At 46.8% G+C, this 128,796-nt stretch overlaps 1 protein-coding gene and 1 pseudogene across 7 annotated transcripts; both read left to right on the plus strand.

Annotated features, from left to right (window-relative positions):
- Positions 1–36,792: 36,792 nt before the first annotated feature.
- On the plus strand, positions 36,793–110,828 carry LOC128930748 (uncharacterized). Of its 7 annotated transcripts, none has more exons than XM_078364439.1 (10): positions 36,793–37,179; positions 87,456–87,495; positions 88,115–88,170; positions 88,913–88,936; positions 94,412–94,474; positions 97,123–97,170; positions 100,053–100,150; positions 102,379–102,414; positions 105,459–105,575; positions 109,280–110,828. In XM_078364439.1, the coding sequence occupies exons 1-9, from the start codon at positions 36,808–36,810 to the stop codon at positions 105,550–105,552; spliced, it is 831 nt and encodes a 276-aa protein (XP_078220565.1). In that variant the 5' UTR covers positions 36,793–36,807; the 3' UTR covers positions 105,553–105,575; positions 109,280–110,828. The 7 variants fall into 7 exon arrangements, 6 of the variants coding, with proteins under 6 accessions (XP_078220565.1, XP_078220566.1, XP_078220568.1 ...); XM_078364440.1 differs by lacking the exon at positions 100,053–100,150 and adding an exon at positions 101,700–101,751; XM_078364442.1 differs by lacking the exon at positions 109,280–110,828 and adding an exon at positions 101,700–101,751 and having other exon boundaries at positions 105,459–105,559.
- LOC128930760 (small nucleolar RNA U13) lies at positions 105,991–106,104 on the plus strand (annotated as a pseudogene).
- Positions 110,829–128,796: the final 17,968 nt, after the last annotated feature.

Raw genomic sequence — 128,796 nt, forward strand, 5'->3', positions numbered from 1 at the left:
TACCAAAATATGCCAGGCGTGGTGGCACATACCTGTAATCCCAGCTACTGAGGAAGCTGAGGCAGGAGAAACGCTTGAACCTAGGAGGCAGAGGTTGGGGTGAACCAGATCACGCCACTGCACTCCAGCCTGGGTGACAGAGTGAGACTCGGTCTCAAAACAAATGAACAAACAAAAAACCATGAGTATGTAGCTAATATGTTACTTGTAGTTAGCCATCCCACAATGGCTACATATTTCAAACGTGATGTTGTATTGACGAAAAGAAAAGCTTCGTCAACACTGACTGGCTTAGGCTACAACAGATACACTAAACACACACACAGCCTACTTTTATTTCTGCAGTTACTCTTTTGTGCTATGTCTTAAAATGATCCATTGCAATGGCATGTAGCTTTGAAGATACAAACTCACCAGCTGATCTAAGACTTTCCAGCTCTGGAAGAATTGCAAATGTAAAGAGAGAGAGAGAGAGAGAGAGAGAGTTGATCATGTTTGCTTGCTTTTGCATATTATGTCTGGTCATCACAATAAGCGAATATAGTCTGAAATGTCCCCCCAACTTTGCAAGTGTTTTCATCCAAGCATAGTTTTTAAAACAGCCACAAGACAACAGCCTCAACTTCACTGCCTCATCCTTGGTCTAAGGCAAATTTAGAGAACAGCAGAAGGAAACATCAGCCAAGAAGCCGAAAACAAAAGCAACTGGCAAATGCAAAAACCCACTGGAAAATGCCTGAGCCCAGTGATCTGCAGAGTCAGCTCTGCTCCCAAAGCAGTCAGCTGGAAGGGGACAGGGCTGGGAGACAGCGTGGGTGTGTTTTATCTGCTTCTTTTGTAAATTCACTGCAGGATGTGTTTGCTTCTTAGAGGTCCCAAAGCAAAGAAACAAAGTCCCACAGAGTTCACCCAGGAGGAGAGCCTTCGCTGGGCCAGGCTGTAAGACAAGGATTCTCCCCTGAGAAAGATAAATACATATTTCAGCTCCCATGTTTACAGAAGAAGGAAGAACTAAGCCTTTCCTGTAGAAACACTTACTTATTTCATGATTTGAAAATGGACTTTTATGTCTTAGGAATTATGTGGATGGGATGTTTTCTTGGGTGATAGGATTTGAAAAAACAGAAAGGACCAGGTGCCCTGTGCTAGTAATTGTTTTCTTTTTTTCTTCCTTCCTCTCTGCCTTCTCTCTCTCTCTCTTTCTCTCTTTCTTTCTTTCTTTCTTTCGTTCTTTCTTTCTTCTTTCCTTCCTTCTTTCTCATTCTTTCATTTCCTTCCTTCTTTTTTTCTTCCTTATTTTTCCTTCCTTCGTTTCTTTTTTCTTTCTTTCTCTCTTTTTTCTCTCTCTCTCTTTCTACTTTGCTAACTTGTGTGTATTTTGTTTGCTTTCTTGTGTGAGAGGAAAGAGGAGGAGAAACACAGTTTTAGGGTTTTTTTTTTTGTGCCTTTATTATAAGGAGAGAGTGAGAATATCGTGATAGGCAGATGCAGGGTTCTGAGAAGACAGCCCCACCCTGCTTAGTTCTAAAGGCATCTAGACTTTATCCTGAGCACCTAGATTTTATCCTGAAAGCCACAGAGATGCCCACATCTTGAAATAGCCTCTCAGAAGAGGATAGAATGGGTTGCCACTGTAGGAGGGAGAGACATCTAACTTAGCTGACTCCATCTTGCTTCTGACTCCTCAAGCTAACTGCCCTCAGGCACTTCTGTACAGCCTCCACGTTAGTCATAGAAAGAACTTAGATTTCAGTTTAACTCAAAAGCAAGGATGATAGTTCCTTTCCTAAACTAACCCCCGAGGCGATAAGAAGGGTCCGCACACAACCAACAGTGTTATGTTGAAGATTTGTAGAGCACTGTGACCTGACCAAGGACCGAGAAGTTTTGCAATCTCCTTGGGCCCCTGCTGATACCCGAGTGTCTGCGATCACCAGTCATCCCTCCCCTCATTCTCCTCCCTCTTCCCCCTTCTCAATGTCAAAAACAAACACTTGAGATTCGTTACTTTAAAGATGGTTCCTTAGCACATGGGCCTGCTATCTTCTTGGCTTGCTGGCTCTCCAAGTAAACATGTTTTCCTTTTCTTTTCTTTTTTTCTTTTTGACACAGCCTCTCACTCTGTCATCTCAGGCTGGAGTGCAGTGGCACGATCTGTGCTCATTGCAACCTCTGTCCCCTGGGTTCAAGCGATTCTCCTGCCTCAGTCTCCCGAGTAGCTGGGATTACAGGCACCTGCCACTATGCCCAGCTAATTTTGTATTTTTAGTAGAGATGAGGTTTCTCCATGTTAGCCAGGCTGGTCTCAAACTCCTGACCTCAGGTGATCCACCTGCCTCGGCCTCCCAGAGTGCTGGAATTACAGGTGTGAGCCACTGCGCCCGGCCATAAAGATGCTTTTCTTGGTCCAACTTCTTGTCTCTCGAGTGATTGGCTGTTACTCAGTGAGCGTCAGCAACTTTGGACTCCACAGCAGCAGGATGACTCTCAGGATTCCTAGTCTATTCTGGGTGCAGGAATCACTGGGGAATCTGGCTGAAATGCAGACTCTGATGGAATAGGCCTGGGGCACACAGCCTGAGATTCTGCGTCTCCAGTCAGCACCCAGGGGTGCTGATGCTGCTGATCCAGAATGCATACCTTGGAGAGCAGTGCTGAGAAGATGGTGGAAGAGCCCAAGCTGATGAGGATCTGAATAGGGTCCATAGCAGGGAGGTTAGGAAAATGAGATAAAGTGTTAAAAATGGCAGAACTGGCCGGGCACGGTGGATCAGGCCTGTGATCCCATCACTTTGGGAGGCCAAGGAGGGAGGATCACCTGAGTTCAGGAGTTCGAGACCAGCCTGGCCAATGTGGAGAAACCCTGTCTCTACTAAAAATACAAAAAAATTAGCCATGCATGCTGGCAGGCATCGGCAATCCCAGCTGCTTGGGAGGCTGAGGCAGGAGAATCGCTTGAACCTGGGAGGTGGAGTTTGCGGTGAGCTGAGATTGCGCCATTTCACTGCAGCCTGGGCAACAAGAGTGGAACTCTGTCTCAAAAAAAAAAAAATACATAAATAAAATAAAATGGCAGAGTTACCTTCCTTGGGGAGAAACAAATGGCTTTTCCATTCCTTGTTACTCTCATTTCCTTGGGCGCTACCCCCGGTGTTCTCCTTTCTGTTATATGTTCTCTACCTGCGGTTTCCATGTTCTCATGAAGGAAGAATTTCAAATATCAAAAAACAGAGAGAGAGGAAGAGAAAGTTGAGCATGTTTCATTGCTTTTGGTCATGTTCATTCATCACAAGAAGTAAATAAAATCTGAAATTTCCCCCGACTTTGCAAGTGTTTTCTTCCAAGGAGAGCAATAGGAAGACATGTGCCCACCTTGTGGGATTTCTTTGGTTCCCAAATTGCCTCCCATGAGGTATGAAGAACACATGATGTATTATGTAATGGATGAGAACCAATGTCTTCCAGATGTTGGGTGTCTCATCCCAGTGTGAGCAGTGTGAGGATATGCTTTTAAAACTTAATGTCCCTTTAGAAAAGAGAAGTTAACATACATGTTAGATATTTTAATTCACCTTGAGTAAAAGTTATCTTTTCTAATATGAATTTATAAAGTTATTAATTGGTTCAAACATTTTTGTGTGATACACCTCTAAATGTTTTCAGCAGAGGGAGCAGCAAGGAAAAAAGGCCATTTTAAAGGCAAATGAGAGAGATGACTTGAGTCACGGTATTTATTCTCCATGCATGGTTGTTAACCAATGTTTCCTGACTTCTTACCTGTCAAAACACTGGAAAGGAAGAATGTGTGGTCCCAGGATGTGACAAAATTCCATTTTACTTTTTTCCCCTTTCTAATCATACTTTAAGTTCTGGGGTATGTGTGCAGGATGTGCAGGTGTGTTACATAGGTATACACATGCCATGGTGGTTGCTGCACCCATCAACCCATCAGCCACATTAGGTATTTCTCCTAATGCTATTGGTGGGGGATTCCTCCCCTATCCCGCCACCAAAACCCCTGACAGGCCCCAGTGTGATGTTCCCTCCCTGTGTCCATGTGTTTTCATTGTTCAACACCCACTTATGACTGAAAGCATGCAAATCTCTTTCTTATTTTAAAGGAAATATTAGAAAACAGATTACATGCCCAGGTCAAAGGGCTGACAGACAAAGAATTTCATGGGAGTTCAGCGATCTTTTTCTTCCCTCAAATATAGTGATTGTAAGGCTTTTACGAAATAGCATGTAAAGTCCACTGTGCTCTCAATGTTTGTATCTCCCCAAAATTTCTGTTTTGATGTCCTCACCTCCCAGGTGATGGTGTTCAGAGGTGGGAGCTTTGGGAGGTGATGAGGTCACGAGGGTGGGGCCTCATGAATGGGATGAGTGCCCTTATAAAAGGGGCCCCAGAGAGCTCCCGCACCCCTTCCACCATTTGAAGTCACAGCCAGAAGGCATCGTGTATGAACCAGGAGGTGGGTCTCCACCAGACACTGTCTTGAGCTTCCAGCCTCCAGGACCATGAGCAGTAAATCCCCAATGTTGTTAAAGGGCTTTCTCCTTGATCACAATAAGCCAAGTGTTTGTTTCCCCTAAATTTCTGTTTCTGTGTGGAAACCCTAACCCGCAAAGTGAGGGCGCTAGGAGGTGGAGCCTTTGGAAGGTGCGTGATCATGAGGGTGGAGCCTCATGAATGGGATCAGTGCTCTTCTCAAAGGGGCCCCAGCAAGCTGGTCCCTCACCCCTTCCTCCTCATAAGGACTCAGCCAGAAGGCACCATTTAAGCAGCAGGAAATCCTCAGCAGACACTGAATCCACCACACCTTGACCTTGAACGTGAGAAACACATTTCTGCTGTACGCAGGGTGCACTTTTCATGGTGTTTTGCTACGGCAGTTTGAATGGACTTACAAAGCCACCCTCTCAGGTTGAGTTGCAGAGGATCTGAACAATCTTTCCCTGTAGGGGCATCCTATGCTCTAGGGACCCGGGTGCAGAAACAACATCGTATATTTGAGAGTCAGATTCCCTAGTAGCCAGGGGGAAGCCCATCAGACATCGGTACCCAGATGTTCTTCCCCCAGGCTTTCCATGGGGAGGTAAGGCCATAGTTGAGTAGTGACTGGGAGAAGTCTGTCTGGAGGTGCAGACGGCACAGCAGGACTGAGTTCCTGGGGTACTGAGTAGTGATGACTGGGACAAATCTCTCTGGAGGTGGAGACAGCACAGCAGCACTGAGTTCCTGGGGTACTGAGTAGTGACTGGGAGAAGTCTCTCTGGAGGTGGAGACGGCACAGCAGCACTGAGTTCCCAGGGTACTGAGTGGAGCTGGTGTGTGAGGAACACATGATCATGCTTAGCAGTCACCAGACAGGTGTCCTTGCAGATGATTCTTATTATTCTCTAAAATCAGGTTTGATTTTAGAGCTTGGCCGCAAAATCCCAAGCCTGGTCCTTCAGCTGTGTTATTTTTCTGTTGATGCGTAGTGCGTTGCAACAAACATAGCATCTTGAAAATGTTGTGCATTGACTGACTGATGGATTGACTGATGGATTGCTGTCTCTGTGGGCCAACAGCCCAAGCATGGCTTATCTGGGTGCTCTGTGTCAGGGTCTCAGTTGCAATCTCATCGGAGGCTCAACTCGGGTGAGACCCATTTCCAAACTTCTTGAGGTTGTTGAAGGAAATTTTGTATTTTTAGTTGTGTGTGTGTGTGTTTTGTTTTGTTTGTTTGTTTTTTGCAACTTCAGGAGTGAGGCTTTAGGGTTTTTTTCCAGATGAGGTGTGAGGCTTTAGGGTTTTTTTTGCAGATACAGGAGTGAGGCTTTAGGGTTTTTCCAGAGGAGGAGTAAGGCTTTAGGGTTTTTTTTGCAGATGCAGGAGTGAGGCTTTAGGGGTTTTTTGCAGATGCAGGAGTGAGCCTTTAGGGTTTTTTTGCAAATGAGGAGTGAGGCTTTAGGGTTTTTTGCAGATGCAGGAGTGAGGCTTTAGGGTTTTTTTGCAAATGCAGGAGTGAGCCTTTAGGGTTTTTTTTGCAGATGCAGGAGTGAGGCTTTAGGGTTTTTTTGCAGATGCAGGAGTGAGCCTTTAGGGTTTTTTTGCAAATGAGGAGTGAGGCTTTAGGGTTTTTTGCAGATGCAGGAGTGAGGCTTTGGGGTTTTTTTGCAGATGCAGGAGTGAGGCTTTAGGGTTTTTTCCAGATGCAGGAGTGAGGCTTCAGGGTTTTTAGCAGATGCAGGAGTGAGGCTTTAGGGTTTTTTGCAGATGCAGGAGTGAGCCTTTACTGTTTTTTGCAGATGCAGGAGTGAGCCTTTAGGGTTTTTTTGCAAATGAGGAGTGAGGCTTTAGGGTTTTTTGCAGATGCAGGAGTGAGGCTTTAGGGTTTTTTTGCAAATGCAGGAGTGAGCCTTTAGGGTTTTTTTTGCAGATGCAGGAGTGAGGCTTTAGGGTTTTTTTGCAGATGCAGGAGTGAGCCTTTAGGGTTTTTTTGCAAATGAGGAGTGAGGCTTTAGGGTTTTTTGCAGATGCAGGAGTGAGGCTTTGGGGTTTTTTTGCAGATGCAGGAGTGAGGCTTTAGGGTTTTTTCCAGATGCAGGAGTGAGGCTTCAGGGTTTTTAGCAGATGCAGGAGTGAGGCTTTAGGGTTTTTTGCAGATGCAGGAGTGAGCCTTTACTGTTTTTTGCAGATGCAGGAGTGAGGCTTCAGGGTTTTTAGCAGATGCAGGAGTGAGGCTTTAGTTTCTTGCTGGAGACAGTCCTCAGCTTCAGAGTTTTTGTGTAAACTTCTACAAGCTGATCACTTATTCATGGAAGGTTGTTTCTCCAGTGCTAGCAAGAGAGAGGGGAGCAGGGTGGAAGAGAAAGAGACTAGGGTGTTTTTGCTAACAAAACTATGTTTTCTCAAATCAGTTCAGGCTGCTATAGCAGAATGCCATAGTCTTGGATGCTTATAAACAGCAGACACTTACTCCTCACAGTGCAAGAGGCTGGAAGTTCAAGGTCAAGGTGGGGCAGATTTGGTGTCTGGTGAGGGCTTCCTGGTTTGTAGTCAGTGCCTTCTGCCTGTGTCCTCACTTGGTTGAAGGGGAGAGGGAGCTCTCTGGGGTCCCTATTATGAAGGTATTGATCCCATTCATAAGGCTTCACCTCATGACCTCATCTCTTCCCAAAAACTCCACCTCCTGACACCATCACTTTGGGAGTGATAGATAATTCCTCTCTCTCTGTCAGATAAATCATTCCTATCTATGCACATAGCAATTTTGAGGGTACACATTCATTGATGGTGCATCATATTACATCATGTTCTGTAATCACAGGCGTGATAGCCATTCTCCTTTTCTGTAGCCTCAGGGCTAGAAACAAGTCACTCCGAAGAGAGGGTATAAATGATTCAGGGTCTGTGCTCCAGACCAGCAGTCCTAGAAATCCTGCCTGTGCCCAAATGTTCTTTCAATAAATTCTCCTTCTTTTTTTCATTTAAAATTATTTAGAACCGTATTGTGCTGCTTACACTTAGGAAATGTGATTAAGAAAGAGGGCAGTTCCAAACCGAGCTGGAAACCATCATTTTCAGCAAACTAACACAAGAACAGAAAACTGAACACCGCATGTTCTCACTTGCAAGTGTGAGTTGAACAATGAGAACACATGGACACAGGAAGGGGAACATCACACACTGCAGCCTGTTGTGGAGTGGGGGATTGGGGAGGGAGAGAAGGGGTTGGGGGATTGGGGAGGGAGAGCAGAGGGTGGGGGATTTGTAGGGAGAGCGGGGTGGTGGGGGATTGGGATGGAGAGCAGGGGTGGGGGATTGGGATGGAGAGCAGGGGATGGGGGATTGGGATGGAGAGAAGGGTGTGGGGGATTGGGAGGGAAAGCAGGGGGTGAGGGATTGGGGAGGGAGAGCAGGGGGTGGGGGATTGGGGAGAGAGAGTTAGGGGTTGGGGATTAGAGAGGGAGGGCATGGGGTGGGGCATTGGGGAGGGAGAGAAGAGGGTGGGGGATTGGGGATAGAGAGCAGGGGGTGGGGATTGGGGAGGGATAGCAGGGGGTGGATAATTGGGGAGGGATAGCAGGGGGTAGGGGATTGAGAAGTGAGAACAGGGGATGTGGGATTGGAGAGAGATAGCAGGAGGTAGGAGATTGGGAAGGGAGAGCAGGGGGTGGGGGATTGGGGAGGGATAATAGGGCATTGGGGGATTGTGGAGGGAGAGCATGGGGAGAAATACCTTACATAAATGATGGGGGATGTGTGCAGCAAACCACCACCCTGGTGCATGTATACCTATGTAACACACCTGCACAAGCCGCACATGTACCCTAGAACTTAAAAGTATAATAATAATAATAATAAGAAGAAGAAGAAGAAGAAGAAGAAGAAGGTGGGTGCAGGCAACACGTCATCAAGAACAGCACTCAGACTGGCTTTTCTGGAAAGCACATTCGAATGTGTTGCACCCGCCTGTCTCTGTGTCCCGGGGATGCCGTAGGTGGCTTAAAAGTGGGATTCCTGCTGTGGCAGTTTTGGAAGCAGAAGTCCGAGATCAAGGTGTGGGCAGGGTGGGCTCCTCCTAGAGGCTCTAGTGGGAAATCTGTTACTGACTGCAGCCCTGAGCATAGTCCCATGGCCTCAAAGGCCTCCCAGGCAGTGCCCAGGATGGCCTCACCTCAGAGAATGATTCAGACTCAAATGTCCACAAGACTGAGGCCAAGAAATCCTGTCTTAGCTTCAAACACGCACACCCTCTCTCTGTCTCTGTCTCTGTCTCTGTCTCTGTGTCGCCCCCGCCCCCCCCACTGGCTTTCTGTCCCATCTTTTTTTTTTTTCTTTTTTTTAGACAGACTCTCTCTCTGTTGCCAGGCACCAGGCTGGAGTCTCTCACTGCAGCCTCCACCTCCCGGGTTCAAGCGATTCTCCTGCCTCAACCTCCCAAATAGCAGTGACCATAGGTGTACACCACCATGTCCTGCTGGTTTTTAAATTTTTTGTAGAGATAGGATCTTGCTATATTGCCCAGGCTAGTTTCAAATTCCTGGGCTCAAGCAATTCATTTGCCTTGGCCTCCCAATATGCTGGGATTACAGGACTGAGCCATAGCACTTGTATTGCCATGTATTTGTGTCTCTGTCTGATCTCTGTATCTATCTGCTCACCCATCTATTTTATTTATCTATATCTATCATCAATCTATCTGTCCATATCTGTAATCCAACCACCTACCTATCCATTTGTCTACTCTCTCTCTCTCTCAATCTATGTACCTGTCTGTGTATCTGTCGGTCTATCTCCATCCATCCATCTACCGACCTACCTATCTGTCTGCCTATTCATCCATGTATCTACCTCTATCCATGATTTATTTAGCCATGAATCCACTTCTATCTATGTATCTATATTTCTATCTATATATTGATACATGTATCTATATCTATTTATGTATCAATCATATACCCATGTATCTACTTGGATCTCTTTATCACTCCATTTATCTATATTATGTGTCTATGCATTCATGTACCTATGTCTATATCCACTTATTCGTGTATCTAGCTCTATGTGTCTCTGCATTTAACATGAATGTGCACTTCTTATATATGCTATGTCTCAAACATGTGCACACTCACACATGCAGTCTGGATGTATACACATACACACATATATATAGTCATGGTATATACACATATATATTTAGCGATGCAATATACTGCACACACATGCAATCTGGATTCATATATACACACTTGTATATATAGTGATGGCATACGCACACATATATTTAGTAATGTATATACACAGACACACACATATGTAATCTAGATGTATACACACGTGTATATATAGTGATGGTATACACACATATATTTAGTGATGTATATACACTGCACACACATGCAATCTGGATGCATACATACACACTTATATATATAGTGATGGCATACACACATATATTTAGTGATGTATATACACTGCGCACACATGCAATCTGGATGCATACATACACACTTGTATATATAGTGATGGCATACACACATATTTAGTGATGTATATACACTGCGCACACATGCAATCTGGATGCATACATACACACTTGTATATATAGTGATGGTATACACACATATATTTAGTGGTGTATATACACAGACACACACATATGTAACCTGGATGTGTACACATCTGTATATATATAGCAATGGTATACACACATATATTTAGTGATGTATATACACTGTGCACACATGTAATCTGGATGTATACACACACAGGTATATATAGTGATGGTATACACACATATGTTTAGTGATGTATATACACTGCACACACATGTAATCTGGATGTATACACACAGGTATATATAGTGATGGTATACACACATATATTTAGTGGTGTATATACACTGCACACACATGTAATCTGGGTGTATACACACAGGTATATATAGTGATGGTATACACACATATATTTAGTGGTGTATATACACTGTGCACACATGTAATCTGGGTGTATACACACAGGTATATATAGTGATGGTATACACACATATATTTAGTGATGTATATACACTGCACACACATGTAATCTGGATGTATACACACAGGTATATATAGTGATGGTATACACACATATATTTAGTGATGTATATACACAGATACACACATGCAGTCTGGATGTACACACACACAGGTATATATAGTGATGGTATACACACATATATTTAGTGATGTGTATACACTGTGCACACATGTAATCTGGATGTATACACACACAGGTATATATAGTGATGGTACACACATATATTTAGTGATGTATATACACAGATACACACATGCAGTCTGGATGTACACACACACAGGTATATATAGTGATGGTAAACACACACACATATATTTAGTGATGTACACACACACACACGCACACACTTCGTGAAGGGGCATCCTGACTTGATTCGTACATATCTCAGCGCTGACACTCATCAGCAAGAAGCGTCCCCGAACCCAGGCTGACCGCGTGCTTCCCAGGCCCCAGCCCGAGTCCCAGCCATTGCTGCGGAGGCTCACAGAGGAGTCGGCCCAGCCAAGGCCGCCCCCGAGACTCTCCTCACTGAAGGCGCCTCCTTCCTTTGGCTTCCGTTTCTGTCCAAACGTCACAGTAAACAACCACACTCCTGACGTGGCCTCCGAACATAAAATCAACCACGGCGGCTGGCCCTGTGGGTACCACGAGAAATGAGGCAGTTTCTACTTCCCGTCATTTCCACGCAGTGGCATCTGAAACGGAAATGGTTTCCATCGCTAAACATTTTCTGTGACTTTTGGCTGCAATATCTTGCTTCTTACGCTCCTTTTTCCCCTCATATTTCTCCTCCCTGCTTACATTTCTTTACACTAAAATTTTTCTGTACATTAAAAGTGTCCTTTATATGCCAAGTATAAAGAATATTTCAAACACCCTTCTATAAATTAAACAAAAAATAAGCTGAATTTTCCAATAGAAACCTGCACTACAACAGCATCACCGCAGACAGACGAGAAAAAAGTTATTTCTCCCGACAGAAAATGCCGACGGTAAGAAAGTACGCCCGTGTTTTTATGTGAAAACTCCCAGTTCAAAACCGCACACATGAAACCTCATGTGAGGAGAACTGTCCACCAAGTTCATCTCTCTATTGTATTTGCCCTTCTGGAGGATAATGTGGAATACAATCTGCCCTCTGCCAGGATAATTTTTATTTATTTCTGTATTTATCTATTCTCACTCTATTTATTCCAAAGCATGTGAGAAGCCTTCAGATGAGACGGCTTTAATTTGACCTTTAAAGCAGAAGAGCAACATTCTAGGATTCAGGGCCAGAAATCAGTGCCTTTTATAGCTATCTGTTTTCAAGGGTTGAATTTTCCCAGCCCAACACGTCTGGAGGATAGAACCCCCAATGAAGGGGCTTTTCATTCTTAGTCCCGTGACCTTCAAGCAGGGACAGCCCTTGCCATGTGGCCTGGCATATTTAATTTTTGTGCTGAATCTGCATCCCTGGATGGTGGTTCTGCTTTCACCCTTCCACGTCCTCTTTCCACCCTGGGAGTTGATTTTTTGAGACTGTTTTCGAGGGGCTCATGCCTGCGAGTTTCTAAGCAATGTTGGCCAATCTGGGGGACTGTAGTTTGACAGTAAAACCTGAGATGGAGCGAGACTCCATCTCAAAACAACAACAACAACAACAACAACAAGAATGGTGCATAGGGTGAAACCTACATTCAGTGAAAGGTGCCTTCTTAGGAGACAGAAGAAGACACACAGGTGCAGAGAAGAAAGCCACATGGAGTTGGTGGCAGAGGCAGGAGTGATGCAGCCGCAAGCCATGGGATGCTGGAGCCCCCAGCAGCTGGGAGAGGCAAAAAGAAACCAGCCTGGCCAACATGGTGAAACCCAGTCTCTGCTAAAAATACAAAAATGAGTCAGGTGTGGTGGTAGTCACCTGTAGTCCCAGCTACTTGGGAGGCTAAAGTAGGAGAATTGCTTGAACCCAGGAGGTGGAGGTTGCTTTGAGGTGAGATCATGTCACTGAACTTCAGCCTGGGCAACAGAGCAAGACTCCATCTTAATGCAGGTGAAGAGGGGATGGATGTGGCAAACTACCGTGGCATGTGTATATCCATGTAAAAGTCCTGCATGATCTGCACATGTGCCCCAGAACTTACAGCATAAAAAAAAAATCAAGATGGAATCATAATGCCATAACCCAAACTCTACATTCAATGACAGGTATCTTTCTAAGAGACACAGATGCAGAGGAGAAGCCCATGTGCAGACAGAGGCAGAGACTGCAGGGATGCAGCCACAAGCCCAGGGATGCCGGAGCCCCCAGGAGCTGGGAAGGGCAGAGGGAGTTTCCCCGGAGGGAGCTCCAGTCTGCGTCTCAATGTCTTCTTCTGAAAAGGACAGTAATCATATCAGATTAGGGTGCACCGTAATGACCTCATTTTACATGAATCACCTCTTCAAAGATCTTATCTCCAATGGCACATATACACCATGGAATACTATGCAGCCATGAAAAACGATGAGTTCATGTCCTTTGTAGGGATATGGATGAACCTGGAAACCATCATTCTCAGCAAGTGACTCTAGAACAGAAAATCAAACACCACATGTTCTCACTCATTGGCGGGTGTTGAAAAATGAGAACACATGGATACAGGGAGGGGAGCATCACACGCCGAGGTCCGAGAGTGGGAACTAGGGGAGGGACAGTGGGGGGTGGGGAGAGAGAACATGGGGAGAAATGCCAGATATAGGTGATTGGGAGGAAGGCAGCAAACCACATTGCCATGTAGGTACCTATGCAGCAATACTGCATGTTCTTCACATGTACCCCAAAACCTAAAATGCAATTATATATATATATATTTGTAAAATATATATATAAAATAAAAAAGATTTTATCTCCAAACACATTCATACCCTGAAGTCCTGGGAGTTAGGGCTTCAACTGATAAGAGTTGGATAGAATTCGGCTCACAGGTCTTTTCAGTTGAGGTCACTAAGGTGGGTCCTGATTTAGTGACTCCTGTATTTATAACAAGAGGAGATGAAGACACAGACACAGAAGAGAAGGTCAGGTGGAGATGGAGGCAGACACTGGAGTAATGGGGCCACAAGCCCAGGGATACTGGAGCCCCCAAGAGCTGGGAGGAGCAGGAAGGGTCCTCCTCTAGACCCTCCTGAGGGAGCACAGCCCTGCTCACATCTTGATCTCAGCCTGCTGCTCTCCAGAAGTGGGACAGAATAAATTTCTGGTTTTGTTTTGTTGAGACAGAATCTTGCTCTGTCACTCAGGCTGGCATACAGTGGCACAGTATCAGCTCACAGCAACCTCTGCCTCCTGGATTCAAGTGATTCTGCTGCCTCAGTCTCCCAAGTAGCTGGGATTACAAAAGTGCGCCACACCAGGTTAATTTTTGTATTTTTAGTAGAGACGGGTTTCATCATGTTGGCCAGGGTGGTCTCGAACTCCTGACCTCGTGATCTACCCACCTCAGCCTCCCAAAGTACTGGGATTACTAGAGTGAGACACTGTGCCCAGCCCCCAAATTCCATAATATTATCCTTATGCCTTTGCATTCTCATAGCACAGGTTCCTACTTAGAGATGAGAAAATACTGTATTTGGCTCTCCATCCCCCGAGTTACTTCACTTTGAATAATGGCCTCCAGCACCATCCAACTAGCCGCAAAAGACACTGCTTCATTTCTCTCTATGGCTGAACAGTAGTATTCCATGGTGTATATGCCGCATTTGTTTATACACTTATTGGTTGCTGGTCACTTAGACTGGTTTCTTATCATTGCAGTTGTGAATTGTGCTGCTATAAATGTGTGCACAAAAAGTGTCTTCTTCCTAAAGTGACTTTTTTTGTTTTATTTTGAGGTGGAGTTTTGCTCTTGTCGCCCAGGCTGGAGTGCAGTGGTGTGATCTCAGCTCACTGCAACCTCCGCCTCCTGGGTTCAAGTGATTGTCCTGCCTCAGCCTCCTGAGTAGGTGGGATTACAGGCATGTGCCACCACACCCGGCTAATTTTGAATTTTTTAGTAGAGACTAGATTTTATCATGTTGGCTAGGCTGGTCTCAAACTCTTGACCTCAGGTGATCCACCGCCTCAGCCTTCCAAAGTGCTGGGATTACAGGTGTGAGCTGCTGTGCCCAGCCCCAGCACAGCTTTTTAATATTACTCATGCATGGAGCAACAAGACTCTTCAGCATTGGCCTACAAAAACTCCTTCGGCCCTCAAGATGGAAGACGTTGCAACACGACCCTATAAAACAATTTCTGGGTATGTCAGAACCCAATAGAGCACTGGCCGGTCCATAAATAGTTCTGGATTGGTTGATAAATAATCCTCTGTAATGCTTTGTGTATACTGGAGTTGATGAAGATGTGTTGATTTAAAGCAGATTACACTTGTGACAACTGATGGATGTCCATAGCCTTGTTATCAGAAATGCACCTGTGCTTTTTTCTTGTAAATCTGCTTTAGTTCTTTGTAGATTCTGGATAGTAACCCTTTGTCAGATGGGTGAAGGATATGAACAGACACTTTTCAAAAGAAGACATTTATGTGGCCAAAAAACATATGAAAAAATACTCATCGTCACTGGTCATTAGAGAAATGCAAATCAAGTCCACATTGAGATACCATCTCATGGCAGTAAGAATGGTGAGCATTAAAAAATCTGGAGACAACAGATGCTGGAGAGGATGTGGAGACATAGGAACAGTTTTACGCTGCTGGTGGGAGTGTAAATTAGTTCAACCATTGTGGAAGACAGTGTGGCCATTCCTCAAGGACCTAGAAATAGAAATTCCATTTGACCCAGCAATCCCATTACTGGGTATATATCCAAAGGACTATAAATCGTTCTACTATAAGGACACATGCACACGAATGCTCATTGCAGCACTGTTTACAATAGCAAAGACCTGGAACCAACCCAAATGCCCATCCATGATAGACTGGACAAGGAAAATGTGGCACATACACTATGAAATACTATACAGTCATAAAAACAAGAAGTTTGTTTCCTTTGTAGGGACATGGATGCATCTGGAAACCATCATTCTCAGCAAACTGACACAAGAGCATAAAACCAAACACCGCATGTTCTGACGCATAGGTGGGTATTGAACAATGAGAACACATGGACACAGGGAGGGGAGCATCACATACTGGGGTAGGTTGAGGGTTGTGGGGGCTAGGGGAGGGACATTGCAGGGGCAGGGAGGCTGGGAAGGGAAAATGCTGGGAGCAATGCCTGATGTAGGCAACAGCGGGACGTAGACTACAAACCACCATGGCATGTGTGTACCCGTGTAACAACCCTGTGGGATGTGCACGTGTACCCCAGGGCTTAAAGTACGGTAAAAATGAAATAAGCACGTGCACCTGCGTTGGTGATCTGGCTTGGATATTGCACTCCAGGCATGATAGAACATGAAGTTGGGTTAAGGGCAAATGAAACTCTGCGTGTGGGTTTTATGTCCTTAGACTCTTAGCATCTTCCTTAGACTCTTTAATCATTTCAAAAGGAAATTTAAAAAAATATATATATAATTATAATTTATAGTAATTATACAGAAAACTAATTTGGAAAAGTGGTACATTTGACCATTTCTTGTTATATTTCAAAATCTAAATTTCCTTGGGTGTCATGAAATTATCCTGTCTGGAACCAAAAGCTTTCCCACCTTTATTATTTATTTATTTATTTATTTTTGCGATGTAGTCCCATTCTGTCGGCTGAGATGGAGTGCAGTGGTGCTATCTCTGCTCACTGCAACCTCTGCCTCCCGGGGTAAAGCGATTCTCCTGCCTCAACCTCCCAAATAACTGGTATGACAGGCACCTGCCACCACGTCCATCTAATTTTTGTGTTTTTAGTACAGATGGGGGTTTTACCATGTTGACCAAGCTGGTCTTGAACTCGTGACCTCAAATGATCCACCTGTCTGTTTCTGCCTCCCAAAGTCCTGGGATTATAGGCGTGAGCCACCACGCCCAGCCCCATTTTTACCTTTGAAGTTGACTTAACATTTCCTGTAGAGAAGAGGTAGTTTTTTTTTTTTTTTAAATTTTTTATTGGATTATAGGTTTTGGGGTACATGAGCAGAGCATGCAAGACAGTTGCGTAGGTACACACATGGCAGTGTGCTTTGCTTTTCTTCTCCCCTTCACCCACATTTGGCATTTCTCCCCAGGCTATCCCTCCCCACCTCCCCCTCCCACTGGCCCTCCCCTTTTCCTCCCAATAGACCCCAGTGTTTAGTACTCCCCTTTCTGTGTCCATGTGTTCTCATTTTTCATCACCCACCTATGAGTGAGAATATGCGGTGTTTCATTTTCTGTTCTTGTGTCAGTTTGCTGAGGATGATGTTTTCCAGATTCATCCATGTCCCTACAAACGACACGAACTCATCATTTCTGATTGCTGCATAATATTCCATGGTGTATATGTGCCACATTTTTCCAATCCAGTCTATTATCAATGGGCATTTGGGTTGATTCCAGGTCTTTGCTATTGTAAACAGTGCTGCAATGAACATTCGTGTACATGTGTCCTTATAGTAGAACGATTTATAGTCTTTTGGATATATACCCAGTAATGGGATTGCTGGGTCAAATGGAATTTCTATTTCTAAGGCCTTGAGGAATTGCCACACTGTCTTCCACAATGGTTGAACTAATTTACACTCCCACCAACAGTGTAAAAGTGTTCCTTTTTCTCCACATCCTCTCCAGCATCTGTTGTCTCCAGATTTTTTAATGATCGCCATTCTAACTGGCGTGAGATGGTATCTCAATGTGGTTTTGATTTGCATCTCTCTGATGACCAGTGACGATGAGCATTTTTTCATATGATTGTTGGCCTCATATATGTCTTCTTTCGTAAAGTATCTGTTCATATCCTTTGCCCACTTTTGAATGGGCTTGTTTGTTTTTTTCCTGTAAATCTGCTTGAGTTCTTTGTAAATTCTGGATATCAGCCCTTTGTCAGATGGGTAGACTGCGAAAATTTTTTCCCATTCTGTTGGTTGCCGATCCACTCTAGTGACTGTGTCTTTTGCCGTGCAGAAGCTGTGGAGTTTCATTAGGTCCCATTTGTCTATTTTGGCTTTTGTTGCCAAGGCTCTTTGTGTTTTGTTCATGAAGTCCTTGCCTACTCCTATGTCCTGGATAGTTTTGCCTAGATTTTCTTCTAGGGTTTTTATCGTGCCAGGTCTTATGTTTAAGTCTTTAATCCATCTGGAGTTAATTTTAGTGTAAGGTGTCAGGAAGGGGTCCAGTTTCTGCTTTCTGCACATGGCTAGCCAGTTTTCCCAACACCATTTGTTAAACATGGAATCCTTGCCCCATTGCTTGTTTTTGTCAGGTTTATCAAAGATTGTATAGTTGTATGTATGTTGTGTTGCCTCCGGTGCCTCTGTTCTGTTCCATTGGTCTATATCTCTGTTTTGGTACCAGTACCATGCTGTTTTGATTACTGTAGCCTTGTAGTATAGTTTGAAATCCGGTAGTGTGATGCCCCCCACTGTGTTCTTTTTGCTTAGAATTGACTTGGCTATGTGGGCTCTCTTTTGGTTCCATATGAAGTTCATGGTGGTTTTTTCCAGTTCTGTGAAGAAAGTCAGTGGTAGCTTGATGGGGATAGCGTTGATTCTGTAAATTACTTTGGGCAGTATAGCCATTTTCACGATATTAATTCTTCCTAACCATGAACATGGAATGTTTCTCCATCTGTTTGTGACCTCTCTGATTTCGTTGAACAGTGGTTTGTAGTTCTCCTTGAAGAGGTCCCTTACGTTCCTTGTGAGTTGTATTCCAAGGTATTTTATTCTTTTTGTAGCAATTGCGAATGGCAGTTCGCTCTTGATTTGGCTTTCTTTAAGTCTGTTATTGGTGTAGACGAATGCTTGTGATTTTTGCACATTGATTTTATATCCTGAGACTTTGCTGAAGTTGTTTATCAGTCAGGAGTTTTTGAGCTGAGGCGATGGGGTCTTCTAGGTATACTATCATGTCGTCTGCAAATAGAGACAATTTGGCTTCCACCTTTCCTATTTGAATACCCTTTATTTCCTTTTCTTGCCTGATTGCTCTGGCTAGAACTTCCAGTACTATATTGAATAGGAGTGGTGAGAGAGGGCATCCTTGTCTAGTACCAGATTTCAAAGGGAATGCTTCCAGTTTTTGCCCATTCAGTATGATATTGGCTGTTGGTTTGTCATAAATAGCTTTTATTACTTTGAGATACGTTCCATCGATACCGAGTTTATTGAGGGTTTTTAGCATAAAGGGCTGTTGAATTTTGTCAAATGCCTTCTCTGCGTCAATTGAGATAATCATGTGGTTTTTGTTTTTGGTTCTGTTTATGTGGTGAATTACGTTGATAGACTTGCGTATGTTGAACCAGCCTTGCATCCCCGGGATGAATCCTACTTGATCATGATGAATAAGTTTTTTGATTTGCTGTTGCAATCGGCTTGCCAATATTTTATTGAAGATTTTTGCATCTATGTTCATCATGGATATTGGCCTGAAGTTTTCCTTTCTCGATAGTTTTTTTTTTTACATTGAGTAACAAATCCGTTAACTTTTTTGAAATCAGGGTTCAGTATTTCCTAGAACCCATGACCGAGTTAAAGTGCTGGATGCATAAACACACACACACATACAGACATGCGTGTACACCTGCAGCCACACACGTCAACTGAAACTCCATTTATTTATTTGCTGATGAAGAGAACCTGCAAATAGAATGTGCAGGTGTCCTTATCTGACCCTGGAAGGGAGAAAAACGTTCAAAGATGAGCTCTTTTAATTTCAAATTATGTGTCAACTGCCTTGGATTCACTTTCTTGCTTTTTCTTTCTTTTTTTTTTTTTTAAGTATTAAGGCTGTCAGTGACTTCCTCGTAAGTTGGTGAGCAGAGGTAGATGGTTTGAAATGTATTGTCAGTGTGGTATTAAAATGTGTATTATACATTTGAACTACTGGGCTCAAACGATCATCCCGCCTCATTCTCCCAGGCAGCTGAGACTACAGGCGTGCACCCCTACGTCCTGCTATTTTTTAAAATAGAAATACAGTGTATTTCTTACTGCTCATTTAAGGTTCTAGGGAAACAGAAATAAACAATACATGGCTTATAATTCAAGCAGCTGTACGTGTGATCCTGTTGGGTGTCTGTCTGCACATACATGGCCAACCAGGACTGAATAAGATGTTCCTATAATGTTGGGAGAATCTGCGGACCACAGCCAGTTTGGCCTTAGGCTCCAGAAGATGATTAAACATGGAAATGAAAGCCAGATAAACAGTTGATGATAATGAAGTGAACATGTGTGTGTGTACCTCCTTTTCTCCAACCCCCCAAAAGACTGTAAAGCCCTTGAGGATGCTTTATTTTGTGTCCCCCAAGGTGCCTTGAAGAGTGTTGAAAATTTGGCAAATTCTCAATAACGTCTGGAATGGGGAAGCAGGGGCCTTGGGAAAGTCATTAGATACACAGCGATTAGCTTTTGCAGCTAATCCACCCCAAAACGTGGTGGTTTAAAACAAAACACAGAGCTGGGCATGGTGCCTCATGCCTATTATCCCAGCGCTTTGGGAGGCCGAGGTGTGTGGATCACCTGAGGTCGGGACTTCGAGACCAACCTCACCAACATGGAGAAACCCAGTCTCTACTAAAAATACAAAATTAGCCAGGCATGGTGGCCCATGCCTGTAGTCCCAGCTACTCGGGATGCTGAGGCAGGGGCATTGCTTGAACCCACTAGGAGGAGGTTGCATTGAGCAGAGACCACTCCATTGCACTCCAGTCTGGACAACAAGAGCGAAACTCTGTCTAAAAAAAAAATACCCATTTCATTAATCACGAGTCTGTGCCTCAGCTACTTGGGTTTGGCTCAGTGAGGCAGCTCTGGTGTCAGCTGGATTTACTTGTGAGTCCGTGCTCAGCTTCCAGGAGGCCAGGAGTGGACTGCTTTGGATGACTCAGCTGGGGTGGCTCGGTATAGCTCCAAATGGTCTCTCAGCCTTTATGGAGGCAGCTCAGGCTTATGCATATGCAGCCAGGAAGGTTTCCAAGCCACAGAGCTAAGGGGTGAACAGCCTCTAAAAGCTCCAGTGCAGAATTAAAAAAATATATATGTGGGCTAGGCCCAATGGCTCCTGCCTGTAATATCAGCACTTTGGGAGACCAAGGTGGGAGAATCATGAGGTCTGAAGTTCAAGATCCATCCTGGACAACATGGTGAAACCCTGTCTCTACTAAAAATACCAAAAATTAGCCAGCCGTGCTGGCAGGTTTCTGTAATCCAGGCTTTTTGAGCAGCTGAGGCAAGGAATTGCTTGAACCCGGGAGGCGAAGGTTGCAGTTAGCCGAGATTGCGCCACTGCACTTCAGCCTGGGTGACTGAGAGGGACTCTGTCTCAAAAAAAAAAAAAACTCATTTGTTTTTAGCAACAAGATCTCACTCTGTCACCCAGGCTGGAGTGCAGTGACACAATCACAGCTCACTGGAACTTTGAACTCCTGGACTGAAGTGATCTTTTCACGTCAGCCTCCCAAGTAGCAGAGACTACAGTGTGCACCACTATGTCCTGCTAATTTTTTTTTTTTTTGAAACGGAGTCTTGCTCTGTTGCCCAGGCTGGAGTGCAATGGTGTGATCTGAGATCACCACATCCTCTACCTCCCCGGTTTTAAGCAATTCTCTGCCTCAGCCTCCCGAGTAGCTCAGATTACAGGTGCCCGCCACCACGCCTCCCTGATTTTTGTATTATTACTAATGACGGGGTTTCACCAACTTGGCCAGGCTGGTCTTGAACTCCTGACCTCATGATCCACCCACCTCGGCCTCCCAAAGTGTTGGGATGACAGGCGTGAGCCACTGCACCCAGCCTGTCCAGCTAATTTTTAAAAAATAGACATAGGGTGTCATGTTGCCCAGGGTGGTCTCAAACTTCTGGCCACAAGAGATCCTCCCCCTTAGACTTCACAAGTGCTGGATTTATAGGAGTGAACCACGGAAAGCACAATCATGTTGACCTATTTTCACTGCATTCCTCTGGCCAGAGCAAGAGGTGACATCAGTGCAGATACAAGGGTCCCACATATGGCTGAACCTCTTCAGCAGAGCTGATTCACAGAAAGAACTAACAGTCTTCATAACACCCAAGAGAGCTTCAGAGCACCCTGTGCTTCTGAAGGGCAGACCTGGTTGATGGCATTCAACCTCGGTTAGAGCTCAAGTTTCTGCGATGACATTAGCCTTATCTAGGGCAAACTTTACCTTTATGAGTGTAGGAGTTTGGGAGAATGAGGCAGGTGGATCACCTGAGGTTGGGAGTTCAAGATCAGCCTGACCAACATGGAGAAACCCTGTCTCTGCTAAAATACAAAATCAGCAGGGCGTGGTGGCGCATGCCTGTATTCCCATCTTCTCAGGAGGCTGGGGCAGGAGAATCGCTTGAACCTGGGATGCAGAGGTTGTGGTGAGCTGAGCTCATGCCACTGCACTCCAGCCTGGGCAACAAGAGTGAAACTCCATCTCAAAAGGAAAAGAAAAGAGTATCGGAGTGGGATGGAGTGTGACAGTTTAATCAACAAATCCTCCTGAGTTGACTCTCCACTATAATGAATTTGGTCTTGCTTCAAGCTCCTCTGGTGAGGTCTGGCAGACGTGAATGAGAAGGGGCTGCAAAGGTATCCAGGGTCCTTGGTTCTGGTCATGCGGCTGCAAGCACAGATGCTGCAGAGAGGGGCTGTCAAAACCCTGAACTAGGAAGCTATCTGAAGGGGGCCGTTACAGGGGTGGGAGCTGTCTTTCCTGAGGACTCCTGCAAAAATCTTTCAGGTCACAAGGCACATCCCATGGAACCACCCACCTTTGAAAATGGCTTATGGCCACCGTCTTGGGTAGAGCTATTCTCCCTGCAGCACCATTCTCCAAGCTCTCACCAGCCGGTATTCCAAGTGGGGCATAGTCAGGAATAGGCTCACTACTCTGGCAAGTTCCGGAAAACCCAGAAGAACTGGCAGGACCAAGTGGGAATTTCACTTTCTGCAGAAAGAAGAAAAAGTTCTACAAAGTCAAAGAGACAGAGAAAAGACCTCCTGGCTTGTTAGGGTGTCTGCTTTGTCCATAAACAACTAGGATTCGAATAATCGTGATAATAATAATAGTACATCGTCTTCTTCCAGAAGTCCCTGGCATTGGTCTTCTCCTGCTCCTGACCCCTACACCTTTGCCTAACACTCAGAGAATCTCTCTCCGGATAGAAACAGGGACAGACACTTCCTAGATTTTCCCCTTTCCTCTTTCCCTCCATAAAGCCACGGATATTACTTAGGACTTTCTGGAGAAAGAGAACCAGTAAACTTTGGGACAGCTAGTTATACAGAATAACTCAAACAATCGGGCATTTTAGAACACATATGTAAAAGCTAACTTTTGCTGTGTAGCATTTTCACTCATATCCCTATAAAATGTGTGTGTTTGTGGTGTGTGTGTGTATTTGTCTTTGTGTGTTTGTGTCTGTGTGTTTGTGTGTGTGTGTTTGTGGTGTGTGTGTATTTGTATTTCTGTGTTTGTGTGTGTGTATTTGTGTTTCTGTTTGTGTGTGTTTGTGTGTATTTGTTTCTTTGTGTGTGTTTGTGTTTGTGTGTGTGTATTTGTGTTTCTGTGTTTGTGTTTGTGGTGTGTGTATTTATGTTTCTGTGTTTGTGTCTGTGTGTGTGTGTGTTTGTGTGTGTGTGTGTGTGTGCGCACACACATGCAAAAGAAAAGAGAGAAGGAGCTTCCTTACTGCATAGTCTTTTGTGGTCAGCTCACTTTTGCGTTGCCGGCACTCGGCAGAGGAATTAAGCACTTAAAGTTCCCAGTCTGTACATGGGGCTGTCTGCCAGGTACCACGTTAAAACACAGAGATGAGCCTACTCCCAGCTTGTTGCAAAGCTCAGATAAACACAAATAAACAGCCGCAAATTCGGACAGCTCTCCTGTCAGAGTCTGTGTTTAGGGACACCCTAGGATGCCTTTCCCAGATTCAGCACTGTGACCCACACAGTCATCGTTCGTCATAATCAAGACTCAACCTCGGGTCTTGGATATGGTCCTAAGGTGCCACTGGTTCTAACTCAAAAGGTTGATTATCTATCTAAGCAGACTTAGGGGTAAGCAGGGTTCCTGTTTCAAATACAGGATTCTGGGAAGTTGATGCTTTCTTGACTCGGAGCCAAACTAAACGCCAGCATAGGCTTCATCACCAGAGCAGCTGTTTGTATATTATGCAACTTCCTTAATGCCTTTAAATTCCTGCTGAAGACTCAACCAATGCTACAGATAAGAAAAGTTAAAAGACACACAGACATAGCATCACACATCGAGATTTTGCCAAATTAAATTACTGTTTTAAAAATGATTTTCACCACTGATGGGTGCAAACCATAAAATTTCCAGTATATGAACTCGGGGCTACAAGACACTGTTTATCTTTGGCTGCTGTGAACACTGAGGGAAATTCCAGGGGTTTTGAAGCAGTCACAAGGCAATGTTCTGCAAATGGCCTGGACTCAGAGTCAAAGGGCTCTTGCTTTTAATCCCAGCCCTCTGCCCAACAGCTCAGTGGCCCCAGGATGGTTCTTCATCTGCAGAGGTGGGCTAATGAATCCAGAATCCCTGTTTCACAGTTGTACCTCCATAAATGAACACCTAGAAAGTTATACAACAATACAAAAATATCAGGCAAAAATTTACTTGTTTGTAAATCTATCAGTCCATCCATCCACTCACCATCGATCTGCTCATCCATCTATTTTTCTAGCCACCCATCCATCTATCCATGCACCTATTTATCCATCCATCCAATTATCCATTCACCTATCCACATATCCATCCACTCACCCACCACCCATCTACCCATCCATCCATTCATCGATACATTCATTCATCCACACATCCACCCACAAATTCACCAAACTCTTCATCCATCCATCCATCCATCTCTGAATATGTCCACTCACTTGTCCATGCATTCACCCACCCATTTATCCATCCGTCCATCCATCCATCCATCCACCCATCCATCCATCCATCCATCCACCCATCCATCCATCCATCCATCCATCCATCCTTCCATCCATCCATCCATCCATCCATCCATCTGTCCATCTACCCACCCACCCATTGCCCCATTCATCCATCCATTTATTCATCCATCCACACATTCAGCCACCCATTTACCAAAGCCCTTAACTATCCATCCATCCATCCCTTTATACACCCATCCACTCATCCATCCATGCACCCACCTACCCATGTTTTTATCCATCCATTCGTCCATCCATCCACACATCCACCCACCCATTTATCCAACCCTCCATCTGTCCACTCCTCCATCCACCCACCCATCCCTCAATCCATTCAGCCACACATCTACCCATCTACCCATCCATTCATCATCCATCTATCCACTTACCCACCCATTTGTCCGCACATACATTCATCCAGCCATTTATTCATTCAGCTACCCATTTATATCTCAATCAATCCATGCGTCGAGCTGTCTGTCCATTTATTTATATATCCACAACCCCCAAGCATCCACCCATCTGTACATCCATCCTCCCACTGACTCAGGAAACTAAACTTGAGCATCTGTATGGCAGACATCGAATGTGACTCAGACACCTCTTAACTGCCTTGGCTGCCCACAGGAGCTCACAGGAGGTCTCTACCGTACACTGAGCTCAGCCGCTGGCAATGGAGACCAGAAATGAAAAGTGATTAAAGTGACACTGAAACAAACCTGACTTTTTAAACCGTAAGATTAAACACGTACTCCTCTGTCCTGTAGTGAGATCAGGAGTGTTGGTCTGGGCCTGGCATGGCTGTCTTGCAGTGTCACCAGTCACCCTGGCACCTTTGCTCCATATATTCTTAGAGTAGGATTTCTACCCTCTAGAGGACTTCCTGTTCTAAGCTAGCTGCTGGTGCTCCAGACATCATGTCATTATTCCAGGCAGGCCCAGTATGATGCAGAGAAAGCGAAAAGTGGGCTTGGTCATCGTCAGTCCCCCTCTTAAGGGACTCCTCAAAAGTTTCACCCAATAACTTTGGTTCACATTGATTTTATTTATTTACTTATATTTATTAATTTATTTATTTATTTATTTTTGAGATGAAGTCTCACTCTTGTTGCCCAGGTTGGAGTGCAATGGTGCAACCTCGGCTCACTACAACCTCCACCTCCCAGGTTCAACAGATTCTCCTGCCTCAGCCTCTCAAGCAGCTGGGACTACAGGCACCCACCACCAGGCCCAGCTAATTTTGTAACTTTAGTAGAGATGGAGTTTCTCCATGTTGGTCTGGCTTGTCTCAAACTGTCAGGTGATCCGCCCACCTTGGCCTCCCAAAGTGCTGGGATTACAGGTGTGAGCCACCGCGCCTGGCCCACATTGATTCTGTTAGCCAGAACATAGATTTTTGTTACCCCTGACTGCAAAGGAGAATGAGGACATCGCATTTCAGCTGTCACATGGCCTACCTGAGTAACTTCAAGGTTCCTTGATGTAAAGGAAGAAGGAAAAGATACAGGATAGGCAGCTGTAGTCTCACAGGTGCATGAGAAATGGATGGATGGGCAGATGGTGGAAAGGGGTGTGTATGTAAATACTGTATTAGTCTTCCCAGGCTGCCATAATAAAGTAGCATAGACTGGTGCTTAACACAGATTTATTTTCTCACAGTTCTGGAGACTGGCATGTCCAATATCAAGGGGCTGGCTGGTTCAGTTGCTGGCAAGGGCTCTCTTCTGGGTTTGCTGTGTTCTCACATTGGGGAAAGAGCAAGCAAACTCTCTGGCATCTCTTCCTATAAAGGCACTAACTTGGCTGGGTGCGGTGGCTTACATCTGTAATCCCAGCACTTTGGGAGGTTGATGAGGGCGGATCATCAGAGGTTGGGAGTTCGAGATCAGCCTGACCAACATGGTGAAACCTCGTCTCTACTAAAAATACAAAATTAGCTGAGCATGGTGGTGTGTACATGTTATCCCAGCTATTTGAGAGCGTGAGGCAGGAGAATCCCTTGAACCTAGGAGGCAGAAGTTGCGGTGAGCCGAGATCGGGCCATTGCACTCCAGCAGGGGCAAGAAGAGTGAAATTCCACCACCCCTCCAAAAAAATGGCACTAACTTTATTGCATAGGTCCTAACTTTATGATTTCATTTAACCTTAATTATTTTCTTGCTGCAAATACAGACACATTGAAGGCAGAGCTTCAACACAGCTCTGCCTGTGTTGGGGAGGAGACACAACTCTGCTCACAGCACACATGCATGCATGCTACATGGATGTGTGTGCACGCATGCTACATGGATGTGTGTGCTCTCTGTGAATGTGAAGACAGGAACGCATGCACGCACGCTACATGGATGTGTGTGCTTTCTGTGAATGTGAACGCAGGAACGCATGCTACATGAATGTGTGTGCTTTCTGTGAATGTGAACACAGGAACGCATGCACGCATGCTACATGGCTGTGTGTGCTTTCTGTGAATGTGAACGCAGGAACGCATGCACGCATGCTACATGGATGTGTGTGCTCTCTGTGAATGTGAAGACAGAAACGCATGCACGCATGCTACATGGCTGTGTGTGCTTTCTGTGAATGTGAACGCAGGAACGCATGCATGCATGCTACATGGCTGTGTGTGCTTTCTGTGAATGTGAACGCAGGAACGCATGCACGCATGCTACATGGATGTGTGTGCTTTCTGTGAATGTGAATGCAGGAACCCATGCACGCATGCTACATGGATGTGTGTGCTTCCCATGAATGTGAAGATAGGAAGGCTCATTAATAGCACATATACACACACATACTATAAGTGTGTGTGCCTGTGTGTATGGGAAGAGAGGAAGCCTATTATCTAAATGCCTGGCCTTTGGGGTGAGCTAATTTTTGTTGTGTATGCGTTCAATTGAGCAATAAGCTTCTCAAAGGCTGCGTTTCTTTGTTGAGCTTTTTGCCAGGTGCCAAGGTACAAACAGAGATGCCACTGCTCTACAACTTCTTAGGAGGCTCAGGTAAACAGGAGTAAGTCTAAATAAATACACATAAATTAAGGGCTATTATAATAAACACTTGCTGCTCTCAGAAGCAGAGCCACAGCTGTTTGATTTCACTGCCATATCTCACAGAGCAGATGCTCAAAGAGCTTTGCTGTAGCCGGGCATGGGGGCATATCCCCATGATCCTAGGATTTGGGGAGGACTGAGACTAGAGAATCACTTGAAGCCACGGGTTTGAGACCAGCCTGGGCAACATAGTGAGGCCCCATCTCTAAAATTATAAAATAAGCTGAACATGGTGGTGCAGCCCTCTGGTCCCAGCTACTAGAGAGGCTGAGGTCAGAGGATCACTTGAAACCAGGAGTTTGAGACCAGCCTGGGCAACATAGAGAGACCCATGTCCAAAATTGTAAAATCAGCTGGACATGGTGGCACATTCCTGTGGTCCCAGCTACTCGGGAGCCTGAGATGGTAGCATCTCCTGAGTCCAGAAGTTTGAGACCAGCCTGAGCAACATAGAGAGAGCTCGTCTCTACAAAAAAATTAAAATAAGCAAAAATAAAATGTTAAAAACATGAAAAAGCTTTGTTGAATAACTGGACATGTTGAGAAATCACCAAGAATGGAGCACCGTAGTAATCTGGGAATAAAAAACGGAGTTGTCTGTGTAGGAGCCAAGCAGTTGGGGGCATGTGGAAGAAAGTCTGTGGTGAGCTGTGCCCTGAAGAACGCACCTGCACAAAAGATCTCATGCTACTCATTCTGAAGGTCACACACATATATATATATGAGACTGAGTCTTGCTCCATCACCAGGCTGGAGTGCTGTGGCGCAATCTGGGCTCACAGCAACCTTTGCCTCCTGGGTTCAAGCGAGTCTCCTGCCTCAGCCTCTCGAGTAGCTGGCTCTACAGGTGTGTGCCACTAAGCCAGGCTAGTTTTTGGTATTTTAGTAGAGATGGGGTTTCACTATGTTGGCCAGGATGGTCTTAATCTCCTGACCTCATGATCCACCTGCCTCGGCCTCCCAAAGTGCAGCCACAGGCATGAGCCAGTGCGCCTTCCTCCTGAAAGTCACATTCTTAAGCTCGAATGGCTGGCAGAGTTGACCTGACTCAGGATAATGGTAGAGTAATGGACATGTGCATATATATCATACTGCAAAGGTATCAGTTTTGAATCTGACTCTCTAAGAATAATGCAGACATCGGGAGAACATCTGCTGCTCACAATTTGGGAGAATGGGAAGATAAGAACATCCAGCCAGCCATCCATGTATTCATCCATCTATCAATCCAAGCACCCACCCACCCATCCATCCATCCATCTGCAACCATCCATCCATCCATCCATCCGCATCCATCCATCCATCCATCCATTCATCCATGCATACATACATACATCTATACATACATACATCCACCCACCCATTTATCCAACCCTCCATCTATCCACCCATTCATTCATTCATTCATTCATTCATTCATCCACCCACAATCCACTCCTCCATCCACCCACAATCCACTCCTCCATCCACCCACCCATCCCTCAATCCATCCTCCCACACATTCACCCACTCATGTATCTATCCATCCATCCATCCATCCATCCATCCATCCATCCATCCATCCACCCACCCATGCATCCATCCATCCACTCACCCACCCATTCACCCACACATTCTATCTGAATTGTGTCTGTGAGATTCCTTCATGGTGAAATTACTCTTTTCCTAACGTTTCCAGGTTGTACACTTTGGAAGAAGTGGGGATCTGTGTTCCCCTCCTTGATGGTTAGAGCAGCAGTCCCCAACCTTTCTGGTACCAGGGACCGGTTTCATGGAAGAAAATTTTTCCATGGAGCCGAGGATGGGAGGGATGGTTTCAGGATGATTCAAACTTTATTTTTATTGTGATTGCATTGTAATGTGTGACGAAATAATTCTACAACTCACCATAATGTAGAATCAATGGGAGCCTGTATTAGCCCATTTGCACACCGCTATAAAGAACTAAGACTGGGTAATTTATGAAGGAAAGAGATTTAATTGACACATGACTCCAGAGGCCATATAGAAAGCTGGGAGGCCTCAGGAAACTTACAATCACAGCTGAAGGTGGAGAAGCAGGAGGCATGTCTCACATGGCTGTAGTAGGAGAGAGATGCTGAAGGGGGGAGGTGATACACACTTTTAAACAACCAGATCTCTTGACAACTCACTATCACGAGAACAGCAAGGGGGAAGACCATCCCCATGATCCAATCATGTCTCACCAGGCCCGTCCTCTGACACTAGGGATTAGAATTTGCACAGGAGATTCGGGGGGATAAAAATCCAAACCATATCAGAGCCCTGAGCTTGTTTTCCTGCAACTAGACAGTCTCATCTGGGGGTGTTGGGAGACAGGGACAGATCATCAGACTTTGGATTCTCATAAGGAGCGCACAACCTAGATCCCTGGCATGTGCAGTTCACAGTAGGGTTTGTGCTCCTGTGAGAATCTAATGCTGCTGCTGATCTGACAGGAGGCAGAGCTCAGGCATTCACGCAAGTGATGGGGAGCAGGTGTCAACACAGATGAAGCTTCTCTCACTTGCCCACTGCTCACCTCCAGCTGTGTGGCCTGCTTTCTCTAGGGCCATCGACAAATACTGGTCCATGGCCAGGGGTCTGGGGACCTCTGGGTTCGAGTGGTTCATCAATTATTTGGGATCATTCTTCACGGCGGGGAGGTTGTCTCTTCTTATTTACGTATCTATTCAAACAATGCTCTTGATGTGTGGAAGTTGTCGGGCAGTCAGATCCCCAATCCCTTATTGAAGAGCTGTCCGCCTGTAGCCCTTGTTTGCAGAAGCTGGGTTTCATCTCTGTCCACACTTTGTGCCCTTGTCATCTGCGTGTTTTTCTAGAATATACAGACAGCATATCCTGGAATGCCAGTGGCTCCAAGGATGCATCTCCTGTGGATGGTCATTCTCAGATTCCTTGTCCTGTATATATAGAAACAGATAGATATACACACACCTATATATGTATATATACAAACATTATATTTAACATATTGTTATACTTAATAAATCAAACAAACATATTTAATTTAGTAAATATCAACAACACATTAAATATAATAAATATATTTATTAAATATAATAAATTATAGTTATATAATTTAATATTGTGTGTGTGTGTATATATGTATATTTGAAAGTTATTGGATTCTTTCTCACCTTCTCCATTCAAGATCATGTGAAATTCTTTCTTCCTGCCTCAGAGCTGTCTCTGGGCTTGACGTGGTTGAATGGATGAACTTGATAATAACCATGGCATCTCTTTATTTACTGAGGGTGTTTGGTATGCTTGCCTTGAGATTAAAATATGAAACTATTTTGGTGGGAAAGTTATCTTTGAGAAATGAAAATTTACGTTACTTGTACTATCAGGACTCGAATTAAGACAATTATTGGATAAACATTAACAGGAATCCTTGAATTGACATATTAGAATCTGCTTAAATAGGCTGGGTGCGGTGGCTCACACTTGGAATCCCAACATTTTGGGAGGCCGAGGTGGGTGGTTCACCTGAGGTCAGGACTTCGAGACCACCCTCGCCAACATTGTGAAATGCTGTCTCTACTAAAAACACAAAAATTAGCTGGATGTGGTGGTGTGCACCTGTAATCCCAGCTATTTGGGAGGCAGAGGCAAGAGAATCGCTTGAACCCGGAAGGCAGAGGTTGCAGTGAGCCAAGATTGTACCATGGCACTCCAGCCTGAGTGACAGAGCAAGACTCTGTCAAAAAAAAAATGAAGAATCTGCTTAAATGAAAGGAAACCTGATCGTGTGCTTTCTGGGAAGTGTGAAATCTGCAGAGGCATTTGATGAATGAAATACTCCTGTGCCCATCGGCCAGGTTCCCTCCTGCAGAGGAGGGTGTGTTCACATTCAAACTTTGCCGGGCATGCGTAGACATCTTATAACTCCAGCTGCAGACCTAACCCCTGTGTCTTGCGGGGTTCCTCAACTCAAAATTCCCAGGTGACAGTTCCAACTCCCAGGACCTCAGAATAAGACTGTATTTGGAGACGGGGGTCTTTAAAGAGGGGACCAGGGTAAAATGAAGTCACTAGGGTGGGTCCCGATCTAATAGGACTGGTGTCCTATAAGAATAGGAGATGAGGACACAGACACACACAGAGGGAGGACCCTGTGAGGACACAGGGAGAAGACAGTATCTGTGAGCCCAGGAGAGGGGCCTCAGGAGGAGCCAGCCCTGCCCACACCTGGATCTTGGACCTCCAGCCTCCAGGATCGTGATGGGATAAATGTCTGCTGTTTTAGCGGCCCCGAGCCTGGGATTTGGTTTAGGCAGTCTGAGCAGGTGATCGCACTGTGAAATCTATGATGACAGGAAATGATGGCTGCCCCTGGCCTGTCCGAAGCTGACCACTGGCCAGGGGTCTTTGGGAGGTATCGGCAACCTGGGCAGAGACTCGGTGCCAACCGCAAGCTGTTGTTCTCCAGACGCTCTCCCTCCCGTCACACCAACCTCTTCTTTTGACTTCTGAAAACAAGTCTGCCTTTGTTTTAGATGAAGTCTCCCCAGTACTCCCCAGAAAGTCTCCCTGGCTCCCCCAAACTGAAGAGAACAGTAGGGTTCCAGGTGCACAGAAGAAAGTAATGTCAAAACTCACCAAATGTAACCCAGAGAGAAAACTAGTATTTCATCGCTGATGGAACCAGAACACAACCGCACCCGCCTCCTGCAAATCCTGAGAAGAACAGCAACAGGAAATATGGACAATCTGAACCAAAAACAAGAGGAAGCTGAGGGAAGACCCTCCTCCTGGGACCCGGAAACGATTTCTCAAAAATTATTATTCAGAAAGAAAGAAAGGGGTGGGTGCAGTGGCTCACATCTGCGATCCCAGGCAGGTGGATTACTAGGTCAGGAGTTTGAGACCAGCCTGACCAACATGGAGAAACCCCATCTCTACTATAAATACAAAAATCAGTCGGGTGTGGTGGCAGGTGCCTGTAATCCCAGCTACTCAGGAGGCCGAGACACGAGAATTGCTTGAGCTGAGGTGGAGGTTGTAGTGAGCTGAGATCTCGCTGTCACACTCCAGCCTCAGCAACAGAGCAAGACTCTGTCTCGAAAATAAAAACGGGCCAGGTGCAGTGGCTCACATCTATAATCCCAGCACTTTGGGAGGCCAAGGTGGGTGAATCACGAGGTCAAGAGATCGAGACCATCCTGGTCAACATGGTGAAACCCCGTCTCTACTAAAAATACAAAAATTAGCTGGGCATGAGGCAGGAGAATTGCCTGAACCCAGGAGGCGGAGGTTGCGGTGAGCCAAGATTGTGCCACTGCACTCCAGCCTGGGTAACAAGAGCGAAACTCCGTCTAAAAAAAAAGTGCGCAAAGTGGCCACTTGGGTCCCTTGGAAATGGTCAGAACTTCTTTATTTCCTGAGCTTCCCCTGGTGAAAAAAACAGAACACATGGAGGCTGCCCCCGCAGGGAGCTCCCCATCACTCGCTTAGCCTGGCTCGGGGCCTTCAAGAGATGCTTCTCATGGCGTCTGGATACATTCAGAATTCAGAAGGCCTTTTCAATTAATTTAATTCTTCCGGATACAATTCAGAAGGCCTTTTCACTTAACTTAATTTTCATTCTGCAGGTGAGAGTCTCTTGGGGCCAGCTGCAGAGTGTCTGCAGAATATTACGGAAATTCGCATTTTGAGCCAAGGAAAGGTAGCATTAAAAACAAGACAGAAAGCACAGAAGGCCAAAGGCATCTGACTAAATGAATCACAAACAGACGCGTCCCCTTGCTTATCTGTGTGACCATAAATACAAAGCCTCAAAGCCTGGCCTTCAGAAGCCTCTGTTGTGTCTTTATTATAGCGGATGACAGCGACCTGTGGCCCTCCCTGAAAGGCAGCCAGATTTCAGGCTCTGCTGGAACAGGACAGATGGTCAGAGAGAGGCTTCTGCTGCAGAGCCATCCAAATATCAGAGGCTGGAGGCGGTCCAGGCTAGGGCATTTCTTTTGGAGGTGACTAGGGAGAAAGAAGCAGCAAGCTCTTGGTGGGGGGGCGGTGTTTGGCGTTTGAGACAGCACGGAGACCCGGGTTTCTCTTGCTTCATGATGCCAAAATCCCTAGCGAGCTGAAGCATCCCCCTGCTTCTCTGAGAGAGCCCCAAGGTCCTCCTGCTTGCCTTGACCTAGGGTCCATTCCCTCCCTCGACCCCAGCCCAGGACTACAGCCATGGAAAAAGAAAGTGCTGACTGGGAGACAGTCAGTGGCATATGGGGGTTGGGGGACAGGTGCGGGAGAAAGTGTCAGGGAAGGGTCCCTGGGTGGGTAGTTCATGCAGAGGCATGAACTTTGAAGCTCATATGAAGTGTTGCAGAGGCAACACTTTGAAGGTGATGCTTCCATGGAGAATGGTTGCATTTTTCCTCATGCTTCTACAGTGCAATTACATCGCTGGGGTGTTGCTGGCTGAAAAGAAAACAAAAAAGAAAAAATTTATCCTCCTTATATGCAGGTGTGCAAGGTCAGACTGTCAGTTTTGAAGACACGCATCACTCACACAGCTGAGCCGGTCCCTGGGGTGCAGGTTTCTGACCTAGGGGCAAAGGTGGCCTAGGAAGGGGTGGGCATGGCGGCAGGGAGGGGACAGCTCAGAGCCCCAGGCTCAGCTGGCTGCACAGCAGGTGTGCCGGGCCAGAAATGGGCCAGTAGATGGCACAGGGTTTTGTAAACCAAAAATATAAGTTTTCGGGAGGCCGGGATGGGCGGATCACTTGAGGTTAGGAGTTCAAGACCAGACTGGCCAACATGATGAAACCCCATCTCGACTAAAAATACAAAAATTTGCCAGGCTTGGTGGCGGCACCTGTAGTCTTGGCTACTCAGGAGGGTGAGGCAGGAGGATCCCTTGAACCCGGGAGGTGGAGGTAGCAGTGAGCTGCGATCATGCCCCTACACTCCAGCCTGGGTGATAGAGTAAGACTCCACCTCAATAATTGAGTAAACAAATAATAAAATTCTAAGCCCACCCTCCCCGCCAGTCCCACCTTCAAAACCATCTGAGCGGACTTTCTCCTCAGCCACACAGCTTTTAAAGTTTAACCAGAGAGACCGTTTGAGGCGGTGATAGGAAGTGAGGTGGAACATGCCTCATGACACCTCTGTGGTGAAAGAAACCGTTTTACAGCCTCTTCTCTCTGACGCCTGGCAGCTGAAGGCTGCCTGCTGGAATAAGAACTTGGGTCTCCACAATCGTTTCCCTTCACTCATTCCTTTCCATTGATCCCAGGTCTTTAGAGAAACGCGAGCAATTGTCAATCAGAAAGTTCTACAGTCTACCTACAAGCCAGAAGCCCCGCTGCTTCCAGTCGCCCTGCTTTTCTGGATAAACCAACATGCATGTTAAATGTATTCGATTGCTGTCCCATCCACGCCTCCCTAAAATGTGTAAAACCAAGCTGCGACCCGACCACCTTGGCACATGTTCTCAGGACCTCCTGAGGGCTGTGTCACAGGTCGTGGTCACTCCTATTTGGCTCAGAATAGATCTTTTCAAATATTTTATTTTGAGATGGAGTCTCACTCTGACACCCAGGCTGGGTGCAATGGCCTGATCTCTGCTCACTGCAACCTCCACCTCCCCGGTTCAAGCTTTTCTCCTGCCTTGACTTCCTGAGTAGCTAGGACTACCGGTGCAAGCCACCACATGCAAGATGGGGTTTCACCACGTTGGCGAGGCTGGTCTCGAACTCCTGACCTCAGGTGATCCGCCTGCCTTGGTCTCCCAAAGTGCTGGGATTACAGGCCTGAGCCACTGCGCCGGGCCTAGCTGGACTCCTTTCGCGGGCAGTTTGAAGGGTGGAATGCAAGGGAGGGATGCTTCTCAGTCTGCAAAGTTGTTCCGCTGCCCCTCAGGAAAATGGCTAGCATTGTATAGGCTTAGGTGTTCACAGAAAGCAGATTGTTAGTGTGGGGAGGCCTGCAGTGCAGCTGTGGCCGGCGGCGCGACTGGGGATCTCCAGACTCAAAGGCCATTGGAAGGCGAGTCGCCAACGCCCAGGGCTAGGGCCCAGGTGCCCCAGAGACTGAGACGGCCGATGGAGTTCCCTATTGTCCCCCACTAATCCCCATGACCAGGAGTCCTCACTCCCAACCTTGTCCTGGGTTTTTTTTGGGGGGGTGGTTAAACTGCCTGAGCGCAGAGGCACCTCCAAGGGTCCTGTTGGTCTTGTGCAAAGGGGGTGTCCGCCCCCGCCCCCGCCAACCCTCCTGGGTTCCGCCCCAGCTCGGATGCGCCAGAAAGTACATGGGGTGGGGGTTGCCTGTGGAGGCGGCGGGGGCCCACGCCTTCCTGAGCAGGGAGGGAATTGCTCTTTGCTCCTCTTGGGGACCCCCCATCCTCCCGAGCAGCTGGGAGGGGACCCCATACTTTTCCCAGCAGGGGAGCCTGGAGAGTGTCCTTTGCAGAGCAGGGGAAGGTCTCTGTTAGGGGCGGAGAAGGGGCTGCAGGGGCGAGTGTGGAGGGCTAAGTGTTTCCAAGAAGCGCTGTAGTTTCGCTTCGCTGCAGTTAGAGGCGTGCATTTTAGGGGGTGTAGACAGGGAGGGACCCGCACTTTCCCAAGCTGGGGGCAAAGTTTCTTTTGCTGCCACTAGAGACAAGGGTGTGGGGGTGCGAGTGTGGGGTTGGGATGGGGGTGGGTGAGGGGTCCTTGTGAAAGGGGCGGAGAAGGGGCTGCAGGGGCAAGTAGGGGGAGTTATAGGTTTTCAAGAAGGGCGGCAGTTTTGTGTTGCTCTAGTTAGAAGCGTGCATTGAGGGAGTGCAGGGAGGGAGGGGCCCCCACTTTGCTGAGCAGGAGACTTGGGAGCTTCTTTTGCCCCCACCACTGACCAGGGGGCGAGGAAGTCCTCGTGCAAGGGGCGGAGAATAAGCTGCAGGGGCGAGTCGGGAGGGGATTTGGGGGCTACAGGTTTTCAAGAAGCGCGGCAGTTTTGTGCCACTATAGTTAGGGGCCTCCCTGGGGCGTGCAATTTACGGGGATGCAGACAGGTGGGGGACCCGCACTTTCCTGAGAATGTTGGATTTCTCTTTGCTCCGGGTCGGCGCCCCCTGAGGGTCCTGGAGACGGGCTCGCGGATGTGTGGACTCCACGGTTTGCTGGGAAGGGAGCGGGGTGTCCAGTGCTCCCTCGTCCGCCTCCTTCTCGGTCCCCTCCCCCGGCCCGGCGTTCCCGCCCCTCCTAAGCGCGCCGAGGCCGGGGTGGGGCGGGGCCGGGCGGGCGCGGCCCGGGCTGAGCCTGCGGGGCGGCTCCCCTCACCCGCCCCCTTCGGGTCCTTCCGAGCTCCGCCCTACACGGCCCAGGGGTGCCAGTCTCGCTGCCGCCGCTACCGCCCGCGCGCTGCACTCGGGAGAGCGTCCCTGCGCGCACTGGGCGCACCATGGCCCGCGGGTCCGCGCTGGCGCTGCTGCTGCTCCTCGGCCTGCTCGGCGCTTTGGTGGCCGCCCCGGGTGAGCCAGCGGCGGGATTCGGGTGCGGGGGGGACTCGTGGGGCGCGGGCCGGGCCTGGGGATCCGCTTGCGGGTGCGGAATTGGGGGGCGCCCCGAGGGGACACCGGGACCCCCCTCCCTAACCGCGGCGGGACGCGCTGTGGCCAGGGGGGCCCAGGCATGGAGGAGGCGCCCACTTTCTCCCCAGTTCTCTCCTGGGGCCGGGTGGGAGTCGCATTCCAGAGGGAGAAGGTCAGCGTTTGTTGTCGGAGGCCCAAACTCTTAATTTTGGGGGTGACCTTGGGAGAGGTGGCATTTCATTCTTCCTAATCCCGGCGACTTTCTAACGGATCTCTCTGCCCGTTGGCATCAGCCCCTGACCCCACCCCGCTCTCTCCCCTCGGGGTCTGGGACTTGCGTCTTTAGGCCGCGCGCGGAGGCCGCCCCGGAGTCGCCTCTCGCAGCCACGCCCTGCGTCCCGGGCCTAAATTTGGAATCGCTGGGAGCCCGGAGGATGGGGGGAGGGGAAGGAACAGTTGGAAACAAACTTTGAGCCCTGAAACCGTTCAAAACTCCGGTGTGGATGCAGGCCCCGGGAATTTCTGAAAGAAACGCGTGGTTACCAGATTGTCCATGTGTAGCGCTGGAGAGTTGGGAAAACAGAAAAAGTATCCAGAGACGGGGGAGCCACGGTCACCCTCCCGCGCCCTAAACCGGGCCTCGTTCTGGTTATTATTTTCTGGTGGTTTTCTGTTTCCCTCGCGTCGAAAGGAAAACGGGGACCCCGCTGGGTGTGATGTGCTATCAATTCCACTAGACGGTGCGTTTCTGCCCCTTCCTGTGGGCAGGCTTTTAAGGAGAGCGGCTTGCAGGCAGTGTAGACTTGACCAGCCTTATCAGGGCTGGACAAACTGAGGAATGAGAGGCGGGAACGCCCAGCTCTGGGAGGGCAGAGGAGGCCCGGTTTGTGCCGCGAAATTTCCTGCTGGTGTTCATAGGGTCGCGCTCAGCCCGGAGCTGCGGTGACGAGGCCTGGTCTCTGTTTGTAGGGAGGAGCTGCTAATGGGTTTACACGCTCTTTATTTTATTGTATTTTTTTTGAGACGGAGTTTCGCTCTTGTTACCCATGCTGGAGTGCAATGGCGCGATCTCGGCTCACCGCAACCTCCGCCTCCCGGGTTCAGGCAATTCTCCTTCCTCAGCCTCCCGAGTAGCTGGGACTACAGGCACGCACCACCATGCCCAGCTAATTTTTGTATTTTTAGTAGAGACGGGGTTTCACCATGTTGACCAGGATGGTCTCGATCTCTTGACCTCGTGATCCACCCGCCTCGGCCTCCCAAAGTGCTGGGATTACAGGCTTGAGCCTCCGCGCCCGGCCCGCGCGTCCCGGGTATCCTGGAAATTGCGCTTTCCCTTGGTGGAGCTGACAGTGTGGCTGGCTCCGTTTTGTAAAACTTGGAGGCGTGTACAGCCCGCAGGGAGGTTCCAAAGGCGGCTTCCTGTTTCTCTTTTTTCCTTAGCAGGGAGGGCTCTGCAGGGTTTGATCAGCTGCATCTGCTCCCAAGGCACCTGCAGAAGGGCGTTTTCACTCGTCTCGCTAACGCATGTCTGTCCTTCATGCATTCATTCATTCCCTCCTTTGCAGCTGCCGTGTGCTTGGGGCAGGAAAATATATCCAAAAGAGTTCTGGTGTCTGAAGAATTTAGTTTCCAGGAGAAGAGAGGCATCCAAACAGGCGGACAGGACACACAGGGCGACAAGGACCGCTATGGTTCCATCACGAAATAACTCAGGCGTTCCAAGTGGTGGAGCTTGATGAGGGCCTTGGCTGGGTTTTGAAGACCTGGGGACAGAATTGCCAGCTGGTCCGGCTTTACAGGTCAATGGAGGAGAGAGGGGGCTAAAGCCTTATCTTCTCTGAGCTCACAACAAGGCGTTGCACACTTTTTAATCCCGCAGTAGTGTTCATCTGGAGCTCCCTAGTTTTGGAAGCAGACTGGGCTTAGGAGCCCTGAGACGGCGGAGACTTCGCGTCCGGGGAAGGGTGGCTGCACAGGGGTTGGGTGGGTGGTGAGGGCGGCAGACAGGCAGATAGCAGGGGCCAGTCTGTCCTTCCAATCGCAGAGGAAAGCCGGGCCCTCAGCACTGCTGGATGTCCTTGGGGGACCCTTGTCACCCCCGCTTTCCAGTGCCACCCTACTAGAGATGGAGATGGAAACCCCCTGTCCCGGTCATATTAATACACGTGTTGTTTCATCAGGAAACTTCAACTTTGAGTTGGTGATGCTCAGAACGCACTTTTCCTGCAGCAGTATGCATCGGGCTGCAAAACCCCACGGAGCCTAGGGGGAGGGTCTCTCACAGAGGCCGACAGCCCTGCCTGATCTCAGCGTTTCGGGGAACCAGGCCCGAATGGCAGTTCGGGCTGAGATCAGGCAGGGCTGTCGGCCTCTGTGAGATGGGATGGATGGAGCTGGGGGAAGGCTGCAGAGGAAACAAGGAGGCACCAGCTTTATAGAGAGCAGGACTTCCCAGGGTGACGTTGGCCCTCAGGAGACCCTTTGCCAAGGTTGCAGACAGTTTTTGGTGGCCACCCTGGGGTGGGACCTGCCACCATCCTGCTGTGGAAAAGGCTGCTCAGGGAAGCCTCTCAGAATCCTTTGAGGCCCAGGACAGACCCCAGCACAAGGAACTCATCTGGTGCCAAGTGCCAATTGTGTTGAGGGAAGAAAACCGGGAGGAGGGCTTGGGAGTTATGCCTAGGCACAGATTTAGGGCTGGCTCTGCGGTTGGGAGTGTCCCATCCCTGACAGTAGCGTAGAACACACCCGATGCATCCCTGCTTTCCAGAAAAGGCTTTTTTGACCCCAGCAGGCACAGTGGCCTGGGCAGTTTGAAAAATTCCAAACCCCTACATGGGCCCACATCTGTGGAACAATACCAGGTCTCTTCGGGATTCCCTCACCGCAGCAGAGGAAGCCTGCGCTTCGCTTTCTCAGCCTCTCCGGAGCTCTGTCTCCTGCCCCTGGGTGTGTATGCAGAAGTTATTAGGGGAACGTTGCTGCCTTCTGGGCAGAGGAAGTGGGTTTTATCCTTCAGCGAGTTTGCCTTGATTTTCTGCCAGCTTTTGGCTGTGGTAAAAGTTGATTGTTTTGTATTTAACCTCCTGCTTTAGGTCGGGTGAGGTGGCTCATGCCTGTAATCCCAGCACTTTGGGAGGCCAGGGCCAGTGGGATCACACGAGGCCAAGAGTTCAAGACCGGCCCGGCCAACGTGGGAAACCCAGAGTCTACTAAAATGACAAAAATTAGCCGGGCGTGGCGGTGCACGCCTATAATCCCAGTTACTTGGGAGGCTGAGTCACGAGACTTGCCTGAGCTCGGGAAGCAGAGGTTGCAGTCAGCCGAGATCGTGTCCCTGAACTCCAGCCTGGGCGACACGGAGAGACTCAGTCTCAAAAACAAACAAACAAACAAAAAACCTCCCTGCATTCACTCTTTCTCCTTTCTCTGTCTGTGAGACACAGTTTTCATGTGAGGACAAATACGTGCCTTTACACTTTGGAGGTATTCAAGAACGTGATTTTACATTTGTTTGTTTGTAAGTCACTTTTCTTCTGGAAGGCCCTACGCTGGTTACATGCTGTCATTTAGAAAGAAATGCAGCTCATACGACACTTTCACCAATTGGGCACTTAGGAAGATCCTGGCAGGATTTCATGGATACGGTCTGGAATGCTTTCTAACTTAGGTGTCTTTTCCCCAAGGGAGGTGGACTTCTCACTAGCTACATGGAGCTTGTGGTGCTTTTCAGTCGGGCTGAACGTTTTCAGATCACTCTCCTTACTTTAGGGGAAAAGAATCGTGTCCTTTGTGATTCACAGACATGGTAAGAAATAAGACCTACGTGTCTTTAGGGGTGCAAAGGAAGAAAAGTTCTGTTTTGTTTTTTTATAGATGGAATCTCTGTTGCCCAGGCTGTAGTGCAGTGGCACCATCTCGGCTCACAGTTCAAGCAGTTCTCCTGCCTCAGCCTCCTGGTTAGCTGGGATTACAGGCATGCAATGCCATGTCTGGCTATTTTTTGTATATTTAGTAGAGATGAGGTTTCGCTATGTTGGCCAGGCTGAAAAGTAATTTTGTGAGGTGGAGGTCTCGCTCTGTTGCTCAGACTGGAGAGCAGGGGTTCGACCAGAGCTCACTGCAGCCTCCACCTCCTGAACTCAAACAGTCCTCCCACCTCAGCCTTTGCAGTAGCTGGGACTACAGACACACACCACCATGCCTGGCCAGTTTTACGTTTCTTTGTAGAGACAGGGTCTTGCTATGTTGCCCAGACTGGAAAAAACAATGTTTTTTGGAGACAAGAGCCTGGCTGTGTCACCCAGGCTGGCGTGCAATGAATGGCAGGATCTCCGCTCACTGCAACATCTGCCTCCTGGATTCAGGTGGCTCTCCTGCCTCAGCCAGCCAAATAGCTGGGATTTCAGGTGTGCATCAGCACACCTGGCTAATTTTTGTATTTTTAGTAGAGACGGGGTTTCACCCTGTTGGCCAGCCTGGCCTCGAATTCCTGGCCTCAAGTGATCTGCCCACCTCAGCCTCCCAAAGTTCTGGGATTACACGTGTGAGCCACCTGAAAAATCATTTTTAAAATCAACTGTCCTACATTCTTACTGGGAAGGGACTCCTGTAACCAAAGACAGCTTAACAAGGGGAAAACAAAGCAAACTGTATTGTCATGCGCTTTTCACTGATACATGGCAGGGACCCAGGCATGGGTCGTTTTCAAGGAGGGGGGTTGGAATTCTAGCTGCTCTAGCGTCCTCAGCAAAGAACAGTCCGTTTTTAGAGCATTGGCAAGAGAAAGACAAAGGACTTTTGAGTCTTCGCGGGAGAGAATGAGATGGCAGGGAAGCTTCTTCATTCCGAGTCCTGAGGTTCAGCATCCAGGCTCGTGAGGTTTTATTTTCACCTGTCGTCAGTGGTTCCCCTGCGTTCTCCCTGCTGGGAACGTGGGGTGGGGATTGCTTGTGAACGTGGTCTCCTGGTGCTGCTGTAGCTGCAGGCTGCACAGTGTCCAGGGCTTGAGGCTTTGCTGCTGCTGTTTTTTGATTGAATCCTGTCTCTTGGCTGAAACACAGTTATCCACCACCATTTCTAGATACTGTTTGTCCAACAGGTATCTTTCACATCTCTAGAGACCAGAAGGACTTCCTCTTCTTGCATTTTCTGTTGGGTATTCTTTCTTGGCGTGGTTCCTTGGCGAGTTTTGGGGAGATGGCCATGGGCGTGTTTTTGGGTTTGTTTTTAGAATGACTCAGGGTTGCCACCACGCCTCGCCTCATACGGTCTCCTAGTCATCACAAGAACATTTCCCCCAGCAGGAAGCCAGAAACTTTCTTTCTTCTCCCCGGCGAGTCAGACCAGCACTTTTCAAGTGGGCTGTGAAAGGACCATGCAGCCACCCGGCTTTGCAAAGAAAGTTCATCCGAGGAGAGGAGAAAATCCGCGTGGGCTGCGTGGAAAGCCTTGCTGAAGAAGCAGGATGGGCAAAGCTTGCTTTCGCGCTGTCTGTCTGGGTGGGCTGGGCTGAGATCGAAACCCTGTTTGTCGCCACAGGCGGCAGCTGGATGAGTTTGAAAGCGGTCGCAAACCCCTTTAAAGCACTTTGCTTTCTCAACTTTTAGAGGTGTTCTAGGCTGGGGCGGGTCCTCTGCTTTTGAGAAGCACCTGTAGGAGTGCTGTGCTGCCGCTTTTCAGGGAGCCAAGCAAAGCGTTTCTCCGAGGGCGCTGTTTAAAAGCTGTTAACAATGTAACTAGGGCCAGGCGAGGTGGCTCACGCCTGTCATCCCAGCACCTTGTGAGGCTGAGGCAGGCAGAGGATGAGGTAAAGGGATCGAGACCAGCCTGGCCAACATGGTGAAACCCCATCTCTACTAAAAATACAAAAATTAGCCAGACATGGTGGCAGGTGCCTGTACTTCCAGCTACTCTGGAGGCTGAGGCAGGAGAATCGCTTGAACCCGGGAGGCAGAGGTTGCAGTGAGCCTAGATGGCGCCACTGCACTCCAGCCTGGTGACAGAGTGAGCCTCCGTCTCAATAATGATAATAATAATAATAATAATGTAATTGGTTGAGCTGACAGTCCTTCCTGAGGAGGTGGCAGACCAGCCAGAGCCGTTACATTGCAGAGACTCTGCAGACATTACTCATGGGACACAGGGCAGCCAGACAAGCCTCTTGTTTGTGTCTGCTTTGCCTGACCCTGCAAAATTATTGTCTAAATACGCCTTGGCAAGCATTGATCCACGAGGGGATGCTGACCAGAAGGAGCCTTCGTATCTGCAGGAAGACGATGGACGGGAATGCTGACAAGAATAAACAGACCGCATTGTCCTTAAGGGCCAAGGGACTTGTGGAGGCATAGAGATTTTATCACTACTGCCGGGTCTCAAAGATTGCCAGTCTGCCTCTCCTGCGGCGGCTGCTAGTTTTCTTCTTCTGCGGGGAGCAGGTTTGCTTCTAAATGTGAATTAACACGGGGCTGTCTTCGATGAATTCAGCACAAAACGTTCTCAGCAGTTGAAGGGACACACACAGAGAGGAAAGTGTCAGGCATTTAATGCAGAGATTCATACCTAGAATAGCAGGACGGGGAAGTTTTGGATGTGGCAAGCAGGAGACAGATATGAACACGTGACTTCTGTGGACCCTGCAGAGGCCATCATGAAGGTAGCGGCCCCACCCTGTGTTGAGGTCTTTACTCAAGAGGCTGTGGTTGTGGTCTAACACAGCATCCAGCAGACACACAACACGGACAGCCACAGCTGTCCACAAGCTCCTTACACACTCTTCATATCATAAATGTATTACTTGGTGGTGGCTTGTAATCTTTTTTTAAATTTTATTTTAAACTTTCCCAGGCTGGAGTGCAGTGGCATGATGGTAGCTCACTGCAAACTTGACCTCCTGGGCTCAGGGGTATCTCTCACCTCAGCCTTTTGAGGAGCTGGGACCACAGGCATGTGCCACACTCAGCTAATTTTTTAAATCTTTTTGTAGAATAGGGGTCTCACTATGTTGTCCAAGCTGGTCTCGAACCCCTGGGCTCAAGCAAATCTCCCACCTCCACCTCCCAAAATGCTGGGGTTGCAGGCGTGAGCCACCATGCTCAGACCACAAAATTATTATTATTTTTTGAGCCAGGATCTTACTCTGTTGCCCAGGCTGGAGTGCAGTGGTATGATCTCAGCTCATAGCAGCCTTGAACCCCCGGTCTCTGAGCCTCTTGTGTGTAGTTAGAGACAGAGTTTCACTCTGTTGTCCAGGCTAGTGGGCATATTTTAATATTTTAATCCTACAGAGTGCAGGCTAAGAATACACCGGCATCTGTGGTGCCCGTCCCTCCTGCATTCCTGATTTCTGGGTGACGGTTTCAGATGCAGACCTGCTTGACCCCCATCCATTGGCTCTTGCTGACCTAGAGCCAAGGTTCTCAGCTTTGGCCCCGTTGCAGGAAGCTTGGAAAAGTCACTCTTGCCCAGGACTTTCTGGGTAGCCTGCTTTATAGACGTGTTATGTGTTTTTATTTTTAATTTTTTGAGGCAATATTTTGCTCTGTCACTCAGACTGGAGTGCAGCGGTGTAGTCATGGCTCACCGCAGCCTCAACCTCCTGGGTTCAAGCAGTCCTCACACCTCAGCCTCTCAAGTAGCTGGGACCACAGGCATGCCTCACCATACCAGCTAGTTTTTTTTTTTTTTTTTGTAGAGACAGGGTGTTTCTCTGTTGCCCAGGCTAGTCTTGAACTACTGGACTCAAGCCTTCCACCTGCCTTGGCCTTGCAAAGTGTTGGGTTTATAGGCGGGAGCCACTGCACCCTGCTATTAGGAATTTTAAAAGCCCTGCAGAGGTTCTGCGTGGCTGAGTTGTCAAACACCGCTGAATTGTTATTCTACCGGATGTTCTGCTCATCCCCTCCTACGTGTGACTTCCCATGACTGGTTCTCTAATGTGAATGTCCGTGCTGTGGACTACATTTTTCAAAGAGCATTCAGTTTGTTCTCTTCAGCAAGCCCTTAAGATGTATCTCATGGGCTTTTTGTAGATAAAGATGCTGGTGTTAGAGAGTTCAGGAGCTTACTGGTGATCTCATGATCAGCGTGGGGAAAAATGCTCATGGACATGAGTCCATCCATCCACCCACCCATCCACCCACCAACTCACCCACCCAGCTGTCCACCCACCCATTTATCCATCCATCCATCCATCCATCCATCCATCCATCCATCCATCCATCCATCGGTCCGTCCGTCCGTCTATCTATCCATCCATCAACCCACTGGGCATAGGGGCTGCTGGGCTTGGGAGTTGGTAGCTTCATGTGCAGGGTAAACAGACCTGCCTTCACCACTTGTGTGACTTGAAAGGGAGGAGAATGTCCTGAATCACCAATGGGCATTTTTATATGGAAGAAAACTCCCTTGAGTCTTGTCTCAGACCAGTCACTAAGGCCTCTCCGGCTCCTCAGGGTCTCTGCGTTCTAGGTGTCCATATGTCCTTCCAACCATTTACCCATTCGTTCATGCATGCATGCATGCATGTATGCATCCATCCATCCATTTATCTATTCACCCATCAATCCATCCTGCCATTCACTTACTCATCAATTCATTCATCGATGCATGCATCCATCCAACCTCCATTCATTTATGTATCCATTCATGCACCTGTCCATCCATCCATCCTCCATCCATCCTCCCATTGATTTACCCATCCATTCATGCATCTGTTCATCAGTCCATCCATTCATTTACCCCTCTTTCCATCCACACCTACATCCATCTATTCATCCATCCTTTTAGTTCATCCAGCCACTCATCAATTGATACAGTCATCTATCCATCACTCATCTATCCATCCATTCACCCATTCATCAGTTTATCCATCCACCCATCCATTCACCCATTTATCCATCCATCCACTTATCTATTCATTCATCCATCTATCCATCCATCCACCTACCTACCAATCCATCCATCCACCTGCCATCTATACACCCGACCATCCATTTACCTATCCAACCATACTTCCATCCATCTACCCACCCACTCACCCACTCAACTGCCCGTCCATCTTTTTATTCATCCATTCATGTATCCACCCATCCACCTATCCATCCATCCATCCATCCATCCATCCATCCATCCATCCATCCACCTATCCATCTATTTATTCACCTATCCATCTTTTAATCCATCTACCCATCTATCCACCTATCTATCCATCCATCCATCCATTCACCTACATACTCACCCACCCACTCATTAGTCCACCCAACCATCCATCCACCTAGCCACCATCCATCCCATCACTGCCCATCCTTCCACTCATCCAGCCAATTACCCATCCATCCACCCAGCTATCCACCCAACTATCCACCTACTCACAAATTTATCCACCCATCCACCTATCCATCCATCCATCCATCCACCTATCCATCTATGTATTCACCTATCCATCTTTTAATCCATCTACCCATCTATCCACCTATCTATCCATCCATCCATCCATTCACCTACATACTCACCCACCCACTCATTAGTCCACCCAACCATCCATCCACCTAACCACCATCCATCCCATCACTGCCCATCCTTCCACTCATCCAGCCAATTACCCATCCATCCACCCAGCTATCCACTCAACTATCCACCTACTCACTAATTTATCCACTCACCCACCCATGCATCCATGCATTTGTGCATCCATGCATTTGTGCATCCATGCATTCGTGCATTCATGCATTCATGCATCCATGCATCCATCCATCCATCCATGCATCCATCCACACACACACCCACCCACCCATGCATCCACACACCCACCGCCACACCCATCTATGCACCCTCCCACCCATCCATCCACGCACCCTCCCACCCATCCATCCATGCACCCTCCCACCCACCCTTCCATCCATGCACCCACCCATCCATCCACGTACCTGCCATTCATGCTCCCTCCCAGTCCTTGGCTCTCTTGTGTATTCCTTTAGCCAACATAGGTTGAAGTTAAATGCTACCTGTGTTCTTGGTGCTGTTTGCTGTGGGCACAGAGAAGACATACCTGGTCCCTGTTCTGTGTTCTCTGCCTGGGCAGTAACGACCAGGGTATCAATTTGGGCATGGAAGCCCTGGCGGTCTGGAAGCACAGAGCAGGGACCACACTCGCTCAGGGCATCAGAGAGAGTTCTCCCAGGAGGGGCCCTCCCTGGACGCTAAGCTTCCAAGAATGAGCAGAGGAAGACAGACGTAAGGAAGAGGAAGACTGTCTCACCCTGTAGAGAAGCAGTAAGTGAGGGTGGGGAGGCTGCAGTTCATCTCGGACTATAGGAGCTGCAGAGCCGTATCATGGCTGCTTCTGTTGCCGCTGCCAAGGAGTGCAGATGTAAGTTCCCCTGAAGGGTTTGATGCAGACAGCTCTGCAGGGACACTTAACCTGCTGAAGGCCCCTCTTTGGGTAATAGCATGGAGAACAGGTTGGAGGGGCCGGCGCTATTTTTAGCAGAGCGTGGGTAAGTCAGCAGAGGTAGAAGAGAAGTTACAAGCCCTCTTAAGACATACTAAGGAGGTAAGAATCTGTAACAGGTGCCTCCTGCGGAGTCGATCACACGTTTGCATCACATGGGTAGGCTTTAACATATAGACACCTGCGTCTCACCTCGGAAAGTTTCTGATTTAATTGGCCCGGGCATCAGGACTTAGGAAAACCCCTCAGATGTGTGTCATTTGCTGCTGGAGTTGAGAACTGGAGACTGCAGCTGTGCTCCTTAAACTGCAAAGCCCTTACAAATCGCCTCTTACAAATGCTTGTGAGAAAGAATGTGGGTTGGCCAGGGAAGAGGATCACAGAGGACTTCCTGGAGAAGGTGACATTCTGCCACAGCCTTGAGGGGTGAATAGAAGTTTTCCCGGTTCAGAAAGAAGGGATACGCTTTCATGGCCTGATAGAGGATGCAATGAGGCAGATGAGGGGCCCAAATTCTGTGACCCTTCCCTCCCCCGACTAGGACACCCCTGTATCAGTCCCATGGTGTAACAACCTAATTCACAGGATATTGCAAGGGTGAGGGATTTTAAATTTTCTGAGAAAGACAATGATATATTTTGGACACCATGACAAACACTCTTATTGTTTTAATCTGTGTACACACAACCTTCATCGTTCAAGGATTCTGTATTTGTGAACTTGCCCCCTTGCTAAAATGCATGTGTAATCCTCTGATCAATATTCCCGGCACGTAATTTTTTTTTTTATTTGGAACTTTCATTTTTGATTCGGGGATACACGTGAGAGTTTCTTACATAGGTAGACACATGTCACGAGGGTTTGCTGTGCAGATTATTTCATCACCGTGGTATAGAGCCCAGACCCAGTCGTTACCTTTCTGTTTCTCTCCTTACACCCGGCATGTTTTCTACATACACAGAACAGCAGAAAAACTGAAGTTCTTTTTTGTTTCTTTTTCTGAGACGGAGTCTCACTCTGTCAGCCAGGACAGAGCTGGAGTGCAGTGGCATGATCTCAGCTCACTGTAACCTCCGCCTCCTGGGTTCAAGCGATTCTCCTGCCTCAGCTTCCCAAGTAGCTGGGATGACAGGTGCCTGGGTAATTGTTTGTGTTTTTAGAAGGGAGAGAGTTTCGTCATGTTGGCCAGGGTAATCTCAAACTCCCGGACTTAGGTGATCCACCTGCCTCGGCTTCCCAAAGTGCTGGGATTACAGGCGTGAGCCGCCACGCCTGGCCAGAATTGAGCTTCTCAATACCCCGTGTTCTCAGTTGAAGTTCAACAAAGCATAACACTCACTGCCTTCTTGTGCCACCGCATACGGTCAACAGGGTTCTCTTCAAGGTCTACTCGAGTGCTGGGTTTTGTGTTTTCCCGCTTTTTGTCAGAGAATTTGCGCTTTCAAATATCCCCAGGTCTTTGCTGAGGTGGTACCTCACGTCCCTAAGTATGGGGAAGCTAGGATGCTCTCCTGCGGAAATACACACCTGATGAGCTTCATTTAGGCACAAGTTTCAGTGCTATCAGCTTCAAGACCAATGTGAGTGACTCCACGATGTGTATTCACTACGGTGTCTTCAAACAGAAACCCACGCAAGACGGGCTTAGGTGTTGATGGGTTGATGACCTCTGGGAAGCTAGCCCGGTCTTTCCCTAGGAGCAATGGTTTGCTGTGCGCTAATTCAGTGTTCGCCGAGACTTCGTGAAATGTCACTGCTTTGAATAACAAAGCCGTAATGAACAATCTGAGCTGCTTTGTGTGTGTCTGTGTGTCTCTGTGTGTGCCTGTGTGTCTGTGTCTCTGTGAGTACGTGTGTCTGTATGTGTCTCTGTGTGTGTCTGTGTGTCTGTGTTTCTGTGTGTGTATGCCTGTCTGTGTATCTGTGTATATGCCTATGTGTGTGTGTGCCTGTGTGTGTCTGTGTATGTCTGTGAGTGTGCCTCTGTGTCTGTGTGTGTTTGTGTCAGTATGTGTCTGTGTGTGTTACTGTGCGTGTGTGTCTCTGTGCGTGTGTGTCTGTATGTGTGACTGTGTGTGTGTGCCTGTGTGTCTCTGTCTGTGTGTGTGTTTGTGTGTGCCTGTGTCTGTGTATGTGTGTGCCTGTGTCTCTGTGTATGTGTCTGTGTGTCTGTGTTTGTGTCTGTGTGTCTGCCTGTGTGTCTGTGTTTGTGTCTGTGTCTCTGTGTGTGTGTATGTGTGTCAGTATGTCTCTGTGTGTTACTGTGTATATCTGTGTGTCCGTGTTTCTATGTATGTGTCTGTGTGTGTTTGTATATGTGCCTGTGTGTCTGTGTCTGTATGTCTGTGTGTGTGTTTCTGTGTGTGTGCCTGTATGTTTGTGTCTGTGTTTCTGCATGTATGTGCCTGTTTATCTGTATGTGTGCCTGTGTGTCCATGTGTGTGTGTGTGCCTGTGTCTCTGTATGTGTCCTGTGTGTCTCTGCATGTGTCTGTGTATGTCTGTGTCTGTGAGTGTGCCTGTGTCTCTGTGTGTGTGTCAGTATGTGTCTCTGTGTGTGTTACTGTGCGCGTGTGTCTTTCTGTGTGTGTTTGTCTATGTGTGTGTCTGTATGTCTGACTGTGTGTTTGTGTGTCTGTGTGTGTGCCTGTGTGTCTGTTTCTGTGTATCTGTGCCTCTGCCTGTGTATGTGTGTGCCTGTGTGTCTGTGTGTGCCTGTGTGTGTGTCTCTGTGTGTGTCTGTCTCTGTATGTGTCTGTATGTGTCTCTGTGTTACTGAGTGTGTGTGTCTGTGTGTGTTTGTGTGTGTGTCTGTGTTTGTGTGTTCCTGTGTCTATGTCTGTTTCTGGTGTGTGCCTGTGTGTCTGTGTTTCTCTGTGTGTGTGCCTATGTGTGTATCTTTGTGTGTGCCTGTGTGTCTGTGTATGTGTGTGTGCCTGTGTGTTTGTGTGTGTGTGTCTGTGTATGTCTGTGAGTATGCCTCTGTGTCTGTATGTGTGTCTATGTATCGTGTGTGTGTGTGTGTGTGTGTGTGTGTGTGTTGGCCTTGCATCATTTTACAGAGACACCAAGGGCTCTGCAAAGGGCTAACAGTTGGGACCGGGACCGGTGGAGGAGGGGTTATTTGGAGCTATTCCCAACCAACAGGGCAGAGACCAGTGTGAGACACCAGCTGGGAAGTGGCTGGGGATGAGGCTGGAAAAAGTGCTGAGGACTCTAAGTCAGTTTCCCGTTTCCACATTAGCCTTGGGAGGTAATGACTCAGTTTCCTGTAGGGACGTGACCTGGAGCTAGCATCTGCCTGCGGAAGGGGTGACAGGGACAGAGAGTGGGGAACCCCGGGTAGCCCTGCCTTGCTGTCCTCTGAGCCCCAAAACTCCTGAAGGTAGAGTCCTTCAGCATCACCCTGAAGTTTGTTAAAAATGCAGGTTCGGCCGGGCACAGTGACTCATGCCGGTAATCCTGGCACTTTGGGAGGCAGAGGTGGGTGGATCATGAGGTCAGGAGATCGAGACCATCCTGGCCAACATGGTGAAACCCCGTGTCTACTAAAATACACACACACAGAAGTCAGCCGGGTGTGCTGGAGTTGCCTGTACTCTCAGTTACTCAGGAGGCTGAGGCAGGGGAATACCTTGAACCCGGGAGACAGAAGTTTCAGTGAGCAGAGATCGTGCCAGTATACTCCAGCCTGGGGACAGAGCAAGACTCTGTCTCAAAAAAGAAAAAATATGCAGACTCATGAGCCTCACCCCAGACCACAAAATCAAAATGTCTGGGGCTGAGACCCGGGGTTCCTTATCTCCCCAAGCCCCTCGCTGGGAGATTCTGAGAGCCGCTGGTGTGAGACGTGCTGAGCCCAGACCCAACCTTCATACCATTCTCTGGCTTTATGTAAAACTTGGCACAGCTCAGGGGACGGTCCCAGAGTGATGGCAGGAGAACAAAAGAAAGCTTCCCACTTCTTACCTAACGTGTAGTAAAATTACAGAAAAGAGCTTAGCTTGTTACATCACCTCTGCACCCTCGTGCTGTCATCACAGGATGAAGCCAAGATGTGACCTTGGGCCACCTCAGACAAGGAATTATAATCAATTTAACCATGTACACACACAGAAACACACGCACACACAGAAATATATACATATAAAAGGCATGCTCAGCCCAGCCCAAACAAAACTCCTACCTGGAGGAGTTTTGAGGCTCTCTCTATATATATATGTTTTTGAAACACACACACACACACACACACACACACACACACACACACACACACACAGAAATAAATACATGTAAAAGGCATGCTCAGCCCAGCCCAAACAAAACTCTTTCCTTCAGGAGTTTTGAGGCTCAAAATATATATGTTTTTGAAATACATACACACACACACGCGCGCGCGCGCGCACACACACACACACACATGCAGGTGGTTAAACTGCATATAATTCCACAAATAACTGTAACGTATATATATTTCTGAATATATGTATGTTTCCAATTATATATATATTTCAGAATGTATATATACACATACACACACACACACACACACTTTTCTTTTGAGACAGTCTTGTTCTGTCACCCAGGCTGGAGTGCAGTGGCGCAATGTCAGCTCACTGTAACCTCCACCTGCCGAGTTCAAGAGATTCTCCTGCCTCAGGCTCCTGAGTGGCTGGGACTACAGGCACACGCCACCATGCTCAGCTAATTTAGTAGAGAAGGGGTTTTGCCATTTTGGCCAGGCTGGTCTCCAACTCCTGACCTCAATGATCTGCCTGCCTCAATCTCCCAAAGCGCTGGGATTACAGGCGTGAGCCACCACATTCTGCCTATTTTTTTGAGGCAGGGTCTCTCTCTGTTTTACAGGCTGGAGCACTGTGGCACAATCTCAGCTCCCTGCAACCTTAACCTCCCCAGACTCAGGCCATCCTCCCACCTCAGCCTCCCAAGTAGCCGGGACCATGGTGTGCACCACCACACCTGTCTAATTTTTGCATTTTTTTTTTTTTTTGTAAAGACGGGGTTTCATCGTGTCGCCCAGGCTGATCTTGAACTCCTAGGCTCAAGCGATCCTCCCTCCTCGGCCTTTCAAAGTGTTGGGATTATAAGTGTGAGCCATGGTGCCTGGGCACCTGTATATAGTTTTCAAGCTTGTAAGACAGAGAGGCGAGTTTAACTACGGCTAGAGACACAAAGCCCATTCCTATGTGTAGTTCACAGGCAGAGAAAGTTTCCAGAGCCCAGGGGCCACTGCCAGCCCCTGCTTTCATGCCTTTCCCTGGCATGAACAGTCTGTGTGTGACTCAGCGGCCACATCTAAAGTGTAGGCTGTTGGGTGCATGTGGAATTCCTTGCTCTCGTCCCTGATCTGTTGCAGCGATTACGTCGTGTTTTCTATACTCAGTTATTCAGTTGCTGGCACAAGTCCACTTACTGACAGGATGCTGGAGGCAGCCCTGGGGTAGTTCTGCAACTATGGTGCTCTGGTGTATTTCAGAAACTATTTATGACACCAAAGATCTAGGAGCCAGATTTATTTTAATGATGTGTTTATTTCTTTTAATTGACAAATACACATTGTATCTATGCAGTGGCACGTGGTGTCTTGATGTACATGCATTCATGGTGGAATGGTTTTAAATATGCATGACCTCACAGACTTTGCAGGATTTTGTGTGTGTGTGTGTGTGTGTGTGTGTGTGTGTGTGTGTGTGGTGAGAACACTCACGAATGGACTCCTGGTCATTTGCAAATACTCCAGGCGCTGGTGATAACTGCAGTCACCATGGTGTGTCTGAGCTGCCCTGAAGTTACTTCTGTCTCCTGGAAACTGTATCCTGTGACCAGTCATCTCCCCGGTGACACATCTTGAAAAAGAGGACAGCACTTCCAGAGCAATTGCGTTTTTAGCAACAGAAAAATAAGGGTGTTTCAACCAGTTGAATAAAATGTAAGAAATGTATCAACTGCCTGCTGCTATTCCCACATGAGACTTCTGCTGCTCCATCCGGTGTGCAGGCATTTTCTTTTTTCTTTTCTTTTTTGCTTTTGAGACGGAGTCTCACTCTGCCGCCCAGGCTGGAGTGCAGCGGCTCAATCTCGGCTCACTACAACCTTCGCCTCCCAGGTTCCAGCTATTCCCCTGCCTCAGTCTCCCAAGTAGCTGGGTCTGCAGGCGCTCACCACCATGGCCAGCTGATTTTTTCTTTGACACAGAGTCTCGCTCTGTTGCCCAGGCTGGAGTGCAGTGGCACAATCTCGGCTCACTACAGCCTCCGCCTTCCAGGTTCAAGCTGATTTTCCTGCCTCAGCCTCCTGAGTAGCTGACATTACAGGTGCCTGTCACTATGCTCAGCTGATTTTTGTTTTTTGTTGTGGTTTGTTTGTTTTAGTAGAGGTGGGGTTTCACCATGTTGGCTGAGCTGGTCACGAACTCCTGACTTCCGGAGACCCAACCAACTCCTCAGCATCCTGAAGTGCTGGGATTATAGGCAGGAGCCACTGTGCCCAGTCCCCCTTCTCCCCTTGTATATTTTAGTAGAAATGGGGTTTCACCACATTGTCCAGGCTGGTCTGGAACTCTTGACCTTGTGATCTGCCTGCCTCAGCCTCCCAAAGTGCTGAGATAACAATCTTGACTGACTGCGCCTGGCATGTGGAGGCATTTTCTCTTTCACTGTTCTGAGCTTTCCTTGTACTGCAATTATCTTTAGGTTGGGGCCCCTTCCAGAGGCCTCCCAAACCTAGAATGAAAGGGGCAGACTATGTGACTGGTTCCACCCCACCTCCAAAAAAACACACCACCAAAAAAACTCTTTGCCTGGCATCAAAGCACACTGCAGTGAGTGAAGAGCACAGATGTGCCCTCTGCACCTCCTCCTCCTTCTTTTCTAGAACGTTCAGAAAGTTTCCGTGTTTAGTGGGCTTTGGAAAAGGGTGTGGAAAACCAGCAGGGGCAGGTGAGGATGGAAGTGGTCATCAGCAGGTGCGGGCATCCAGAGTGATGCTGGGGCTGAGCGAACTGGACGCTGGCCAGTGTCGGGGAGTGAACAGGACATTTCCGTCAGGGGCACCCAGGCCAGTGGTGGTGGGGTGTACATCCTCCCACCATTAATGCAGAATGAATGTTACTATGGAGAAGCCTGCAGGCACCCAGAGAGCACTGGTAAATGACGTCATTGGCTATGCTGTTCCTGTGTAATGATTATGTTCTTATGAAAACCCAAAAGTGGGAGGAATCTTGGAACCGCCTTATTTTTATTTTTATGTGGAACATGTGAATGGTGTCACGATAGGGTTTAAGAGAATGCAAGTGTCCGGGCGCAATGACTAACGCCTGGAATCGCAACACTTTGGGAGGTCGAGTCAGACAGATCACTTGAGGTCAGGAGTTTGAGGCCAGCCTGGCCAACATGATGAAACCCCGACTCTACTAAAAATACAAAAATTAGCCGGGCATGGTCGTGGTGCCTGCCTGTAGTCCCAGTTACTCGGGAGGCTGAGGCAGGAGAATCCCTTGAACCCCAGGGGCAGAGGTTGCAGTGAGTTGAGATTGTGCCACTGTACTCTAGCCCTGGCAACAGAGCAAGACTCTGCCTCTAAAGGGAAGGGAAGGGGAGGGGAGGGGAGGGGAAGGAAGGGGAGGGGAGGGGAGGAGGAGAAAGGAGAGGAGGGGGAGAGGAGAGGAGGGGAGAGGAGAGGAGGTGAGAGAGGAGAGGCGGGAGAGGGGAGGGTAAAGAGGAGGAAGGGAGGGGAGGGGAGAGGGAGAGGAGGAGAGGACGGGAGAGGAGTGAAGGGGAAGAGAAGAGGTGAGGGGAGGATGAGAGAAGGGAGAGGGAAAGGTAGTAGAGGGGAATCCAGATACTGGAGGGGAGGAGAGGGGAGGGAGGGGAGGGGAGAGGTAGAGAGGAGATTAGCAGGTGGAGGAGAGGAGAGGGAGACAGAAGGGGAGAGAGGAGGGGAGGAGAGGGGAGAGGAGAGGAGGGGAGAGGTGAGGAGAGGTGGAGAGGGGAGAGATGGGAGGGTAAAGAGGAGGAAGGGAGGGAGGGGAGAGGAAGAGGAGGAGTGGAGGGGAAGAGAGGAGGTGAAGGGAGGATGAGAGAAGGGAGAGGGGAAGGTAGGGGAGGGGAATTCAGATACTGGAGGGGAGGAGAGGGGAGGGGAGAGGGAGAGAGGAGGAAGGGAGAGGGAGAGAGGAGGAGGGGAAGGGGAGAAAAGGGAAGGGGAGGTAGATGGGGAGAAGAGGCAAGAAAGGAGGGGAGGGGAGTGGGGGGAGGGAGAGGGGAAGTTAGGGGAGGGGAGGGGAGAGAGGAGGAGAGGAGGGGAGTGGAAGGGAGGGGAGAGGGAGAGAGGAGGAGAGGAGGGGAGTGGAAGGGAGGGGAGAGGGAGAGAGGGAGAGAGGGGAGTCCAGGTAGTAGAGGGGAGGGGAGGGGAGGGGATGGATGGGATGGGATCGGATCCAGGTAAGGCCTCTCTGAGTTTGCCCAGGTGGAGCGCCTTCCTGCCATCGCCAGGGTGGAGGGCATTTGTACTTTGTACAAGCCCTGCTCACCTTGCGCAGGAGCTCAAATGCACCACATGGCCTTGGGGACTTCATTGTGGGTCCCTCCTGCGTTTCAAGTTGGCTGGCTGATGTGAAGTGAAAAACACGGTTTGAGTCAGTAGAAAGTGTGTTCTCAGGGTGACTCATGACATCTGTGGTCCGTTCCACCTTGTGCTGATGAGTTTCCTGGCCTTGTCCCGGAAACATCTGGAGCTTTGAGTGGGCCTGTTAGAAACCTCAGTGGAGGTCGGGGCTTCTGCTGACGGTGTGGTCTCTTCGAAAGTTTGCAGAGAAGCTGAACATTCCATGCAGGCACCTGTGTTCTCTCCCAGGCTCCCTCTTCTGAGGGCCTGCTTGCAGCTCCTGCTGGGTGGGTTTTGCTGCTCTTTTTTTTCACATCTGTGGACCCTGGAGGTCAGTTTCAGGAGTGAAAAGGGAAGTAGGGGGCCCACAATTTCCTGCCCACCACCCAAAAACCCAGGGAATGTGATGAATTGGAAGATGAGGCCTTCGAAATGAAGAGAGCAGTGGACTTTGTGACGGGATGGAAGATTCATTTAGAGAGGTTCGTTTACTCACTGTTGGGATCATTGACTGGGTTTGCTTCCCCGTGAGGCTTCAAGCCCATAGCACGTGTATCTGCATCCATTTATACACACCTGGGAGACTGCATCCCTCACACACCTGGGGGAGTCCATTCCTCACACACCTGGGGGAGTCCATCCCTCACACACCTGGGAGACTGCATCACTCACACACCTGGGGGAGTCCATCCCTCACACACCTGGGGGAGTCCATTCCTCACACACCTGGGAGACTGCATCCCTCACACCTGGGGGAGTCCATTCCTCAAACACCTGGGAGACTGCATCACTCACACACCTGGGGAGTCCATCCCTCACACACCTGGGGAACGCCATCCCTTACACACCTGGGAGACTGCATCTCTCACACACCTGGAGGCATCCATCCCTCACACAACTGGGGGAGTCCACCCCTCACTCACCTGAAAGACTGCATCACTCACACACCTGGGGGAGTCCATCCCCCACACACCTAAGGTATTCTATCCCTCACACACCTGGGGACTCCATCCCTCACACACAACTGGGGGAGTCCATCCCCCACACACCGGGGGGACTCCATCCCTCATACACCTGGGGGACTGCATCACTCACACACCTGGGGGAGTCCATCCCTCACACACACACCTGGAAGATTAGCCTCAGAGGTGTCTGCAGCACCAGAGTCCAGCAGGGAGTGACTGCCTCAGTATAAGTGATAAAGGCCTCTATGTGAAATCGAGAGCTTCTCCCCTCTTTTTCTTCCCTACTCTCTATCACATGGCATTTGGGGAGCTGTCTTAAGTGTTTCTCAGTCCAGGAGAAAACTGTGAGGGTGGAACTCTGGGGAAAGGAGGCGTTGCAGGCAGCGGAGGGCCTGCCCCAGCTGTGGGAGATGGAGTCTGAGGTCGAGGGCCCGAGGTTCCTGATAGAGTGCTTGGGCTTGTCTCTCCTGTGGTGACCTTGTCCTTCAGCCATCCTGGAGTGAAGCCAGCCCACAGATAAGACTGGGAGACAAGCTCCTGCTGCGGGACTCGGGGAGTTCTTCAGGGACAGGGGCTGAGGGCAGACGGCGGGAGAAGGGGCGGAGGCTGGGAGGGCACACTGTGTCCTTTGCCATGCACTACCAGACTTGTCTTGGACCCTGTTGGCTGAGCATAGGGTCCAGGGAGCAGTGGGTTTGGGCATGCGGTGGTGACATCAGCCGTAGTCCTGAAGCACTGGGAAAGCTGGCAGTGCAGACTTGTGTGGGGGTGATGCTGGTGCTGGCAGGGCCTGTACCCTCCCCTGCTAGTGGGTTTGTGTGACAGCCATGGAAGAGGGGTTGGGGTCAGTGGAAGGAACACTAAGTGGGCCTGGGAGTCCTCACTGTGGGTGCAGCCTCACTGTGGGAGGGCAGGTGGAGCAGGGAAAGAAGGGAGCTTCCCAGTGATACCGGGTTCCAGGTCAGTGGCTATGAGCAGGATGGGAAGTCATGTGGAGGACGAGGCCGGTGGATTCGGGTGATGACGGAGGAGGATGGGAGGGGCAAGCTGGGCCAGGGAGGTGGCGGGCCATGGAGACAGTGTCATCAAGCAGACGGACAGACACAGGTGTGCATGCACACATACACAGGCATGCACATAGATGCACACTCATGCAGTGCATATACACGTGCGTGCACATACAGCAAGCCACACATACACAGACACACAAGATGCACACATGTAATGTAATTCACGTGCATGTACACGTGTGCATTCACACAGCAAGCCCCACGTGCACACATGAGCACACATGAAAACACAAACACATGCACATACTCCCGTAATGCACAGGCAGGCACATATATGCATGCACACTGCTGAGGATATTTCTCACACATGCACACAAGCACACAGGTGCACATACACACATGAACGAATGCACACATACATTCATGCAGTGCATTTGCACACATACGTGTGCAAACAGGTGTGCATTCAGCACACTCATGGGCGCACATGAACATGTACACACGTGTGCACATACATGCAATGCACACACATATATGCATGAACACATATGTGCCCATACCACACACCCACACATGCCCACCTGAGCACACACATGTGTTCACACACAGAAACCACATGAACACATAAGCATGCATCTATGAAATACACGTGCACACATGAGCACCTCCTTACGACATGTGGTCACACATGCAATGCACATACAGACACATAGGTATGCACATGTGTGTGCCCACACCACACACTCATGCATACACACATGGACACACACATTCCTGCACACACAGAAACCACATGAATGCATAAGCATGCATCTGTGAAATACACGTGCACACACAATCACATCCACACGTGCACATGCACGTACACAGACATGCACACATACACCCAGGGCCTGCGTTGGAAAATTTGAAAATGTGGCTTGGTTGCAAAGAGCACATGAGGAGCTGGTGAAGCCAGAGGCTGGCCAGCAAGAAGCATGGATGGAAAGCCCAAGGTGGTTGGGGGAGGATTGGAGACATCTGGGTGGGCAAAACCTGCCCCCTTCCCCCAGCACACCCCCCTGCATCCCCTTCCAAGGCCCAGGGACAGATGCAAAGACTCAGCAAACCAGGAGCCCTTTCCTGCCCGAGGGGAAGCGTCGAGATCATGCTTTGTTTCCCTGGTGCCCTGCGATTTTGTACCTGACACACCCTTTCGGTGGAAATGTGTAGCCATCCTCAGGCTTGGACTGCGTATTCTGTGTCAGGCAGCTGGGCATGGATGGCAGTGAAGGGGGTGGGAGGGAGCCTGAGAGGAGAGGTCCTGCTTTGACCACCGTCTTCCGGCCGTGGGGCATCCTGGGGAATGAAGGCCACCTCCTGATACCTGAGTTTCTTGGGTTCTGCTGTGAGTGAGAGAAGAAGTCAGAACGATGGTATTCTTTTTTTAACTTTTTTTTTTTTTTTTAAGACAGAGTCTCACTCTGTTGCCCAAGCTGGAGTGCAGTGGGGGCGTGATCTCAGCTCACTGCAACCTCCATCCCTTGGGTTCAAGAGATTCTCCTGCCTCAGCCTCCTGAGTAGCTGGGATTACAGGCGCCTACCACTGTGCCTGGTTAATTTTTGTATTTTTAGTAGAGACGGGGTTTCAACATCTCGGCCAGGCTGGTCTTGAACACCTGGCCTCATGATCTGCCTGCCTCAGCCTCCTACAGAACTGGGATTATGTGCATGAGGCACTGCACCTGGCCTTTTTTTTTTTTTTTTTTAATTATACTTTACGTTCTGGGGTACATGTGCATATAGTGCAGGATTGTTACATAGGTATACACGTGCCATGGTGGTTTGCTGCCTCAATTGACCCATCATCTACGTTAGACATTTCTCCTAATACTCTCCCTCCCCGATTCCCCCACCCCCTGCTATCTCTCCCCTAGCCCCCCAAACCCCAACAGGCCCCTGTGTGTGATGTTTCCCCTCCCTGTGTCCGTGTATTCTCGTTGTTGAACACCCACTTATGAGTGAGAACATGAGGCATTTGGTTTTCTGTTGTTGTGTCCGTTTGCTGAGAATGATGGTTTCCAGCTTCATCCATGTCCCTGCAAAGGACATGAACTCATCCTTTTTTATGGCTGCATAGTATTCCCTGGTGTTCGTGTGCCACACTTTCTTTACCTGTGGTCTTAGAAACCTTCCAAGGAATGTGTCTCCCTTCCCCTTGACTACTGTTTTCTGAGTATTTCCTGAAGTTTTCGAGGATGAGTCACTTGAAGGGGATTGTCCTATTTTGCTTTGTTTTGTTTCTTTAGCGATGGTGTCTGTGATCATCTTCTCTTTATGAGGGTGAAATTACAGAAGTAAGAAGGATGATACATTAAAAAAATATTTGTATTTCACTTTCACAAGTGTGGGCTTTTTGTTTGTTTGTTTTTGTCATTGCTGCTGCTTTTTTTTTAAAGCATTCTGAGGGTTCTCTCTGTTTATTACTAAGTCCTCCTATCTTTCTAAAGAGCTCATCTTTCTAAAGAATATGTTATCTACTCTTGGAATCTCTTTGTTGGGTGGAGAGGGTGGGGACCCACCGTCACTTGCTGGTAATACCGGTAAGGTTAAGAAGTCATGCCTACCGCTGAGGCAGTAACAGAGGTAAACCTTCAAGGCAGCTCATAGTTCTGTCATTTCTGGAGAAGAGAGTTTCAAGGAAATAGAAACAGTTAGGAATTGATCTAGCAGTCTCTCTGTTATATATATCTACATATATAGACATGTAGAGGTGACTTCTAAGCTTTCGGGCATTCCCAGCAAGTCAGGGGCAAGCCCCATATATAGGTAGTTGGAATAAGAAAAGGAAAGGAGGCTGAACGCTGTGACTCACGCCTGTAATCCCAGCACTTTGGGAGGCCGAGGCGGGTGGATCACGAGGTCAAGAGATCGAGCCCATCCCGGTCAACATGGTGAAACCCCGTCTCTACTAAAAATTAGCTGGGCATGGTGGCGCATGCCTGTAATCCCAGCTACTCAAGAGGCTGAGGCAGGAGAATTGCCTGAACCTGGAAAGTGGAGGTTGCGGTGAGCCGAGATCGCACCATTGCACTCCAGCCTGGGTAACAAGAGCGAAACTCCATCTCAAAAAAAAAAAAAAAAAAAAAAAGAAAAGGAAAGGAAAGGAATTCAGTATGTCAGAGGGACACTCTGCCTTGCCATGTTTATGGCATGCCATTCACAGCAGCCAAGACACACAGTCCACATAACGGCTCATCAGGGGATGAACGCGTAAAGAAAACGGGCACATCAACTCTGTCCATTCAGTAAAAGTCAGGAATTTGCACACCTAGAATGAGTGCATTTCATGGTAGGTAAACTCTGCCCCATAAAGCTATTAAATGAAGAAAGAAAACGGGATATAGTCACAGTGGAATAGTATTCAGCCTTGAAAAAGGAGGAGGTCTTACCATTTGCAACAATGTAGATGGAACTGGAGGTGATGGTGTTTAGTGAAGTAAGCCAGGCACAGAAACGCTAACACACTACGACGGAAACACACTCACAGGTAATCTATAAACGTCCAACTCATAGGAGCAGCGTGGCATGGTGGTTACCAAGGGGCTGGGGGAGAAGTGGGGAAGTGATGTTTAATGAAAGGAGACAACTTTCCGTCAGAGAGGAAGAGACCAGTTCAAGGAATATATTGTACTCTCAGTGACTGTGTTAGTAAGAATGCATTGTATGCTTTTTTTTTTTTTCTTTTTATTGCATTTTAAGTTTTGGGGTACATGTTGCAGAGGTGCGCACATGGCAGTGTGTTTTGCTGCCTTCCTCCCCTTCACCCACATTTGGCATTTCTCCCCATGCTATCACTACCCAGCTCCTCCACCCCTCTGTCCCTCCCCTATTCCCCTTAGTAGATCCCTTCCCTGTGCTCCCTTCCCTGTGTCCATGTGTTCTCATTGTTCATCATCTGCCTATGAGTGAGAATATGTGGTATTTCATTTTCTCTTCTTGTGTCAGTTTGCTGAGAATGATGTTCTCCGGATTCATCCATGTCCCTACAAAGGACACGAACTCATCGTTTTTGATTGCTGCATAATATTCCATGGTGTATATGTGCCACATTTTCCCAATCCAGTCTATCATCCATGGGCATTTGGGTTGGTTCCAGGTCTTTGCTATTGTAAACAGTGCTGCAATGAACATTCGTGTGCATGTGTCCTTATAGTAGACCGATTAATAGTCCTTTCGATATGTACCCAGTAATGGGATTGCTGGGTCAAATGGAATTTCTCGATTAATAGTCCTTTCGATATGTACCCAGTAATGGGATTGCTGGGTCAAATGGAATTTCTATTTCTAGGCCCTTGAGGAATCGCCACACTGTCTTCCACAATGGTTGAACTAATTTATGCTCCTACCAGCAGTGTAAAAGTGTTCCTTTTTCTCCACATCCTCTGTAGCATCTGTTGTCTCCAGATTTTTTTAGTGATCACCATTCTAACTGGCGTGAGATGGTATCTCAATGTGGTTTTGATTTGCATCTCTCTAATGACTGGTGATGATGAGTATTTTTTCATAAGTTTGTTGGCCTCATGTAAGTCTTCTTTTGTAAAGTGTCTGTTCATATCCTTTGCCCATTTTTGAATGGGCTTCTTTGTTTTTTTCTTATAAATCTGTTTGAGTTCTTTGTAAATTCTGGATATCAGCCCTTTGTCAGATGGGCAAACTGCAAAGATTTTTTTTCCCATTCTATTGGTTGCCGATTCACTCTAGTGACTGTTTCTTTTGCCGTGCAGAAGCTGTGGAGTTTGATTAGGTCCCATTTGTCTATTTTGGCTTTTGCTGCCAATGCTTTTGGTGTTTTGGTCATGAAGTCTTTGCCTACTCCTATGTCCTGAATGGCTTTGCCTATATTTTCTTCTAGGGTTTTTATGGTGTTAGGTCTTATGTTTAAGTCTTTAATCCATCTGGAGTTAATTTTAGTGTAAGGTGTCAGGAAGGGGTGCAGTTTCTGCTTTCTGCACATGGCTAGCCAGTTTTCCCAACACCATTTATTAAACAGGGAATCCTTTCCCCATTGCTTGTTTTTGTCAGGTTTATCAGAGATCGGATGGTTGTAGATATGTTGTGTGGCCTCCGATGCCTCTGTTCTGTTCCATTGGTCTATATCTCTGTTTTGGTACCAGTACCATGCTGTTTTGATTACTGTAGCCTTGTAGTATAGTTTGAAGTCTGGTAGTGTGATGCCTCCCGCTGTGTTCTTTTGCTTAGAACTGACTTGGCTATGCGGGCTCTCTTTTGGTTCCATATGAAGTTTAAGGTGGTTTTTTCCAGTTCTATGAAGAAAGTCAATGGTAGCTTGATGGAGATAGCATTGAGTCTGTAAATTACTTTGGGCAGTATGGCCATTTTCACGATATTGATTCTTCCTAACCATGAACATGGAATGTTTCTCCATCTGTTTGTGTCCTCTCTTATTTCGTTGAGCAGTGGTTTTTAGTTTTCCTTGAAGAGGTCCCTTACGCTCCTTGTAAGTTGTATTCCTAGGTATTTTATTCTCTTTGTAGCAATTGTGAATGGCAGTTTGTTCTTGGTTTGGCTTTCTTTAAGTCTGTTATTGGTGTATAGGAGTGGTCATGATTTTTGCACATTGATTTTATATCCTGAGACTTTGCTGAAGTTGCTTATCAGTTTCACTCAGGAGTTTTTGGGCTGAGACGATGGGGTCTTCTAGATATACTATCATGTCGTCTGCAAATAGAGACAATTTGGCTTCCTCCTTTCCTATTTGAATACCCTGTATTTCTTTTTCTTGCCTGATTGCTGTGGCTAGAACTTCCAGTGCTATATGGAATAGGAGTGGTGAGAGAGGGCATCCTTGTCTAGTGCCAGATTTCAAAGGGAATGCTTCCAGTTTTTGCCCATTTAGTATGATATTGGCTGTTGGTTTGTCATAAATAGCTTTTATTATTTTGAGATATGTTCCATGAATACCGAGTTTATTGAGGGTTTTTAGCTGTTGAATTTTGTCAAAGGCCTTCTCTGCCTCAATTGAGATAATCATGTGGTTTTTGTTTTTGGTTTTGTTTATGTGGTGAATTACATTTATAGACTTGCGTATGTTGAACCAGCCTTGCATCCCTGGGATGAATCCTACTTGATCATGATAGATAAGCTTTTTGATGTGCTGTTGCAATCGGCTTGCCAGTATTTTATTGAAGATTTTTGCATCTATGATCATCACGGATATTGGCTTGAAGTTTTCTTTTCTTCTTGAGTCTCTGCCGGGTCTTGGTATCCAGATGATGTTTGTCTCATAAAATTATTTGAAAAAGATTCCCTGTTTTTAGATTATTTGAAATAGTTTCAGAAAGAATGGTACCAGCTCCTCTTTGTGTGTCTGGTAGAATTCGGCGGTGAACCCATCTGGACCTGGGCTTTTTTTGTGGTGTAGGCTCTTAATTGCTGCTTCAACTTCAGACCTTCTTATTGGTCTGTTCATAGTTTCGGCTATGAACAGCCCTGGTTTAGGCTTGGGAGGACACAAGTGTCCAGGAATTTGTCCATTTCTTCCAGGTTTACTAGTTTACGTGCATAGAGTTGTTTCCCCTTTATCGTTTTTTATTGCATCTATTTAATTATTCTCTCTTTTCTTTTTTATCAGTTTGGCTAGTGGACTGTCTATTCTGTTGATCTTTTAAAAAAAAAAAAAGCAGCTCTTGGATTTACTGATTTTTTGAAGGGTTTTTCCTTTCTCTATCTCCTTCAGTTCTGCTCTGATCTTAATTATTTCTTGTCTTCTGCTAGGTTTTGAGTTTTTTTTATCTTGCTCCCCTAGCTCTTTCAATTTTGATGATAGGGTGTCAATTTTGGATCTCTCCACTCTTCTCATGTGGGCACTTATTGCTATATATTTTCCTCTAGAGACTGCTGTAAATGTGTCCCAGAGATTCTGGTATGTTGTGTCTTCATTCTCGTTGGTTTCAAAGAACTTCTTTATTTCTGCCTTCATTTCATTGTATATCCAGTCAACATTCAAGAGCCAGTTGTTCAGTTTCCATGAAGCTGTGCGGTCCTGTGTTAGTTTCTGAATTCTGAGTTCTAACTTGATTGCACTATGGTCTGAGAGACTGTTTGTTATAATTTCAGTTGTTTTGCATTTGCTGAGGAGTGCTTTACTTCCAATTATGTGGTCAATTTTAGAGTAGGTGTGATGTAGTGCTGAGAAGAATGTATATTCTGTGGATTTGGGGTGGAGAGTTCCGTAAATGTCTATCAGGTTTGCTTGTTCCAAGTTCTGAGTTCAAGCCCTGGATATCCTTGTTAATTTTTTCTCTGGTTGATCTGTCTAATATTGACAGTGGAGTGTTAAAGTCTCCCACTATTATTGTGTGGGAGTCCAAGTCTCTTTGTAAGTCATTAAGAACTTGCCTTATATATCTGGGTGCTCCTGTATTGGGTCCATATATATTTAGGATCATTAGCTCTTCTTGTTGTGTCGATCCTTTTACCATGATGTAATGTCCTTCTTTGTCTCTTTTGATCTTTGTTGCTTTAAAGTTTATGTTATCAGAGATGAGAATTGCAACTCCTGCTTTCTTTTGCTCTCCATTTGCTTGGTAAATCTTCCTCCATCCCTTTGTTTTGAGCCTTTGTGCATCCTTGCATGTGAGATGGGTTTCCTGGATACAGCACACTGATGGGTTTTATTTTTTATCCAATTTGCCAGTCTGTGTCTTTTGATTGGTGCATTTAGCCCATTTACATTTAGGGTTAATATTGTTATGTGTGAATTTAGTACTGCCATTTTGATGCTAGCTGGCTATTTTGCCCGTTAGTTGATGCAGAGTCTTCATTTTGTTGATGTTCTTTAGCATTTGGCATGTTTTTGAGGTAAGTGGTACTGGTTGTTCCTTTCTATGTGTAGTGCCTCTTTCAGGAGCTCTTGTACAGCAGGCCTGGTGGTGACAAAATCTCTGAGTACTTGCTTGTTGGCAAAGGAGTTTATTTTTCCTTCACTTATGAAGCTCAGTTTGGCTGGATATGAAATTCTGGGTTGAAAGTTCTTTTCTTTAAGGATGTTGAATATTGGCCCCCACTCTCTTCTCGCTTGCAGAGTTTCTGCTGAGAGATCTGCTGTGAGTCTGATGGGCTTCCTTTTGTGGGTGACCTGACCTTTCTCTCTGGCTTCCCTTAGTATTTTCTCCTTCATTTCAACCCTGGTGAATCTGACGATTATGTGCCTTGGGGTTGCTCTTCTTGCGGAATATCTTTGTGGTGTTCTTTGTATTTCCTGGACTTTAATATTGGCCTGCCTTGCTAGGTTGGGGAAATTTTCCTGAATAATATCCTGAAGAGTATTTTCCAGCTTGGATTCATTCTCTTCATCACATTCTGGTACACCTATCAAACATAGGTTAGGGCTCTTCACATAGTCCCACATTTTTTGGAGACTTTGTTCATTACTTTTTGCACTCTTTTCTCTAATCTTGGCTTCTTGTTTTATTTCAGTGAGTTGATCTTCGACTTCTGATATGCTTTCTTCTGCTTGGTCAATTTGGCTGTGGAAACTTGCGTATGCTTCGCGAAGTTCTTGTGTTGTGTTTTTCAGCTCCTTTAATTCACTCATATTCCTCTCTAAGTTGTCCATAATTGTTATCATTTCCTCAAATCTTTTTTCAAGGTTCTTAGTTTTTTTGCTTTGATTTAGAACATGTTCTTTTAGCTCACAGAAGTTTCTCATTACCCACCTTCTGAAGTCTGATTCTGTCATTTAATCACACTCATTCTCCATCCATCTTTGTTCCCTTGCTGGTGAGTAGTTTTGTTCCTTTGTAGGAGGCGAGGTGTTCTGGTTTCAGGTGTTTTCCTCCTTTTTGCGCTGATTTCTTCCCATCTTTGTGGATTCATCTACCTGTCGTCTGAGTGGTTGCTGATTTTCGGATTGGGTCTCTGAGTGGACGTCCAGATTGTTGATGATGAAGTATTTCTGTTTCTTAGTTTTCTTTCTAACAGTCTGGCCCCACTGCTGTAGGACTTCTAAGGTCCACTCCAGGCCCTGCTTGTCTGGGGAACTCCTGTAGCAGCTGCAGAATAGTGAGCGTTGCTACCAGATTCTTCTTCTGCTATCTTTGTTCCTGAATGATGCCCGCCAAATGTCAGTCTGATCAGTCCTTTGTGAGGTGACTCTTTGGATATGTGGGGGTCAGGGAGCGGCTTGAGGAGACTGTCTGTACTTTATAGGAGCTCAAGTGCTGAGCTGTGAGCTCCATTGTTCATTCAGGGCTGTTCATTTAAGTCTGTTGCAGCAGAACTCGTAAAGCCCCTTTTTTTCCCCTGAGGTGCTCTGTCCCAGGGAGTTAGGCCTCCATTTATGAGTATCCGTTGCACTGACCTGCCCAGCAAGGGGGCAGTCTAATCACTGCTTGCCTGCAGTGGCTATGCTGAGCTGCCATGGGCTCCACCCTGTTGCTGTGGGCTCTGCCCTACTGTCGTGGGCTCTGCCTTGCTGCCCACCCTGCTGTCATGAGCTCCACCCTGTTGCTGTGGGCTCCTCCCTGCTGCCGTGTGTAATTCCCTGTAGTCCTGTTTATATGGGTGTGGTTAGAGCTGCCGTGGTGATAATGGCCCACCTCCGTAGTGGCAGACTCTCTCTGTTATGGTGGGTTGCCCCAGCAATGGCGGGTTGCCTCGGCAATGGCAGGCTGTGTCAGCAATGGCAGTGTAGCTCGGTAGGGGTCGAGTGCCCCGGTAATGGCGGATGCCCCTCCCCCTCTTAGCTGCACTGTCCTGGGTTCCTCTGTGCTTGCTGTAAAACTCTCAACCCCGAGGATTTCCAATGGCTTTTTTGTTTGTTTTTGTGGGGGTGGGACCCACCGAGCCTGATCACCTGGCTCCCTGCCTCAGAGCCCTTTTTTTTTTTTTTTTTTTTTGAGACAGAGTTTCTTGTTACCCAGCCTGGAGTGCAATGGCGTGATCTAGACTCACCGCAACCTCTGCCTCCTGGATTCAGGCAATTCTCATGCCTCAGCCTCCCGAGCAGCTGGGATTACAGGCACGTGCCACCATGCCCAGCTAATTTTTATTTGTATTTTTAGTAGAAGATGGGGTTTCACTATGTTGACCGGGATGGTCTTGATCTCTTGACCTCGTGATCCACCCACCTTGGCCTCCCAAAGTGCTGGGATTATAGGCTTGAGCCACCACGCCTGGCCCAAAAATGTGTCTCTTCTAACACTTCATGGGGATACAACAGGTTTTCATGTATAAAATCATAAAAAATGTATCTATTCCTTTGTTAAGAACATTTGTCAAGAATGGGTATTAAATTCAATCGAGTGCTTTTGTGGGGGCATCATGATGATTGTATGGTTTTCTAGCCTGGCCCATTAATCCGGTGAGTTACATAAAATCACATAATGCATCACCTTATGTTAGCCATCTTTCTGTTCTTCAGTCTTATCTGGTGTTACGCTTTAGTTTTGTTATTTTCTTCAGGATTATTGTGTCAATATTCACAAGTCAAGTTCCTGTGTGTTATATGTTTGCATGTAGCATAGTTCAGTATTGTGCTGCATATATAGATTTTGATAGACTTTCTTCTTTCTGTTGTGCAAAATCTGATTGGCTAAAGTTGTCTTGCCATGGGGTGTATTTGTGTGTGTGTGTGTGTGTGTGTGTGTGTGTGTGTTTTACAGGGGGCAAAGATTTTTTCTTTCTCTCTGATGGAGAGTTATTTATTTATTTGTTTATTTATTTGTTTGTTTTGAGACGGAGTCCCACTCTGTCACCCAGGCTGGAGTCCAGTGGTGCCATCTTGGCTTACTGCAACCTCCCACTTTCAAGCGATCCTCCTGCCTCAACTTCCTGAGCATCTGGGATTACAAGCATACACCATCACACTCTGCTGTTTTTGTATTTTTAGTAGAGACAGGGTTTCACCATGTTGGCCAGGCTGGTGGTCTCAAACTCCTGACCTCAAGTGATCTCCCAACTTGGCCTCCCAAAGTGCTGAGATTACAGGCGTGAGTCACTGTGCCTGGCTGGGACATGAATTTTTTAAAAACAGCTTTCTGTATTTCTACGCTTCATTGGAAAGTCATCTATGGTTACGTAAGTTTTCAAATACCACACCCAGCTAATTTTTGTGTTTTTAGTAGAGACAGGGCTTCACCCCATGTTGGCCAGGTTGTTCTCAAACTCCTGACCTCAGGTGACCCATCTGTTTCTGCCTCCCCAAGTGCTGGCATTGCATACGTGAGCCAGGGCGCCCAGCCAGAAATGGTTTTTATGTGTCTGAATAATTTTTAAAACTCGAAAGAACAGCAATATTTTGTAATACATGAAAACTATGTGGCGCTCAACTTTCAATGTCCATAAATAAAGTCCAGTTGGCACACAGACATTGGTTACATATTGCTGCAGAATCCGTGCAGTTTGCAAAGATAAACACCTTTACTGTCTGACCTTATACAGAAAAGCCTATCTACTCCTACCTGAAGCATGTAGAATACTACGACACTGTCCAGCACGTGTTAGGGTGGTGGAAATCGTAGCAATTATTTGACATCTTCATTTCATCTGAGAGAATTGAACGTAATTCCTCACTTTTTTTGAGAAACATCTTTTTTTATTAAGGCGAAATTCACAAATCATAGAAATAACCGGTTTTATTTCTTTTTCTTTTTTGACACTGAGTCTCTATCTGTCACCCAGGCTGGAGTGCAGTGGTGTGATCTCATGTCACTGCAACCTCCGCTTCCCGGGTTCAAGCAATTCTCATGCCTCAGCCTGCCAAGTAGTTGCGATTACAGGCACGCACCACCACACCTGGCTAATTTTTATATTTTTATTAGAGATGGGGTTTCACCATGTTGGCCAGGCTGGTCTCGAACCCCTGACCTCAGTGATCCACCTACCTCGGCCTCCCACAGTGCCTGGATGACAGGAGAATTCACCATTTTAAAGGGAACAATTCAGGGCACTTTCTGCTTTCACAGTCTTGTGAGACCACCACTTCTGCCTACGTCCAAGACGTTTTCACTGCCACAAAAGAAGTCCCCTTAGCAGTTGTTTCCTAGATTGCCTTCCTGGGGCTCTCATGAAAACATGCTTCAGGCCGGGCAAGGTGGCTCACGCCTGTCATCCCAGCACTTTGGGAGGCCGAGGCGGGTGGATCACCTGAAGTCAGGAGTTCAAGACCAGCCTGACCACGTAGTAAAACCCCATCTCTACTAAAAATACAAAAATTAGCTGGGCATGGCAGTACATGCCTGTAATCCCAGCTTCTTGGGAGTCTGAGGCAGGAGAATCACTTGAATCTGGGAGGTGGAGGTTGCAGTGAGCTGAGATCATGCCCCTGCACTACAGCCTAAGCGACAGTAAGACTGTGTCAAAAAAAAAAGGTGCTGGGCATGGTGGGTCACGCCTGTCATCCCAGCACTTTGGGAGACCAAAGTGGGTAGATCACCTAAGGTCAGGAGTTCAAGACAGCCTGGCCAATATAGAGAAACCCCATCTCTACTAAAAATACAAAAAATTAGCTGGGCAGGGTGGCACGTGCCTGTAATCTCAGCTATTCAGGAGGCTGAGGCAGGAGAATTGCCTGAACCCAGGAGGCGGAGGTTGCGGTGAGCCGAGATCATGCCATTGCACTCCGGCCTGGGTAACAGGAGCGAAACTCCATCTCAAAAAAAAAAAAAATACAAAATTAGCCTGGTGTGGTGGTGCATGCCTATAATCCCAGCTACTCGGGAGGCTGAGCCAGGAGAATCGATTGAACCTGGGAGGCGGAGGTGGCGGTGAGCTGAGATGGTGCCACTGCACTCCAGCCTGGGCAACAGAACGAGACCCGATCTCAAAAAAAAAAAAGTGATGGTGAAAACTACAATTACTTCTGCACCAACGTAATACATCTGCAATGATCTTATTTCCAAACAGAGTCACATTCTGAAGTACTAAAGGGTAGCGCTTCAATACAGGAAGTTTGGGGGGACATAATACAACCCATGATATATTCATTCCCACATCTCTCCAGCCCCTGGCAACCGGCAACGTGCTTTCTGTCTCTGCAGATTTGCCTGTTCTGGAGATTTCCAAGAAATGGAATCCTACACAATGCATCCTTCTGTGTCTGGCTTCTTTCACTCAGGATCCAGCTTTTGAGGTCCATCCACTTTGTAGCCGGTGTCACAGCTTCAGTCCTCTTTAGGGTCAGGGGAGTCTGAAAGAATCAAAATGCATCAACTGCTCTGTGGACTCTGCCACTCAGGGCTTAGAATTGCAGATGCTAACTGCCTTAGAGCATTTCCTCCATTCCTCCATATGCACACACGCACACGCACACCACACACACACACACCTGTGTGCACAGGAACTTAATCCACCCAAGTAACTTATCTTTATACAGATGTTGCTGTTAAGGCGCAGTGGATCGCCACCTGTCATCCCAGCACTTTGGGAGGCTGAGGCAGGTGGATCACTTGAGGTCAGGAGTTTGAGACCAGCCTGGCCAACATGGTGAAACCCCCCTCTTTACTAAAAATACAAAAATTAACCGGGCATGGTGGCACACATCAGTTTACCCAGGTGGCTGAAGCATGCTTGAAGGAGAATCGCTTGAACCTGGGAGACAATTAACATAATTTAACCAACAAATCAATTTAACATAACAGGTTAAGAAAAGGTTTGTTTCATGTGTCACAGTGGGAGCACGTGGTTGTGGACTCAATTTTTTTTCTTTTTTCAGCAAGGTCTCACTCTGTTGCCCAGGCTGGAGTGCAGTGGAGCGACTGTCACTCACCAAAACCTCCAACTCATCATTTAAGTGATCCTCCCACCTCAGCCTACTGAGTATCTGGGACCACAGGATCCTCTCTCAATGCTCCAGTGTTCCATAGAGCAACCACGGGCCCCAGCTTGCAGAACAAGAATCTGTATACAGCTTCTTGTAACCCTAGAAGCACAGCGGCTTCAAACACCTCATCCTACCTGGGTCAGGGTGGCTCATCAGGCAGTGACTGAAGCCGCCAGCCCAGCCCTAAGCTGTTGAGCCCCCTGCCATGCCTTCTTTCCCCACCCCCACCCCCCATCCCCTCACCCCCAGCTGTCAGAAGAGCCCTGGTCTTAAGATCCCAGAAGTCTGGCTTCCCTCTTGTGGACCCAGAGGGCCAGGAACAAAAATAACCCATTTATGCCTGAGGTTGCAATTTTTTGAATTTTTGCAATCAGACCTTGGCGATGACCTTGAGTAGTAGGATATGAATAACTCCCACATGTTCAGCGTTCCAATAATGGAACACTAGGCATCAATGGGAGTTTCAGTCGTTTCTCTTCCTGTATCTTATGCTTTCCACGGTTCATTCAGCTACGGAATAAACTGAGGTACAAACAGAACAGAGCTTGGGCTCAGCTTTCTTCACACATTGCCTACTATCTATTGCAACTTGGTTTTGGAATATGGGCTTATTTGTAAAAATGGAATGGATGGATGTCCATGAGTGTTGGTTCAAATTCATACCCTACTCTGATGGTCAAGAAAGCACCAGATCTCTTTGTTAATTGCACTGTTGCATTCCAATTGCAGCGGCACTGAGGTCCATTCCACAGACACGTGGAAGCTGTTGGAAATCGTTCTCCAAGCCCTGCATAGGCAAGTGATGGATTAGTGGAGACAATGTGACTTCCAGGGCACAGAGACTGTTAGGAGCCATCCCTCAGGGACTGTGAGGTTGAGGTTAGCTAATTTGCCTTTTCTCTGTGTCACTGAGGAATGGGGTAAATGTTGACTGGTCAGTAGTCTAGATAATTCATCGTAGCTGGTGTATTTGTCAGCTGGGGCTGCTGTAACCAAGTGCCATGGACTGGGTGGATGAAGCAACACATGTTTATCTTCTCACAGTTCTGGAGGCTGGAAGTCTGAGATCAAGGCTCTTGTGGCTTTGATTCCCAGGGAGGGCTCTCTTTCTGGCTCGTGAACGACCTCTTTCTTGCTGTGCCCTCACATGGTGGAGAAAGAGCTTTGGTGTCTCTTGTGTTTCGCATAAGGACCCTAATCTCATCACGAAGACTGTACCCTCATGACCTTATCTAATGCGAATTACCTGCCAAGGGTTACATCTCCAAGTACCATCCCACTGGAGTTTCGAGTTTCAGCATATGAATTTGGGGAGATGTGGGTTGACGACGTTCACGGGGTTGGCCCACACAGTGGCCCTGGGCTCTTCTTCCTAAGTGTCCTCATTACTGTCCACCTTCCTCTGCCCACGGACTTCGATCCTCCCAGCCTGCTCCCTTTACCCTCCCCATCCTGTGTGATCACCGCCCTCTGCAGAAACCTCTTCTAAAGCAAAGCTGAGTTTAGGTACCCTAAGACCTCAGTGCACATCCCTCACATCCTATAATATCACACTGCAATTGTCTGCTTTCGCTGTTTGTGTTTGTTTCTTGTTATAAACCTATTTTTTTTTTGAGACGGAGTTTCGCTCTTGTTACCCAGGCTGGAGTGCAATGGTGCTATCTCGGCTCACCGCAGCCTCCGCCTCCTGGGTTCAGGAAATTCTCCTGCCTCAGCCTCCTGAGTAGCTGGGACTACAGGCGTGCACCACCATGCCCAGCTAACTTTTTGTATTTTTAGTAGAGACGGGATTTCACTATGTTGAACAGGACGGTCTTGATCTCTTGATCTCATGATCCACCCACCTAGGCCTCCCAAAGTGCTGGGATTACAGGCTTGAGCCAATGCGCCTGGCCCTATAAACCTACTTTTTCTTCTTTGTTCCATACCTGACACCTAGCACATGTGTGAGTCAGAAGAGACATGCATTGCTTGTATCTTCATTGCCACACTCTCCGTGGTACCAAAGACCTGAAATCAACCTAAATGTCCATCAGTGGTGGAGTGGAGAAGGGAAACGTGGGACATATGCAGCATGGAATTCTATGTAACCACAAAAAAGAAAGAAGCCGTGTCTTTGGCAGCAATGTGGGTGGAACTGGAGACCATTATCCTACGTGAACTAACACAGCAATGGAGAAGGAAATACTGCAAGTTCTCATTTATAAGTGGGAGCTAAACACTGGGCACTCGTGGACATAAAGATGGGAACAGCAGACACTGGGGACTCCACAAGGAGTGCAGAGGAAGGAAAGGAAGCATGGGTTGGAAAACTACCTGTTGAGTACTATGCTCACTATCTGGGTGTGATATATCCATGTAAACAAGCCTACACATGTACCCTCATATCTAAAATAAAAGTTGAAATTGAGGCTGGGTGCGGTGGCTCATGCCTGTAATCCTAGCACAAGACAGGTGGATCACCTGAGGTCAGGGGTTCGAGACAAGCCTGGTCAACATGACAAAGCGTGGTCTCTACTAAAAATACCAAAAAAAAAAAAAAAAAAACAACAAACAAAAAAGGCCAGGCACGGTGGCTCAAACCTGTAATCCCAGCACTTTGGGAGGCCAAGGTGGGTGGATCGTTTGAGGTCAGGAGTTTGAAACCAGCCTGATCAATGTGATGAAATCCTGTGTCTACTGAAAGTACAAAAATTAGCTGGGCAAGAGGTTTCTGCAGGTGGGCACCTGTAGTCTGACCTACTTGGGACGCTGAGGCAGGAGAATTGGTTGAAAGGGGTGGGGAGTGGAGGTGGAAGAAAATAAGTTGAAATTAACAACGAAAAAGAGAGGTATGCCTTGGATGTTTGTTGAATGAATGCGTGAACTAATTAGATACTGCACGCTCAAAGCAAAAACCCACAATTCACAAATCTAGGACACTCCGCCACATCCAACAAGTCTTAAGTGAAAGGCACAAAAAGCCACGTGTCATCTGCTTTTCCTGAACCATGTCTCTGCTGAAAGATTAGTTCTGCCAACTACAAAGACCACTGAGGTCTGAGGATGATGAATGCCTCTTGGAAGTCACTGAATTTGTTAGGTATAAAAGCGAAGAGTTCAGCTGAGCTCTGTGCACTGATGTGTGTGTTGATCTCCACTGGGTATCACTGTGCCATGACGTCCTGCAGGAAGAGGACTGCAGGCGGGCGGTGTCTTCCCTGGTTTCGGGGTTGGTGACTTTGAACTTGCTGCAGCACCCACGCCCTCAGCGAGCAGACTTGCCAAGCAGGTGTGCCAGCCGCCAGAAGCCCAAGATGTCCGTTGGCACTTGGTAACCACCCCAGTTTCCCATCCTCTGCGCTGCTGCAGATTGGTTGGGGCGGTCGGGGTAGGCTGGCTCCAAGACATGACTGAGCATGCGCGCACTGGTCCCACACGTTTTCAGCTGTGGAGTTTGGGAGCTGGGAGCTGGGAGCCCATTTGTTTCTGGCAGTTCAGTTCATGTTTTCCACTTGAAGACATCGCCTCCCTTCCTTCCAGGCTGGGAAACCAGAAGTCGACAGGAGGAGGGTGGAGAGGCTGCATCTCACAACCCGCTTGGTTGGGGATTCCGCTGAGGATTTTGCCTCCTGAAGCAAAGCATGGAACCCCGGTGGTGACTCCATGGCCTGACAGTCCTGTGTTTCCTAATGCACGCCCGAAGTAAGAGCCTTCTGGCTTGGAGGGAGATCCCCACGGGGGATTAGAAAGGAGACTAAGAGACATGGGTGGCTGAGAGGGGAGGGAGAAGACTGGCTGCTCCAATTTGGGATTTGGGAATTAGATCCACGAAGGCACGCTGCTAGCCGATAGCACTTCGGTATTCACCGAATTTTCTGCTTTCAATCTGCGTGTCCCAAGCGTTTAAAAAAAATGGCCTATTTAGCTCCATGAATTAAGCACAACTGGGCATGTGGGGAATGCCAATCATTTCCTTCTGATTCAAAAATGAGTCCTGACCATTTCCATATGGCAAAAATAGAGTTGAAATGACTGTACCCCATGGGACAGATTACTAGAGATTCCTTTGCCGGAAAGGTTGCATTTGTTCAGATGTTTAAACCTTTTCGTAAACAATGTCATTCCTTCTTGCAAATCAAAACCACCTGAAATGTTTACATGAAAAACTTCAACATGAACCTGCAGGCTGGCTCTCCCACACTCCAAGATCAGAGTTTTTAGTGCCGCGCGAGAAACTCTAATGAACTCATAACGTATAGGATTTGAATAACAACTGAGTACGTTTCTCTGATCATTTTAATGTGGCGATTCCAGAGAAGGGAACACTCAGGCGAATCTCAAGAGTGAGACACCATCATTCTCAGCAAACTGACACAATAAGGGAAAACCAAACACCGCATGTTCTCACTCGTAGGTGGGTGTTGAACAATGAGAACAGATGGACACAGGGAGGGGAGCATCACACACTGGGGCCTGTCGGGGCGTGGGGAAATAGGGGAGGGATAGTGGGGGTGGGGAGATTGGGGAGGGATAGCATTAGGAGAAATACCTAATGTAGGTGATGGGGGGATGGAGGCAGCAAACCACCAGGCAGGCTACCTATGTAGTGTATGTGTACCTATGTAACAATCCTGCAAGATCTGCACATGTACCCCAGAACTTAAAGTAGAATAAAAAATATATACATATTTTAAAAATTTACCTCTGGAAAAGAAAGAACAAGGGAGCCTATAAAAACTTGAGGGATTTGTTAAAAAGAGAGAGAGAGAGAGAGTATTTCTGTTAGGAAATAAAAGACATCATTCAGATGCTCCTGAGGCAGCACTTCCTGTTTATCCTGTTGAAGGATTTGGATGTCAGGAAGGTAGGAGCCTGCGCTTATGGGCGGAGGCACTGTTGGGATAAACAGACCCTGGTGTTCCTCATCTATGATCTGCATCAATAATTTTGTATTATCCTTGCTGTCTTGAGATCTCAGCTAGTAAGTGGACAACTCGGCAATGCATTTATCAGTTTCTGTTTACAGGGAGACGTTGAACAGTGAACCCACCTTCCCAGGAAAGCACTGAAGAGCCAAAGGTTAACCAAAGACCCTTGGGCAAGTCAACTTCTACAAAGTGTAGCCTACACACAGCTCACACCTTACAATGGTTCGACTGATAATAGTGCAGAACTGGTATGCATTCGGCAGAAACTGAAACTGTACTGTCAGTACCCATACAACTTTTTTTTTTTTTTTGAGATGGAATGTCACTCTGTTCCCCAGGCTGGAATGCAGTGGCACAATCTCAGTTCACTGCAACCTCCACCTCCTGGGTTCAGGCGATTCTCCTGTCTCAGCCTCCCAAGTAGCTGGGATTACAGGTGCCCGCCACCATGCCCAGCTAAGTTTTGTGTTTTTAGTAGAAACAGGGTTTCACCATGTTGGCCAGGCTGGTCGGGAACTCTAGACCTCAGGTGATCCACCCGCCTCAGCCTCCCAAAGTGCTAGGATTATCGATGTGAGCCACCACGCCCAGCCCATACAATCATTCTCTTTTTCAGTTTCAGTACAATATTCAGTAAATTACATGAGAGATGCAACATCTCATTATAAAGTAGAGTTTGTGCTAGATGATTTGTCCAACTCTTGGGAGGGTCTCCATGTGTCACCCAGACTGGAGTGTAGTGGTTCCATCATAGCTGACTGCAGCCTTCACCCCAGGGGTTCAAGCAAACCTCCCACCTCAGCTTCCAGAGTAGCTGGTACTGCAGTCATTTGCCACCATGCCTGACCATTTTAAAAAAATTTTTGTAGAGACAGGATCTGACTATGTTATCTAGGCTGGTTTTGAACTGCTGAGCTCAAGCGATCCTCCTGCCTTTGCCTCCCCAAATCTTGAGATCACAAATATCAGCCACCACACCCTATCCTGTGCTAAATTCTTTGAATGACAGCAGCACTTCTTAGGCACTGTGCATGTTTATTAACTTAGTTGATTGTCCCTCAGCCCGATGATGGGAGTGTCATGCTTGATGTCATTTTACAGATGGTGTATTAGTCAGCGTTCTCTCGAGGGACAGAACTAATGGAATCAATATATATAGAGAGAGGGGATTTTATTAAGTATTAACTCACACGATCACAAGGTCCCACAATAGGCTGTCTGCAGGCTGAGGAGCAAGGAGAGGCAGTCCAGGTTCCAAAACTGGTTAAAAACTTGGAGTGTGATGTTCGAGGGCTCCTCCAGCACAGGAGAAAGATGTAGGCCAGGAGACTAGGCCAGTCTCTCTTTTGACTTTTTCCTGCCTGCTTATATTGTAGCCACGGTGACAACTGACTAGACGGTGCCCACCCAGATTGAGGGTGGGTCCGCCCCTTCCATTCCATCGTCTCCAATGTTAGTCTCCTTCGGCAATGCCCTCACAGACACACACACGGTCCGGACTTTGCATCCTTCTTTCCAATCCAGTTGACATTCAGTATTCACCATCACAGATGGGTAAACCGAGGCACCGAGGATTTCGATGGGGGCATCTGGCAGCAGAATCTGAGCTGTCTTGCATGTCTCTCTGGGAAGACCCCCATGAGCATCCTGCTCTGTCACAAGCCTTGTCTTCTGGAAATCGAAATCATTCCTTCTCCAAGTGTTACAGGAAAGAGGTCCCAGTCCAGACCGCAAGACAGGGTTCTTGGAACCTGCGCAAGAAAGAACTCACGGCGAAGCATAAAGTGAAAAGCACTTTGTTAGGAAAGTAAAGGAATAGACGGCTACTCCACCGCCAGAGCGGCCCCGAGGCTGCCAGTGGACTGCTTTCATGGCGATTTCTTGATACACTAAGCAAAGCGTGCATTATTCATGCCTCCCCTTTTAGAACATGCAGAATTCCTGACGTTGCCATGGCATTTGCTAGTGTCATGGCGCTGATGGGGCTGTAACAGTGACGACAACCAGAGGTCACTCTCGTCACTCTTGCTTTCGGTGGGTTTCTGGCAGCTTCTCCACTACCACCCGTTTTATCAGCAAAGTCTCTGTGACCTGTGTCTTGTGCAGACCGTCAATCTCATCCTTCACCATCTGGGAATGCGGCCCAGTAGGTCTCAGCCTTATATTACTCAGCCCCTATTCAAGGTGGAGTGGTTCTGGTTCCGTTGCCTCTGACACAAGGAATGTGCCATAGGGAGGTCGCAGGAGGGACAGGAAAGGAAGTGAGGTCTGGATCAGGTCACTTCTGTGTAAATGAGATGACGTGCATGCAGAAGCCGGGTGTGTCCTCGGTAATGAGTTACATGCATAGATGACCCTGCTACATCTCCAGCCATCACCAGCTAGAGATGGGGCACATTTGCAAGACCCCAAAAACATTCTGCAAGGCTGGTGGGAGGATTGCTACAAAGCACTTAAGGAAACAGAGTATTGAGAGTATTGATCAGGATAAATAGTTAATGCATGTGGGGCTTAATACCTAGGTGAGAGTTGACAGGTGCAGCTAACCATCATGGCACGTGTATACCTATGTAACAAGTCTGCATGTTCTGCACATGTATCCCAGAACTTCATATAAAACAAAGAGAACAGACTATTGTTAATGGTTAATGTACTGTAAAAAAATTATAATGACTAAATTATCAATACAAAGCAAGATAACAATATAACATATTTCTAATAATTAGAGGTTGACATTCTAGCAGCTCACGTTTCTGTTGTCTTTAACTGTTATTTTCTGTCAAATCCAGAGGGCTGTGAAGGAAAACGCCACACAATGTGGTCTTCTAACAGCCGATAAAACCAGAAGTCGGAATCCCAAAGGCCAGTGTATGAAATGTTATTTATCGAGGGGAAGACAAGAAAAGTGTAGGGTTTGATAGAAGAACTGGGTACTACTGTTTTTTAGATTCACAGGGTGACTTTAGTTTACAATAATCTATTGTATATTTCAAAATTGAAGAATGAGAGCGGTTCTAATATGAAGAAAAGGCAAATGTTTAAGGTGGATGGATATTCCAAGTACGTACGCTGATTTGATCTTTACGAATTATATAAATGCATTAAACTATGACATGTACCTTGAAGCTATGTACATCTGTTGTGCATCAATTAAAAAATACGTTAAAAGAAAGTGACATTTGTCCAAGACAGTCTCTTCCAATCTATTGTACATTATGACCAGATGTGAAACCGGGGAGTTCCCTGATTCCCTCACAGGATGTGTGGCACGGATTGGTTCATCTGTTCCACCACCGTACACTGAAACCTCTTACGGGAGGCAGAGTTTCAGATCGGCACATGCATCAGCTGGGCCAGTATTTTTGAAATAGAACTGATAAGATAGATTTTCATCTAAGTCGGAGAGTGTTTTTTAAATAGAACCAGTAGGATACATTTATATCTAACTCTCTATATACTTATATCTCCATTGGTCTTTCATCTGTCTCAGAAATATACCTATTTGTTTATCATCTATCCATCGATCTCTTCATCGATCTCTCTGTTATCCATCTATCTATTTATCTATCTTTATCTCCAATATCTATCTTCAATATCTATCTATCTATCATGTATCCCATCTACCTATCTACTGACCCATCTATATAAAATATGTATGTTTCCCTTATATGAGAGGCTGAGGCAGACAGATCATTTAGGCCCAGGAGTTCGAGGCTTCGGTGAGCTGATTACACCACTACACTGCAGCCTCAGTGCAGAGCTAGACCTTGTCAGTAGGAGGAGGAGGAGAAGGAAAAAGAAGAGGAAGGAGGAGGAGGAGGGAGGAGGAGGAGGAAAAAGAAGGAGGAGGAAGAGGAGGAGGAGGAAGAGGAAGAGAAGGAGGAAGAAGAAAAAGGAGGAGGAGAAGGAGGAAGAAGAGGAAGGACGAGGAGGAGGAGAGGGAGGAGGAAGAGGAGGAGGAGAAGAGGCGAATGAGGAGGAGGAGGAGGAAAAGGAGGAGAAAGTGGAGAAGGAGGAGGAGGAAGAGGAGAAGGAGGAGGAAGAGGGAGGAGGAGGAAGAGGAAAAGAAGAAGGAGGAGGAAGAGAAGGAGAAGGAAGAGGAGAAGGAGGAGGAAGAGGAGGAGGAGGAAGAAGAAGGAAGGAGGAAAGGGAAGGAGAGGAGGAAGAGGAAGAAGCAGAAGAATGAAAAAGAATGGAAGGAAGGAAGCAAGCAAGCGAGGGAGGAAGGGAGGGGAAAGAAGAAAGAAAAGAGAGAAAGAAAGAGAAAGAAGGAAAAGTGCATTTCAACCTAAGAACATTTCTTTAAACCTGAATGAATGCCTCCCGAGATTTTTCTAAAAAATATTCTCTTATTTTATTATAATGACAATAAAGTATCATTATAGCCCCACACAGATCTGCTGACCCAGAATCTGCATTTGGCCAGATTCTGGGCTGATTCTCACACCCTTCAGGGTCTGCGAGGCATTGAGGCGGATGTCCTGAGGCAGATGCCACAGTGGTTGTGTGAACCTGGCGCTCCACAGATGTGCGCTAGAAGCCTGTGTTTTTCCTCCAAGGCCCAGGACTGGGATGACTTCCAGAGTCATTGCTTAGCAGTCAGTGGGTTTCTATATGTTAATGGCAGTTCCTCCATGCTGAAAAACGTCTCCTTTTGCAAAGCTCTTTCCCAAGCCATCTGCCTACCTCTGCCCGCAGCCCTGGGTGTTCAGCACAATCATGGTTCTCCTGACTTTGCCAGTGCACAGAAGGAGACTGACATAACATAAAGGAACAGGCCGGGCACAGTGGCTCACCCCTGTCATCCCAGCACTTTCGGAGATCGAGGCACGGGGATCACCTGAGGTCAGGAATTTGAGACTGGCCTGGCCAACATGGCGAAACCCCACCTCTACTGAAAATACAAAATATTATCAGGGTGTGCTTATAATTCCAGCCACTCGGAAGGCTGAGGTGAGAGAATTGCTTAAACCCAGGAGGAGGAGGTTACAATGAGCTGAGATTGCACCATTGCACTGCAGTGAGCCGAGATTGTACCACTGCACTCCGGCATGGACAACTGAGTGAGACTCTGCCTAAAAAAAAAAATTAGCCAGGCACGGTGGCTCACACCTGTAATCCCAGCACTCTGGGAGGCCGAGATTGGTGGATCACGAGGTTAAGAGATCGAGACCATCCTGGTCAACATGGTGAAACCCCGTCTCTACTAAAACACAAAAATTAGCTGGTGTGGTGGCACGTGTCTGTAATCCCAGCTACTTGGGAGGCTGAGGCAGGAGAATTGCCTGAACCCAGGAGGCGGAGTTTGCAGTGAGCCGAGATTGTACCACTGTACTCCAGCCTGGGCAATTGAGCGAGACTCTGCCTAAAAAAAAACAAATTAAAAGAGAGTATTTTTGAGGGCGTGGGCCAGGGACAGGATGTCGATGACATGAAACTGTCCCGATACCCAAACCCTGGCTGTGTCCTCTGACCCAGGCTGTCCAACGGCACGCCCATTGCAGCCGACTACGTCCCGTGATTTAAATCTGTCGTGAGCCGAATCGTACCCTCCTCATTGTTATAAACGAAAGCCCTCAGGACCTCCCAGTGAGACTGTGTTTGCAGACATGGTCTTTAAAAACGCGATTCAGGTAAAATGAGGTCACCAGGTGCGGCCCTGATCCAGCTGGACTGTGGACCTTATAAAAAGAAGACGTGAGGACACTGACACGCACACAGAGCACCTCATGGAGACTCAGGGAGAAGACGGCATCCACAAGCCAAGGACAGAGGCCTCCGGAGGAGCCACCCGCCCACACCTTCATCTCGCCCTTCCAACCACCAGGACCTTGGGAGAATCAACGTCTACTGTTTAAGCTGCCCGGCCCGTGGGACTTTGCTACGGCAGCCCCAGGAGACAAACACGTTCCTATTGAGGTGAGGGAGTTATCTCTGTTAAGGGCTGAGTCTTGCACCTCCGAAATTTACACATTGAAGGCCTAATCCCCGGGACCTCGGAACATGACTGTGTTTAGAGAGAGGGTCTCTAGACGGGTGAGAAGGGTTCAATGAGGTCTTTATAAAAACAGGAGGTGAAGACACAGACACACACTGAGGGATGACCCTGTGAGGACACAGGGAGAAGACGGTGTCTCCAAGCCCAGGAGAGAGGCCTCAGGAGGAGCCAGCCCTGCCCACACCTGATCTCAGACCTGCAGCCTCCAGGACTCTGGGAGAATAAGACCCTGCTGTTTCTAAGCCACCCAGCCTATGGTGTTCTGTGATGCCAGCCTGAAACGGACTAAGATACCTCATAAGAAGAGGAGGTGACACAGACACACACACAGGGACGACCACGTGAGGACTCAGAGAGAAGATGGCATCTGCAGGCCCAGGAGAGAGGCCTCAGGAGGAGTCGGCCCTGCCCACACCTGGATCTGGGACCTCCAGCCTCCAGGACTGTGGGAGAATCCAGGCTGTTGTCTAACCTGCCCGCCCAGTCTGATTTTATTGTAGCAACTCCGGGAAGCCATTGCCAAGTCTGTGCCCTGCAAAGTGAGATGTATGGATCTGCAGCCTCAACATCCCCCAGGAGCTGATGAGAAACACTGTGTCCTCAGCCTAGCCAGACCTGCTGACGCATAGTCCGCGTGTCATCCAGGTCCTGAGGGACCATGTGCACATGCCACTCGGGGGAGACTGCATTGTCTGCCTACACTCCTCTTGGCCTCTCAGAGCAGTGGTCCTTCCTTCTGGGCATGGGGGCAGGACCCTTTCTGGGATGGGGGTCTTAGGACACCCAAAGCAGGCATGTCAGGGAACTTCCCTGTGGCCAGTCTTGATACAGATAGGATGGAGGGAAGGTTAGAGTCCTGTCTTCAGGTTTTGTGGCTGGCTTTGGGGGAAAGGCATTCTTGTTTCTAGGACCCGCCTGGGGGAAGAGACATTCTAGTTCCTATAGTGCCTCGGGGGAGAACGGGACTCAGACACAGGAGGGCTGGAAAAGTTCTGAGAGAAACTTCTGCTTCGGAGGCTGCTGTTGAGGCCGGCACTCAGGTATGGTTTCCTGAGCCCGAACAACTTGTAGGTCTGAATCCACGTAAAGAATGCGGGCAGCCAGCGAAGTCCAGTAAGAAGCATCTTTGAATCCAGCAGGGGTGGAATTTGAACCCAGGAGGGGTTCAGAGCCTGCGGTCTGCAGAAGAAGTCCTCCAAGCCGACATCTCATGTTTTTGCTCTGGAAGGTCCTAAGGTCAGCCGTACTGGAGGCTTCTTTGTCACTTGTGGCCCTCCTACCCAGCTACGGGAGCCATTTGATCGACATCTCCAGGACGCCAGCAACCAAAGGACCAATGTCATAGACCCAGCACAAAATGAGGTTGCGGATTCCAGAACACGAACGAGGATTTGGTTAAAAGCCGCTGAGTTCACTGAAGCAAATCAGCGAGGCAAATGGGAAACACATCTCCTGTTCCTGCCCCGTGGAAAATGAACCCGGGAAAGCAAAAGCATCACGTGTGGCTCCTGAGCTTGGAGCCAGACACCCCGGAGTCAGCGTGGTCTCCCAGCCCATGAGGACCCCGACCGTGGCTTTGCTGCAACCTGCCTGGAGAGGAGAGAGGACAGGGGGCCCTGCCTGTGAGATGGATTTCCTGCCTGGCGGGCAGGACTAGAGACTGTCTCAGTGCCCAGGCGGCCTGACGCTGCCAGAGTCTGCCTGATTTATATAGTGAGGTCTGGGTGTGACCTACAGCGGCCTCGTGTGTGTGAGTCACACATGCAGCAACTTCTGGCTGCAGTGCCACCCCTGAGACCTAGCAAAGCTCCAAACCACCCTCCTCCACTTCCTCTGTGACACTCCACCCCCCCCTCCCATTCCTGCCACCACCCAGGGCCATCAGGACCATCTCAAAGCTGGAGGAGCCTCTCTGCAACCTGGCCGCCCGCTGCAGAGTGAACAGAGCTGCCACCTGCCTGGTTTATGCAACTGCATTTCAGAGAGAACGGTCTGGGAGGGGAGGCACCTGTGGTTCTTTAGGGAAATAGGAGGGAGGGGCCAGGCGCACAGACGGGAGGAGATTGTAATGTGATTGCTTAGCGGATGCCTGGAATTGCTGGGTTGGGCTGAGATTGCTCAACAGTGGATGGGGACTGCAGTCTAAATTATCAGGGTGCTGAACTCTGGGGTCCTAGACCGGTGTCTTGACTGGAACTGCTGACAGCCTTGGAGGGGAAATATCTCATGGATCCAAGAGGCTGACGTGGCTCCTCTCCTGCAGCCCAGTCTCAGCAGCTTGGACAATGATGGCCAAGGCAGCTGGAGGAGGCCAGGAGCAGTGGCTCACGCCTGTAATCCCAGCACTTTGGAAGGCCGAGGGAGGCAGATCAGTTGGGATCAAGAGTTCGAGACCAGCTTGGCCAACATGGTGAAACCCCATCTCTACCAAAAATACAGAAGTTTGCTGGGCGTGATGGCGCATGCAGTTGTAATGCCAGCTACTCAGGGGACTAAGGCAAGAGAATTGTTTGAACCCAGGAGGTGGAGGTTGCAGTGGGCCGAGATTGTGCCATTGCACTCTAGCCTGGGTGACAGAGCAAGACTCCGTCTAGAAAAACAAACATATAAAAAAAACCCAAAAAACAAAAATACAGAGAGAGCTGGAGGGAGCAAAGAAGAGCCGGGTTGTTCTTGAAGATGAACCTGTAGCAATCACTGGCGGCAGAGAATGTCATCTGAGAGGGACGTGTGTGCTCCCCAAGTTGGAAGGAAACGGCTGTGTGGGACCAGGGGCAACTGCTGTGTGCACTCCTGCCTGGGGGTACACCTTCTGCTCCGGAGAGGCCCTCATTACCTCCACAAGGTGCCGCAAAGCCTGCCCTGGTGGCATCTGGATGGAGCCATGCCACAGGCTGTACAAATCGATGTTGTAGCCCTTGAACCTTCCTCCAGAGCAAGCAACACCCAGGCAGACAGATTTCTGGGAGAGAGACAGACATCAGAGGTGGCGGAGACCCAGCACCGATGGCTTACCTGGTTCCCCCTGGCTTAGCCTCCTCCAGGGCTTAGTGTTTGAGCAAGAGGTTGTTCCCCCTGGACAATTCTGCAAATTCTGACTGTGCTCCTGCCTTGCCCTAAACCTCCCAGAAGATCAGGTTCTTCCTTTGGGAAATGTGCCTGCTGGTGATGACAACATCCTTGGGTGGGTGGATGAGCTGCTTAGATGCCTGGCATTACTGCAACAGAACTCAATGCATAAAAAGCGCTGATTCGATGCCCTCCCGCCTGCATCCTCTACCTCCCGATAAGTTCTCTGGTGGTGTTTTCTCTACGGGGTAATAGTGGCAGGGGGAAAGGGAGGAACAAAAGGCAAGGTGCACATATATGTCAGCAGGAGGGACACTTCATCCTTAAGAATTCTGCAGTGTGTTTTCAATGATGAGTCACAAAGACTCGAATGTTCTCATCTCTGCTGCAGACACATTCATTAGGTTAACTGCTTTTGGATCAGGTGGGAACCGCAGCTTGTGCACACAGGTTGCTTCCTGACCCCGTATTTGTCAGTGTAGGCTGGCTGCTGTAACAAACAGTCCCCAAAGAATTAAAAGTTTATCTCTTGTTTGCATTGCAGCCAGGTGAGGTGGCACAGGTGTCCTCTGCTCCATACAGTCTCTCAAGGATCCAGGATCCTCATATTGTTCTGCTTCACCTTTTTCTAGGGCAGCCCTTCTCAACTAGATTCTCTCTTTGTGTGTGTCAGAGAGAATGAGTGTGTGTGTGTATGTGTGTGCATGTATATGTATGTGTGTGTGCATGTATATGTATGTGTATGTATGTGTGTGTATATGTATGTGTGTGCATGTGTATTTGTGTGTGCATGTGTATGTGTGTATGTGTATGTGTGTGTGTGTGTGCACATGTGTGCATGTATGTTTATGGGGGGAAATGCCAGTCCTAAGCTGTGAGTGGAATGGTCCAGGAGAAGTCTATGTGCCCGGAGAGAGGCTTCGTTCAACGTTCCCTGGCCATGAGCAGGAATAAAATACTGGCTCGGGTTGCAATGTGGATGCATCTCAAAAGCCTCATGCTCAGTGAAAGAAGCCAGGCACAAAATACCACATATCGTGGGATTCTATTTATACGAAATTTGCAGAACAGGCAATTCATGGATCAGGCAGTCCAACAGGAGGTGTATTAGTGGTTGTCAGAGGCTGGGGAGGCAGCAGAGGGAGTGACTGCTGAATGGGGACAGGGGTCTTCCTTTGGGTGAGAAGTATGTTCTGGGAGGAGATAGAGGTAGTGGTTGCATCTCCCACGTAGCTCATGGTTAGTTGTAGTGCTCTGGCGACCCGGGGCTTGCAGGAGGAGGGAAGCAGCCTGAGGTGATGAATGAGGAGGATTCTGGCCTTTCCATCATGCTGTGACTTGTGACCTGTTTGCTCCCAATAGGTCAGAGACTTTGACTTGGCAGACGCCCTTGATGAGCCTGGTAAGTGCCAATATTTCAGGGGGAGCCTTCTCTTTGCAGCTTGGGTCTAATAGCATCAGCTTCATAGTTGCTTTGGAGTTGGTTTGGGCCGGTGTTTGGAATTTCTTGGTGTCGAGAGCTCTTTTCTTTACAGGAGATTGCAGACGCCTTGAGACAAACTTTTACACAGTCTCTAAAAGTCTCAGACTCATTTCTTGGTAGGTCTGTGCTTCTGAAGCCTGTAGTTTAGAAGTATGTAGTATTTTATTATTTTATTTTATTGAGATGGGAGTCTTTCTCTGTTGCCCAGGCTGGAGTGCTGTGGTGCCATCGTAGCTTACCACACAGCCTTGACTTCCTGGCTCAAACAATCCTCCCACCTCAGCCTCCCAAGTAGCTGGAACTACAGGTGTGTGCTCCCGTGCACAGCTCATTTTTTTATTTTTTTGTAGAGACGAATCTCACCATGTTGCCCAGGCTGGCCTCAAACTCCTGGGCTCAAGGAATCCTTCCACCTTGGTCTCCCAAAATGCTGGGATTACAGAGACACAGCAGCATGCCTGGCTCAGTTACTGCTTTTTTACGCTTAAGTTCATATCCGTCATTGTCCCGCACCCTGATCTGAATCTGTGGCCCGCAGTCTCCCCTCCCAGAGCACAGTGCATCTCCATTCTCCTATCGGAGCTGCCAGTGAAGGTGAGCACTCCCGACCTGATGTCCTCATCCACGCGATACACGTTTGCTGAATGAATAAATCCGTGAATGAAAGTGAGAGAAAAGCCATCATTCTAGAAGCTGTAAGGCTTTCTCCCTCTTTGCTTTTGCCTCCCTCCCCACCCCACCTACTGTCCGGCTCTGTGGTGGTTCTAGGGATGGGGTCACTCACTTGTCTTGGATGCTCTCAGCTTCTTTGGCCATCCTGTGGGCATCCTCACAGCCTCAAGGGCAGATTGTTTTTGAATGGATTTTAAGGGTATTTACTTGCTTTTTTACCCAAATAGACCATGGAATTTGTGTCCAGATCATTTACTTTGTCACTTACTTTTTATATTTCATTGGGGTGTTAATGGCCTGTCTTTTTATTTTTATTTTTTTGAGATGGAGTCTCACACTGTCACCCAGGCTGGAGTGCAGTGGCGCAATCTTCGCTCACTGCAGCAACCTCCATCTCCCAGGTTCAAGTGATTCTCCTGCACCAGCCTCCCAAGTAGCTGGGACTACAGGCTGACACCATACCCGGCTAATTTTTTGTATTTTTAGTAGAGACAAGGTTTCACTGTGTTGGCCAGGCTCCTCTTGAACTCCTGACAGTGTGATCCACCCATTTTGGCCTCCCAAACTGCTGGGGTTACAGATGTGAGCCACAGTGCCCAGCCCTTTCTTTGTGCTTCTGACGAATCTTCGATGCATATTGCATTTATTTTCTCTTTGTTCACAGAACCCACCAAGAAGCCAAACTCAGGTGAGTGACTCTTTGGCTGGGAGAAACTGAGGCAATGTCCTTGAACTGATGCTTATGGATGGATGCTTGAGGGTGTTTTACAGAATTATGTGGGTGTGTTAAGGAGATGCAAGAACTGTACCAGATAATAGATATTAAAAGCAAAATGTGGTGATTAGGGAAATGCAAATCACAACCACACGGAAGCAGCACTGGGATGGCTAAAATCTAAAATGGAAAATAACAAGTGTTGACAAGGTTGTGAGGAAACTGGAATGCTTGCACATTGCTGGTGGGAGTCTAAAATGGTACAGCCACTGTGAACAAATACTTTTGTGGATCCTTAAAAAGTTAAATACAGAATTATTCTATAATTCCACTCCTAGATGTATACTCAAAATAATTGAAAACAGGTATTCCAAGAACCACTTGTATGCAAATGTTCACAGCAGCACTATTCATTATGGCTCAAAGATAGAAATAACCCATGTGCTCATCAGTGGAAGGAATGGATAAACAAAATGTGGTCCACCCACATGATGGAGTATTATTTAGCCTTGAAGAGGAATGAAGCACTGATAATTGCTACAAAGTGGTTCAACCTCAGAAACATTTTGGAAAGAGAGAGAAACCAGACACATGTAAGATCACATAGTATATATTTTTATGAATATGAAATTTCAAGAACAGGCAAATCTCTAGGACCCGAAGCAGTGTTGTGACCGCCAGTAGCTGGAGGGGAAAGGGAGAGTGACTGCTTGATGAACTCCAGGGCTCCTTTCAGGGAATGAAAGTGTTCTGGAAGTACACAGAGGTGATGGTTGCACAACGTTATGAATGTTCTAAATGCCCCTGAAGTGTTCACTTTGAGATGGTTAATTTATGTGTAAATTTCACCTCATTTTATTTATTTATTTTTCAATTAAAAAGGTAACTTTTGTTCTAGGGCAGTGGCTTATGCCTGTAATCCTAGGACTTTGGGAGGCCAAGGTGGTGGATCACCTGAGGTCAGAAATTCAAGATCAGCCTGGCCAACATGGCAAAACCCCATCTCTAATTAAATATACAAAAGTTAGCCAGGCATGATGGCATGGGCCTGTAATCCCAGCTACTCCAGAAGCTGAGGCTGGAGAATCACTTGAACACAGGAGGTGGAGGTTGCAGTGAACCAAGATCATGCCACTGCACTCCAGCCTGAGTGACAGAGTGAGATCCTGTCTCAGAAGAAAGAAAAAAAGAAAGCCGTAGCTCAGAGACAGAGGAATTGAGCAATGCATAGGTTCAGAAGGGCTGGAAACAGAGTGACTAAATTGTGTCTTGGCATTTGAGAGAGGTTGCGGCTATAAAACAATGAAAGAAGAAAGCAAACTCTACGGAGGCAGGGCTGAGCCAACCGGCTCTTCTTGTGGATATGTGATCAACTGTCAACCTCGTGCCATCCTTTCGCGCAGGCTGGAGTGCAGTGGTGCCATCTTGTCTCACCACAACCTTCTCCTCCTGGGTTGAAGCAATTCTTGTGCCTCAGCTGGGACTACAGGCACGTGCCATCATGCCCGGCTAATTTTTGTATTTTTAGTAGAGATGGGGTTTGAACAAGTTGGCCAGGCTGGTCTCAAACTCCTGACCTCAGGTGACCTGCCCGCCTCGGCCTCCCAAAGTGCTGAGATTATAGGTGTGAACCATCGCGCCTGGCCTCATGGAATACTCGAAAATAAACTGCAGGTGGATTACAAACCTGAATGTAAAAGAAAATAATGGGTTTTTTATTGAAAAATAGAGGGAAATGTCTTATAATCTCAGGGTTAGGAGATTTTTCTTAGATAAGATAAGAAAAGCATGACCTCGCCTGTTATGTAACCTCCAGGTACTCAGGAGGCTGAGGCATGAGAATCGCTTGAGCTCGGGAGGTGGAGATTGCAGTGAGCCGAGATAGCGCCATTGCACTCCAGGTAGGCTATAGAGTGAGACTTCATCTCAAAGAAAAAGCATAACCTTTAAAAATGTGTAAATTAGACGATGTCTACATTTTTTAAATAACAATAATAATGTTACGACTTCGAGCTCTAAAAAAGTCAGATTAGCTGTCAAATGGAGGCTCCTTGCTGCTTATATCACCAGGGAAACCTTAATATGCAAATACAGTCACCCTTTATTGTTCGTGGGCACTAGTTGTAGGATCCCTGCTTCCCTGCAGACACCAAAATCTACAGGTGCTGAAGTCCCTGATATAAAATGGTGTAGTATTTGCATACAATGCCAGTATATGTTCCTGTATCTTTTGATTTATTTATTTATTTGACCCAGAATCTCACTCTTATCCAGGCTGAAGTGCAGTGGCATGATTTTGGCTCACTGTAACCTCCACCTCCCAGGTTCAAGAGATTCTCGTGACTCAGCCTCCAAGTAGCTGGGATTATAGGTATTCGCCACCACTCCCAGCTGATTTTTGTATTTTTAGTAGAGACAGGTTTTAATCATGTTGCCCAGGCTGGTTCCAAACTCCTGACCTCAAGTGATCTGCCCACCCCGGACTCCCAACGTGCTGGGATTACAGGTGTGAGCCACTGCTCCCTGCGTGAAATATTTTCAATACACGCATAACCTGGCTTGTAGTCCCAGCTACTCAGGAGGCTGAGGCATGAGAATCGCTTGAGCTCGGGAGGTGGAGATTGCAGTGAGCCGAGATAGCGCCATTGCACTCCAGGTAGGCTATAGAGTGAGACTTCATCTCAAAGAAAAAGCATAACCTTTAAAAATGTGTAAATTAGACGATGTCTACATTTTTTAAATAACAATAATAATGTTACGACTTCGAGCTCTAAAAAAGTCAGATTAGCTGTCAAATGGAGGCTCCTTGCTGCTTATATCACCAGGGAAAGAAACTTTAATATGCAAATACAGTCACCCTTTATTGTTCGTGGGCACTAGTTGTAGGACCCCTGCTTCCCTGCAGACACCTAAATCTACAGGTGCTGAAGTCCCTGATATAAAATGGTGTAGTATTTGCATACAATGCAAGTATATGTTCCTGTATCTTTTGATTTATTTATTTATTTGACCCAGAATCTCACTCTTATCCAGGCTGAAGTGCAGTGGCATGATTTTGGCTCACTGTAACCTCCACCTCCCAGGTTCAAGAGATTCTCGTGACTCAGCCTCCAAGTAGCTGGGATTATAGGTATTCGCCACCACTCCCAGCTGATTTTTGTATTTTTAGTAGAGACAGGTTTTAATCATGTTGCCCAGGCTGGTTCCAAACTCCTGACCTCAAGTGATCTGCCCACCCCGGACTCCCAACGTGCTGGGATTACAGGTGTGAGCCACTGCTCCCTGCGTGAAATATTTTCAATACACGCATAACCTGGCTTGTAGTCCCAGCTACTCAGGAGGCTGAGGCACAAGAATCGCTTGAGCTCGGGAGGTGGAGTTTCCAGTGAGTGGAGATCATGCCATTGGATCTACAGATGCGGAAATTCTGGTCAGAGAGCACAAATTGTGGATACATAGCTCCTACCCCAAAACAGAAGGATGGCAAAAAGAAAGAAAAAAAAATGGACGAGAGCGACTATGAGGGAACTGAGAGGGTTATGATCATTCCATTTGCTGAAAGAAAAATTCAAAGACAGAATCACACACAGTTGACCAAAATGGATAAAACAAGTCTACTGGGGTGGGCAGCGGTGGTGCCCTGGGAGGCGAGAGAGACGGAGATGGTGTTGGTTTCAGACAAGATAGTTGCACAGGAACTCGATAGGGAAAAGGGGAATGGGTTGTGGGGACCAGGGGAGCTGGAATTCTGCCTGGGGAATCAGCCAGTGCCAACGGGTGAACCAGGGGAGGGCAGGTGTAGGGTACAGCCCTATGGGGCTCTGTGAGCCCCTCCCTGCTGGTTTGAAGACAAGAAATTGTAGAAATAAAAGGCACAAGACATGGAGATTGAGAAAAGAGAGTTTGGGCCCAGGGGTCCACAGCTACTCAGATCGTGGAGACCAGCAGTGGCCCCAAATGCTGGGACGCCCTGACTTTTATTGAGTTGCAAATCTGGGGGCAGGGAAGGTAGGGCATAGGTAGGGCGTGGTCCTGGTGGTGGGTGACTGGGGACAGGGCAAAATAGGGCATGGCATACAGGTGGGGGCTCAGGAATTGATGGCACCCCAAGTGAGGTAAGGAGCATAATGCATCAGCACCTTTCCCATACTTACCAAGAAAGAACTAAAGCATTAAGGTTTGTGCTACTATTACTGATTATCTTTTCTAAGAAAAGGGGAACCAGGTGCAGAAGCAGAGCATGAGTAGCCATGGAACATGACCCCTGAAGCACAGCACCACACAGGGACAATTAAGTCCCGGGATGTCCGCGGGCCTCCCTGACAGCGGTCAGGCTTACCACGAGAGCTTGGAGAAGCGGAGTTTTCTCCTCACTCCCTTGAGGAAGGAGACGTCTTGGCCATCTTGGACATCTCCTTCCCTGGCTGGCTAAACAGCAGGTGCTTTCACAGCGCTGACACTGTCGCACAGCTGAGGCACCCTCCAGCAGCTCTTTTTGCAGGCGTGACAGAGGACATAAAGCATCTTGCCTTAGGGTCATTCATTCCACGATGTCACCCCAGGTTCACACTTCCAACCTGAGAGGCATTAGTAAAAGAATTAAGATCACCTATAAATAACTAAGATTGCATATGAGTAACTACTAACTACGAACTACTGTTCATTTCTAGTTACTTTCTTCTTCATTATATATAGGGAGATAGGCTGAGGCCTTCTGCTCCTGCCTCCGCAGTTATGGGGTCTTTTCCCTACAGGCAGGGGGTTAGGAGCCTGCCTATGGTGATGCTGAAGCCCCGGGGCGGGTGCCTAGTTGAAGGGCCAAGAGGAGCCGTCAGGAGAGAAGGAAAAGCCCCGAGTCTCCTTCAGGCTTGTTTCAGGACTCGGGGCAGGATAGGAGATGATGGTGGAGGATTCTGAGCAGGGGACGGCCTGGGTGGGAGCGGGACAGAAGGAGAGCTGGACAGGGACGGGGTGACAGGCGACACCGGCTCATCCAGGAAGGAAGGCCAGGAGGGAGCAGAGGGAAAAGGGGCGTGCAAAGGTACAGAGCAGGAGCAACGGGGACATCCAGGGAAGGAGGGAAGTGCAGGGCATTGTGAGACGGGGCACCCTGAGAGAGGGGTCCAGGCAGCAGGAAGACACCACAGCCTGAGCTATACCCCAGCTCACGGTCAGCCCTGGGAGGGCTTTGAGCAGAAGAGGGGCGAGAGCCCACACCTTGAGGCCACCTGCCGCGGTCCTGGGCCCTGCACATGCCTCCTACAGGCTGGGCGGCTGCCCACGAGGTCATTTAATGCCTGGTGCCTGCGGGCATCCTGCCAAGAGCCCGTTGGCATCGGCATCGCAATGCTGTCCTCCAAAACCTGCCCCAGTGTCCCCAACGCAGACCTGCTGTGAAGGGGACCTCTGGAGAGGACGCGTTAGCAATGCCGTGTGCTCTGCCCACAGGTTATTTCAATGATGGGGACCGCAATGACTGACACTACCCACCCAGGCCCAGGCCACCTGCAGGTAGGTGCTGAGCCTCCCCAGGAGGGACACGTGGATTTGCTCAGAGAGGGCGGTGAGAGGCCTGAGGTTGGGGAGAGAGGGACGCCCAGTCCAGGGGCAAAGTTGGTCACGGGTGGACGATAGGCTGATGCAGGGGCTGACGCAGAAGGCCCCGTGGCTGCATCAGTGGCGTCGCGGTCTGGGCATCTGTCTGCCTCTCCAGGCTGGTGACGGGATGGAAACAAAATGAACAGATTCAACTGGAGGCTCCATGGACACACGTGTGGGCATTTCTGCTCAGACTCCACATGTGCAAGTGTGACCGTCTGTGCCTCGACACAGCTTCATGCACATGCGTGCTTAGCCCCCTCCATCAGTGTGTACACGAATGTTCCACGTCCGTATCTGTGTCTCTATATGCTTTCAAATATACATAAACACATTTACATATGCATGGATGTGGGTTTTTATGTTTTTATATATTTCTGACTTTGTACACATGCTTGTATATCTTTATACATGTATATGTTTTATATTTGTGTATGTCTGTATATTTATATACCAATATAGGCTTTTGTATATAATTATGTATCTATATGTATATTTTTTAATATATCTTTATATATTTTTAATATATCTTTATGTGTATCTTTGAATACATATACATTTTATATACATATTTATATTTTATATATATATTTATGTATACCCATCTTTACATACATAATTAAGTATATCCCTTTACTTATACATATCTTTATATATGTACATATATACTTTTATGTGTATATGCTTTTATATGTGTATGTGTATATAGATTCACTTTTATATATACACATGTATATATCTTTGTATGTGTGTATAAATTTATGTGCACTGACGCCTTTTTGTGTATATACCTTTATTTACATTATAAATATATATACACACAAAGTTATATATACATGTGTATGTATCTTTGTGTAGGTATGTACATGTCTTTATATATGTTTACAAATATCTTTATATATCTATATACAGCTTTTATATATGTATACACACTTACATAAGTACATATTTTATATATCTGTAGATGTATATTTTATTTAATTTCTTTCCTTCTTTTTTTGACCTGAAGTCTTGCTCTGTCACCCAGGCTGGAATACAGTGGCACAGTCTCTCCTCACTGCAACCTCTGCCTCTCAGGTTCAAGTGATTCTCTTGCCTCAGCCTCCTGAGTAGCTGGGATGACAGGCGCCCTCCACCATGCCTGGCTAATATTTGTATTTTTAGTAGAGATAGGATTTCACCATGTTGGCCAGGCTGGTCTCGAACTTGTGTCCTCAAGTGATCCACCCACTTTGGCCTCCCAAAGTGCTGGGATTGCAGGCGTGATCCACCACAGCTGGTCTATATGTGTATCTTTTAATATATCTTCATGTACATATACATTTTATATGCATTTTGATATTTGTGTACATTATGTAAATGTATGTTTTATACATATATAAATATATACCTTTATTTATATATCTGTATATATGTACATATATACCTTTATGTACATGTGCTTTTATATAGGTATATGTATATTTATACAAACTTATGTCTTTATGTGCATATCTTTATATAGAGATATATGTATATATCCGTATATAGTCTTTATATATGTGTAAATATATAAGTATATATTTTATGTGTATATATGCATTCTTTGTACATGCACACATTTGTTCATATCTTTTAATATTTGTATGCATATATAGCTTACATGTTTCTATATTATAGATACATATGTACCTTCATATATGTATGCATACTTTTTTATATATGTGTATATATGTCCCTTTACATATGTGTATATATACTTTTAGGTATATGTGTGTGTGTGTATATACACCTTTATATGTGTACATATATCTTTATGCACACAGACATATGTAAAACCTTCTAATATAAAGTTTTCTCTGTAATTGGAGGTGAATGTCTACCAAGAATCTTTCATATGGAAATGCAAGCATGGACAATAGGAGGCAGAGATGCATGCAACACTGGGCTGAAGAGTGTGACGTTTGAGGCTTTAGTTTCAAGCACATGAGGTTTCTGGTGTGTTTAGTTCTGCAGCTCTCCTTTAGAAGACATAAAGGACTTGTCCTAGATATTTTGCAGAGCTGGGCATGTATCCTTCAGACACCCTGATTGCATCCAGTCATCTATTCTGCCACGTTTGCTTGCAGTAAATAAGGAGCATTGTCTTGGAATTTATGACATTTACAATCAGGAATAAACGAAAAATAACTAGTTATTTTTGAGAAGAGAAACTAAGATATTTGTGATTGAGACCATCTTCTGGAAGGTCCTTCTAATCCTGCCTCCCTGTGGCTGTTCTCATATCGGTTTCTCAGCAGGAAGAGGGTTAGCCTGCAGGAATTTGGAGTTGGCAGAGTAAGTGTTTGTTCTGTGATGGCAAAGTGTGTTTTATAGCCCGAGCTCAGTGTTGGCTTGAGTTTTCCCACAGGGACGAGGAAGCTTTGGTGTGGCCTCCCTTGACTCTCCCCAATGCTGATCACTCTTTGGAGCTCTCTTGGGAATGACACAGTCACTCGACTCCCAATGAGCTGGACAGACCACCTGCAGGAAATTCCATGCTCGGATCCCTCAACATCCTTCAACTCTACCTTCTCTAACAGGAGGCGGCAGCGGTGGTTACTCCAGTTATGACACCGGCGACACACACGGTACCCCCACATCTGGGCACGCGGTGGTGGGCGGAGGGTGGGAGGGGTTATCTCTCTGGGATCCCGGTTGCATTCTGCCCTGGGCCTTCTACCTGGAGTTTTTGGTGAGTGGGATGCTCTGTGCTGGTGCCTGGTCTTCTGAGAACCTATTTGTGCTGAGCTGTCCAGTTTCTGTTCCCCAGGATGGTGGGTGCAGCCACACACACACACACGCCACATACACACACACACACACACATACACGTACACTTACATGCACACACCACATACACACACATAAACACACACATACATGCACACATACACACACACACATACACACACACCTCTGTTTAGGTAAACATAAACAGCAAAGAAGTATACAACAGATTAGAGAGAGAGAGCATCCAACGAACGGAAATCCAACGAACGGGAAATTCTTTAGGGGTGCAGCTCACTTACATCAAACACAATAGAAAACACCTACTTTTCTTTTTTTTGAGACAGCGTTTCGCTCTTGTTACCCAGGCTGCAGTGCAATGGTGTGATCTCGGCTCACCACAACCTCCGCCTCCTGGGTTCAGGCAATTCTCCTGCCTCAGCCTCCCCCGAGTGGCTGTGACTATAGGCACGCGCCACCATGCCCAGCTAATTTTTCTATTTTTAGTAGAGACGGGATTTCACCTCCTTGGACCGGGATGGTCTCGATCTCTTGACCTCGTGATCCACCCACCTCGGCCTCCCAAAGTGCTGGGATTACAGGCATGAGCCACCACAACCGGACTCTTTTTTTTTTTTTTTAGATAGAGTGTTGCTCTCTTGCCCACACTGGAGTGCAGTGACGTGATCTCAGCTCACTACATCCTCCGCCTCCTGGGTTCAAACAATTCTCCTGCCTCAGCCTCCCAAGTAACTGGGACTACAGGTGTACGCCATCATGCCCAGCTACTTTTTGTATTTTTATTAGAGACGGGGTTCCACCATACTGGTCAGGCTGGTCTCACGTTCCTGACCTCAGGCAAGCCACCCGCCTCGGCCTCTCGAAGTGCTAGATTACAGGCGTGAGTCACTGGGCCCAGCACTAAACCGTGGTTTCTCATGGTGTAGCTAATTTGTTAGTCCTACAAAGGCAGATAGGTCCCCAGGCAAGGGGCAGGTGTTTTCAGGAAAAGGCTATTGTCAGTTTTGTTTCAGAGTCAAACCATAAACTAAATTTTCTCCTAAAGTTAGTATGGCCTATGCCCAGCAATGAACAAGGACAGCTTAAGGGTTACAAGCAACATGGAGTCGGTCAGGTCTAACCTCTCTCACTGTCATCACTGCCTCGGTTATGATATTTGCAAAGGTGGTTTTGCCATGTTGCTCAGGCTGGTCTTGAACCAGGCTTCAGTGATCTTCCCACTTGGCCTCCCTAAGTGCTGGAATTACAGGCCTGCACCACCACATCCGGCCCACCTTGGAGTGTGTTATATGAAGTGAGCTGTCCCCACATCCCTACAGCCTAGGAATGAACCTTCTGTGGAAATCCACTGTCTGTGAGGAGCTGTTCAGGACATGTACTTTTGTTCTCTGGCATACTCATGAATTAGAAAGAAATCACTCATCAAGCGGTTCTCCTGAGAGTCCTAATCATTTCCTGTTTTCCTGTGAACTTAGTCTCCGATGTCTGCGCTGTGCCATTTTTGGGGAGACCATTATCTGGGTCCCGAATGGATCAAAACATACAGGTCAGGGTGCTGCTCTATCCCTGGGGCAAAACTGAAGGGAAATGTCCCTGTGCTCCTTGGCAGGGCCAGGACCCCATGGAAGCACAGCCAGGTTGGGGGCATGATGCCCGTGCTTCTCTTTCGGCCGGGACACCTGCTCTCCAGCCCCCACAGAGCGAGGCTCTGAGTCAGCGCTGGGATTAGCATTAGCAGGAGGTACCTGCTGGGACGCAGGCGGCTGCCAGGGATGAGTCACCCAGCTGCTCCTCAGATGCAGCAGCAAAGCATGCAAGGCCTGTTCATGCCTCGTCCAGAGCAGTGAGGGGTGAGAGCTGACCTTGGCTGGCCTCCCTCCAGAGAGTGGGGAGAACATGTTTCACTCGCTGTTTTTAAATGCTAATGGCCAGGTTTCTCTCATACCCGCTGTTTTAGTCCGCTAAGGCCGCCCTACAAAGTAGTACGTACGGTCTGGAGTGCTGAAACCAAAGGGGCTTCATCTCCCACCATCCTGGAGGCTGGAGGTCTGAGATCCAGGTGTGGGCAGGGCTGGCTCCTCCTGAGGCCTCGCTCTTGAGCTTGTAGACACCGTCTTCTCCCTGTGCCCTCACTGGGTTGTCCCTCTGTGTCTGTGTTTTCACCTCCTCTTCTGTTGATATCTCTTAGTCCATTTCAGGCTGCTGTCACAGAACACCATAGACTGGGTGGCTTAGAAACAGCAGACGTTGATTCTCCCACAGTCCTGGAGGCTGGAGGTCTGAGATCCAGGTATGGGCAGGGCTGGTCCCTCCTGAGGCCTCTCTCCTGGGCTTGGAGACATGGTCTTCTCCCCGTGTCCTCACCGGGCCATCGTGTGCCTGTGTCCTCACCTCGTCTTCTCATAAGGACTATCGTCCTTTGGAGCAGGGCCCACCCTAGTGACCTCGTTCTACTTTAATCACCTCTTTAAATACCTTGTCTTCAAACACAGTCACAGTCCTGATCCCCTGGGGGATAGCACTCACTCTGAATTTGGAGGGGGACACAGTTCAGCCCATAGAACCCACCATCCATATAAGTCATTCCACTTCAAAATCAGCACAAAGCATTTTTTTCTAATCTCAAATCTGTATTTTAGAAATTGCTTTTAACACATTAGAAAAATAAAGAAGAACTTTTTTGTTGTTGTTTTTTCTGAGACAAACTCTCACTCTATCCCAGCCCGGAGTGCAAGGACGTGATCATAAATCACTGCAGCCTCCACCTCCTGGACTCAAGCAATCCTTCTGCCTCAGCCTCCCAAGTAGCCGAGACTACAGGTGCACATCCCCACATCCAGCTAATTTTTTTTATTTCTGTTTAGTAGAAATGGGGTCTTCTCTGTGTTTCTCAGGCCGGACTCCAACTGAGCTCAAGTGGTCTTACAGCCATGGCATCCCAAAGTGGGAGGATTACAGGTGTGAGTCACCACACCCTACCCGGAGAAACTCTTTTTTGTGTGTGTGGATTTTCACTCTTGTTGCCCAGGCTGGACTGCCGTGGAACGATCTCAGCTCACTGCAACCTCTGCCTCTCAGGTTCAAGCGATTTGCCTGGTTCAGCCTCCCGAGTAGCTGGGATTACAGGCGCCCACTACCATGCTTGGCTAAGTTTTGGTATTTTTAGTAGAGATGAGGTTCCACCATGTTGGCCAGGCTGGTCTCGAACTGCTGACCTCAGGTGATCCAGCCATCTCGGCCTCCGAAAATGCTGGGATTATAGGCGTGAGCCACCGCACCCAGTGAGCAACTCTTTTTTTAATGGGCTTTGATTACCATTTGTGGCCTGCGGTTTCACCCTATTGTTTTTTTTTTTTAACAAATTTGCTGGCTTTTTGTCTTTTGAATGTCCAAGAAAACACCTTTTCCCATCTACGTGAGGCCCCCAGACCCTCAGGGATGCACATCTAATGCAGCTTCCGCCACCAGGCTCGTGAACAGTAAACAGGGGCGAGACGACACCTGCACTCCTCCCCTGCCCTGGAGAGCCCATAGGAGTGTCTGCAGCCTTTCAAACCATGTCACTCAGGTTTGCTGACCCGTTTGCTTCTGTGAGGTCATGTGGACTTCTCGGCCATGTCTTGCATTTTATGGTCTCTTTTCTACGCTGAAGAAAGTGAGCTGTAGAGTCAACTCTCTTTATGGAAATACTGATGGTGAAGGAATGATGTCTTACAGAATGTGGCAAAACTGTCCATTTGTGAATAAGGAATACACTGTCTGGGTGCTGATGGGAAGCTGGCGCTTTTATCCAGTGCACAACAGCCAACTGGCCATCCGGGACCAATGTGCATCTTCCTTTGGCATCCATGCTGGGGGAGATGCTGTGCATGCCATGAAGACTTAGCTTCTTGAAAGGAACCATGGCCCACTTATAAGTGTTATTGGGTGCATGTATGTGCACGTGTGTGTATGTATGCATGTGTGTTTGCGCAAGGTATGTGTGTGTATTGTGTATACATGAACGTCCACGTGTGCATGTGGATTTTGTAATCATGTGTGTAAATGATGTGGATGAGTGCATGTGTGGAAGTGTCTGTGCACACAGGCAGATTGAGTGCCTGCATGTTTGTATAAGTGGAATTTGCATGTGTGCATATATGTGCTTGGGTCACATATGTATTGCCTGTTTCCCATGTGTGTCCATGTGCATGCATTGAGGGGTGTGCTACCACATGAACACGTGGGTACTGCATGAATATAACATATGCATATGTGCATGTGGAGTGTACGTATACATGCATAAGTACAGGTATGCGCATACAGACGGATGTGTTTATGTGTGCATATTTGTGTGTGAATGAATGTGTTTATGTGTTTCTGCATACAGGTGCACACATCGGGATGTGCATATGCACACGTGTCTACAGGTGTATGTTTAGGTAAATCATGCTTTATATGTGCTTATGTTGCCTGTGTGTGTGTATGCATATGTGTGTTTGTGCGTATGTGTGGGTATGTGCGTGTGTGTGAATGTGTGCACTGAATGCATGTGTGCTTCTGTGTTGCATTTGCTTTTATGTGTTGCACGGGTGTAAATGTGTGTGTGTATGCACGTCTATATGTGTGCTTGCCTGCCTTTTGTTGCACAAGCTTGTTACATGCTACATGGTGTATGCACCTGCACACACATTTGTGCATGTCAGTGTGTGTTGCCCGTGCGTGTGTGTATCAACGGCATGTGTGCGTGTGCATGTGTGTCAGTGAGCTTGTCCGCCTGTGTGTGTTTCACATAGGCATGTACATAGACTCCCAGACCCTGAAATAAAAGCTGGTCTCCCTCTCCCTGGTATCATCCCCATTGCGCTAATGACTGTTAGACAAAGCACACACATTCACCTTCCTCCACCTCATGCTGCTTGGCTGTCCCCTCCCCCAACAAGACTGTAAATTCCCTGAAAATAGGTATGTGTGTGCTGTGCCGGAGTCGCATTCTCAACAGGGCCGGGCAATAGAAGGCACTGCATAAGCTCTGCTGAATAAACACGAGTGTCCTTTTCCGTTTACAGGTGGAGATCACCATTTGGGGCATGCCTCCTCAGAAGGTAACTGATCGACTCACCTGGTCCCAACCTTTAAGAAGCGCACACACTCTTAAATCAATGCCTCCCAACCCCACGGCTTCCGTGGATCACTCACACTTCCTATGTATGTACAGTAGCCTCTTAACAAAAACGTCTGAGCATCTTTGTTCAGAGGCTACTTGACACACACACGCAACCCATCAGAGTTCAAAGAAGGGGCAAGCATTGGTATTCACTGCAGAAGAGGCCTCCTCGCTCTCAGAGCAAGACCGTGAGTGCTGAGACTGCTGGATTTCTCCCGGTACCGCCATTACTCTCCTTTCACCAGCGCTAACTTGAAACCCAAGCACGACAGGAGAAAGGAAGTTATGAACGCTCTGCCCAAAGAAGTCCTCAGAGTGCACCATCAACCCCATGTCAGGTCACAGGAGGGAGAACTGTAAGAGCAGGGGCTGATTGTATCCTGTGTGGCTGGGAGAACAGGCTCCTCATTCCCTGAGTCTGACTTAGAGATCTGGGCTGACACCTGCTTGAGTTTAAGCTGAGTTGACGGTAAATACCCTCAATGCAAGGCTCTTGTGAGTTTTCAGTTATGGGGGAGGAGACAGTGATTGAAGGTGACCTCTACATTTCAATGCAGAGTACCAGGATCAATGTTTTTGGGTATGCTGGCATCCTTAGAGAAATTCATTGATTCTCCTTTTCCCCTCTGTGGTGTAAAGTGACGTTCAGAGATGGAAAGGGCTAGGCAAATGAACAAGCGATCGCAGCCAACTCTGACAAATAATGTTCTGGAACATACGTGATCCTGTAGACTGGGTCAGGTGACCGAGGTAGGGCTTCCTGGACAGAACAATATCCAAGTCGAAGCCCAAAATATGGGTTGGGGGGTGCCCAGGAGCAGAGCGAGGTGGCAGGGAAGAGAGTGTGCTGGGTAGAGCTGGATTCGCACGTGGGAACACCAGAAATTGTGTAGCCGGGTGTGGGATGCAACAGGAACCAGGGAAGGATGCAGTGGTGACTGGGGAAGATGGCCAGGTTAGCGGAGGTGGACTCTGCGCTTCATAGAACCTTCAAAGGAAGGAGTCTGCCTGCCCCTGTTGCTGTGTGGGTGAAGAATGGATCTGAGGGGGCGCCCTAAGACCCAGGGAGACCCCCTTTCAGAGCACTTCAGCACTCCCTGGAAATGACAACAGGCTGAAATCAAGCCCAGGTGAGGGAGGAGAAGAGAAGCGGTCAGCTTGGATGACCACTTGGTAATGACAAGTGATTGTCCTTGATTGATTTGTAAGAGATGGCAAAGAGGAAAAGGCGTGAATCAGTCAGTTATGCTGTGTTACAAAAGACCCCAAAACATAGTGGCTAGAAATAACAACCATTTGTTATGTTTATGATTACGTGAGCCAGCAATTTGGGCTAAAACCCATCTAGTGCTCCTTCTGTCTCTTCTGAGCTCCCTCTTGTCTGCAGTCAACTGTAGGCATGGCCAGCGCTTTGAAGATGTTTTCTGGGTCTTGTTAATGTATCTGGGGCCCTAGGTGGAATGGCTCATCTCAGCTTCATGTGGGTTCTGACATCCCTCCAGGAAGCCAGGCCAGGTTTCATCACATGGTGACCAGGCAGAATACCAACATCACGAAGAGAACCGTGCCTGGGCTTAGAGCCATCACGTCTTCACTTCTGTGGCACTCTGTTGGCTAAAGCCTGGATTCTCAGAATAAAGATGCGGTCCTCCTCTGGATGGGAAACACTGTGAAGTCATATTGTGCAGTGTGTGCACACAGGGAGGGGAGGAATACAGGGCTATCTCTCGCAGGAGGCAGGAGGCGGCAGGTGGCAGCACCAGCTGTAGAGCAGCTTCTTGCATTCAGTGACAATACTCTTTCCCCCAGCATGGCAGCCTCATTCATTGGAGCAGCCTCGTGTCCCTCAGCTGTGTCATGCCACGTAGCAGCCCAGGTGTTCAACCCGGTCTGAAGAAAGGCATGCATGGAAAGGTGGCTATTTCAAATGGAAACAGTGATTTCTTCCTTTTTTACCCTATGGAAGTGTCAATTTTTGTCACATCAAGGTCGTTCTTGTTCTTTGTGCAGGAGTACCGAAGGTCTGGGATGATTTGCCGTCGAGGCATTGAAGATGCATAGTCTGGTGTGTGGTTGGGTCTAGAGTTCCCGCATGCCTTTGAAAGTGGGCCTATCTGGCGGTTTTTAATTGAACAATATTTTTGCATGAGTAAACATTCTACATCTAAAAGGACACAAAATAGTTTTGACGCATGCCTATCACCCCAGCTACTCAGGAGGTGAAGGCATGAGGATCACTTGAGCCCAGGAGTTCAAGACCAGCTTAGGCAGCATGGTGAGAGCCCATCTCTAAAAAAATAAAGAAATCAGGCCTGTAATCCCAGCACTTTGGGAAGCTGAGGCGGTGAATCACTTGAGATCAGGAGTTTGAGACCAGCCTGGCCAACATGGTGAAATCCTGTCTCTACTAAAAATACAAAAATTAGCCAGGTGCAGTGGCACACATCTGTAATCCCAGCTACTCAGGAGGCTGAGGCAAGAAAATTGCTTGAGCTCAGAAGGTAGAGGTTGCAGGGAGCCAAGATCATGCCACTATATTCCGGAATAAGTGACAGACTGGGACTCTGTCTCAAAATAAGAATAATAACAAATAAATACATCAAATTAATAAAACTGTACACACGAATTCAACAAACAAACAAAAATGCCGAGTGCCTCCTCTGCAAATCCTGGCCTTGGATGTCTTCAGTGGTAAAATGTGGTTGACAAGCTTGGCTCTTTGTGAAAACAGAATTACTTTCTAAGTTTTTTTCTCTCTTTTGCTTATTTTTTAAAATGAAATTTCTCTTGTTTTCTGTGGACACAGGGGTGGGAAGAGATATGATGGAGAAGTTGTTAGATCGATGCAACAGTGATTGGAATTTTTGCTATTACTTTCAATGGCAAAAACCACAATAACTTGCACCAATCTAGTATTTAAGCAGTATTCCTGCCTGCCATGTTTTTTTCTCAGGTGAGCTTGCCTTTTCTCCACTCCTGCAGGCAATATGGCGGCAAAAATCGTGTCTCCCATTGTATCCGTGGTGGTGGTGACACTGCTGGGAGCAGCAGCCAGTTATTTCAGACTCAACAGTAGGAGGAATTGTTTCAGGACCCGTGGTAAGTCTTGCTCTAAACCTTGTTTTCCTTGTTATTAAGCCTGATTTAAAGAAAATTATTTTCTGATTTCTGTCACTAGTAAGGTTATTTCTGGTTAAGTTCAATATACATAACTTGACTGATGTGTTTTTTAAACATTTATTTTCAGTTTTCTTGAGTTGGAGTTTCACTTTGTTGCCCAGGCTGGAGTGCAGTGGCACAATCTCAGGTCACTGCAACCTCCACTTTGCAGGTTGACAAGATTCTCCTGCCTCAGCCTCCCAAAGAGGTGGAACTATAGGCTCACCACGTGCGTCACCACGCCTGGCTAATTTTTGTATTTTTAGTAGAGAGGTGGTTTCACCATGTTGGCCAGGCTCTTCTTGAACTCCTGACCTCAAGTGATCTGCCCTCCCCGGCCTCCCAAAGTGCTGGGATCATGAGCATGAGCCACTGTGCCCAGCTGACGATTGGGTTTTCATGGTCATATGTGAGTTGTACCTTCCTCTAAACTTTGTTACAATGACAGCGGCACATTATCTGTCTCATGTAAAATAGGAGGAGAAAAAAAGGAAAGAAAAAGAACCAAAAAGAGGCTGGGTGCGGTGGCTCACGCCTGTAATCCCAGCACTTTGGGAGGCCGAGGTGGGTGGATCCCAAGGTCAAGAGATCGAGACCATCCTGGACAACATAGTGAAACCCCGTCTCTACTAAAAATACAAAAAATTATCTGGGCACGGTGGCGCGTGCCTGTAATCCCAGCTACTCAGGAGGCTGAGACAGGAGAATTTCCTGAACTCAGGAGGCTGAGGCAGGAGAATTGCCTAAACCCAGGAGGCGGAGGTTGCAGCGAGCCGAGATCGCGCCATTGCACTCCAGCCTGGGTAACAAGAGCGAAACTCCGTCTAAAAAGAAAAGAAAAGAAAAGAAAAGAAAAAGAACCAAAAAAAAAAAAAAGTTTTTAAGCATGACGGTTGATTTAACTAGACAAATACAGTTCCGCTTTGTTTTGTATCCAGTGAAACTTTCATCACAGGTGAGTCAGGAAATATCAGGAAAAATATCTGGGTTGAATGTGAATGTTTTGCACAGACCCCACCCACAAAGAAAAATACAGAACACTAAATTATAAGCCTGTCTGTGGAATTCCGAGGCTGTGCTCAGACCATCAGGGAAACAAAGATCTGCTGTGGCTTCCTGGTTCAACGTTGGCTCCACACTCCTGGGTCTGAAGAAAAACTTCGGACTTGAGAGCACAGAATACCATAGTCAGAGGAGGTAGAGGGAGGCTTTATAGCCAAAAGAGTGACTCAAATCTTAACTGAGGGTCTCTGCAGGTTTGGTTTAAACCTTACGCCACCCACATCAGAATCTGCCTGGAGTTTGCCCAGGGCCCTGTAACTCATACTTTCTTTGCGTCCCTGAAGGAAACTGGAGAGGGAAGTCCATTCCTAAGATGTTTTCTTCAGAATGTGCATTTGGCCTCAAAAAATCCTAAAACCTTCCCATGCGCGCCCTCTGCTGGTGAATGGGCAGAACCTTCCCATGCGCTTCCTCTGCTGGTGAATGGGCAGAACCTTCCCATGCGCGCCCTCTGCTGGTGAATGGGCAAAACGTTCCCTTGCGCGCCCTCTGCTGGTGAATGTGCAGTATCAACCATTGGCTAATGAACCTCCGTTTGGGGTGAGCCTCCGTCTACATGACTGTCCTGAAATTTTGAGAGTAAACTGAGTTTCTGAAAAACAGCCGTATTTCCCTGGCAACCTGAGAGCAGGTTCTTGGGTTCAGTGGCAACACTCTTTCACCCGACATGGCAGCCATCATTAACGAGACACCACATGTTAATTTCAGTAGCATCTGTGGCAGTGATTCCTAAGCCTTTGTTAATCAAGGGCTGAAACTGAGTGAGCAGAGCGAGGTACTCACCTCCACAAGCACAAAATGTCCCCACAGGGGCCAGGGTTCATCCACAAACTCAATAATCAGGACAAACATATTTCAGTGCAGTGTTTCAAAAGGAAAATCAAATCTTCAGACAACAGCCTGCAGGCCAGCTGTCTGTTCATGTCAATGAAGCTTTATCGGAATGGGGCCAGTTGAGTTTCTGAAATAGGTGTAGTTTTGAAAATGTGGACCATGCCTGCCCCATTGATCTGAGCTGGAAGCACGTTTTTGCTAAAGAGATGTGATGCCTTAAAGCTCTTTCATGTCTTTTGGCTACCCTTGCACGTCAGTGTTACCTTTACCAAGTATTTCCAAGCACCAAGTTTAACTTCCCCTCGCTCAAAAATTCCTTAAAGGGATCAAAAGGGAGGAGGATGCAGACAGAGTGAGATGATGTTTGGGGAATCTCTTCAAGGTGAGCAGTGACTTTTATGGGGATCCTGGGCCTATATCACCTCGCTGGCTATAAAACCTTTATACTATGAAGGAAATACGCGTATGACAGCACTATGTATGGGTTTGGTACCAAACGGGGCTTAGGGATCTGCAGATTTCACTCTAAGTTTCCAGGCTGCTGCCAATGGTACCTGGCTGTCCATCTTTCCTTAGTTGGGTCATTAATTTTATCTCTCCTAAAGGATGATGTGCATGGTATACTAACACTATCAGTGGAGAGGCAGTGCAGTGCACAACCTGTGGAACTGTATGCATGCTGAGGCCATACACCGAAGCTTGCACAGTTTCTAGAGAAAGAGTTGTAGTAACGGAGCTACACAGATAGCAGCAGATGTCTGTCACTTGATGTGGACCTTTAAGAATCATACTTTGCTTTTATTTTGTAAAGCGGAGCAAATGACATAAAGAGCAGTGAGGCCACATTCAAAACACGAAGTTTCTACAAAGATTAGTTTTAACCAAAGAGAAAGTTATGCAGTTCATTTAAGATCATCAAAATCCTTAACAAGTGGCAAAACGTAAAAAGCAATGTTTTGAAAGCTAATATTTGTTTGCAGATACAATTTTAACAGTTTTAAAATACTTTTAATTTTTAATTTTCCAGGTTTGTTAATGTGTAGTTGACAGAGAAACATTGTGTATATTTAAGATGTGCAACTTCATTTCTACATCATTTATTTCTGTTCTAATCTGTTTCCTTCTGCTGAATCTAAAGCAGGTCTCATGTAGACAGCACATCGTTGGCCGTTGGTTTTCTTTTTTTAAAATAGGTGTTTCATTCCTCTCACTTTCTTAAGGTGTAATAGACAAACCATGTATGTATTTAAGATGTACAACTTCATATCTGCTTTTTGTTTTTTTGTTTTTTGGTTTTTTTTTTGAGTCAGAATCTTGCTCTGTGGCCCAGGCTGTAGTGCAGTGTCACAGTGTCACAATCTCGGCTCACTGCAACCTCCACCTCCCGAGTTGAAGCAATTCTGTTGCCTCAGCCTCCTGAGTAGCTGGGATTACAGGCATGTGCCACCACACTCAGCTAATTTTTGTGTTTTTAGTAGAGACGGGGTTTCACCATCTCGGCCAGGCTTGTCTCAAACTCCTGACCTCATGATCTACCTACCATGGCCTCCCAAAGTGCTGGGATTACAGGCATGAGCTATGGTGCCTGGCCCATTTCTGCTTCATTTCTTTCTGTTCTAATCTACTTCCTTCTTCTAAATCTCGAGCAAGTCTTCTGCAACAGCATATAGTTGGATCTTGTTTTTTTTTTTTTTTTAAGAAACTTTTTTTGTCCCCATGATGACATTTGTTTCCAATCTTCCTTTCAGAACCAGAAAATGTCTGAAGATTTTAAGATCCCCTGATTACTTTGAGCAAAACTCAAGCAAAACAAGAACCCTGTTTATCACTGTTGTAGAAATTTCCTTTTATTCTTGACAGAATTTGATGAGCTAAAGTGTGTTTTCTTCTGTGTGAAGTACATGAGCTGCCTAACTCATTGGATGTGATGTGGTTATAAAGATGAGTTAGGCAGCTAGACCCTGCATTGTAGAAAGAAATTGCTTTCTCTGTCCATTTGTCATTCATTCACACACAGAGACTGTGGCTCTCTGTTCCGAAAACTTCAGGTACTTCATGGTGCAGTAATGCACACACGCTTCACCATGGTGATGTGACACAGCAGGAAGCATGAGGGAGGCACAGGATCTTGGTGGGGAGGAGATTTTATCAGCTTCTCGGAGGTGAAGAATATTGTTGAGGTTCCAAGGATGCTGGACCTACACTAAATTCTTCAGCGATGTCCAAAATCATGGGGCATTCGTCATTGCTAATGAAGTGGGTATGAATTATTTATGACACCCACAAGCAAGGTTTGAACCTCCTTTCAGCTCTGTTGTATCTGAACGTAAAGTTATTATTGAGAAAATAAGGCTGCATTTTGAAATGTTCAGTGCAGAACGACTTATGTTAAAACCATCTGGGGGAAATTTTGGGATAGTTTTTCCCGGGAAATCATATAGTTTTGATGTGTTTTGGCACATAGGAGACAGAAATGGTGATTATCAGAAGTATTTTCAGTCTTTGAAATTCTGTAACTACTGGTTCCTAGGGCAAAAACATTGCTTTCCTTGCTTTAAACTTTTTCAGTTCACCAGAGTAGGAAGTCTTAAATCCCCAGACGTCCAGGAAGATGCCAGCTATTTGCTTCTCTTTTAGAAACACTTGTGGGCAGAGGGAAAAGGGTGGTTTGGGCCCATTTGCACAGATTGATTAAACTACAGTTAATGTTCATAAAACATTTAGATCTTGCCCTAAATATCAGAACCAAAGATTTAGACGTTCATGTACACTCTGGAATGTACATACAGGACCCATAAAAATTTCCAGTATTTATGCTTTGTGCTCCCCATTATGAATTGGGGTCTTCAAAGAGGGAAGGGTGAAAGTGGAAGCCACTTAAAAGAGCTCCCCAATTTGTAAAATACCTTCAACTAAGAATTCACATTAGGTCACTCAGAGTTGTGTGTCAAATTGTGGATTCATGCATAATGCGTGCAATTTGAAGACAGCCCGTATTTCCTGTCTCAGTATTCGGTCCTGCAACACTTTTTAATTGTCGTAGAAGTTCTCTTGTAGAAATGGTGAGGTCTGATGCTTCATTACTATTTTCTCTATAAGAATTTCAACATGAGCTTAATTAAATTCTTGTGAAAAAGTCTTTGCATTTTTAGTAACATACACACACACACACACACACACACACAGCCCTACTTAAATGGAATCTAAACATTTTAAGCCTTTAATCCATTCCATTGTCTAAACTGTCATAAACGATTTTTAATCATTTTAAATAAAAGTAAGAGAAAAAATACTGGATTCGATTGTTGCATAGTTTTGTCTGTATTTCATAAATAAATTTTATGGAACAGCTGTAGAAGTGGCCCCAAAATTATGAACCTTGATAGCTGTAGGTAATATGCAACACATCTCTTAAAGCTCCAGATAGATGGTGAACCTATGGAATACACAGCATTACCTAATAATGAGATAAAACTTACCTGGGTGACAAGGATAATATTCAAGCCACTTAAAATGAAAACGTTTGAATACTCATTGCTTGGGGTCCTGAGGACCACCTTTAGGGTACTCTTTTTATGCTGAGAAGGTGATAATTGAAGAGATGAGAAAAGCCTTGATAAAACACCATGTCCTTGATTGCATAGTTGATCCCTGAACAACACAGGGCCGAACTGCACAGTCCACCTGTATGTGAATTTTCTTGTGGCTCTGCCATTGCTGAGGCAGCAGGACCAACCCTCAGTCTCCTCAATGTGAAGATGATAAGGACGAAGACCTTTGTGGTGATCCACTTCCACTTCATAAATAATACATTCATTCATAGTAGTGTCCTTATGATTTTCTTCATAACATTTTATATCCTAATTAGTCATGGCTTCTCTTCATTCCAACGTGAAGATATTTATCCATTTACCATAAGATGCAGTCAGGTCCCCACAAAGAGGGAGCAGGTGTGGCTTTTGAAACTGTTGAAATCCCATGTATAACTTTTTATTTGTTTATTTATTTATTTTGAGACAGAGTTTTGCTCTTGTTACCCAGGCTGGAGTGCAATGGCACGATTTCAACTCACCGCAACCTCTGCCTCCCGGGTTCAGGCAATTCTCCTGCCTCAGCCTCCCGAGTAGCTGGGATTACGGGCACATGCCACCATGCCCAGCTAATTTTTTGTATTTGTAGTAGACACGGGGTTTCACCATGTGGACCGGGATGGTCTCGATCTCTTGACCTCGTGATCCACCCACCTCAGCCTCCCAAAGTGCTGGGATTATAGGTGTGAGCCATCGCACCCAGCCATGTATAACTTTTGACTCCAAAAACTGTCAACTTACTGCAATAAAATAAGCTAGAGGAAAGAAAATGCTTTTAATGTTTTCTACACAGACTTAAAAATAACAACTTTTTTTTGCCCAAGTAGAAACCACTATATGAAATTGTTCTAGTAGTAGGAAAGAGGAAAGTTTGATTCAGCTGATTCAGCTTTGACTACTGGAATTGGAATATCCAGTTACACACACACACACAGTATTCACACACTGATATGAGTTGAATTATGTTTCCTCAGATTCATAAGTTGAAGTCCTAACCCCTGGCCCCTCAGACTGTGGCTTTATTGAAAATAAGGCTGTTGCAGAGGTAATTACTTTATTGAAATGAGGTCATACTGGAGTAAGTGGGTCCCTAACCCCATATGCCTGGTGTCTTTATAAGAACGTGGGATTTGGATACAGGCAGTCACATAAGGAGAATGTTGTGGGAAAATCGGAGTGATGTTACCACAAGCCAAAGAACTACCCAAAGGAAGCAGAGGACTCTGGAACAGATCCTTTCCTAGAGCCTTCAGAGGAAACATAACCTGGCAGACACCCTGGCTTTGGACTTCTGGCCCCAGAGCTGTGCAAGAATAAACAAATTGTTTAGGCCACTCAGTTTGCAATTCTTTGCTATAGCAGCCCCAGGGAATGAATACATACATTAACACATGATGTGTGCATGTTTTTATTTTTCCCCTAATTAAGAAATATGATGGGGGAATTCATTTAGCTTGTCTATAGAGGTAGTAGGCAAGATTAGGCAGGGTTAAATTTTGGACCCTGAGACTCAATTTATAGATTCGCATCCTGGTTTTTCAATTTCTAGCTGTGCTTACTTCACAAGTTATACAACCTCTCTGGGCTATGGTTATTCCATTTGGGAGAAAAACAAGGGAGGTATCCTAAGAGGATCTTCCTCTCCAAGCTGTGTTGAGGATATAAGACAATGTGTGAAGGTTGGGTGTGGTGTAATCCCAGCACTTTGGGAGGCCAAGATGGGTGGATCACCTGAGGTCAAGAGTTTGAGACCAGCCTGGCCAACATGGTGAAACCCCACCTCTACCAAAAATACAAAAAATTAGTCAGGCATGGTGCTGCACCCGTGTAATTCCAGCTACTCGGGAGGCTGGGGCACAAGAATCACTTGAAAACAAGAGGTCAAGGTTGCAGTAAGTGGAGATCACACCACTGTACCCCCAGCCTGCGTGACAGAGTGAGACTCTATCTCAAAGAAAAAATGAACAAACAAAAGAAGACCAAACATTTCATGTTCTCTCTTATAAGTGGGAGCTGAACAATGAGAACACATGGACACAGGGAGGGGAACAACACCCACTGGGATCTGTGGAGGGATTGGATGGGGAGAGAAAGCATCAGGAAAAATAGCTAATGCATGCTGGGCTTAATACCTAGGTGGGGGGTTGATAGATGCAGCAAACCACCATGGCACGTGTTTACCTATGTAACAACCTGCACATCCTGCGCATGTACCCTGAAACTTAATAAAAGAATTACTTCAGAAGTCAAGACTGCTCAACCTAACCAAAAACACAGAGCCTTAGAGAATGCACATGTCGTCCACCCAAATCCCTTCTATCTGTCTTGATAGTTTCAGTGGTTGTTGTATTTCTTGTGTATGGAGCTGTGGTCATGGCTCCCCAGCTGAACTACCTTTCCCAGCATCTCTTGTGGATAAGTGAAGTCACGTGACTGCACTCTGGCAAATGGTGGGTCACCTCTATTTCTGAAGCTGAAAGATACTTTCATTATTTCACAAAAAGTTGTCTTCTAGCATGAGGAACACTATGGTGAGTCAGTCTTGCATTTGGGGAGAAATTGCTGTCATGACTCAGTAGATCTAATGGATTAATCTTTTCCCTGTGTTTCTTGAAGGCAAAAAAAAAAAAAAAAAAAAAAATCTGAGGAATAATTTAAATTTACATTTTTCTCAGGATTTCAGTTATCCAGAGAATTCCTGGGACCGCTGTGAGAACTTTTACACATCCCCCATCCTTGCTTTACTTGAACACCAAGAACATGAAGATACCTTTCGAAAATTTAATTTCCCCCTCAATTTTTTTTTCTGTCACATACATTTTCTTAAGTTAACCAAGTCCCCAAATTTTCTCATTAAGTCTTCAAACAACATGAGCTTTGTCCTCTTAGGATAATTGCTAAGAATAATAGTTTTTTCCAGTGTTTTTCGCTGGAAGAATTTTTGCTTGAATTCCATAGGCATTCAGTTCCCTGAATGCATAGATGATCTTTTGAGTTGCTTGGGATAGATTCCCCTCCTTCATTCCAGGATAAATTCACCTTAAATATTTGCTGATCTTTCATCATATTGATGGGAGGAGTACAACTTACTAAGAGTTTATCTTTCTGTAGACGTTTTCCAATTTGACTTTCCATGTGTGTGTGTGTTTTCTGACTTGTTCGTTTTGGAGACTTTTCATATACTCTGTATGTGCAACTGCCATTTTATCCACTTTCAGATAATTATATGTAGATTTGGTTGCTTTTTCTTCCAGAGACGTTAAAGACTCATTTATTTTAACACATAAATCCGTTTTATCAACATTCCTTCTGATTTCTAGCATGTCTCCACCTTCTAATGCTTTTAGCTTTACTGGCAAGAGCTCACGATCCACCACATGATCTCCAAGAATGTTAGCCTTATCTGTCTTCAGCAAGGGTTTTCTAACATTGTTTGCGTGTTCATTAAATTCACTCAATCTTTCTTTGCATCCGTTGGCTTCCCGGGAAATAAGGTTTATACAGCTATGAAAATGGAAATTTTCATTCACACCATCTTCTATTGCCATCTTAAGTGAGACTTAAATCTCATAGGTGCCGGGTTCGGTGGCTCAAGCCTGTAATCCCAGCACTTTGGGAGGCCGAGGCGGGTGGATCACGAGGTCAAGAGATCGAGACCATCCTGGTTAACATGGTGAAACCCCGTCTCTACTAAAAATACAAAAACTTAGCTGGGCGTGGTGGCGCGTGCCTGTAATCCCAGCTACTCAGGAGGCTGAGGCAGGAGAATTGCCTGAACCCAGGAGGCGGAGGTTGCGGTGAGCAGAGATCGCGCCATTGCACTCCAGCCTGGGTAACGAGAGTGAAACTCCGTCTGTAAAAGAAAAGAAAATCTCATAGGTATTTCCAGTTTACTCATTGACGTATGTCATGTTGAAGTGTATTGTGATGGGGCCAGTGGATTTCAAATACCATCATACTTTTTCCTTTTGAGTATTTTGAAACAATAACATTTCTTTTCCAGCATGCACAGATATGGTTCTGTTCATTTTAACCGTTCTTTAGGATTCACATTCTAAAACCATCTGTAGTAAACCATGTAATTCTTTCACCAAAAGCAAACTCTTGCTGTGAATTCATCAATGTTTTTCAGTACATGTTATTTTCATGCAGCCATTTTTTTTTCCAAATGGGTTTATTGAGATGGTCAGAAATGTCAGCTAAGCAAGTCATTTGAAGGTAATAACTCACCTTCAAAAATTAGTGGCTTGGGTATAGTTTTCCAAAAAATTAGGCTGGGTGTAGTGGCTCACACCTGTAATCTCACCACTTTGGGATTGCTTGAGCCTAGGAGTTCAAGACCATCCTGGGCAACATACTGAGACCCTATCTCTAGTAAAGATTAAATAATTATCTGGGTTTCATGTTGACCTGTAGTCCCAGCTATGTGGGAGGACCACTTAAACTCAGGAATTTAAGATCGTAGTGAGCTATGATTGTATCACTGCACTCCCGCTTGGGCAATAAAGTGAGACTGTTGGAAGGAAGGAAGGAAAGGAAGGAAGGAAGGAAGGAAGGAAGGAAGGAAGGAAGGAAGGAAGGAAGGAAGGAGGAAGGACAACAGAGTGAGACTGTTGGAAGGAAGGCAAGGAAGGAAGGAAGGAAGGAAGAAGGAAGGAAGGAAGGAGGGAGGACAACAGAGTGAGACTGTTGGAAGGAAGGAAAGGAAGGGAGGAAGGAAGGAGGAAGGACAACAGAGTGAGACTGTTGGAAGGAAGGAAAGGAAGGAAAGGAAGGAATGAAGGAAGGAAGGAAGGAAGGAAGGAAGGAAGGAAGGAAGGAAGAAGGAAGGAAGGAAAAGAAATTAAATTCTTTTTGCCCATAACCTTGTGATGAGACACCAGCTTTGGAAAGCTGCCTTGCTTTGGTAGAAATAGCAGATGGCAAGATTCTGATATTATTTTCTGCTATGAAGTTCAAAACTGTCAGAAGTGGGCAGCTTTTTTTTTCCCTGAAATTTACCATTCTGAAATCAGATTCAGACCTACAGGAGACTTTTTAATGCCATTGGACAGATGTAAAACGCATCTTCTAAGAGTCCCGTGCCGAAATGTCAGCTGTCCTGTCTGCTTGGCTTCACTGACCCAAACCACAGGGTGGACAGTTTCCCTTCAAATGGATAAAGTGAGGGATTGTGCAATCACATCAGGCCTTTGAGTCAGGGTGACACTTGCTTCTTGATTTCACAGATGTCACATGTTGCCTTTGAGGACTTGCTAAAGAGTTGGGACTTTTTCGACTGTATGTTTTCTGTGCAGAAGTCATGTTTTGTGGGAGGACCATGGATTTTATCTCATTTAATAGCCTTTCTATGCAAATGAGACCTGCAGGGGAAAAAATTATTGGGATGCACAATTCCAGATGGAATTAGGCTCATTAGTTTAGCTGAGGAGAACACTTCTGTTATCTTGTGATTCTATTGACATTCAAGCTTTAATCAGAAAATTTTTAGTACAAAGGGAAATATATATGTATTACAAATGTGTATGTGTTTGTGCGTGTGTGTCTCCTGTAAAAATAAATACATACATTGTATTAAGGAGGCCTTATAGCTTTGGGCCTTATAGCTTCAGAAAGTTTATTTTTTTCAATATGTTATTCTTAGGTCTGTAGTATGAAAGTTCTTTTAAAATAAGCTGTATAACAATTTTAAAAAATAATCAAAATTATTGGATATTAATTGCCACTAAATTTAATAATTAAAATACTAAAAATTTTACAAAGGGGTGACCACACTAGAATTCATATATACCCAAAGATCTCTTAAAAACTAGATTTTTCAGGCTGGATGCAGGGGCTCATGTCTGTAATCCCAGCACTTTGAGAGGCCAAGATAGGTGGATCACTTGAAGCCACAGGTTGGAGACAAGTCTGGGCAACAGAGCAAGACCCCATCTCTACAATTTTTTTTTTAATTAGCTGGATGCAGTGTGTGCCTGTAGTCCTAGCTACTTGGGAGGTTGAGGCAGGAAGATCACTTGCACCCAGAAAGTTCAAGGCTGCAGTGAGCTGTGACTGTGCCACTGCACTCCAGCCTGGGCAACAGAGTAGGACTCCATCTCAAAATTTAATTAATTAAATAAATAAATAAAAATAAATTATTTTAAAAGCGCATTTTCCTCTTATTTTCCTAGTAAAGTAAAAGGAATAAGCAAATGGTATCATTATTCTCTACTATTCTTACTGGCAGTAGGCCTTCCTAATAAGAACATCATTTATTTCATTAGCTTTCTAAAGCACAATTTCAGGCCACTGCAACCTCTGCCTCCTGGGTTCAAGCAATTCTTCTGCCTCAGCCTTTTAAGTAGCTGGTGCAATGACAGGCATGCACCATCATGCCTGGCTAATTTTTCTATTTTTAGGAAAGAGAGAGTTTTACCCACCATATTGGCTAGGCTGGTCTTGAACTGACCTCAGGTGATCTGCACGCCTCGGCCTCCCGAGGTGCTGGGATTACAGGTATGAGCCACCACGCCTAGTTTTTAAAAATAATTTAAATACTTTACAGATGTACACATATAAATGGATGTTAATTGGGTGTGGTGGCTCATGCCTATAATCTCAGCACTTTCAGAGGCTGAGGTGGATAGATCACTTGAGCCTTGGAGTTTGAGAGCGAGCTGAGCAACATATCAAGACTCTATCTCTACAAAAAATTAAATTAAAAATTAGCTGGGCATGGTAGTACATGCCTATAATTCTAGCTACCTGGGAGGCTGAAACAGGAGAATTGCTTGAGCCTGGGAGGTTGAAGCAGTAGTGAGCTCAGGTAACGAAGCAAGACCCTGTCAAAAAAAAGATGTCAGTGATAATGAGTTGTTTACAAAGATAGAATTAGAGCTCCAGGGATGACTGGGGAGGTATGGTGTGTTATCAGCCCTACCATGTGCCCGTCAGGAACTGGTACTTAGAAGTCAAAACAGTCATTGCAGAATTTGAGAGCCGTACACAGAGAATCTCTCAAATAGTGCTCAGTTCTGGTTCACTCACGGTCAGTTTGTGCATAGCTATAAAATTAGCTTATCACGGTAAAAAGTGTGTAACCATCACTATCTTGTAGCATGCAGTTTGTCAGCAGGGCCATGCCACACTCAGACATTTCTGCGTTGAACATTCAAAAAAGTTACTATTGGCTGCAATATTGTTTTCATTTAACATAAAAGTTAGTCTTGGAGCTGTCATTCAGTGACTTTGCTGCTTCCTTCAGAATTACAAAGGCTTCCACCACCACTTTGATCTAAGCCTACTTATGCACTTTATACAAAACTGCACAGAGGAGCTGTCTGTTGAAGAAACGCCCACAAGATCCCATGGTAAGGGGAGAGGAGTAGGAGTAAACTGAGGGAGAGTGGCAGCTTTCCAGGGGCTGAGTCCGGAAGACCAGACTTGACAGAGAACTAGCTTATCCAGTCTCAGCCCATTAGACTTGTTTCACACCACGTGCTTTTCTGGGTTCCGAACATTGGAGCACTTGGGTGACTTGGAATGGCCTCCATCTAAGCTGCAACTTCCCCCACAGTTCCAAATATAAATGCAATGCATTCCCTGGGTTCCTGCCAGCCACTGTCACATTTTTGCTTCACAGCTGCCTCCCTGCTGTGCATCTGCCCCTTGCAAAACAGATATTCATGAAACATGACTGCTTGTTTATGAATAGCTGGGATGTAGACCTGACACATGGAAAGAGAAGCTTTCCCCAACCAAAAGTGAAAGCAGTGCTTGGACCTGACAAGCGTAGAACATTTGATCCCACGGCAGAGCTGGTGGGAAGGCTGGGGGTTAAAAGTAATACAGTCCACCATGGGCTGCAGGCCATGTCAATCACCGGTCCCCACCCACTACAAGCACTTCCCCTCCCACATCCTCTGCTCTAATCTTTACTCTCTATCTCATATCGACTTACAACATATGATAAAATAGCACCTTTTCTTGTGTCTGTTTTGGCTCCACTAGAATGCAACTGCTACAAAGGCATGGATTTGTCCCCAGTTTCCAGAAACATGACTGGCATGTAGTAGGTGCTCATTAAAGACTCATTTATTTATTTATTGAGACAGTGTCTTGCTTTGTTGCCCAGGCTGGAGTGCAGCGGTGTGATCATGGTTCACTGCAGCCTCAAACTCCTGCGCTCCGATAATCTTGTCACCTCAGCTTCCTGAGTAGTTGTGATGACAGGCATGTCCTACCATACCTGGCTAATTTATTTATTGTTTTTGTAGAGACGGGGTCTCACCGTGCTTCCCAGGCTGGTCTTGAACTCCTGGGCTCTACTGATTCTCCCATCTTGGCCTCCCAAATTGCTTGAGCCACCACGCCTGTCCCTGAAACTTATTAAACACATGGGAAAATGAATGAATAAAGCCCTCGTTTTGGCCAAAACTTGAATAATATTGAAGAGGAGATATTTTCTGTTGGTATTCTAGCTAAAGACTTTTGGGATGAGATAGATAGGGATTTCAACAAATGTGTTTTAAAAAAAATAAATATATATATATATATATTTATATATTTATATATATATATATATATATTTATATATATATATATATATTTATATATATATATACACATATGCCAGGCGCAGTGGCTCACACCTGTAATCTCAGCAGTTTGGGAGGCCAAGGTGGATGGATCATGAGGTCAGGATATCAAGATCAGCCTGGCCAAGATACTGAAACCCAGTCTCTACTAAAAATACAAAAATTACCTGGCTGTGGGGGCAGGCACCTGTAATCCCAGCTACTCAGGAGGCTGAGGCAGGGAATTGCCTGAACCCAGGAGACAGAGGTTGCAGTTAGCAGAGATCACACCACTGCACTCCAGCCTGGACAACAGATTACGACTCCATCTCAAAAAAATAAAAAAAAGATAGGATTTTGGATTCCACACTACCTTATCTTTAAGAAGCGATTGATGATCAAGTTTTGTCATACATTCACAGTTACTAAAAGATTTTCAAAATACTTTCTCTAACTATGTATCTTTGTGAGGCTAGATTTTCTTCGTCTACTTTAACCTGAACCACATAAGAGTTGATCTGAGAAGCTGGTTGTTTCCTCATACATCAGATAGTAACAAGATTTGTAAGCACGTAAAACATTACACTCTTCCCCTATGAAAATTTTTGTTTGAAAAGATATATTTCAATTTTTCATAAAAGTATGTTACTTATGTAAAATGTAGTGGGTTTATTATTATCTTTAAATTTATTAGTCAAAAACTTTTCATTTTAATTTCAGAATTTAAATTTATTGCAGCATTAAATTTAACGCAATGTGATTTAATTACAGAACATATGGACACCTATAATGCACAGAAACAAAAGTTCTTCTAGGCCCTTAGTGATTGTTAACAGGGCAAAGGAGGCCAGGTGTGGTGGCTCATGCCTGTAATCCCAGCACTTTGGGAGGCCGAGGTGGTCAGATAACCCAAGGTCAGGAGTTCAAGACCAGTCTGACCAGCATGGTGAAACCCCGTCCCTATTAAAATATGAAAGTTATCTGGGCATGGTGACACACCCCTGTAGCCTCACCTACTGGGGACAGGAGAATTGCTTGAACCCAGGAGGTGGAGGCTTCAGTGAGGCAAGATCATGCCACTACAATCCAGCCTGGACAAGACAGACTGAGACTCGGTCTCAAAACAATGCAAAGCAAAAAAAGAGGGCAGAGGAGTGCCGTGAGCAACATGTTTCACAATCTCTACTCGATTTTATAAATGATGACATTTTTCCCCTGACATCTCTGCAGTTTCATCAATCTCCCTCCCCATGTGACCGCCTCAACTCTTCTCTATCTCTGCCAACTAAAAATGGTTGAAGCAATAAAGACAGCATCCGTAACAAGATGTACTTAGATTCAGGACCTCTGGGCTGGGTCAATTTGAGGGCTTAACAATGTCTTCCAGTAGCCGGGATCTCTCTGTCTTGCAGTCCTGTGTCTCATAAGTCATTGGCCCCTTTCAGTCATGGCAGAAGATGACTGCTGTACCTCCAGCTCACCTGAGGTCCGGAGTTCGAGACCAGCCCGGACAACATGGTGAAACCCCATCTCTACTAAAAATCCAAAAATTAGCAGGATGTGGTGGGGCAGGCCTATAATCCCAGCTACTCAGGAGGCTGAGGCAGGACAATTGCTTGAACCCGAGAGGTGGAGGTTGCAGTGAGCCAAGATCATGCCATTGCATTCCAGCCTGGGGGACAGAGTGAGACTCCATCTCAAAAAAAAAAGAAGTGTTCAGGTGAGAAAGCACGAAGGAAGCTTGGGAAAAAGGACAGGTTCTGCCAACAATAAAAAAAAAAAATGGTGGTTGACTGGGTAGCCAGTAGTACATGCTGCAAATCACTTGCTTATTTTTGTGTGAAGTTGTTTGCCAATGTAGTTCTTTATATATTATTATGTTAATCTTTACCAAAAGATAAAATATTGAAATGTAATTCCAATTATGACACACATACATGTAGACACATGTTCTGTGTAGCGCAGATATGTCTCTCATTCTGAACTTGTCATCAATTCTTAGAACCTTTGTCACAATCATGTTGGGCAATCAAAGAGCTTGGCGCAAACATCTGTTCTGTGCTTCTGAGTTTTCGTGTTTTTTTTTTTTTTTTTTGAGACAAAGGCTTGCTCTGTCTCCCAGGCTGGAGCGCCATAGGGTGATCATGGCTCACTGCAGCCTTGATCTCGCTGGCTCAAGCAGTCCATCCACTTTGCCCTCCTGAGTAGCGGGGACTACAGGTATGTGCCAACACACCCAGATAAGGGTTTTTTGTGTTTTTTTGGTGAAGTAGACCTCACTATATTGGCCAGGCTGGTCTTGAACTCCTGAGCTCAGACGATCCTCCCACTTCAGCCTCCTGAGTAGCTAGGACAACAGGTGTGTACCAACACTGTTGGCTATATATTTTTTAATGTTTTCTAAAGGCAGAGGGATGTCACTATATTGGCCAGCCTGGTCTTGAACTCCTGAGCTCAGGCAATCCTCCTGCCTTGACCCCCAAAGTGCTGGGATGACGGGTGGCAGCCACCATGCCTGGCTGCCTTCTGGGTTTCAATCCTCCCTTTCTGAACACACATGGAACTCTAACAAGGTCCTATAACTACCTCTCCATAACATTGTCCCAGGCGTAAAAACATCTTGATGTTTTCTGCAAATGCCTACCGAGGAAAACTGGCACACACCTATTCCCTGGCATCAGGGAGGAGAGAAAGATTTACTCCGAATGCACCCATGACAGAGCTCACCCGCTGCCAAGCTCTCCGTGGCTTCCTGGAGACCAACACACACAGGAACAGGAGCCCCACGACCCCCGGGGGAAGATGCCTCCTCCGGGTTTAAAAACGGAGCTATCCTTTTGCCCGGGGATCATGAGTGTTGCCTTGTGCCCTAGTGCCTTGTGCTCTGCTTTCAGAGCACAGATTCTCAGTGGAATGGCAGAAAGGTCGGGTGAGGAGGAGTGGGGTGATTTATGGGGCAGAGAATGGTGCAACACCTATGCTTGTTTGTGCTGGGAGACCGAGGCCTCCTGCATGAGCTAAAAACATGCTGTTTAAACATCCCTGCGATTTCGCCAACCTCTCTTGCTCTCTGGCTGCCTCAACCCCTTTCTATCTCTGCCAAATCCGCGCCCCACCCTTTTCAGTCCTCCTGGTGCCAGCTACCCCTCCCCATGACCCTCAAATCTCAGAAACGTAAGCAGTGCCTCTCAAGCCTGGCTGCACTTTAGGAACTCGGGAAGGCCCGGCTCACAAAGGGCTGTCGGGGGAAGCCCGCAGACGTCTGAGAATGTGCATGACACAGTTTCCCAGGTGATGCTAGTGCTGCTGGACCAGGACTGAGCCTGTGCATCTCACCCCGAGTTCCAAATCAAAAGATGGGGCCAGGGTGTTCAGCAAAACGCAGCCTGGGATTCTGTTTTGGAGACCCCGTGTTCTTGAGAGAAGACCAATGCTCCTGACAGCCGGTGGGTGGGGCCCAGGACACTGCTCAAACAGCCTGCCGTGCTCAGGACGGCCCCCCACAGAGAATCATTCATCCATTCATCTGTCATCATCATTTATCTGTTATCTATCTATTTATCTTCATCTATCCATCCGTCATCATTATTTATCTATTATCTATCATTTATCTGTCTTCCTATCCTCACCATCCTCATCAATCTACCTATTTATTATCTATCTGTCAGTCTTCCTGCCTGTCTTTCTGTCTCTCCAACTGATCTTTCTGTCTCTCGAACTGATCTAACATCATCGTTTATCTATGCATTGTCTACCTGTTATTCATCTATCATCAATTAATCCATCTATCTATTCATCCATCCATGATCATTTATTATCCATCATTTATCTTTCTACATCTGTCTGTTATGTGTCTGTCTGCCTATCTACCCACCATCATCATCATTTACCTATTATCTATCTGTCGTCTTCATCATTTGTCTATTCTCTGTCTATAATCATCATTTATCTATTATTTTCTATCTGTATCTATTGTAACCTATCAAACATCATTTATTTATAATCTTTAATCTGTCTAACTCTGTATCTGTCATCTGTCTACCTGTCATCCATCTATGTTTATCATAGTTTTTCTACCATCTACTTATGATCGATTTATCTATAGCTATTGATTATCTACAATCTATTTTCTATTATCTATCATCCATCTCTCTAAATCGAATCTTGGCAGTGGTTGTCACCTGGGTGATTTTGACGCCAGAGAACACTTGTTAGCTGGGCTGTGCTACTGCATGCAGAGAGTGGAGCCCAGGGGTCTGCTAAACTATGTACAGTGCACAGGACCTCTAGCCCCATATATCCACAGTGAAGAGTCTGAGAAAGCCGGCCACAGGCTAAAGAAACCACTAGTGTGCTTTGAAGTTTTACACACCCTTGCTAAAGCACAGGAAAGCTCTGTTTAGTTTGCTTTGTTAATTTAGGGTGTGCATTAGAAACGTCACAAGGAAATAGAAGCCCACGTTTTTGCTCTGTGGGGAGACACTCGGTGATGTCTGCTGCCGCTTTTGGACATCGCCACTGTGTGGAGGTGCTCCAGGTGTCAGGTGGGTGAGGCCCAGGGATGCTGCTCAGCAGCCTGCGGTGCACAGGATGATGCCACAGCAAAGACCTCAATTCCATCAGGATGGGGACTCCAAGGTGAAACTGGGTGTTGCCCAACTTTTGCTCTGGATAAGATGTCCGGGGTGCATGATGTGTGTTAAGGAGCTCAGAGGCTTCTGCTCCTCATGGGGAGAAAAGTGTGTTCACAGGCATTGGAGATAACAGCTGCTTAGAGGGAGGCAGGAGGCAGCCCCCTGCCTGTCTACCCTGCCAATGAGCTGCTTGACAGCAGAGAGAATCTATCTTGAGGAGGCCGGCCTGGGGTGGTGTTCACTGAGTTTCACCTGCCACTCTTCTCTGGGAATACTTGGAAACACAAGGTGAAGATGCCGTGGGAAGGTTGAGGAAGGGGAAGCATTCTCGTGTCTTTCCTCAGGGCATAGAAGGGGCTCTGCTTGCTGCAGTCCCAAGTTGCTCCCACCCAGAAGCTGCTCTCTTGTTACTCAGCAGGGTTTCTCAAAGGGGATAATTTCACCCTTAGGGGTCATTGGGCAAAGTCTGGAAGTCTTCCTAGTTGTGACAACTGGGAGGGGGTGGGAGCTCCTGGCATCTGGTGGGTGGAGCCCAGGGACGCTGCTCCACATCCTACAGTGCACAGGATGGGTCCACCACAGAGACAGAGCTATAGTCTATTTATCTATCACCTCCATCAATCTATCATCTGTCTATCATCTCCATCTATGTCTCATGTATGTATCTATCTCTATCAACCTATCATGTTTATCTGTTATCTATCTTCCTATCAGCGATCTACTTATTTTATCTATCTCCATCTCGTACTACTATTATCTATATATCTGTCATCTATTTATCTATCACCTATCTATCTCTCCATCCTATCTATCATCTATCTCTATCCCCATCTATGTATCTATCAACTATGTACCTATCAATCACCTATTTATCACCTATCCATCTCTCCATCCTATCTATCATCTATCTCTATCTCCATCTATGTATCTATCAATTATCTATATATCTATCAATCACCTATTTATCACCTATCTACCTCTCCATCCTATCTATCATCTATCTCTATCTCCATCTATGTATCTATCAATTATCTATATATCAATCACCTATTTATCACCTATCTCTCTTTTCATTCTATCTATCATCTATCTGTCCAGCCTATCTATCTCATCTGTCTATCATCTATCTGTGTATCATCTATCATGCATCTACTGACCTATTTCTCTATCCATCATCTATCCATTTACTTATCATCTATCTAAACAGTGGCTCACAGCATAAGAATAATTCTGCCCTTGCCCCCACCAGGGAACACTTTGCCGTGTTTGAGGTCAGTTTTAACTGTCACTACTGGGAAAGTGTGCTGATGCATCTGGCAAATGGAGCCCAGGGAGGCTGCTCAACATCCTAGAGAGTCCAGCCCCGATGCCACAAATGCCTTGGTGAAAAACTCCAGTAGTAACTTCCATCTAACCGTGGGGAAGGGATCAGGTTGACAAGCACGTCATTCTCAACAGTTCAGCAGGCAGGAGCTGTCTGAGTCCTTTGTCAGCGCATCGCTTGTTAGAACACTGGTAAGACCCTTTCCCATAGGATGGTTCCCTTACCCAGCGCAAGAGCACAGCAGTCCACATGTTTTCACTCATAAGTGGGAGTGGAATAATATGTCCACATGGACACAGAGAGTGGACTAATAGACCTTGGAGATTCAGAAGGGTGAGAGACTGGGAGGATGGTGGGGAATGAGCAGTGACTTAATAGGTTCCATGTACACTATTCAGGGGATGGTGATGCTGAAAGCCCAGACTTCACCACAACTCAGTATATCCATGTAACAAAATTGCACTTGTACCCCATAAATTTATACAAATAAAATAAAGTATATCAATCAATAAAATTTGACATATAAACCTGTTTAATACAAATGCAGAAAAAAATCATGTTGTTTTTTTCCTTTGCATAACATGTAAAAAAATCAATGAATGTGCCTTCCTGAGGCTTACTATGTCCTGCAGATATCTTACAAAGCCCCAGTAGTCATGAGTTAAATTCTTGCACGTAGCCTGTGGGAGGTCAGAGATAGCCTCCACTGTTTATTAACAGCTCTCGGCCCATCTATGAAGTGGAGGTAAAAACACCACCAATACCTGTCCCCAAGGCTGAGCTGATGCAGGGGCAGCCCTCAGCACAGTGCCTGGTACCCACAGACCATGGATCATCCTAGGTATTAATCTAAATCGGGAAGGCCTGGCTGTAGCTTGCATTGATCGCCATTGACAGTTTGGGGAAGAATCTGGTTTCCTTTGCTGTCTCTTTCTGATGGTCACACGAAGGCTCTTCTTCTCCAAGTAAGTTCACTCATTCAACTCATGCACTCATACAGACATACATTCACACATTCATTCACTCATTCAACTCATACAGGCATGCATTCACACCTTCATTCACTCATTCAACTCATACAGGCATGCACTCACACATTCATTCACTCATTCAACCCATACAGGCATGCATTGACACATTCATTCACTCCTTCAACTCATACAGGCATGCACTCACACATTCATTCACTCATTTAACTCATACAGGCATGCATTCACACATTCATTTACTCATTCAACCCATACAGGCATGCACTCACGCATTCATTCACTCATTCAACTAATACAGACATGCACTCACACATTCATTCACTCATTCAACCCATACAGGCATGCATTGACACATTCATTCACTCCTTCAACTCATACAGGCATGCATTCACACATTCATTCACTCATTTAACTCATACAGGCATGCACTCACACATTCATTCACTCATTCAACCCATACAGGCATGCACTCACGCATTCATTCACTCATTCAACTCATACAGGCATGCATTCACACCTTCATTCACTCATTCAACTCATACAGGCATGCACTCACACATTCATTCACTCATTCAACCCATAGAGGCATGCACTCACGCATTCATTCACTCATTCAACTCATACAGGCATGCACTCATGCATTCATTCACTCGTTCAACTCATACAGGCATGCATTCACACATTCATTCACTCACTGAATTCATGCACTCATACATGCATGCATTCCCACATTCGTTCACTCATTCAACTCATGCAGGCATGCATTCACGCATTCATTCACTCATTCAACCCATACAGGCATGCATTCACACATTCATTCACTCATTCAACCCATACGGGCCTGCATTCACACATTCACGTATTCATTCACTTAATTCACTGATGCTCGGATGCATGCATTCACACTTTTACTTATTCATTCATTCGTCCACCATTAACTTGTCCATGCATTCAATTTATTTATTCACTGATGCATAATACATTAATTCATGACATGTATGCAATCTTCACTCATTCAGTCATGTGTGTATGCATTAACACACATGCTAGTTGGTTGAGCTCACTCAGGTACTCATACATATTCATTCACTCACTCATTCATCCACGTATTCACTTGTCATGTATCCTGTTCATGCACTCACACACATTCATTGTTTTATAAATGCATGCCTTCACGTGCTCATTCAATCCTGCATGCATGAATGCATTCACTCACTCACGCAGGCACGCATGAATTCCCTTGTTCACTCGCTCATACATGCACTTGTACATGCGTGAATTTACTGAAGTCACCCATGCACTTAGTCACGCATTAATTCACTCACTTATACACTTGGCTCATGCAGGCGTGAATTCATTTGTTCACTCACTCATCCATTCACTCATGCCCTCGCTCTTGTGTGCATGAACTCACCTTTCACTCGTTCCAGCACTCATACAGGATGAATTCCCTTGTTCACTCACTCATGCAGTCACTCATGCGTCATAAATTCATTCAGTCATTCATGCACTGTCAGTTACGCATGAAATCACTTGTTCAATCACTCGTGCATTCAACTCATTCATTCACTCATTCATAGATTCGTGCCTTCATTCATGCATGTATGCATGCACCTGGTTTTCGGCACAGTCACTCCTCCATTCATGCATATATGTTTGAATTCATTCTTACGTGCATTGGCTCATTCATGCCGTCAACTCCCGCATTCACCTGTGAATGCATTCATTCCCTCCCTGGCGCAGACACTGATGGTTCATCCATTTCCTCGCTCGCTCATTCACGTGTAGTTGTCCATTCACGCCTCACATGCATTCACACACACGCGTCCTCCACTCATCCATGGAAAGACACCGCGTGCAGACAGCCAGTCACTCGCTCGCTATGCATGCAACAGCCGAGGCCTGAACACTCAGTTATTCTTTCATGCACTCATTCATTCATTCAGGCGTGCAAGTATGCACACGTGCGTTTTTCATGCATTCAGTGAGATCGGGTACGAGCCCTGCCTTCTCCCTCCCGGACGCTACCAGAGGAGCGGCCTCCACCCGGGCTGCGCGCTGGCCTTGGGCCCAGGGCCTTAAGCCATCGCAAACATTTACTTCGGGGCCGGCTGATGGAAGGTTAAATGTTCAAACCGGGAAACCGCGGGCTGCATTGGGGGCCGCGGCG

The sequence above is a fragment of the Callithrix jacchus genome, chromosome Y (assembly GCF_049354715.1).
Source record: "Callithrix jacchus isolate 240 chromosome Y, calJac240_pri, whole genome shotgun sequence".
Taxonomy (NCBI): domain Eukaryota; kingdom Metazoa; phylum Chordata; class Mammalia; order Primates; family Cebidae; genus Callithrix; species Callithrix jacchus.

Coding starts and splice junctions, on each gene's coding strand:
- LOC128930748 (XM_078364439.1), top strand. CDS start 36,808: ATGTGTGGACTCCACGGTTTGCTGGGAAGGGAGCGGGGTGTCCAGTGC. Junction 37,180..87,455: donor CGCTTTGGTGGCCGCCCCGG/GTGAGCCAGCGG, acceptor TGCTCCCAATAG/GTCAGAGACTTTGACTTGGC. Junction 94,475..97,122: donor CAGGCCCAGGCCACCTGCAG/GTAGGTGCTGAG, acceptor CTTCTCTAACAG/GAGGCGGCAGCGGTGGTTAC.